The following is a 117,071-nucleotide window of genomic DNA, read 5'->3' on the forward strand; positions in this document are numbered from 1 at the left end:
ATATGCACAGTAATCTAAATTGGCCTTAATAGATTTCAAAATATTTTCAGATACATATTAAAATTATTAAAAAAATAATTATAGCTATTGAAGGATGTACAAATAAGCTATTTATGTTGCCTGTAAATACAGATATTTTATTATTCCTATTTTATTAAATGGGGAAAACACTATGAAGAGGGCATATTAACTTTGCTAGGATCAATGACATTTATCTTTTACATTCTTGTGTTTTGTATAGTATTAATATTATTACTGCAATATCATATAGATTCAAAAAAGTGTATTTTTCTCATATAACTGCTTACATATGTATTTCATATATAGGGCTTTAGATATTATTGTGTACTAAATAGAGAAAGAAATAAAATTTCATGTGTTTTTTGGCTTTTAATCAGTGAATTATCTGCCTTTTCTTCCTCAATGCATATTTACAAATTTATTTAATCAAATGAATCTAAAATGAAGCTGGACTTTACACCAATAAATATCTTTTAACTTTAACCTATGCACATTTTCTATGAATTACAATGAGTTAACATCAACCTATGTATGTTTCCTTTCCTCTGCATAATTGTATTTAATCTTCATGTATGACAGTATTTCAATAATGCCTCAAAATCTGTAAGATGTAAACATGTGTACATATGTAAAAACTAGAAAATATTTATTTTATATCATAAACTTTACATTAAATAGGTTCTCACATGAGGCCCTGGTTCAGTTATTAGGCATTAATTAGGAGCAACTCAATATTTACTTGCCAGCAATTTTATATTTTAGTTTTTTGAAGTTCAGTAATGGACACTTTGAATTTGCTTTAATGAGTACAAAGGGTTGCCAATCAGAACCATCTCTTAAACAGCCTCCTGGGACCATTGAGTTAATGTTTAGTGCATAGCACTTATTTTCTATAAAATTTCTGGATAAACATGCACCAACAATCTTTCTGCAGTAAGTAGAAAGCATATACATGTAAAGAAAATATTGCTCATAAGTAAGAGAGTTTGGCTTATTTGTATTATATTGTAATACAGGTTATCGGATTGTCCAGTGCATACCTTTGCCATGGCCCTGTAGGAGGAGAGTGGACTGTGGTAGCCAAAAATCAAAAAAGATTTGTTGCCAAAAATTTTCAAAGCACTTCAGTCTTCAAGAAAATTATATTGCAGATTCCAAAGGGACCATTTTGGGGAAATAGAAAAGCAGCATGGTTGAAAGATTGACGAATCATCAAAGGGATTTTGGGCTATCTCAAAAGAGCTAAAAACAAACACAATGGATTTTTAACCCATTTCAGGTACTTGCAGCCCATCTCATTTGTAATCAACATAACCAATAAGTCTTCCCCTCCTTTTCTCCTCCCACTAATTGAAATCCTAGATCATTCTATGCATCCTAGATTGCTCTGTGAGTCTGTTGATGCACAAACCCTTATGCCTTTTAAGAAAATTTGCTAGGCTGAAAAGGAAAATCAGTCTCTGAAAAGAGGAAAGGGGTGATTTTAGTGACGAGTGGATGGGGTGGCAATTCAGTGGGAAAACAAATGCATTGCACATACTAATGCTAGTTAACTGCATTTCTTACTCCAAGTACACCAGCAGAAAATTCTCTGAAATCCTAAAGGGCCACTGGTCAATCAGCATAAACTAAGATTGCTGGATTAGATGCACCCATGGCCAGGTTCAATAAAATCCAGTTTCCTTAATTTCTACAGAATTGAAAATTGGCATGTGTGTCCTGTGTGACTTGGGAATTTAAAAGATCAGGATTTATATGCTTAGACAATACTAATAAAAATATAGCAAATCTAAAAAACGTGCCTGAGGTTTTTTTGATGGCTTCTTGAAGAGCCAAATGCTTCTGGTTTCCAGTATCTTCCAGGACAGGTTCCAATTCAATGCCTCTATGGGAATCATTTAAAAAGCCTTCCCACACAGAGCTAATCTGTGATCAAAAAAGAACTTCTTGTGCTTGAATGGAACCTCCCACAAGGAGCTTCTTGGCTCCATATAGGAGTGCAAATATTAAATGAGGGTTGGAAATGTATTTTAATTGACTCCCGCCAAAAGCAAACAGTCTTTCATCTTGGAGATGGTGTAGCAGTTTTTTGGATAAGTTTGCAATCAACTATCTTGGGAAGAATATATTGAGGCTATTCATTTCATTAGTGCACAAAAATCGAACTGCAAATAAAACTAGGAAAGTCCGGGCAACATACACAGACTCAAAAGTTCGGACTTGAGGAATTTTATTTATTTGTCAATTTTTTACAAGATAAAAGGTATAAGAATAAATATGAGTATGAATGAAATGGGTACGAATAAAAGGGGGCAGCAGGAAATCACACTCCACGCAGCCCCCTCCCAAAACCGTTGGGAGTGCAGTTTCCCCACGATTAAACGTCTGAAGGTACGGAAAGCCGAACGGCGCGTTAAAAGAGCGCTGCGACACTCCCGCTGGCGCACAAGCCCAGGAGGTAAAGGCGTCGCTCTTTTTGGGAAAGCCGCCGCCTTTAACGTCACGGCGTTCTCCTTCCGAAACTAGTTAGAGATAGACAGCTCTTTCCTTCCCGATTGGTCAAAACGCCCGCACAGGCGCAGAAGGCAAAGTGATGTTCCCGACAGGCTGCGGACGAGTAGGGTACGGGACGTTCGAATGGGAGGAGGAAGGGAGGGGAAAGGAAGAGTCGGTGAGGTAGGGGGAGGGACTTGAAGCCGCGCGTGCGCGGAGCGTGCATTGCTGTTTCCCCGCGTCTCCTTTCCCGCCCCGCCCCCTCGCGGGTTCGGGGAGCTCTTAGTCGAGCGCGCACGCAGCCACCTGCGCGCGCGGGTGTCAAGTGGCACGCACGAGCGAAGGGTGTGTGCGTGTAGGGACTCCGCCTCGGGAGCACGAGCTGCGCCGTTGAGGCGCAAAAAAAACCCCACCAAACCAACCTGAGGGAAGGTCGCCGCTCCGTTCTTCTTTTCGCCTTCCCTGCTTATAAGGCAGCCTTCATCAGCGGCGGTGGCTCCCGGAGGACTCTCTCGACCCCGGGCTATGACCTGCCTCCCAAGCTACCTGAGTGGCGGCAATCCCGGTGCCACCCTCCGCGCCTTGCTCAAATCTTTACGGCGGCAACCGCCGCCAAGGAGGCACCTGGCCGTCCCGCGCGTCCGCTTGGCTGAGCCCGCGGCTTCTTCCTTCGCCGCCGCCACCACAGCTGGACTCCCCCTGCGTTGCCCCTCGCTGGCGGGAGAAGGGTCGCCGCCGTCGTTTTCTTCTTCGTCGCCACCCTCCTTTCCCCTTCCTTCTCCTTCCCCTTCGCGGCGGTGCCTCGGCTCCGGCGGCCGCTCGAGCTTGTCCTCCAAGGCCGGCAGCGCCTTTCGCCCATCCCGGGTAGTGGTGGTGGCCAAGACGACCCGTTACGAGTTCGAGCAGCAGCGGTACCGCTATGCGGGGCTCTCCGAGGAGGATCTCAAGCAACTGGTGAGAGGCCGCGGCGCCTCGGGTGGGCTAGTCCCCCGCGGGGAAAGGAGGCGCAGGAGCCTAGAGGCGGTGTGGGTGGAGGGCAGGGGGGGGTGTTGGGCAGGTGGGGGGCATTTTTGGTGGTGCTCACCCCCCTCCAGGTGTCCCAGGTTGCGGGACCGAGGGAGAAGTCCTCCAGCATACCTGGCCTACCTCAGGTGAGGAAGGCTGCCTTAGGGACATTTAAAGGCTTCACAGACCTGGTCCTCACACCATTTGAAAACTTAAGAGAAACTTAGTGGACAATCTGTGGTTGGTCTGTGCCTCTCTTTTTTATGGCGGGGGTCTTGGAGCAGGGGGAAAAGGGGCTTTATAATGTGTGGATATGTAGGCGGTGCAGCTATTTTAATAAAGATTTGATTTGAATTTGGAAGTTTTTATTCAGGTTGGCTTGAGTTCCAGGGGGAAGAAAACTGGGCTATTGGAGAGGAAGAGTTCAAACCAAGTATCATTGTTTAACATCCTAGACTCCAGAGCAGTGGTTCCCAACCTTTTTTCGGCCATGCCCCATCTAAGCTTCTTTAAAATCCTGATACCCTACCCCCAACATATAATTCTTACTTTATTTAAAAAGTGAACTCTACTCACGCAGAGGAAGCCTAAAAGACCATTAACTTATTTAAACAAGGTTCAAATTCCCCCATTAAAAATCAAATTGCCCCCCTGTGGGGTGTGGGCCCCACATTGGGAACCACTGCTCTAGAGCCATATTCTGTTATTGTGGAATAAACAGTCCCTGGTCATGGGTGGTGGTTGAAGAAATTTACAAAAGTTACACCAAAACAAATCTCAACATTGGTATAAGATTTGTTCTCTTTGAGGTAGTACATCCAGATCTTGCTTTTCCATAGGCCTTGATATACACATAAGTATGATTAGAAAGCATAGAGATAAAACCAATAAATCTGTTTCATATCATACTGCCTGGTGATTGAATATGGAGGCTGATCCAGTAGATCTTGGGCTACAAGAAAGAAAATTGGGCTACATATGTTCTTCTCGCATACTCACTTTCTTTACTTTCTGTTTTAATATATTTAATCAATATATTGTAGCCAGTATTTAAATCAGATGACTTTACAATGTAATTACTTAATTCAGGGAAGAGACAACTATAATTTATCTGCTCTCAGTTACACAGAGCAGCAACAGTTGACAAAGAAGAACCAGTCCTCTTTTTACTGTAAGGTTTGGTTGCTAAACTTTTTTATTGTCCAAGAAATATCAATTAGAAATAGCACCTACCCACTTTCAAGCAGCTTGTTGGTCTTGGTATAAATGATACAGTACTGATGTTCTGGAATGCCAGGTTTCAGAATTCAGTTATAATGATTGATTGATTGATTGATTGATACAGTAATTCTGAGATTACTGTATGATGGGTCATTTAGGGAAGACTGTTGAAGTACATGGGTTTGGCTCATCCTTCTATTCAGAGTTGTACAGTATGCTGTAACTATTTCAGCAATATTTAGAACAATTTCAAAGGAACAAATTAAAGTTCTATCTAGTTGGTCATTATGTTCCTGTTAACAGAACAAGTAAATAGCATTTACTTATTCCAGAGCGACTGGCCTTTAGAAGCATACACGCCTTGATATTAGAAATAGCTTTTATGACTGATACTAATTAGCATACTTGTTCTCCATTAAGTTGATGAATTCCACTCAACCATCAATGTATCTTCTAAGGAATTATATTCTTTCATAGTATTAGAATTATGTAAACAAACAGCTAAAGATAAGCAGTTGAGCGATAACATGGAACATTATATTCTTCAGATATTCAATTTTTAATCATGTTTTTGGCTGTTCAGTCTTCAATAATCTAGAAGCTAAGTGTGTTTGATTTCAACTTCTATCACTTCCAGGCAGTACTCCAGACTGGAGAATCTTGGCTTGATACTTCAGTTATCTATTTTAGTTGTTAATTCTTCATTCTTAAGCATACTGAAATTACGGTACCTTTTTTAAAATGCTTATGTGAAATGCAATGTTAACCATTCTGATTATGCTTTACAGTATGCATATATTTAAAATTAAAGTAAATAAATAAATATCAATGAAATAAAATGAGAGCCAGTTTGATCTAGAGGTTAAGGCACCAGACTAGAAACCAGGAGACGGAGTTCTTGTTCTATCTTAAGCTTGAACGCTGGCTGGGTGACCTTGAGCCAGTCACTCTCTCAGCCCACAATGACTGGCTCAGGTGACAATTCCTGGCTTGTTGGCCAATCCTTGATCAACCAATAGATCATCATTTGTTTGATCCAGAAAAAGCAGATCCTGTACTTGGGGGTGGAGATTTTTTATTTAGATTTAGATTTTATTAAGAATTTATATGCCGCCCTTTTCCCTGGAGGGACTCAGGGCGGCTTACAATAATGAGGGGAAGGGGGTGCAAGACAAGACTTAAAGGAAAAAAAATCGTGAATAAAAGAAAATTATCCATAAAAACACAACATTCATTCAACATTCGGGCGGGGTGAGAGTAATCCTATCCCCAGGCCTGACGGGATAGCCAGGTCTTCAGGGCTGTGCGGAAGGCCTGGACTGTGGTGAGGGTACGGATCTCCACGGGGAGGGTGTTCCATAATGTCGGAGCTGCAACTGAGAAGGCTCTCCTCCGCGTAGTCGCCAGTCGGCACTGACTGGCGGATGGAATTCGGAGGAGGCCTACTCTGTGCGATCTGATGGGACGCAGGGAGCTAATTGGCAGGAGGCGGTCTCTCAAATAGTCAGATCCACTACCATGGAGCGCTTTATAGGTGGTAAGTAGGACCTTGAAGTGCACCCGACGATCAACAGGTAGCCAGCGCAGCTCACGGAGGATTGGTGTTATATGGGCGTACCGTGGTGCGCCCATAATCACTCGCGCGGCCGCGTTCTGAACTAGCTGAAGTCGTCGGATGCTCTTCAAGGGCAGCCCCATGTAGAGCACATTGCAGTATTCCAGCCTAGAGGTCACAAGGGCTCGAGTGACTGTTGTGAGAGCCTCCCGGTTCAGGTAGGGCCGCAACTGGCGTACCAGGCGAACCTGGGCAAATGCCCCCCTGGTCACAGCCGACAAGTGATGCTCAAAACTCAGCTGTGAATCCAGGAGGACTCCCAAGTTGCGGACCCTGTCTGAGGGGTGTAAATTTTGCCCCCCCAGCCTGATTGTTGGAACATTAGCCAAATTTTTGGGAGGAAAACACAACAGCCACTCGGTCTTTTCCGGGTTGAGTACCAGTTTGTTAGCTCTCATCCAGTCTTTAACAGCCTCAAGGCCCCGGTTCATCACGTCCACCGCTTCATTGAGTTGGCACGGGGCGGACAGATACAACTGCGTATCGTCCGCATATTGATGGTACTTAATCCCGTGCCTCCGAATAATCTCGCCCAGCGGAGATCTAAGAAGAAAAATATGAATGGGATAAAATAAGAACTTAACAGCAATTCAATATCAATTCTTTTGGGTCTCCCAGATCTGTCCTGGGCATCCTGTAATATTTTGAAGTGGACTAGATGAATGCAGACAGAAATAATATATTCCACCAAAAACATTCGTTTTGCTCCTGGGTAAACTTTTTTTTTTAGTTCCGTTCCCATTCAATCCAGCTTACTTTTTCTTGGCAGCAATTTTTTTTGGAGCCATGTGGATGTATTGTTTACAGTTGCTAGACTACTGCCCCCCCCCAAACTTCAAAACAGTTTCTCCAGAATAAGTAGCTTACTGTAGAGCAGTACTTTCACACAATCATCAGTGATTTGTTGTTGGGGAATAGAGTAGAGCCAGATTTTGTCCATGGAACATAGTACTGTTAAGCTCTTACTTATCATTCAAGTCTTGCTCTGTTTTTCAGATGGCAGCAGTGGTGGTTCCTTAAAGTGGTATCACTGTGCTGATTCTGATATTATATGCCGAGGGTGCTTTGATTGTGGAAGCAACACTTCCTGATCACTTGTATTTATTCTATTAATTAGCAAAACATTTCAGTCTTTTCCCAAGGATTTAGAAATGTTGGTACTCATTTGAAACACTTTTGTCTATTCAGTAGTGATAAAATAGTTATTAAATAACTTCTTTAAACACTGTTATAGTTTTTGCTTCTTTCTATTGTATTTATCCTAAACGAAAATGACCCTGAATTTGAAAGAAAAGGGAGATTAGATAGAAAAATATTAGAAACACAGGCAGAAATTATTTGCAAAACTCACATTTCCCCACTTTGTCAGTCAGTTTAATCAACTCGTCTGTCTGTGTGTGTTTGTGTGCGGGCGCGCATTTGCATACACACACGTTATTGACAAGTAAATAAACTTAACAGCTAGTAAAATAAAACAAGATAACTTGTGTTTTTTAGTTGCTCCAGTTTTGTTGAAATGTTCATTTTGAGTGTTTAAATTAAGAAATTGGAACTAGATAAAGTTGGTAATTTACCATAGATGAAGAATTGTTTCTGACATAGAAATAATTTCCCTCTCTTTCTTGCAGTTCTTTAGGCACCCTTAATATTTCTTCAGGACAGTAGGCTAATAGTAAATTTTAATTTTTACCTAGAATAATTAATATTTAAGGGATTTTTGTAACCCTTCCAGTCATTACACTTCAGTATCACTAAGAAAATAAATTGTAAACTAGAATATAAAGACTGAAACATATATATTATCTTTTTCAGTCTTTTTTTCCTGGAATGTAATTTTGGTAGGACATTCTTAACCTGATGAGATTGGCTTTGTTGACTTTTTCAGAGTCTCTGGAAAAGACTCTGATAGTGAGTATTTACGACATATTCTGATAGCATTATCCAAAGGTCAGACATTTGGACACATTTGCTTTAGTTAAAGAAACATTTTCAGTGAACTAAGTTGGTTTCATTGTATGACTGGATTGAAACATTGTCTTTTGATATATGTAGTTAATAGGTGTTAATGGGATGGAAAGAAAAGTAAAGAGTAAAAGTGTAAAAAGAAAAAAAATGAAATAAAAAGAAAAGAAACATAAAGAAATTAGTTCCACTCTTCATCACAAGTATAAACAAATTTGATAGCTCTTCACTGTAAAATTGAACATATCTCTTCTTTCTGTAACCATTCCTTACTTATAAGCAAATCCATAAAAACATCAACTTTTCAGTAGATTATTTTTTTGGAAGGATGTCACACATCAGCCTCTAGAATCAGAACAGGTAAAATGCCTCATATTAAACTATGTTGTCATTAAATAGAGCAGAGTGGAACATTTCAGTTAGCTTGGATAAGGAGTTCATGTGCAATGTGACTTATGTACATATGAGTTTATTGTATAAATTGTATATATGAAACTAAGATATAACAGCAGTTGTGCCATTCTAATTATGACCTGGTGTGAAGGTCTTTTACTTTAGACTTCTGATATACATATTTTGAAAGGTTTTGAAAGTCTTGATTTTTTTAAAAAAATACCATGGTATTTCAAAATTTCTGGAGGTAAATAACACACACAGCATTCACAATGTAATATGTGGGTTACATTCATTGAGAAGTGCTCTGAGCAGGGATTACTATAGAAATATTATGTATCTTTTTTTGTTATTTCTGACCAACTGTAGTCAGGTATATTGAGTAATTTTGTAAAGAGTTGATGTTTTAATTCCTTTTTTGGTGCATTATTGTATTAACTTGACTGCTTAATTAAAATGAAATGAAATATAGCATTGTTCCTCTAGCTTTTTGCTGGCCATATACTCACTTCGTTGTGAATTTATAATGTACACAAGTTGTATATTAAGAATCTACCATAGTTTTTCTCTATACATGCAGCATTGACTATATTCAGACAATACTCTTTCAGTTTAGTCAGTCAAATACTTGTAGTTCTGTGTATCTTTCAAAATATGTCCAATCAGCTAAATAGTCTGACAATGAATACAGAATAAGCCAAAATTTTGAGCGCTGTAGAGAATTGTAATGAAGTGGTTGTTGAAAGTAGTGCCTATTAAAATATGGCTGATTCTGTTTTCCCACTTGTTCTATATTTTCATTGATTTACTAGGTTTATTTTAAATTCTATTTTCTGTTTGGTTACCGTGATTGAAATAACTCAAATGTGTGATTACACAACAGCTTTGGAGCTCTTCCAATTTGTTGACAGCCATATTCATGTAATTGGGTCACATGTGATTTTGTGTATTACTTACTAGATAGTAGGAAATGCAAAAGTTATTGCAACTATTCCTTTGTAATGATAAAACTATGAAGTGGTTTTATGCAAGGTAGACATAATCCACTACTCCTCTCTACAGGATGGGAAGTCTATAAGAATGATCTGTCCAGGCGATTAATAGACTGTTCTCAGAGACTTATTTCATACTAGTATTAAAATCCTGGTCATTAGGAATATAGAGATGATCCAAGTAACTGACATCATTGTTCTAGGTTGTATTTTTCAATGTAATGCTTATTTAAGCAGTGTCATATTAATTGAAACTGAGGAAAAATGGAAGTCAGAAAATAAAATTCAGACAGATGAAAAACATCATCTTTAATTGGGAAACTGTAGATGATAGCTTCCTAATAAGCAGAATATAAAGCTCACTTGAAATCATGGCTTCATGTCCTATTTTGCTTTAAAGTTATTAACCATTGTTTCTTAGTTTGAGATAGGTTAAGATGAGAAACTTATGTGGGAGTCAGATGTGAGGCAGTTATTTGTAGATGGCATAGTGATCAGTTCATTAAGATAATATTTGATTAACACAGTTAATGCTTATATATAAAGTCTGTAGGCTTATAGCTTAAAATGGTAATGTGTTGCAAATTCTTACGCTATTTTTTTAATTTTAAAATATTTTTAACTGATGTACTTGTTTCAATTAGTGGAAAAATAATTTTTAAATTTCTAATTCTTTGCATTCTATCTTTTTAAATGCCTGCGTTATTTCAATTTGTTTTTCCAATTTTCTCTTTCACAGCTTGCATTAAAAGGATCTAATTATAGTGGTCTATTAGAGCGGCATCGGATTCATACCAAAAATGTGGAACATATTGTAAATAGTCTAAGGTAAGGATACATATCAAGAATTTTGATTTTAATTGAAATAATGTCAGTGAGCAGAGGCTCTGAACATTTAAACGTTATTCTTATATTCCCTGTTTTTAAAATATTACATAATGACTCTGATCCAATAGTACAGTCCTCTAGAGTAGAGGAGTCCTCTACTTACAACTATAATTGAGCTGGGATTACAGTCATAAGTCATGCCAATTGTTAAGCAGGTCACCCCATGGCCACTCTCGATTTTACAACTTTTTTGCAGTAATTGTTAAGCAAATCCATTGTTCACAAGGAGTGTTTTTTGCCAGAAACCAGAAGTAAACACTGATTTTCAGCAAAAAAAGCTCATATATTGTGGTCACAAGAACATGGGATATTGCAAACAGCCATAAATATGGGCTGGTTCCTGAGCACCTAAAATGTGATCACCTGTGATCACATTAAAGCTATAATGTGGGAGTTGGGAAGGTTGCCTTCAAGTCAGTCTTGATTCCTAATGGCTGCTTGCACAAGTTCCTGCAGCTTTCTTGGCAAGCGGTTTGCCATAGCCTTTTTTCTAGGCTTTAGAAACTGGCCCAAAGTCATGTAGCTGGCTTTGCATATAAATTAGGACTCATGGTGTCTTGGTTTCTAGGCTGGAACCTTAGCCACTACACCAAACTGACTCTCTTAATCAGCAACACCTAATTTGAACTGCCAACATGACTGTGGGATACTGCAAACAGCCATAAATGCAGGCTGATTGTTGAGCACCCAAAATACAATCACATAGCTGCAGGGATGTGTGTGTGGCCATTAGAACTCCAAATTCGGATTATAAGAAATGCTGGGGAGGTCAGTCATAACTTCAAACAGTCGCTAAACAACTTGTCGTAAATCAAGGACTACTTGTATATGAACACTGAAGCAAATTGGATTTAGCTTCAAAAGATACTTCTGAATGGATGGGAATACAAATGTAACAGATGCAATATCTTAAAGCAGAAATGTCTTTGCATGCTTTGCATGCTTTGAAACACTTCTGCAGATAAAATCTGAAGTCCTAATAGATAATTTTGCTCTTTGTTTCTTGTTATGTATAGCAATATATATGTTTTTATTGTTGTTATTTGATCCCTTTGAGTCAGTGTTGACTCCTGGTGCTTTCTTGGCAAGTTTTTTCTGAAGTGGGTTGCTATTGCCTCTTCCTAGGGATGAGAGCTAAAGCAAGGCTAGAATTCATGGCATCCTTATTTCCAGCCTGGTGCCTTAACCACTATACCAAACTGGTTCCTAATTTTTTCTGATTCCAATTGGATTCACCTTAATAAAGCATCAACAAAATTCTGATACAGTTGTTTAATCCTTGCAGACGCATAGATTACATGGATTTAACATGTGAGAGAGTTGAATGCAATATGTGGATATTTTCACGCAACCGATAATTCGGCCTGATGTAAATTATTGATCTGTTTCATAAGTAGTTCATTCCGTGTTTCCCCAAAAATAAGACAGGGTCTTATTTTCTTTTTAGTCACAAAATATGGCTTGGGCCTTATTATGAGGGGAGGGTTTATTGTTTTGGGGTTGCCAGGCAGCTGCTCTCTTGCGAGCAGGCTCCCAAAGAGCCGGGCACAGCCTTATGAGCAAATCGCTGTGTTGCACTGTCGCAGCAGCACAACACAGCAGCCTTGAAGCAACCACACTCATGAGCAGCCACCTGACAAACCCCCTTTCCAACCGGGCAGAGCACCATTCACTAACCTAGGGGTATCACCAAGTCGCGTGAGCGCCTGTTCGCCACCGCCCGGTATTGTGGGCCAGCTGCCAGGAGAGCGTACAACCATAGAGCGTACGCCCAGAGTGGCCACTGCCAGAAGACTCAGTTTGGAAGCTGCAGAAAAAGCCATGCGGTGGAAGCGGAAGTCCCCTGGCTCTGTGGAGAGAGCTGGGCCAGGGCATTGTGAGGCTGGGAGGCGCGTAAGCAACAGCGGAACAGCTGCTCTTGCTACCCCCCTCTCCAGACATGCAGAGAGCCATTCAGTGCCATTTTTGAAGGCGCCAAGCCGTGGGAGCCAGGCAGCAGCGAACAGGCGCTCACATGGCTTGGCGATACTCCTAGGTCAGTGAATGGTGCTCTGCCTGGCTGGAAAGGGGGTTTGTTGGGTAACTGCTCATGAGTGTGGTCGCTTCATGGCTGCTGTGTCAGCGACAGCGCAACACAGCCATTCGCCCATGAGGCTGTGCCCGGCTGTTTGGGAGCCCACTCACAAGAGAGCAGCCGCTCAGCAACCCCCTGTTCAGCTGGGCACAGTGCCACTCACCAACCTAGCAGTATCCCAAAGGCGCTAAGCAATGTGATCACCTTTGCCTCCCCCCCCCCCCCCGTTCCTGCAGCTTGGCACTTTTGGGATACCGCTAGGTTGGTGAGCAGCGCTCTGCCTGGCCAGAGATGGGGGGGGTTGTCCGGGGGAGGGCTTATCTTTTTGCCCATCAAAAAATGAGGCATGGCCTTATTATCAGGACATGTCATAATTTTGGGGAAATACGGTATGAATTTTGTCAGTCTATAGGCTTTACTTTTCACTTTGTTTTTTTCCTAGGAGGCATTGACTGACCTCACTTTTTACGTTTCTTAACTATGAAAACCAGAACAATCACTTGCTTTTCAATATCTCTCTGTAGAAATGAGAAGATTGAGGTTCGGCTTGTGAAACGGAGAGACTATGGTGAAGAGACTGTCCGGTGGGCAGATGCTGTTATAGCAGCAGGAGGTATTAACTTGTGAGTGGGGAAATGTATTTTGAGTCATTGAAAACTTGAATAAATACTTTTGCAGCAATATTAAAGCCAAAATTGCCAATCTACAAGTAAGTCTAAGCTAAAATGTTGGTGAATTTCCAGGCCCTGATGAGACTGCAAGATCCAGTCAAGTCCAATCCTTTATTTTCTTACAACTAATTGACAGAATATTGCCAAACTAAAGCTATTACTTTCTTACCTACTGATATATCCTGAGAAATTATAGTGTGTGATTAAACTGAACCTCTTGCTCTTCCCTCTGGGATAAGTTTTCCCATCTTCCCATCTTCTCTTAGCCCTCCCAGCTTGCACCAGTCACTTGCACACACTCTTTGACATGTGCCTCCCATATACCCTCGTACACACTTCTCAATCCATGCCACACCTTCATGTACCCTCCCGGACATTGTCATGCTTCTCACATATATTCTCTGACTCATACCATACTTTCCCTGACCCTTGTTGCACCTCTTGCACACCTGGCTTGCATTGTTCCAGTTTTGTGTATTCTTATGCACCCTCTCCAATCTAGCAGCAACCTGCCTGCCATCCTGGGACTTGCAACTTCCCATTGACTCTTCCACTTACTTTGGTTGTGGGAAGTCCGCAGGAAGTTACTTTGCTTAATGACTGGAGGATTCAGTTAATTATGGCAACTGGACTGCAGGGATTGCTGCTGCTAAGTGATGCAGCTGTGCTTTACAGCCATAATGCTTAGCGATGGAAAATGGTACAGTTGCCAGGGTGCTGGTTGTCACTTTTAAGATTATGTGTAATTCAGAACCAGGTTATCTGAGTGTCCACTTTTATCTGCCCTTGTGAACAAGTCAAATAAGGTAAACTTCCTTTTAAGCCCCATCTATACAAATATGCCATCTGATGAGGTTTTGAAAGTAGACATTTTCAGTTACCTCTCCAATATTCCAAAACTCCTTCTCAACAGATATTTGATTTAATCTTTGTCTTTTGGGTTACAGAAAATATCTAGTTATTCCATTAAGTATAGGAAGAGAGGTTATGTTCTCCAATATTCCAAAAATCTTTCTCAACAGACATTTGGTTTAATCCTTGTCTTCTGGGTTTCAGAAAATATCTAGTTATTCCATTAAGTATAGGAAGAGAGGTTGTAATTCCTATACAATAATGTATTTGTACTTTATTGTATAATGGTGTATTTCAGTGACGTGCGGTGAAGCTTATGGCTGATGAGGCAAAAAGAAAGAAAGCAGCTTTTGCCCCCCCCCCTGCAGCAGCTATGTCTGAAATAGAGGCGCCCTGCGCCCCGTAGCTATGTCCAACCCAGCTGCGGGGCGCCTCTATGTCAAACAGAAGCGGTGGGGTGATTTCTTTCGGCTTTTGCCCGCCCCGCAGGGCAAACACTTCCACCTTGCAGGCGCTGGAGCCGCAGGCCACCAGGAGTACGTCCTGCCCGCAGCAGAGGAGCACCGATTCCTGCCCAGGCTGGAGCGAGAGCCGCGGAGGCAAAAGGCGAAGAGGGGTGGGGGTGTTCCAAGAGCCCCCCTCCCCTTTTTGAACTCCGCAAGCCAGGCCCGCAGCGGCAAGAGGCTCAGCTCCACTTCTATCGCCCCCCCCTGCTCCAGAGAAGCCAGCCGTGGGCGAGTCTCCGCAGCCCCAGTTCCATCTCCAAGCAGCCCCGGGAGGAAATGGGCCAGCCCCGCTTCCCCAGACTTTCCGGGAGCAGAGGACCCGCATTCCGCTCCCCCTTCCAAGCACCAAGTGGCCAACCTAGGCTCCCGCTGCTTTCTCCCAGAGCTCCGGAGGGCCCGCCGAGGAGGAGCCCAGATGAGGCTGGAGCGAGAGCCGCGGAGGCGAACGGCTGGCCACTTGGGGCTTGGAAGGGGGAGCAGAATGCGGTCCTCCGCTCCTGGAAAGTCCGGGGGAGAAGCGGGGCTGGCCCGTTTCTTCCTGGGGCTGCTTGGAGACGGAATAGATGCTGTGGAGACTCGCCCAAGGCCGGCTTCTCTGGAGCGGAGGGGAGGGCGATAGAAGTGGAGCTGAGCCTCTTGCCGCTGCGGGCCTGGCTTGCGGAGTGCCAAAAGGGGAGGGGGCCTCTTGGAACACCCCCACCCCTCTTTGCCTTTCGCCTCCGCGGCTCTCGCTCCAGCCTCGTCCGGGCTCCTCATTTGAAGAAGTCAGCTTCTTTTTACCACTTTAAATATTCTTCAGGGAACTATTTCTGTTTCAACTGGTGAACCAAATAATACATACATGTTGCAGTGAATTTTGGGAAGTGTTCAAGAATAACTATAATTTTCTATAGGAAACTGACCATTTCAAAATGATGTCCCATATTTCTACACTTATATACTCAGTCAAACATCAAATGTCACTTTATAGCTGCATATTATAGTGGATGGATGATTGGAATTTTGAATTCCTGCCCCCTCCCTTGGACCCACCTTTTCCAGCTGTGTCAGAGGATCATTTCAACTCTCCTCTTGTCCGCCCGCCATGATGAAAATGTAAAAAATTAAATAAAAAAGCAACTTAGGCACGATTTGCTGCTCCCAGATCAGGAGGCAGAGAACTACGGGCCTCCTTTGCATAAGGAATTTTTTGTCTTTTAACCCTTGCTTAACTCTGAGCAAGGGTTAAAAGGCGAAAAATTCCTTATGCAAAGGAGGCCCATAGTTCTCTGGCCTCCCCCTGCAGTTAGCACTAAGCAGAGTCATTCTGGCAGCAACTACCTTAGCCTTTTTCCTTTTAATGTAATTTTCTTTTTTTCCTCTCATGACACTGGTGAGGCCCCGCCTCCCCTGACTGCACATCCTTGGTGTATTTGGATTGTTTTATGGGTGAATTTATTATTTGGCGAGAATACCTTAACCCAATAGCCACTGATACAAAAAATTACTATATTAAAGAAAATCATAATGGATGATTGTTCTTACTATAATTTCTTACTGTCTTTGATTGTTATACTATGATTTTAACAACTGTATACAACTTAATACATCAAATAAAAATATGGCAAAAGGACTATTGAATTCTCCATTTTGGAGTAGCCACAGGTTTGATGACGTTCCCTCATAATTATTGACTCAAGTTGCCTGTTCAAATGTACCTTTGCAAAATAATACCTCTGACTTTCAAACCTTGTAGGTAGTCAGAAAGATACTATGCTGTGAAATATTGCTGAGACATTGCTGAGACTTGATGTATGTATCTCTGATACGACCATGGGATGCATAATTCCCCATCATGGGGAATCTCAATCATCCAACAGAATATTTTACTACATGAAAAATAATCAGTTTAACTGAGTCTGAATCCTGACTCAAGAATTATCCTCTTCAGGAGAGCATGTACCTGTACTCTTTCAGCTGACTGCCTTCAAAGATGCATTAACAGCCCCCAGATGCGTTGAGGCACATAACAATACATATAGTCCCTTTTCCCCCTTAAGATGTTTGTCCAATACTTCATTTTGGAATGTTAAAAAATTCTTATATAAACATGCTCTGATACCCTATCTTTTTCCTAGGTGATGGAACAATGCTTCTGGCGGCCAGTAAGGTGCTGGATCGATTAAAACCAGTTATTGGAATAAATACAGATCCAGATAGGTGAGCCTAAGATTTGCTGGCATCTTATGATGAGTTTGGGTAGCCAAATAAATAATTGCCACATTATAGAAATTTGAACCCCATAGATACTTCTGATGTATTATCTTATATTCAACCTTTTCCCCACATTTTGTTTTACCTTTTATTTGTGTGAAAATGTCCTCAGAAGCATAAATGGTCAAAGCTTAATTCAGTAGCAGTATTATGCTAATCAGAAAAAAACAGAATGGTTCTGCAAGTGTACAAAGTATTACTATAAGTTCATAAATGTAACTTTTAAAATTTTGATGTTAAATATTTATTTATTTGTATCGCACCTTTATTATTGTTACAAATAATTCAAGGTGGTGAACAAAATCAATACTCCTTGTTCCTATTTTCCCCACCACAACAATCCTGTAAAGGCAAGTTGGACTAAGAGATAGTGATTGACCCAAGGTCACTTAACTGGCTTTCATGGCTAAGGCAGGACTAGAACTCATAGTCTCCCACTTTCTAGTTTGGTGCCTTAGATACTAGACCACTAACCCTAACCTAACCTAATCCTGATGCCTTAACAGTTAGACCAAACTGGGTCTATCTATATGCCTAAATAAATCAAATGTTCTAAATTGAGTTCTACAAATTTCAGTATCAGTGTATTTATTTACTTACTAACCTTGCATCCTGCTTTTCTCATTTTTCCCCACAATTAGTCTGTAAGATAGGTTGAGGTGAGAGATAATAACAAGCCCCAAAATTGTTAATGAACTCCATGGTTAGGTATGAGCTAGAATATTGGTTTTCCTGATCCAAATCCAACACTAACTCTAATACTACACTAGTATTCATCAGCATCAAAATAATTTTCATCTGATAACTAATACAATTTCCACTAGAAGTGCATTCATTAGCATTTTAGCTCATGAATTATATACCCTGAGTCCATTATAATGTAAACACTGCATTGCTATTCTAAGAGTAAATTAGTGTTACTTGATAATAGCATTTGATTATCTTGAAGTAGTGGTACTTTCCACTTGGTTGTACACCTAATGTTATCCAATGTACATTGATTATATATGAAAATGACATTTCATTTTAAGCATGTTGCTACATTAGAATAAAAAGTCTTCGCTTTTAAATATTTATCATGTACTATGATCTCCTCCCTTTCTTTGTCTCTAAAGCTATAGTTTGTGGGATTGGGAGGGTGGCCTTCAAATCAGTTTTGATTCCTTTCTCGACAAATGGTTTTCCATGATCTTCTTCCTAGGGCTGAGAGAAAGAGACTGACCCAACATTGCATAGCTTACTTTATGTGTAAAGCAGGACTCATGGTCTCCCAGTTTTTAGCCTGGAGCCTTAGCCACTGCACCAAACTGGCTCTCTTAATCAGCAACACCTAATATGAAAATAGTAACATTAACCTATTTTAAACACCTATGTATTTTTAATACCATGAGTTGATGGAAAGTAGGTAACCTGCAAAATAGCCTCTTATGTTAATGTGCATAAAACAATATGAGAATGTTGCAAGCAAAACTGAGTATTAGTCGCTTACAATATTCTGCCCAAAATGTGTCAACATTTACTAGTATTGTTACTATGAGCAGGGAATGCAGCATATGCCATAGATATAATTAAGATGATAGTTCAGTCTCAGTTTCTCTATATTATTAAAAATATTACATGACAGCTGTGATAGATCAAAGCCATGATGGATAGTGGAGATCAATATCTTTGGACCGGTATGGTGATAACCATGACATATGCAGGAGAAGCAAATGACAGGAATCATATTTTTTTTCTTTTTGGTCTGCTTGTAAAAAGTTCATTTAGTTGACTTTGGCTGCAATAAAAATGAACCTAAACGTGTTTTGCATGTCTGTGAAACTAAAAGAAAAGGGGGTGATGTAATAGATCTAAGTGAAGATGATCTGGTTTTGTGGAATTGACAGATAACATGCAGAGGAACATGATGTAAGTGGTCTGTGCATAAGTTATTTCATTTGTAAACATGATAAAGACATCAGTTCACATGTAAAATTGTTAGCTGTTTTTATGATAAAAATTAAAAGGATTGGTGAAGGATGCTTGGGTGATGAGGTGCTTTGATTCACTTTGGTAGTGTCAAGTGAATCTTGGGGGGAAATGGACATGGAGGAAGAGGAAAAGAAGTAAAAGAAATGAGAGGGGAAAAACCACTACTGCAGGAGGAGAAAATCCTATATGAATAAGTATTACAAGATAAATTAATCTTCTAATTAAGATTAATTTAAAGATTACTTAAGGTTAATTAATTTAAAGATATACATGTATTTCCCTATATTGCGGATATTATAAAAATGTGGCTTTTTGTAAGGAATGAATATTTGTCAAGTACGCAAAACTGCTTCTGTATAAGAGCATGTTGCTACTGTCTTTGTTATATGGAACGGGGTTGAGTAGAGCAGGGATGTCAAACTCACGTCACGGCAGCATCACATGACGTATCGGGACATTTTCCCCCTTTGCTAAACCAGGCAAGAACATGGCCAGCATGTGACACATCCGGCCCATGGGCCAGGAGTTTGACAGCCCTGGTCTAGAGAAATATCAAAATAAGTTGAATGCAATCATAATGGAATACTTAGGAAGTGGGGTAGAACAGCATAGGGAAGTGGCCTCGCAATTGCAGGAAAATAAGATGCTGACTCTAAAACAACATGTCACATTCTGTTGGTGCCTGAATTCAAACATGAATTGCTTTGCACCCTTGCATTCTATGTATTTCTTTTTTGTCACTCACTTTTGTATTCAGTGTACATCTGTTCATTCTGGACTCTGCAGAACCTTTAGAACGTTATGAAAAGAAATAGTGAATTAAATGGTATTGCTGTATTTTGCTGTTTCTTTTCCCTAGAAATGACTCATGCCTTTAATTTCTATCGCTTGCTATTTTTTATTACTATTCTGTGCTTGCTAACACTGCATACCTCAGTAGTGTGATGGGTATGTTGGTTTATTTTTGAGAGTTGTTGCTTTTGTCCACTGTTTACATTTAAATATTTAAATTTAAGTCAACAAGAATTATGAAATACAAGATGTTAGTGTATTGACGTTTCTGTGAAAAATAGTTGATAAATTGCTCAGTCCCTCATATTTGCCAATTAAAATGCATGAAAATTCAGTTAGAGTAATATAATCCATTATTATATGACACAATCCTCTTTTAGAATGGGTGAGAGAAAATAAATCTTTGCTTGAAAAATGTACTAAGTTTTCTAATACAATGTATTATTTTTCTATTGTTATTTTATATACAGATCTGAGGGCCATTTGTGTTTACCTGTACGATATACGCACTCATTTCCAGATGCTTTGCAGAAATTTTATAGTGGTGAATTCAGGTAATATAAACTTAAATCTCTAGATAACTTTGTCTTTAAAAATATTGTTAGGTTTTAGACAAATATTATCTAAGTGTCACTGACATGTATTAGGGATAAAACCTAATGATTATTTTTTTCCCATCCTATGTTAATATAGAAGTATAGGAATCACTGAATACGAAACAATGATTAATTTGCCCTTATTTACACATTTTGAAGTCAGTTTTAAATGTACTAAAAATATTGTCAAGAAATGGGCAGGAACTATGATGATGACTAATATAACTTGGGAGAAATCAGTATAATCCAACAGTGTAATTAATTAATGATGAAACTCACTATTTTTAAAATAGAAAGTGGTAACAGTACTGGCATTAAAAAAGAAGGCTACTGAGAGATAACAGGGTGCTAATCTGTCTGAGGAAGCTATGACAGAGTTGCAGAAATGCTGAATAAAATGGACAAAGAACTAATGGGCACACATACCTCTTCTTACAACAGCCAGAAGAAGCTGAATGTATTCAGTGGATACAACATGCCAAAAGTCTGTCAGAGCAATAAAAATGGTGGGAGGAATGGCCTTGGCTGGAATCTCCAGTAGGAATAATTCATGTAATTATGTTAAGACAGGTTTTAATTATGAATAAACTTGAAAATAATGGTGAATCATTTCTTCCCTTCCCTATTTCACATGGTAGCACCCATCATATTTTCCCACATGTAGTGCAAATCATGTAGGTTCTGAAATAGGGAATTGGTTAGAAAACACTTTTTTTTCATTGAGTTCCTTATTTTGAAAAGTATGATGAGAGAAGGCTCTATAAATATTAGAAGAAAATAAAAAAATCAGAATAACATTTTTTAAAAAGATATGTATGTTTGTTTAGGCTGATCATATATTGTAGCTCAACCAGAAATTTAATTCTGTTAACATAATAATAATTTCCCAATCGTGTGCAATAATTATCAAATCTATCAGTTATTCTTCAGTAGCTGGTATACTGTCATTCTCCTTAATATTTGTTAGAGAGGCTAACTGGTATTTTTTTAAAATAATTGAAGTAAGTAAGGGAATGCATGGAATTGGTTATTTTATATTTTGATAACATACCTACAGATTATCTTCTAAATATTGTATATGTATGTGACAATAGATCTGGCAAAAATAATGAATTCAGTATAATTTGAGTGTAATAGGAATATGATCATTAACTATATTTTGAGGCATGTTAAAGCACTAATTGCATTTTTCTTTTCCTTAAATATATGGTATAATATTTAGATTGTTTGGTTTCACACTAAATCAACTTGTACTGTTTTGAAAATTCATCTCCTCCAACATCAGAAAATGAGAAAAAGAACAATTTGTCTTTGGGATGCTTAAAGTTAAATTGCCCTAGAACTTTCAGAAATTATTTAATAATTTAGACTGTGATAAGAATATGAATTTCATTCCCATCAACTAAATATCTTTGTAAGTTAAGTAATGTTTATATGAAATAGTTGTTAATTTTCTGAATGCTGTATGTGTCAGTTGTAGTGGTGATTTATGGAAAAAATTGTCATCCGTTTCAGTTGCTTTACTTTTTGTGTTATCCTTCATCTTTAAAGATGGCAATGGAGGCAACGAATCCGGTTGTACCTTGAAGGAACTGGTATTAACCCAGTCCCTGTAGATTTACATGAACAGCAACTGAGTCAAGAACAGCATAGTAGGGCTCATGTTAATGGAAGATTTCAGGATCAAAGTGAGTACTGTTTTTCTCCAAAAATGTATTCAACTCTGATTGATGATTAATAGTGCCCAATCTTAAACCCCTCAGTTCTTAATTTGCCATCTCAACAGAGTAGGAAAACATGCTCAGAATAGAAATCAAATGCTTCTATTAAGTGCAGAGTTCCTATGAATAGATGCAGCCAGGTTTGTATAAAATGAACGTTTTCATACCAAGTCTGAAAATAAGGATCGTCTTAATTTTAGTTCAGAGACATTTTCATGTTTGAGTGTGTTTTTAGAGACATCTGCTTGGCCTATATTTCACCCATGTAATTTGCCCGTGATTGCAGGATCTCAGATTTCTGAACCACACCTCTTGCCTGTAAGATCATTAAATGAAGTCTTTATTGGAGAGTCTCTCTCATCCAGGTATGCTAAACATCTACTTGCAAGCATTACTGTTTGGCATAGCCTGTAAACATAATACTTTTATTTATATTAAAAATTTCCAAACTACTTTGATTCATAATACCTTCAATCAATCTTTATATTCTTTTGCTTTCTTACTGATTAATCTATGGAATTGCATTCATACTTGATTACTGAATCCAAATGATAATATTTTGCTTCTGAAGCCTGTGAGAAAGCAGTTAAGTGCTATATTTTTTAAGAAGTCTTACGTGTTCATTTTATTGTGAGTTCTTGAAAGAAAAATCATTAGCTGATCTTTAATGCATCTTAATTTGCACCTTGCATGTTATGTGTTGGTATTGAATTTTTGATTCCACTGACTGGGCTATATTAGCTGTGTAAAAACTGCCTTTTCTGGCATTGTCTAATGAACTTCATATTGAAATAAAAATAAGTTAGAATAATCTTGTTTTAAGGATTTTCAGAAACACTTATTTTCTTACTGTAGTGGATTTTAGTACTATGCAAAACATTCAAAAGCTACACTTTTCAAACTTCACTAGAATTAGTGAAGCATATCTCAATTAAGTTCCAATTAACTACATGTTTTGGAAAGCTTGCATGGCTGTTTTGAAAGTACATAGGATTTTGTGTAAGATTCCTAGAAGCGTATTGTATACACATGGAGCAGCTGCACAAGCATTAGTGTAGGATGTAAGAAAAAGATGTTGTGAAAATGATTTAATTATAATAATGGAACAGAATCATGAATGAAGTGCTTGGTAGAATAGTAGATCAGAAGGTATGTCAGATCATGAATCAGGGAATTGGAACATATATAATAGTAGGAAACATGAAACCATAAACTAAAGAGCCAAGGTGGCGCAGTGGTTAAATGCAGCACTGCAGGCTACTGCTAGATCAGCAGGTCAGCGGTTCAAATCTCACCGGCTCAGGGTTGACTCAGCCTTCCATCCTTCCGAGGTGGGTAAAATGAGGACCCAGATTGTTGGGGGCAATATGCTGACTCTCTGTAAACCGCTTAGAGAGGCCTGAAAGGCCTATGAAGCGGTATATAAGTCTACTGCTATTGCTATAAATAGTTATAGTTGATAAAGCTGAGTATATTTAAGAAAATGGTTTTGACAAGTTCAGTTTGTTCTGTAGATGCATTGTTCTGCTAGCAATATGATCTGAAAGAGGACATGTTTTGTACAGATTGGAGGGACAAGGGGATTTCTCTCACTTGCGGCTTCAATTCAAAATTTAATTTTGAATTTTAATGACAGGGACAATTATGTAGAAGGGAAACTAGTATGTATTTCTATTGTGTTCAATACTAGTAGATTTCCTGCTAATTGCAAACAAAATTACTAGAAAATTCTAAAAGGCTTTCAAAATGGCTTGCTCTTGTACTAACAACATGCTGGAGTTTTGAAAACTGATCTAAAAAATCCTATCCATCAAAAATATATCTTGATTCTTTAAAATCTGCTTTTTAAAACTGCTGCATACAAATTCAGTAGTAAAATTTTCAGCCATGTTTGAAATTAGCCTTTTTAGACTGGTACATGCCTGATGTCAGGCTGTGTTCTGTCTTATTCAGGGTGAACTATAAGTCCTGCAAACCCAGTTTTAAATTCTCCCTTCATAGGGCTTCTTATTATGAAATATCAGTTGATGATGGTCCATGGGAGAAACAAAAAAGCTCAGGTCTCAATATATGCACTGGAACTGGATCAAAAGCTTGGTAAGTTTGGTGTGCTTCTGTCATATCACTTATCTGTGGAAATCTTCCAAAAGTAATAATATATAGTACATTTATTTTGATACAATATGCAATACTGCTGTTACAAGAAGTAAGTTGTAGAGGGTTTATATTTACTGAGTTATTTTAAGCCTTGCCTATTTTATATGTCACTCTGTGTATGTATTTGAAAAAAAAACACATTTGGGGGAAAAGCTCTGTTGAACTTATTTTAATGTTTGGGACTTTTATTCTTTGGATTATTTTAGTCTTTAAGTACATAATGATTTTTATTATAATTTTTCATGTACTAAGAACATATTTAATACTTGTAAAATACATACATTACTATTCTTATGGAATATTATGATTTTAGAACTCAAGTGAATGTTTTCTAGAACACATTCTGTAAGCAGTCAAAAATGGACATAATTTCTCTTTAACCTGGTGGATTATTTGACAGAAATTTTACTACTCCCCCAATTTTTCTAGATAAAGAGTTAAGCATGTTTAATATTATCCCAAGAAATGCTTACAATTTGCTGAAAACAAACTGAAAGTAAATTCCTTTTGGTTTGATAATTTCCAGGATTTCCCAGTGTTTAGGTAGCCTTAAAATAAAAAAAAAACTTTGTTGTATGGTTGAACAATGTTGTGGGTTCTGGGAATTTCTGTTTTATTCAAACTGCTGTTAAACCTTTGTTAGCCAACATTATTCTTTTTTCTTCAGCTTCCAAGTCAAACATTTGTTTTTAGAAATAATAGTAATGAATATTAATTAATTAAAATAATGAAAATTCTAGAGACAGGGAGAAAGGCTTCCCAGCTACAGTTGATCTAGTTATTATTTTTTAAAATTCTCTTTTAGGTCTTTTAATATCAACAAAATAGCAAATCAGGCTGTGGAAGAAATTCTTAAGATTGGTGAGTTCCTAATGACATGCTCATCATTGAAAACAATGTAAAGAAACATTTAGAGTATTGTTTAATTTAATCTAAACTTGATATAGTCTAGAAGTACATTGTCTTTCTTCAGAGACTAAATATTTATCATATGCATTGGTAACACAATTTTGAAATGCTACTAAAATGATATAAAAGTTACATCTCTGTTAAAACTGTGCTTATATTGTAGGAGTCTAATATCTGTAACAGAGAAAATAAGTTGAAGAAGAACACTTGTAAAACTTGAAAAGCTTTTAAAGAACTGTACATGGCTTTAGAAAATAAAGTCTGTATTTTACTATATTTTTTGTTAAACCAAACCAGAGTTTTTTGTTCAACTAATCAGAACAAAGGATGCATTTTGGGAAACTGCTCTTAAATTTATCAGGGATGGGAAACCTATTGCTTCCCCATTTTCCTATATATAACCAACATGCATATTTACCTTTGATTTAGATGAGAGACTATCCTGTAGTATGTATTCTATGTATTTCCCTTATTGTTTGGTCAGATGCTGGTCAGAAATAGAAGTGTCTTTTAGAATTTTGTTTCTTATTTTTGTAAGAATAATTGAGTATTGTTTTTTGTCACATTGTCTAGCAAATGCAATATATAATTTTCTATAACAAACAATTTTCTTTTGGTTTAATAGCTAAAAGTTATGAGAATTTAAAGCTTCCGTTGAACAAGGAATTAATACAGAAAGGTGAGGCCTATCTTTAAAGTGTTTAATCATTGTGGTTTACCAATTTGTTTTGTTCTTCAATTTTGCTCAGAATTTCAGAGTTACAGAAATAATCAACATTATTTTATGCATTTAACTTACAAGCATTCATATTAATTTAAAGGTTGTTACATCTGTAAGTAAAAATGGCGGTTGGTGCTGGGCTTTAAGATGGTATCCAGCAGCCTAGATTCTAAACCTGAGTACCACATGATGGGATGAGCTTCAGCTCCTGTTAATCTAGCAGTTTGAAAACATAGTACAGTGGAAAGGTAACAGTGCTCCATGATCTGATGCTGGCCATAGGATCACGGAAATGTTTTCGGATAGCGCTGGCTCAGTGGCCCTGAAATGAAGATGAGCACCACCTTCTATAGTTAGCAAGGACTAGTAGAATAAAATCTGCAGGAACTCCTTTTTACATCTGTAAATAGAAATCAAATAAATTGAATGTAGTTCAAGCGCTGCTTCCAATATGTCATATTTCCACAATCTCTGATGGGACAGTCTAACATAACATTTAGTAACTTAAAAAATAACAGATTTAAGCAAGTTAATTTCCACAACATTTGAAGAATAATCTTCATAAGCTTTTCACAGCTTTTCTGTGTTACATAAAATCAGAAAATTTAACTATATTAAAAAAATGATTTGGGCACTAACTCGTAATGTGCTACTTAAAGGACCTGATTGATTGTCTTCTGCTTTTTCAGTAACAAATGGATATAATGAATCACTGCTCTATAGTCCAGAAGAACCCAGATTGTTTTTTAGTATACGAGAACCCATTTCAAACCGTGTTTTTTCAAGTAGTCGGCAACGAGGTTTTGCTTCAAAGTAAGTATTAAAAGTAATTGTTTATCTAACCATAATTTGAACAGCAGCTATTTTAGATTCAGATCTGGAAGATAATTGCTTTCAGTTGATCTCTTGGTCACTGAATACAATGTTGGAATCTGAATTTTAATTTGGAAATCCAAAGCTAATTGTCTTTATTAACTATCAGTTAAAATCAGTAAGGTAAGGTAGTAGCTCTGACCAATACAAAACAATTGAATTTTCATGAGTGTAAGTATAGCACTTGTTTACAACTTTTAAAAATAAAGCACATGGATCTTTTATTGGATCATGTGGAGCTGCAGGAGGTAGCTACACAAACAATGGAAAAATAATTAGCTGCTTTAAAAAGCTTACAGACAGGTGCTATCTTTGTTCTCTTGTGTCCATTGAAGTCCCTTTTGGGACTTAATGCAAACTGCATTCAGTAAATTCTTATCACTTTATAGTATAAGGTATGTAGGAAATTTGCAGGCATTGTAGCCCTTCACAAAGGACCCTTTTTAATCAAAAAGCAAAATATAGTTGACTTAAATGAGAGCAAACAAATAAGAAATGCATCGAAGATTATTTCTTCCAGTGGAAGCAAAAATAATAGCAGTTATGGTTTTTGAAAAGTACCGTATTTTTCGGAGTATAAGACACTCCTTTTTTCCTCAAAAAAGAGGCTGAAAATCTGGGTGTGTCTTATACATCGAATACAGCATTTTTTTGCCTCCCAAAGCCATGCCCCTTCACCAAAATGCCGTGCATACCCTTATGGAGGCTTTCAGAGAGCTGGTAGGGGCTGGGGACGGCAGAAATGAGAAAAAAATTGGCTATTTTTTGCCCCTCCAGCCCCCAGCAGCATTCTATAAGCCTCCATAAGGCTATGCATGCAATTTGTTTCACATAAAACGGGCCAGTTTTTGTGGAAAATGGGCCGTTTTTTGCTCATTTTGGGGCAAAATTTCACCCCCCAGGAGCACTCTGCAATCCCCCACAAGTCTATTCATGTCTTTTATTTGAGGCCGTTTTGGGGAGGTTTGCAGAGTGCAAAAAAATTTTTTTCCCCTTTTTGGAAAGTTCTTTAGTTAGAGTGATTGATGAGAATTACATTGAGTCTTAGGTGCTGCAGGTTGTCAGTGATTTCCTTTTCCAGGACATGGATAAATACACCTGGAAACATCTACCTACCTACCCTTTCTCTCTCCATACCTTCCTACTGTATTTCTCTCTCTGTCTCTCTCTCTCTCCCTCCCTCCCTCCCTCCCTCTACCTACCTAGCAACCTACCTACCTACTCTTTCTCCCTACCTACCTACTGTATTTCTCTCTCTCTATCCCTCTACCTACCTACCTACCTACCTACCTACTCTCTCTCTACCTACCTACCTACTGTATTTTTTTCTCTCTCTCTATCCCTCTATCTATCTTTCCAGCACATGGATAAATACACCTGGAAACATCTACCTACCTACCCTCTCTCCCTCCCTCCCTCCCTCCCTACTCTATTTCTCTCTCTTTCCCTCTCTCTCCCTCTGTCTGCCTATCTACTTTTTTTTTAAAAAAAATGCCTCTTCAAAACCTTGGAGCGTCTTATACTACGATGCATCTTATACTCCAAAAAAATATGATATGTCCTTTAAAATGATGATGCATTTTGTAAAAAGAGTATTATAATTTTGGTCAATTAAGTATTTCTTTACAATTTACAGGAAAAAGTATGTTTCATGCTTCTTTCCCAAAAGCTACCTTTGCAATGATATACGGTTCCATTTGTAATTAATGTTTCATGAAGATATTCACTGAAAATGTTGTATACATTATTTTCTCCTACCATAGTTTGGAAAAAAATAATGAAATGTGTTATTTCAACAGAATAGGTGAAAGGGCTCTCTAAACAAATTTTGTTTTATAATTGAGTAAGGTCCTTGTTCTGCTTGAGGCTTGTTTCTTTTTGTGATACTATAGAATTCTAAAATCGTTCCTCCTCAAGAATGTCTCTCAACCTGAATATTTTCTTAGGCATTCCTATCTGTAACAAGACCAGAACTTTGCTAGAAGACTTTCCATTACATCAACTTAAGACCACAAATTTCTGTTGCTAAGCAAGACATTTTAAAGTGACCTTTGACCCATTTCTTGCCGCAGTTGTTAAGTGAATCACTGCAGTTGTTAAATTAGTAACAGGTCAATCTGGCTTCCCTGACTTTGCTTGTCAAAACCTTGCCAAAGGGGATCACATAATCCTGAGACACTGCAACCATCATAAATATAAGTCAGTTGTCAAGTCTCTGAATTTTGATCATGTGACCATGGGGATGTTGCAATCATTATAAATATGAAAAATGGTCATGTCACTTTTTGAGTGATGTTGTAACTTCAAATGGTTATTAAATTAACTGTTATAAGTCGAGGACTATCTGTAGTTTAGCAACATCATTCCATTTCCCATATTAAATGACCACATTATTCCATCTTAATGCCTTATCAAATATGTGTTGCTTCTAATTTTTGTTATATGTATTTAAAATTATTCACTTGATCATTTGTCATAAGTATTTTTCTGTAATGTATTTTCAGAGTTTGCATTCGCTCTCGTTGTTGGGATGCCTGTATGGTGGTAGATGGAGGAACTTCATTTGAATTTAATGATGGAGCAATAGCATCAATATTAATCAATACAGAAGATGCCCTGCGTACTGTTTTGTTAGAAGATTGAAGATGTCATTGAGAGTATTCAAAATTCTTCATAAAGAAATAAGCTGCATCAATTCTAGTGTGAAAATAGCTCTTTACATATATTTGGGAAACCAAGATTGAAATGACTTCTTTTTTTTGTTTCTGAATGAGAAACTCTTGGAAAAATCATTGTTTTGCCATTTATTACATCTTGTAATATGAAATATAATTGGTTTGTATCTCAGACCAACAAATTATTAGCCCTTAAAAGCTTGATTCCACAGAATGCTTTTTAAATGAAGGTGGAGTCAAATGCAATTGGTATTAATATTAAAGTATAAACTTCAATGGAAGTAGTATACAACTGATTCAACAAAATACCTTGGAACCCTTTCAGTTTTTAAAGCAAATAATATAAAGGTTAATCTAAAGATGTTTGGTCATACTCCAGTGTGATATCCAAAAAAATTTAATAACACTTTTGTATTCAGAAAGAACTTTAATTTTTTTTAATTCTGCATGTTTGAAGTAGGATTCATTACTGTTCTTCTATTACACTCTAATATTCATACTTCTACCATGTTTCTATTTACCATTGCATTTCTTGTATCATACCAAACTGGCTATTGAGTTCCCAGTATTCCCCCATCCCATTCGAGCACCAAGCATGTAGACTTAAATATAATTAACTGCCTGCTTGTGCTTTGGATAGGCCTACCACAAGCAGAAATAATGATGCAGTTGAGGGTTGGCTAGCTTAATTGTTTTTTTACTCCCAAGGACAGGTGCTCCATTGAGTAGGTCCTAAGATAGCAAAATATCACAAGATCATTCCTTTAAAAATTTAACTGTGTATTTGTGTTAGGAGTATAATAATCTTTACATCTCAAGTGCAGCAATATTCATGCATTATGAAAATTTACTCGTTTTTGCAGTCTCTAAAGCATATGCATGAATAGTTTCAAGATAATGGGAACATTTTGTTCACAATAGTGTATAAACCCAATATTATACAAACAAGTCCAAGTGTTTTTCCACTCAGGGATAGAATCTTCTCCTTTGCTTTCCTCCCAAATCATTTCTAGAAGTTTCCCCTAGTCCTCAAGAACTTTGTGCCTGGGAGGTGTGGAATGGAGAGATTTATTTGACCCTTTCCTAGTTCTATCCATAGAAGCTGTTTTTCTTACAGAATTGAATTCCCCTCCTCACATTTTACTTGACAGAAGTGTGTGACGACTGCCAGCCTTTTTTCCTTTGTTTATTTCAGGTAGCTGTTGTATGCAAAAGTCTTTGCAAAGATAGTATTCAGCAGTATATTAGTTTACATTACTTACACCAGGATATTTTGCAGATTGGCTGCCACTAAAAAGAAATCATCTTTGATGATTTCAAAAGAAATTATTCTTGTTGGTTTTAATGACATTTTGAAAATGTTACAGAATGCGTTAGCTGCTTATATTTGAAATAATGATAACCTGCAATGTGAGAGAACTAAATGATGAATTCTTTTTCTAATTGCAAAGCAAAGTATTGCAAATTATATCTTTAGGGCTTAACATGAAGAGTTAAGAAAATTGAAAATCAGTTTTACAAAGATTGTGTTCAATTTGCAATACCAGAATGATCATAAACCTTTTAGAAGACACAGTGGGGGTGGGGATTGAAATATACATGTCCGGCTTCTATCATGGAAAGCTTCTAGATCTTTCAGTGAAAGTGTGAGATTATCTGTTTACATGTTATTTTAGCTATTGGAAAGCTGAAATGGATTTTGTTTCAAGTAAATATTTTTAAAACACAAGTGAAATAAAGCCAGGATGGATATGCTCTGTAATTGTTAGTTTGAAATTAAGGAAGTTGTAAAATGGGTTCAATGTACTCAGTGTTTGTTTTGTGATCTTCAAGTTCTAAAGTTGACACTGTTAATTTGGGAGTATGGGCAACTTTGACTTGAATATGTTTTTCTTAGCCAGCATGCTGAACTATCCGTGTCTAAGTCTTGGTTCTCTCTGGTGGGTTTCCAACTTTTCTAGATCAGCAGAAGCATGAGGAATGTTGAGGCCATGCCAACATCTGCCTTCGGATTGTGACTGTTCACAAAATGCCTGCCTTTACAACCTTAGCCAGTCATTTACAAGAAGGCAAACTGACCAAGATGCTTTCTTGTGGAGATGTGTACATTTCTAAGGAAACACTTGGCTGCAATTGTACTTTCCAGATTGCTTCTGTGACTGTGTGACGCTAAGAGTAAAGGTGATACTCGAGGTTGACACTTCGCTTTGCAACTTTCCTTGGTGTCTCTTTTATTAAAAACAAAAAATTAAACCAGATTGAGTTCTAAGGGAGATGTCCACAGCAGTCTCTTGCTAGGACTTACTAAATATCTGAAGGGCACTGTGTTCTCATGGCAAATGGATCATCATGTTGAAAATTTATGTCCCATTTTCTTAAATTGTGCCAGTAATGAAGGGTTAAGAATACCATAGTATTGTTGTCTATTAGATAAAAAGATAATAAAAAGATGCAAGGAGAAGCTGTCCTTTGAAATGATGTGATCTAAAATTTGGGTTTTACTTGCTATTTTGTATAGCAGTGTTCTTAGATGCCTGTCTAAAGAAAAAGCAGAGGAAGATATCATAGTGGGCTTTTTGAGTCCTGCCAAAGATTTTTAGAAACTTAGTGTTCTTTGGGAATAAGCAAACATCCTTCCTTATCATCTGGCTCATGCCATCTAGGCTGAGAGCTGACATTTTGGGGAATACAAATTTCACACTAAATGCCAAATCTGTCTGATATCACATCAGTGTCTATACCACTGTGTGCTGTCAGGGCTTTATTTTATCTGTTCCTTCTACTGGCCAGTCAGGCAGCAGTGGGAAGGGCTTGTGAACTATAAGCAATTAACATTTAGACACTATTTAGTAGATTTTGAAAGGGTCACTTTTTGTTTTCAGTCACATTTTGAGAGGATAAAAATGTTTGTGTTTTCGCTGTATGCCTTACCAAGCAAAACTCTCTCTTAATCCTCAACTTGCTGATGTTCTCGACCTTCCTAATGATGCAATTAAACATGCCAGATGTGCTTTTTTTTAAAAATGGGCATCAAAGAAACAATTGAGAAACAATTGAGTGACAAACTATATATTTTCTGGCCATGATAGTTAATGGTAATAAAAATAGGGTGGAAACAAGACAGTCTTGAAAAAGATTTATCTTAAGAACATGCCTTTAAGCCAAAATTTCTTAAAGCAAATATTGCTGTGTCAAAAATAGTTGAATGTGCACAAATTAAACTCAATACAACTATGCCTTTTTTCAAAATTGTTTTATTTAAAATAATGTATGCTGTGGTTAATAAATTAATAAATGTATTTTTCTTGCTTTTTTAACTGCTTTGTATGTCAACTAACATTTACCATAACAGGAAATATATTTTAGAATGTTAAATTGTGCACTTAGAATGTTAAATAATCCATGCACATCTTTATAAAATCTTGTAGATAACAGGACTTAATTTTCTTCCTAAATATTGTACTATTAGGGCCACAAGAGAATTAGGAAAAATTATATTTCATAGTAATTTCTCATATATTATAGTGCATTTAGAACTAATGCAACTATATTTCCTGCGGCGTTGTCGCCACACTGGTGGGCTGCTCATGTGTCCTTGCCTAATCAAAAGGAAAACACCAGACAAAATTCCTCGGGATGAGCAAAAGCTTCGAATGATCATCAAAGGGCTCTTTTATTAGAAAAAGTTAGTTACAGCGTCATCAAAAAGGAGCGTATCAAAAGGCATATATAATCACACATGGTACAAGTAAACTAATGAAAAGTTCACAGCATTCTACAAATAAATCAATAGAAAATCACATCATGGCAAAGGGTGGGCAAAGGGGGAACATAAGGTTACAAGCTGCATGGCATTGGGAGGGGGAGAGGGGGAATAGAAAGTTACAGCACAGCATAGGGGGGAGAAAGGGCATGTGTAGGAGTAGCTGGCTCACATAGTTCTTGTTACATGAGGCTGCATAGTGAGTCCTGACCGTTAGGCCAGAAAGATGTTTCTGGTGCGATGTTTTTGCATCCCTGTGTATGTGTGTTTCAGACAGTAGAAACTGCCCTGCATGCAAACACCCGGAATGAATTCCAACAATTTCCCTTTTGAGTCTTTCATGTAGCAAAATTAATATCCTATTTCATGAAAAAAAACCAGGTTGCAATTACACTTTGCTCCTTGTATTTCCCTTACTGATTTTCCCTTTTAAGGACAATTTAATTATATTTTAAACTAGACACTTTCATCTTGCTACTAAGCAGAACAGAATCAGGTGGGCAGGAAATATGGAAACTTTGAAAAACATATTTTTATGGTTTTGTTCTGAGTTATTTTAAATGTTTTGAGAAGGTAGTGTCAGGGTTCCAAGTAATAGCCCAGATGAAATCAAAACTCCCAAGGCCAGAGGCTTCCTCAAAGTATAGATGTATGTCATATTGGCACAGCTAACTCTGACTCTCCCCAGGTTTTCCCTACCCAATTCAAAATCCAAAGTTCTTCCCTGCATTGCACACAACCATCACATGCCCCGATCAGGCCACCCTCCCAAAACTGAATGGCTCTCATCCATGCCTCTTCAGGTGCTGGTGAGAGTATCCTTGGTTCCCAGAAGAATGTTATTTTGGCTACATATCAGTGGTGGGTTCCAGATCCCGTTGCAACTGGTATAGTTGCAACGGGGCCGGGTGTCCTCTACTTGAACGTGTGCAGTGCGCACACGCACATTCATCTTATCATCCAGCGATGCCTCCGCAACGTTCCAGCTGCTCAGTGGAGTGTCGTGCAGGTGCTGTGCGCACCATGCATGTATGTGGAAGCACCAAAGTGTTTAAAAACAGGTAAGGAAGGCGGGTGGACTCTCCGGAGCACCCTCCCAGAACAGTACCCAGTGCTCCGGGCAGGCTCTGGTTCCGCCCGTACTGGGGCGTACTGCCTGCAACCCACCACTGCTACATATCCTCCCCCCCCCCATTATCTCTACACTCCCCTCCCTTTCCCACAGTTCTATCCAGTATCGCTGTGGCAGCCCTGAAGACGTTCCAAGATGGCTCCAGGCGACAGATGGTCAATAACAGCAGGATTTCAAATTATTTTTAAACAAATTTCTTCAGATTATACAAATGTTGCAGTGCAACCAGGAAAAAGGGAAAGCTTTATTAGGATGTATTTATTTGTATTCTCTTTATTTTTTAATTTGCATTCCTATATGCATGGATGAAATTCTACCGGTTCGGGTGAACCGGTAGCTCTGACTAGCAGCTGGGAGTGAACTGGTTTGCTCCGAATTTGAAGTTGGCCTGCCTGCCCGCGTTATACTCGCCTATATTTCCTTTTTCCAAAGCCCAGCTGATTGGCGCAACACACTGGATTGCTGTGCCTCAGCGGTTTTCCTTGCCATGTGGAAGGAGAGCTTTCTCTAAACTGCACATGTGAAGCGCGTGCTCAGCGGACCGGTTGTTAAACCAGTAGGATCTCACCCCTGCCTATATGTAGTATGGGTCTTTTATTAATGACCTGTTCATTGTCTGAACTTAAGATGGTGTTGAAGAAATGGTGGTTATGGTCAGCCATCCTACTAGCCCGGCTGTCAGGTGATCGTGATGTAGGTACTTGGCAACCGACTTGCGGTGCAATAACATGACTGCAATTTTCACTTTCCCTGCTGGCTTCCCACAAGTAAATTTAGTGGGAAAGATACCCATCTGTCCACTTTTCCCCAGCCCCTCTGCACTCGAACCAAGCTTTTCTGACTAACTGTGCTCGTGCTGTGCCGCCCCAGCCACCTACATATTACACCACTCCCTGTCTCACTCAGCCGCCAATTATCCCACTGACTTTGCTTGTGGGAAGCCGGCAGGAAGTTGCAAGAGGTGCTCACTTAATGAATCACAAACCTCGCTTAACATTGACCATAGAGTCTGCAGGGGTCGCCATTGCTAAGCAATGACATTATGCTGTACAATAACATCACTTAGTGATGGAAATTCCAATCCAAGTGCCATTGTAAGGAATATCTGTGTAACAATTAGCAACAAGTTGTTTTTTTGTACTCGGTGAGTATTGAGATACAAGACAAGAAATTCCAGGGCTGGGATCTAAATAGAATAAAATTCCAATGTTGATTCCAGGAGTTGTGAGATAAAGGCCAGAATCTTAAGTATATCAGCATAAATGCACCCTACTCCCTGAAACAATAACAACTGGCATGGATAAAACAGAGAATATGAACATTTGGACAAGTTTTATTAACTAGAGCTACTTTTTTAAAAAAAAAATCCACAAGGAGAGCATGCATATTGCATGGCAACTATTTGTGCATGATTAGCGTTTCTTGGATAGGCCTCAGCGTACATTGTGGAACCTAAAACATTTTTTTAAAATACAACTTGTAAAATACTTGATAGCATTTGGTCATAAACTGATAAAACCAGGTCAGTAACTGCAAGTTGTGAGGTTAAAACGTAATGCCGAGAACTCCTCAGTGAAGACTTGAGGAACTCATGTTGCTGTTGGTAGAAGTCAAAGAGTCTTTTGAGATGTATTAAACCCCAGCCAGATTTCTCAAGTTCAGTCTGCACTGGATTCCCCAAATCTCTTGGTTCTTTTTGCAGCCAATGGTGGGCCTTGCGATAGGTGAAAAATAGGAGGTATTGATCTTTATATGAGGAAGCGTCCCCTTTAAGAGCTGTAGGGAATTGGCAGTCACTATTCCAAAAACTTGCAGTGTTTTGAGTGTAGCAATTTCACCAAGTTCACTAAAAGAAAAAATACAACAAAATAATTCCTTTAATTTAGCTAGTGCGATTTTTCATGTGTTCAGTACTGAATGATTGTCAGCACATCTCATAGAATAACAGCTGTGACTTAATTATTCTCTAAATTCAAGGGCATGTTGAAAACCATGTAATAAACTAATACTTCTGTACATTCTATAAGGACTACGTTGTTCGCAGGGGGGTCCATTCCAACATCCATTTTGATGTTGGACTAAGCGCAGTTTACAGCACTTAAAAATTTAAAGGACCCATCGTACAATTAAAACTGTAAAAATTATATTAGCAGCTCAATTTCCATTTGTGATCCCCAACATACAAACAGCATTGCAGATTATCTTTTTATTACCTATATACAGGTGTCCTTGACTTACAATCACAATTAGCACCAGAATTTCTGCTGATAAAGCAGTTGTTAAGTGAGTTGCATCCAATTTTACAACCTTTCTCTTGTCATGGTTATTAAGCAAATCACTGCAGTTCTTAAGGGAATCACATGGTCGTTAAGCCAATCCAGATCCCCCCATTGACTGCCTCTTGCATTGATGGTGAACCTTTTTGGCACTGAGTGCTCATCGGGTCCACAAACCGGAAGAAGTTGCCCAGGGGGCATGCACACCCCTGGAAATGAACTTCCGGTTTCTGGCACACACGTCCAATTTCCAGCTCCCGCATGTCCGGTTTTTGGCAGGTGCACTTCTGGTTTCCGGCATGCATGCCTGTGCAATGATCATCTAGCCAGCACATGTGCACTTGCCAGAAAATGGAAGACCAGCTCTTCAGTTTCCAGCACTGCCGCACACACAAAAGCCAGCTGATCATTGCGCACGCATGCGTGCCAGGAACCCAGAAGAACGGGCAAGGCTGCGCGTGCCAGGCGACATGGCTCTGTGTGCCACTTTGGGCACGCGTGCCATAGGTTCGCCATCATGGGCCTATTGGAAGCTGGCTGGGAAGGTTACAAATGGTTATCATGTGACCTCAGAAATTTGCAAGTATTACACATACATGCCAAGCAGTCAAAATTGTGATCACATGACTTGGGGTGTGTGTGCTGTGACAGACATAGATGTGAGGACTGTTAGATGTAAGTCACTTTTCAAAGCTGTTGTAACTATGAATGGTTGCTAAATGAATGGTTGTAGCTGAGAACGACTTTTATATATATGCGGTATTATAAAAATACCCCAGTAACCACTGTTCACCATTCTCCAGTTTGGTTATGCAGTTTAAAGATATGCTGCACCTCACCTCACCTTTGAGGAATTTACCCTAATAAGTGATAATTTTAAAAGCTATCTACAATGATATTTAAAAGGTGATCCTCCAGTGGTGGGTTCTGGATCCCATCGCAACTGGTATGCTGTGACAAGGTCGGGGGGCCACCATAGCACGCGTGCTGCGTGTGCACCCATGCTGCATGTGCACCCACCGCGCTGCTCTCGCTGCTCGGGGGAGCGTTGCACAGGTGCCGTACGCTGCGCATGCATGCACAAATAGCCCAGTCAGCTTAAATACGGGTAAGGAACGAGGGAGGGTGGGCAGGTGAGCCCTCCAGTACAGCATCCACAGGTATATCTGTACAAGGGCGTACCGGCCGGAACCCACCACTGCAGCCCTCTAACAATGTATCTGCTTTATAAATAGTCTCTTGGCTTCTGTCAGCAATCTGATGAGTGGAAGAACAATAAATGCCTATGGAGAATCTCAGTCATCCAGGTCATGGTTGTCCCAAAGGTGCTTTTTCCAGAGACAACTGGACTTTCTGGTTTTTAGTTTTCTTTGAAGACATTTCGTTTCTCATCCAAGAAGCTTCTTCAGCTCTGAAGTAGCTTCTTGGATGAGAAACGAAATGTCTTCAAAGAAAAAAAAAACGGAAAGTCCAGCTGCCTCTTGAAAAAACACCTTTGGGACAAGAACAACAAATATACTCTTGAGTAGGGCTGTGCACACCCTCTAGATGATTCCAACTATAAGTGTTGGATCTTATGTGTGCTCAGTCCTAATTACATATTTCAAATCTTTTTCAAAGTGTGCACAGCCCCACCCTTGAGTTTCTCACTCAAAAAAGTGAAAATGCAAAATATCCTGCCCCTTTTTTATACTGTAACCCATCCAGCTTTTCCAGTTCAGAAATTGTCAGTTGTATATTTCTAGAATGCACAAAGGGAGGAACTGAGGCATTCCAGTTGATTTACACACACACACACCTTTTTGCCAAAAATCTCAAGCCAATGTATCCTTCCAATTAAGGCATAAAGAATTACAGCTATCATAAAAATATGCTGGGACATAACTGATCTGTGCAGCATCAATCTACACATTCTGTGTTAACAGGGAAACATCCTTCAATTATACTTTCTGGCATCCAGGAAACCCCTGGTGGAAACTGAGTCAATGACAATGGCAGAAGAAATTAAAGTCCTCTTTTTGAAAGGAGGATCAATATATAGCAATTAAATGTTTTAAAATGCAATAAGCGAGCAAAGGATGAAAGCAGACAAAGGCATACATTGAAAAATCAGTGTGTAGCATTTATAAAGAGCAGTCTGAATCTGATCTCAAAGTCTTAAACTTTGAAAAAAAATCTTTGTTGATACTAAGAACAGGATTTGGTCTCTTTAAAGATCACAAAGCATAAAAAAAGGCCACGGATAAAGCTAAAAGAGCTTGTAACAATCAGAATTTTTTAAAAACTACAATAAATTATTGTTTATGTTCACAAGGAAACACTCTGCAGAACAACATTTCACCTGTAATAACTTGCAAAAACTTAGCATTTGCAGGATTAGCTCTCACTTTTAGCACAAACAAACTGATCAAAAATGACTTACAGTAAAGCAGCGGGAGGTATTTGATAGCATCGACTAAGACTTAAGTGCTCAAGGTGTCTGAGTTGGTGGAAGTAGGCAAAGCATTCAGGCTTCAACATAACACTGTCACTGTCAATGCAAGTATTTAAGAAAATTTTATTTTGCATTTATTTAAGATTGCATGTCTTTATAAAAATAAAACTTATATTTTATTTAATTCTGGATGTGCACATTCAAGTCTTTCACATGACCAAGTACTTGTGATGGAATGTAGTAGGATGGATTCCCAGAAGGGAGGGAGTGCAATTCCAGAGGCAGGTCAGTCCAGATATTTTGTGTGAGAGAAAGAGGGTGAAGACAGCCCCTCCCTAACAGTCCTTCAGAGTATATGCTTGATGTAGATAATAGGATGCTTCAGTTTGGCAAGATTTATTTACAGCTGGGCTAAAGATGCCAAACAAAAAGTGAGTAATTTAGTTAGAAGGATAAACTCAGAACAGTATAATTTTAATACAGATTTAGGCACTTAAATGTACTTGTCAATACTGAAGCTGGCCTGATTGAGGCCATTTTGAGGCTTCAGTGTTGCCCGATGGAGATGAGGGCTAGGGAGGGGGGAATAGAGATAGCTGGAGTTTGTAGCCAAAACAAAATACTTTCCCCTGGGAACCAAGGACATTCCAACAGGTGGCTGAAGAAAGGAGGACTGAGTTATCAAGCAACTGAGCAGCACCCTGATTGGACCATATGACTGTTTGTTTGGGAAAAGGGGAAAGCCGTGGGAATGGTTTACTTAGGTGAAAACCGTGGGAACATTTAGAGTTGGTTTTCATCAGTCTGTGTCAATATGATATCTCCAAATAAACTGTTCTTTGAGGAATCTACCTGCCTCAGAGTTCTGTTTGCTATGGGGGTATTACTTGGAACCCTGACATTATTCCAATATTAATCTATCACTTATATATGGCATAAGATGCATTCAATCTATCATATTGTTTTTTATTAAAAGCACAAGGCTTTCAAAGATGCAAACTAGTATTCAATTGCAGTACTTACCTTAAATCTAAATGTACTAGACCAGAGCATCTCTCTAGTAACGTTTTAACATCTGAAAATGAATAGTGAAATATAATTTGTCATTCATGCCCACTCAGTGGCATTGTCCAGTATATGATCTTAAAACAATGCCATAAATTACTTGGTCAGAAGTACATTTTCTACTAGGATTTGAAAAAACTACTTTAGTTTTAACACATTTTTCATACTAGAAAACACAACATCTACAGATAAAACCTCGCCTTAACAATAGTTCATTTAGTGACCCAAGTTACAATGGCTCTAAAAAAATGACTTGATTGTTTTTCACTTATGACTGTTGCAGCATCCCCCTAGTCACATGATCAAAATTTAGACACTTGGCAACTGACTCATATTTATGACGACTGCAGTGCTGTGGGGTCGTGTGCTCCCTTTCTGCGACCTTCTGACAAGCAAAGTCAACAGACAGTCAGATTCATTAACAAGCATGTTACTAAAGAACTGCAATGATTCAGTTAACAGCAGCAAGAAAGGTCATAAAATGAGCCAAAGCTCAGTTAACAAATGTTTCACTTAGCAACAGAAATATTGAGCTCAATTATGTTAGTAGGCGGAGGATTACCTGTATACAGTCTCAGCAATTTTTACTGCAATGGAAGCACCAATACCATATTATCCTGCAAAACTTTAGGGTGATGCCTGAACTATCCAGAAATGCACAAGTGATTCAAAATTTCACAAGCTTGCCAGCTGTTATGAAAGTTCACTATTTTTTGCCAGAATTCTTACGTCAGCATGCAACGCCATGCAATGATGTCTAGCCCCTGAAAACACTAATTCCTACTATATGAATTTATAGATGCTACAGATTTGCCATTCGTACAATCATTCAGAAAAAGCTAGGTCAGTTGGGAAGTAAATTGTGTAAGGTCAGAGGGCTTAGTGGTCCCCTAACTTAAATCCAGACTGCTTTCAAGAAATGGCCCAGCCTGAGCCAGGCACCTGTGTATACATTGATGAGGTGATAAGGCTAATCAAGTATCTACCACTTCTTCCATACTGAACAATCCCATGGAGACAATCAAATGGGCCATTCAATTTGGTGTAGCTACAGTTCAAATAATCATTTATGGGAAGCCATTCTAACTGTAGATCAGTGACAAAGCTTATTCTTTGCATATACAAGTCTGCATACTTGGACTCTCTAGAACAGTGTTAGCTAACCTTTTCCGGACCGAGTGCCCAAAGCACGCCCGAACCCCCCAAAATGCAATGCATGTGCGCCCCCTGTGCATGTGCATGCCCCCTGCATGTATGAGCACCCCCCTGCATGCACCCCACTCCCGTGCATGCACGGCAGAGACCCAAGGACCAGCTGGCTGGCGGGAGGCGCATGCGTGGCAGAGCTGAGCTGGGGTGACAGCTCGTGTGCCCACAGGGATACTTAAGACTGAGTTTTGCATTTTTGTCTCCTTATCCAGTCCTTTCCAAGGGGGAAGCCAAATTTTGTTTAATGCTGTTAAAAGGTACTGCTGTAAAATATTCCAAGTAAAACTGCCTTTTGCAATTGACTGATGGTGATTTTGTCAATATGATTGAGTTCAAGTGAACTTATTATATACACAAAAAATGGAACAGTTCCTATTAGCTGTTGCTGGCCTTTATATGCATCGCATTTTTCCCAAGAACATGGGAGGTTGTATTATATGTGTGGGAATCCAAAAGTAAACCACAGTATTTATTCTGAATGTGGTAGAAGCTGCATTAAAGCAGTATCCAGTCTCGGCACAGGTTCAGGTTCTGAAAATTTTGTTGACTCAAGCGCTATACCAGGCTTTGAGAGGCATGTCAAGAAACCACAGTACAAAAAGCATATTAAGATTTCTTTACCAGGTGGCTTTAACATTTTAAGGAGAAAATTGGGTATGTAATCGAACTACTGTTCAATTACAATGGAAAACAACCTCCCCCTCCAATTATCACTTGAGGAATGGTAGGTTACCTGGAAAAACTGTTTCAAAACAAAACTCACCTGGGATCAGGAGATTCTGCCTGTATCCACTAAGGTTCAATTGCAATAGTTTGGGAGGAACATGACTGACTACTATCTTCAATTGGTCAGCTGTGAAGTCACACCAGCCTAAATTCAATTCTTCTAACCTATGTATAAATTGAGAAGGAATATATTATCTACCAATTATTGTATGCCATCCAAAATCACTTCTCATGAGATGGACAGTTATATAAATTTGATTAATGCATACATATCAACTGAGAGTTTTGAAAGCATCAAAATATCTCAAAATTGTATAAAAATAAAACAAAATAGTATAAAAAATAAAACACCCTACTTTCAGTTTTCTAATTTGAAATTCAAACATGTTTCACCTTCACTTAATTTTTTATACAACAAAACATAGCATGGCACTGAAGGCCAGTAGATTCAAAACCGAAAAAGAAAAATCAATCACACAACACATTAGTTAGGCTCACTCACTGTGCTAAGCCATAGTTTAATGTTTAATGCTAAGACATAATTTAATGTAGGTTTGTTAAACCAGAATGCTGGCTTCACTAACTGAATTGTGGCTGTATCCTACAACTAGGTTCAAATTACCATATTTTTCAGAGTATAAGACACAGCAAGGTTTTGAAGAGGAAATTTTTTAAAAAAGTTTTTGCACTCTGAAAACTTCTCCAAAAGGGCCCATTTTTCACGAAAACAGTTCTGTTTTTTTTTTGTTTTTTTTTCAAAAAAAGGCCAGGCATTGCCTTTGGGAGGCTTGTACTGCAATGCGCTCTACATGGGGCAGCCCTTGAAGAGCATTCGGAGACTTCAACTGGTCCAGAACGCGGCCACGCAAGCAATTGTGGGTGTACCTCGATACACCCACGTTACACCTATCCTCCGCGAGCTGCACTGGCTTCCAATGGGTCTCCGGATACACTTCAAGGTGCTAGTTATTACTTATAAAGCCCTTCATGGTATTGGACCTGGGTACTTGAGAGACCGCCTGCTGCCAATTACCTCCCAAAGACCCATTAGATCGCACAGGGCTGGCCTCCTCCGGGTTCCATCCACCAGCCAATGCCATCTGGCTACGACCCGGGGGAGGGCCTTCTCTGTTGCAGCTCTGGCCCTTTGGAACGAACTCCCCGCGGAGATTCGGACCCTCACCTCTCTCCCTGCTTTCCAAAAAGCCGTTAAAACCTGGCTCTGTCGGCAGGCCTGGGGTTGATGAGCTCCCCTCCCCTCTCGACAGGTGTGGTTGTTGGCCATTTTAAATGTCTATTTTGTACTTCTTTGTTTCCCCTTCCCGTTTAAGTTGTTCGCCGCCCTGAGTCCCTTTTAGGGAATAGGGCGGCATATAAATAAAATAAAACTTAAACTTAGAGGGGGGGGGGCAAAAACGAGCAAAAAAGGCCCATTTTTTGCAAAAACAGGCCAGTTTTTTGACAAAAGGGGGCAGGGATAACCTTTAGGAAGCTTATAGAGTGCTGCTGGGGGATGGGGGAGGGGAAATGGGCCGTTTCTGCCCTCCCCAGCCCCCAGGAACTCTCTGAAAGCCTTCTAAAAGCCATGCACAGCCATTTTGGTGAAGGGGGCAGGGTTTCGGGAGGCAAAAAATGCTGTATTTAGTGTATAAGACGCACCCAGATTTTCAGCCTCTTTTTTGAGGGAAAAAGGTGTGTCTTATACTCTGAAAAATACGGTACATGCTGAACTAAATTCAAACAAATACTACAGATTAGCAAGATATGTGAACCCAGTTCTTACGTACAACATTTGATGTTCTCCATAACAGCATTTCTACTAGCAGAACTGGTCTATGGTGGATTTTTAAATATTTTAGTTCTTCTACTGTCCCTGAAATCTATTATGAGGTTTTGGGAATCTTTTGACCAAGAGGGAAAACAGCACCAGGTCTGCAGAAAACATACAAATCGACAAATATCATACAGGAAATTCCACGGCTGTTTTGGGGAGGTTTTCAGAGTGCAAAAACTTTTTTTTTAATTTTTCCTCTTCAAAACCTTGCTGCGTCTTATACTCCGGTGTGTCTTATACTCTGAAAAATACGGTAAAATACCTAGTTGTTGTAGGATGCAGCCAGAATTCAGTTAGTGAAGCCAGCATTCTGGTTTAACAAACCTACATTAAATTATGTCTTAGCATTATGGGACCATGGTGGAAAAATGACACAACTCGATCTATGACCTCCCTTACACATCATCCACACCTAACTACTTGTGCCTTTCTTTTTATTCCAAGATAGTTTTTGTTATGCATCATATTTATGAGTTTCTTGCATCTGTGCACAACTCAACGTGTGAATCCTAGATGACCACTCAAACCCACAGCAACTTGTCCCTCTAATCTGAACTCTGGATTGTTATTAGAGCTTCTATCAACAAATCCCATTTAGAATGCTTAACACTAGTGCTAAATTCAATGTAATATCTCATGTAAGTAATGTTACCTCAGACAGCTTTTCAACAACACTTCCACGGTATCTGCAGAGAATCCAGAACATCCAGATAAGTTGAGCCGGACCAAGTTGGGGTTTTGTGCTATACTTCTAAAAGAGGAAGAATAGAGTGTTTAAATACTGCTAAATTGATCTGTTCTATCAACAGGAGCCAAAGCTGCAAGAGAGCCTGAAGATACCAAACTATTTCTAACGTGTCAAACTGGTTGTGAATTTGCTGAATAAGGTTCTACATTTAGGCAAGAAACACAAAATTCACAGGTACAGTGCACATGCGCGTACTATCCAGCTGAGTTCAGCCTTTTTTAAATACATTTTTCGCTCTCCCCCTGCTCCAGAGGCTTTATAGGAGCCTGGGGAGGGCGAAAAGAGCCTCCCCCCCCCCGGAGGCCCTCCAGAGGCTTCAGGAGCTTCCATTAAGCCTCCGGAGTGCAAAACACAGTAATTACGGGTAAACCGGAAGTTCGGGAACGGACTTCCGGTTTGCTCACAGGGTCGGTTTAAGCCCTCCAGAGGCTTCAGGGATCTTCAGGCTTCCTTGAAGCCTCCAGAGGGCATAAACCGGCCATACGAGCAAACCGGAAGTCCTCTGGGGGGCGGGGGAGGCTTTTTTCGCCCTCCCCAGGATCCTATAAAGCGCACAGGAGGGCGTGGGCGTGCATTGCATTATGATTGTAGCACACCCATGCACGACCCCCCTGCGCTCCCCCCCCCCCTTTATGGCCAAAAAAGGTTCACCATCGCTGGTATAGGTGGTACCTTGCTCAATAGTAGTAACTGTGAGAGGGATCTTGGAGTCCTAATGGACAACCATTTAAATAGGAGCCAGCCGTGTGCAGCAGCTGCCAAAAAAGCCAACATGGTTCTAGGCTGCATAAACAGAGGGATAGAATCAAGATCACGTAAAGTGTTAATACCACTTTATAATGCCTTGGTAAGGCCACACTTGGAATACTGCATCCAGTTTTGGTCACCACGAGTTAGAAAAGATGTGGAGACTCTAGAAAGAGTGCAACAAAGATGACTAGGGGACTGGAGACTAAAACATATGAAGAACGGTTGCAGGAACTGGGTATGTCCAGTTTAATAGAAAGAAGGACTAGGGGAGACATGATGGCAGTCTTCCAATATCTCAGGGGTTGCCACAAAGAAGAGGGAGTCAAACTATTCTCCAAGGCACCTGAGCGCAGAACAAGAAGCAATGGGTGGAAACTAATCTAAGAAAGAATTGAAGAACTTAGAACTGAGGTGAAATTTCCTGACAGTAGAAAAATTAATCAGTGGAACAACTTGCCTCCAGAAGTTGTGAATGCCCCAACACTGGAAGTCTTTAAGAAGATGTTGGATAGCCATTTGTCTGAAACAGTATAGGGTTTCCTGCCTAGGCAGGAGGTTGGACTAGAAGACCTCCAAGGTCCCTTCCAACTCTGTTATTGTACTGTATAGTATTTATTTAATGTACATACTGCTCTTTGCAAAATAAAGCAGTTAGTAGAATTAATAAAATAGAATAGCTGTTGGGAAGAAGAATGAGATTTTATCCATGTCCTTTACATCAATGGTCCCCACCTTCACGGACCAGTAGCCGTAGCAGCACTGTCGCTGGTAGTGGGAAAAGGAGGGGATGTTTTTACACACGCAACCTAGCTCTCACACATATGCAAATGAAGCTTTGCCCGCCACTTGCCAATGGGCCATGGACCAATTCAGGGGTTGGGGGCCGCTGCTTTACATGGAAGCGACAGAGAAGGAAAGTTCTAGAGAGCTAAAATAAAACACAAATCACAAAAATAATTCTAAAAATCCTACAGCTTCAAAATCAACACCAACGTTATGAAGCAAAAAAACTGAGCAAAGGCTTAAACCTTAAGCAAGAAACAAGGGAGAAAGACGTTATATATTACAAAGGAACACCAAACCAGATTTAGTCTGAATTTTTAAACATGATGCAATTATGAAGGATTCCTAAGATCAGTTTCACTAGAAGTTCAGTTACTCAACTGACTGACCCTACATACCTCTTCACGTCAATAAAAGTAATATAATTCATGCAGGCAGACATTATCTTAAAAGAGGCATTCCCTTGCTGAATGAAAAAGCAGAAAGTCCGGTATAAGATTGTCTTTCATTCCCCACCTCTTATGTTCTTACCTTTAAAATAAACAGAAAATTTTAAAATGTTGCTTCTTGATAGTTATTATTGATCTACTACTAAAAAGTTTGTTAAGTTGATGAATGGACAGATCAATTCTACAGAGAAGGAAAAGGAAGTAATGGAGGTAGAAGAAAGGACTCCATAAAGCTCTTTTGGCACAGGCTACAGGACAGAAAAGGAGTACAGACAGTCCTTGCTTAAGGACCTCCCTGTTTAGTGACTGTTTGAAGTAACTGAAAAAAGTAATTTTATGACCTGATCTTGCATATATGAGTGTCACAACATTCTTGCAGTCATGTGATTAAGATTTGGGAGTAACTGGTAGGCATTTACAGCTGTGCAATTGCCATTTGCACACTGCATAGCCAATTTCCAATAAGAGTCAATGGAGAAACCAGCAGTAAACTCACAAGCCCTGGTCACATGATGTCTGAATTAACAACCATGTCACTTGGTCATAAGAGTTGCCAGTCCCAACTGAGGTCATTAAGCAAGGACTACCTGTATGCAAAATGGTTTAGCATTTGATTCTACAACTGAGTTGCAGACTATTTTATTTCTTACATTTTTTTATCACTGATAAAAGGGGAAGGAAATCAACCAATGGGAAGGTAAACGCAATACTTCCTGTGATCTACAGCTGAGGGGCACAGAATCTTCAATAGTTCAGTGAATCTGCAATACTTTTGAGCCTGCTCTTGCATTCCTACACCTTATGTTGTTATTATTATTACCATACTTTTTGGAGTATAAGATGCACTTCACCCCCAAAAGAGGGTGAAAATTTGGGTGCATCTTATACACCAAATGTGCCCCCACCAACTCGCCGGCCCCCACCCTTTGGCCTCTGCCTTCCAGCAATTTGCCTCCTTGCAGCAAACAGCAAACAGCCTGTTTCAGCTTCAGCACAGCCTGATTAGCACAAGCAGCTGATTGCCGTTTGGATCGGCCTCCTGACTATCAGCTGTTTCAGGCTGCAGGATTTCTATTGCCTCCTCCGTGTGCCCCATTTTCTGCCTCCGCATCCCATTTTTGGCCTCTGCAGGCCCCATTTTCGGCTCCACGTGCCCCATTTTCCACCCATTCTGATCCCCGCCACCCACAATGGGCGGAAAATGGGGCACGCGGAGGCGGCAATAGCCTATGGCAATCCCTGCAGCCTGAAACAGCTGATTGTCAGGAGGCCGATCCAACAATCAGCTGCTTGTGCTAATCAGGCTGTACTGAAACTGAAAAGGGCTGTTTGCTGCAAGGAGGCAAATTGCTGGGTGGCAGAGGCAGATTTTTTTCTTCTTGTTTTCCCCCCCAACAGCCAGGTGTGTCTTATACTTTGGAGTGTCTTATACTCCAAAAAATATGGTACTTTAATTGTGGGATAAATATGGTATTTATAATAACCAGCCCACTTTCAAAAACTCTGGAAAACTTACAACATCCTGAATACAATTTAAAAGAAAAACACAGCAAAGCACAATAAAGCAGGGGGTCCCTAACCTGTTGGCCACAGCCCATTAGTGGACCATGAGGGGTTTTCAGCCAGGCCATGGAAACGCCCAGTGAGTACGCATCCTCAGCATGCCCTCCCCACCCCACCCCACCCCCGCCAGTCTGCAAAGTTAGAAACATTGGGAACCTAGTTATAAAGGATAATAGCCCACAGAAATACAATGGTAGCAATCAAAACAATGAGGATCCACCAACACATGAACTCCAGGTGTGTTTGTCAAAGATTTGTTACGACTTTCTCTTCCTGAAGGCAGCATGAAAAATTAACACATTCTTAATTGCTCACCTAACTATACCAGAAGAAAGTAGGAGACCTTCTAAGCTGAGGTTCTGCAGACTCTGGCATCTGTCAAGGATAGCCACGAGATCTATAACATTTATTGTACAATTCGATAAATCCAGATGTTGCACACAAAGAGCCCTTAAAAGAAGAAACAAGCAAGAGTGTGAGGAAAGCAGTGGAAGACAATTCTTAAAAAAAAAAACAGTACTAGCAAAATCATAGAATTGTTGAATTATATAGTTTAAGGAAACCACAACAATCATGGACAGGCGGTCCTCAAGGTACCAGTGCAATTCAGCCCAAAATTTCCATTGCTAAGCAAAGCAACAGTTAAGTGAGTTGTGACCTTGCAACCTTTTTGCCATGGTTGTTAAGAGAATCACTGCAGTTGTTAAGTGAATCATTTGCACATCAAGTGACTCTGGCTTCCCAGATTAAGTTTGCTTGTCAGAAACTCCTTAGAGCAGGGGTCTCCAACTTTGGCAACTTTAAGACTTGTGGGCTAGAGTTGCAGACAACTCTACCAGAGGGAACATTTTTTGCTCTCAGCCAAAAAAGATTGTCTGTTCACACGTGGCACTGCACCGATGTCTGGTGCCAAAGTCTAGGTCAGCTGACCAAATTTCCCAGTTCCCTTGAAAAGTGTTTCTTTTTGCAAAACATACAGCATATTAGTAGACAGGCAGCAACAAAATTGCAAAATTAAAGGGTATCATCTCATTTTACTGCGGCATTTACCTGCTTGTTTTAAACAAAGGTGTCGCGATGCAGGACCTTGGACAGCGGAAAGCGATCACTCCCAACGGCAACAATTGGCCAATCACTCCTGGCAAAAGATTTTTACCTGCAAGATCAAGACTTTGCCAAAGCGACTCATCAAGCCTTAAAAAAAGAAGAAAAAAAAGGGGGGGAGGAGGGGAGGAAATTAATTTAACAGCCACTGAAACAAAAATGTCAGCATAACTGAGGTTGTCATGAGCAGATTATTATGCAATAATCATTAAAAAAAAATCAGCCACGATTCACTTAATCACCTTGCTTACCAATGCAAGTTCTCGTCGCAGTTGTGTTGTAAATTGACATACTGTACATATATATGTTTATACATACTGTATATGGGAAACAATGGTGTCAAGAAATATTGACACTATGAAAAATGAATAAATATTACGTTGCGTTGGGCAAAATCTGCCCAGAACTTCATTTAATTTTCATCTATTCCAAAGTCGTGGCGCATTTAGACGCTGCAGCTTTGAACTCCCGGTGTCACAGTGGAGTTCGTTTCCACTACAATTTTGCACCAGTGAGGTTAAAACCAATGTTGTTGTATTTATTTTGTACAATGACAATAAAGATGATACTATTAAAAACAAAGAGCCAAAGTGATAAGTCTGTTCAGATCTTAGATGGAAAATATTACAATTCTGCAGCATGCAGTTAAAATTCCATCCCAATATCGGGCTATTATTTTGGAATGTTTGTTGCCTCACATATGACAAGTGAAACTCCTAAATCACTTAATTCCTACTGAAATTAATAAATCATATAAATGCTATAGGGACGCGATAGCTCAGTGACGAAGACGCTGAGCCTGTTGATCAGAAAAGTCGGCAGTTTGGTGGTTCGAATCCCTAGCATCACGTAATGGAGTGAGCTTCCATTACTTGTCCCAGCTTCTGCCAACCTAGCAGTTTGAAAGCATGTAAAAATGCAAGTAGAAAAATAGGGACCACCTTTAGTGGGAAGGTAAACAGCGTTCCGTGCGCCTTTGGTGTTTAGTCATGCCGGCCACATGATCAAGGAAGCATCTTCGGACAGCGCTGGCTCTCCAGCTTTGAAACAAAGTTGAGCACCGCCCCTTAGAGTCGGGAATGACTAGCACATATGTGTGAGGGAAACCTTTATGTTCATCAATGCTCAGTGAAAACCAATTCAGCAAAGAGTACAAGGAAAATGCTTTTATATATTTATATATACACTTTTATTTAGAAATCGACAGCCACTTACGAAAGGCGATGCCATCTCCGGCAAACCTGGGAAACTTTCAGCAAATCAGTCAAGTTTAGACAGGAAAAGATTCCTAACAGCAATTCATCTGGCAAAGTATCCCAAGAAATACCTTTTGGGGAGGAAAGGAAAGAATTATTATGAAGGTTCAACTGAGTGTTTTTCAAGCTTGATGCTTCAAGATGTGCGGACTTCCACATTCTGGAGTGGAATTCTGAAAAATGACGTCCACATATGTTAAAGCTGCCAAGGCTGAGAATGCTTTAACTGGTTCATTGGCTGATAACCAAATTTTTCCAGCATCTTTTGCACTGGAAATGCAGCTGGACTTTTCCAACTCATGGAGAACACTGTATTTCCTCCTTTCAGCAAAGTATGTACTTGGCACATAATTGTGTGAGTTGTGTGGGTCACTCTACTATTAAAAACGATGGATAAAAAATTTGAACCACCATTAATGATGCTCATTTCCATCTTAACAGATTCCACAAAACAATAATAAGAAGCCCACTAGATTGGTGGTGTCCTGACTGGATGAGATATAGGAGGAGTGGAAAAGGAATAATTTATTCACAACTAGGGAGATACACCTGGTGGGACACAGAAGAAAGGGTCTTCTCTGTGGTGGCTCCCTCTCTCGGGAACATCATTTCCACAGAGATTAGAATGGCCCCCACTCTTAACACTCTTCCGGAAGGCGCTGAAGACCTGGTTCTGCCAGTGGGCCTGGGGATCCCCGAGTGGGATGGAGCCCATTAAATGGCTCATATGATGTGTTGTCATGAGGGGAGGGGGGGCTATTTTATTTTATTATATATGATTTTCTCTTTTATTAGTTTTACTGTTTTTATATGATGTTTTTATATTCTTGTAAGCCACCTTGAGTCACCATGTGTGAATAGGAGGCAATATAAATCTTGTAAATAAATAAACTACAGGTGGGATGAATGTCTGGTGCCTAACATGTTTTACTTTAGCACTGGGAAAAACCGTTTCAATTTTCTTGGGCTGCTTAATCTTGTTTGCTCTTATTTTGCATCTTGTGATACTGCAGTAATTTATCCTTAAGTAGTATATGTTTTTGACATTTTATGAATGTTGTATACTTAATGGTCAGGTTTTCTAAAATCTATTTTAGAGTGTCTATAAACATTGTTCATAAAACAAATTGAAGCACTGACCTCAAATCATTGATTTGGGATCTTACATCAACAACAAAAATCCAAGACGACACAGACACAACAGAATCAAAAATAAATTTTTACAGAGTTCCATGTAACTCGCTTCAAGGTAAATACAATGGAACTGCAATCTACGGCAGTGTAAAAGAATGAAACATGGTTTTCAGAAAATGGGATAGTTGAATGTTAGCCAGGGTATTAAATTACTAAATTAAATTGCCTTTTCAAATATTCCAAACTTAAAAATGTATTTGTATGCAAATGGTGACTAATATAAATCTAATTCTGAAGAAGTGTAGTGAGCCAGTTTAAGAAATACCCACCTCATACCCTGCATTCAGTTAGTGTGCTGAATGAATTCAGCCACTCTGATTTGCAAATTATGGTTTATAGCAAGTCTGTTGTGTTACTTTAGGGCAACTGTTTCTTGACAATAAACCAAGATTAAGGAAAACTAATTATAATAGCCGAATCCAACAAATCAGCCTGCTTTTATAATTTAAAAAACTGCTATCAATTTAAACTTTATCATCACCCTAACACAGAATTTTAAATACCATATTTTTCAGAGTAGAAGATGCACCTTTTTTCCTCAAAAAAGAGGGTGAAAATCTGGGTGAGTCTTATACACTGAATACAGCATTTTTGGCCTCCTGAAACCTCACCCCCTTTGCAAAAATGGTCATGCATAGCCTTTAAGAGGCTTCCAGAGTGCTCCTGGGGGCTGGGGAAGGCAACAATGAGAAGAAAATGGGCCATTCCCCCCCCCCCCGAGCACTCTATAAGCCTCCAAAAGGCTATGCATGCCCTTTTTTTTTTTTTTTTTACAAAAAGGGGCCTATTTTCGTGAAAAACGATCTGTTTTGGGGAGATCTTCAATGTGCAAAACCTTTTAAAAAAATTTTTAATTTGCCTCTTCAAAATTTTGGTGCGTCTTATACTCCGGTGTGTCTTATACTCCGAAAAATAAGGTAGCTTTTTTGGGGGGGAGGGGGAGATCTTACCTGCAACTGTCTCTTGAAGCAGTCTAGGCTGGCGGATAATCACAAATTTGGTTTCCCTCACTTTCTGCCGTTTCGTGGGTGGACTCACACACATCAAGAGATCCTGGGGGGTGTTCTCACTGTCCAGTTTAAGAGCAGACACTCCCATGCCTGAGAGGATATCTGAAGTCTTGTTGGGATGCCAGCTCCATGGGACACTTGTAGTGATGTTGCTCTCCAAATCTGGAATTTCCTGAAGATGTCTCCTGCAAGGATGCAAAGGCTCACAGCTACCATTTTACATGCAATCCATAATAGCTCTTCAGCCAACACAGCAACAGAGACTTAATAGCAATAGCACTTACATACTGCTTCAGTGCTTTACAGCTCTCTTTAAGCAGTTTAGAATCAGCATATTGCCCCCAACAATCTGGGTTCTTGTTTTATCAAGGCTGAGTCAACCTTGAGCCACTCAGAATCAAACTCCTTGAGCCGGTGAGACCCAAACTGCCAAACCGCAGGCAGCCGGTGATCAGCAGAAGTAGCCTGCAGTACTGCACTCTAACCACTGCGCCACTATGGCTCTTAATTGAAGTAGTTCATATCTCAAGACCTAAAATGGACACCTAACATCAAAAACGTCATCAAAAAAGCACAACAAAGTATATTTTTTCTGTGCCAACTCAAGAAACTCAAACTGCCCAAGGAGCTGCTGATACAGTTCTACAGAGGAATTATTCTCATCTGCTCCTGGGGCCTGGGGAAGGCAAAAATGAGCAGAAAATGGGCCACCATCACCCCATCTGCACCTCTATTACTGTCTGGTTTGGTTCTGCGACCCAACAAGAAAGACACAGCCTTCAGAGGATAATTAGAACTGCAGAAAAAACAATTACTACCACCCTGCCTTCCATTGAGGACCTGTACACTGCACGAGTCAAAAAGCGGGCTGTGAAAATATTTACAGACCCCTCACATCCTGGATGTAAATTGTTTCAACTTCTAACCTCAAAATAACGCTATAAGGTACTGCACACCAAGACAGCTAGACACAAGAACAGTTTTTTTCTGAACGCCATCACTGCTAAACAAATAATCCCCTCACCACTGTCAAACTATTCACTAAGGCTGCATTACTATTAGTCTTCTCTTTGTTCCTATCACCCATCTCCTCCCACCTATGACTCCATGACTGTAACTTTGTTGCTTGTATCTTTACAATTTATATTGATATTGTTTCCTGATTGCTTATTTGTACCCTATGACTATCATTAAATGTTGTACCTTATGATTCTTGATGAATGTATCTTGTCTTTTTATGTACACTGAGAGCATATGCACCAAAGACAAATTCCTTGTGTGGCCAATCACGCTTGGCCAATAAATAATTCTATTCTATTCTATTCTATTCAAGACAGAATCGTTATTATGATTATTAGAAGAGAGCTAAAAATTCCAGATATGTTTATTTTAGTCCTTACTTGACTGGGATGCCTTCATACATTACTACATATATTACTACTAGTTCTTGATGTGTTTGAAGCTGGAATTAGAGTTAAACGTTGTTCTGGTTGTTAAGATCAGCTTATGAACATTTTTTTTGTAGCTGTCATTAAGCAAACACCATGGTCCCAACGCAAACAGCATCATCATTAAGCAAACAGCGAGGTCATCAAGTAAAGTCACTGTTTGCAAAAGGTGATTATTGCCAGAAAGAGAAAGTAAATGCCAGTTTTGGACCCCCCCAAAAAGCTATAAATTGTAGTCACAACCGTAGACTGTTAGAAACGTCCGTAAATGTGGGCCAGTTGCTGAGCTCTCAAAATGTGATCACTTGGCCGGGGTGGGGGCAGCTGTTGGGACTTTGAATCTGGTCACATGTACCTCTTTTGACATATGCTGTGATTTCAAATTTATTTTTTTACTCAACATGTTGTGTGGAGCCAAACACTGTAACTTATAAAAACAGATGTATTCTTGAACAATATGAGTAAATCAAAATAATTGTGGCTTTTGAATAAACTGGGGCTTGATGTGTGTGATGAAAGAAAGAGTCATAGTGGCGCAGTGGTTAGAATGCAGTACTGCAGTCTACTTCTACTTCTACTGGCTGCCAGCAGTTTGGCAGTTCGAATTTCATCAGGCTCAAGGTTGACTCAGCCTTCCATCCTTCCGAGGTGGGTAAAATGAAGACCCAGATTGTTGGGACAATATGCTGACTCTGTAAACTGCTTAGAGAGGGCTGTAAAGCACTATGAAGCAGTATATAAGTCTATTGCTAGTGCTACTGCTATTAGGCCAAGGAGATTTTCTGCAACCAAAAAAATGCCATTAAAATACATACTGAGTAAAGTAGATAGATAGAAGATAGATAGATAGATAGATAGATAGATAGATGATAGATAGATAGATAGATAGATAGATAGATAGATAGATAGATAGATAGATACAGAGATAGATAGACAGACAGACAATAAAAGATATACTGGATTGGGAGGCTGACAACTTGCTATAATTATCATCAAAAATTGTTTGGATGGATGAAGTCCTGCATGGAAGAATAAAACACCCTGTCTCAACAGAAGACTAGAGATCATCTTTGACTTATATCTATTCATTTAGTGATCATTCGAAGCTACAAGGGCACTTGTAGAACAAAGACTTATGACCGTTTTTTAACACTTACAACCATCTCAGCATCTCCATGTTCATGTCACCAAAATTCAGCCTCTTGGCAACCCATTCATATTTATGACAGTTGCAGCGTCCTGAGGTCATGTTTTTGCAACCTTCTGCAAAAGCAAAGTCAATGGGAAAGCCAGATTCACTTAACAACCATACCACTAACTTAACAACTGCAGTGATTCACTTAACAGTGGCAGGAAAAGTCACAAAATGGGGTGAAATTCACTTAGCAACTGTCTTGCTTAGCGACAGAAAGTTGTGGTTGTAAGTCGAAGACTACCTATGTAGAGGGCAGATCAGAGGATGGCAACTACAAATCCTCCTATCCTGTTTACAAGAAAATCAATGGACAGGTTGATGTAGTTGCACTCAATGGAACTCTTGAAAATATCTAAATGACATGTTGCATCACTGTACATTGTACACAAACTTTGGAATAAGCTAATTTTGCATTCAAATACAGCATTTCCAAATACAATTTAGCAACATGTTGCAATACTATGAGACGATTTCCCATCAGTATGTATATTTTCCACTGGATTCAAAGACAAAAAAGAGACCCACATTCAGTCCATTTGCACACCTGCACAGGTTTGTTCTGGCATTGTTTAATTCCATGTGCTAGCACACCTATCCACCTGTGCCAACTTTGCATATGGAGAATGCGCCAGTACCAGTACCCTAACTTTCCTAACTTCTTTGCACTTATCGTGCAAATATTTATTATGCCTATTCCTCGGGGATTCCTAAACAGTAATTAGACGTGCAGTTATAATCTGAAAAATGCATGTCCGATTTGTGAATTGCAGCATTTTTAGCTGAAACACCAAACGACCCGCAACAAAGCGCGCAAGCCAATCCCGCCGCTCCTAATCTTGGCTTCCCCTCTGCCTTCCCAGCTGCATCCATTTATCTTTACCTGTGCATGATGCTCAAAAGGGTGATGCATGAAGAACGGGGATCTCCGATCCTTCGGGCTTTTGCTTTCCCGCGCCTTGCTTCGCTCAGCTTTGTTGATCTAGTTAAATTTGCCGCAGCTCCGGAAACCCAGGGGGAAAAAAAAGAACCTCGCGCGCTCGATCCGCCCGGGCTAACGTTCTCCTAGACCTCGCGGTGGTTCTCGGGAGTTGTAGTTCTTTGTAATAGAAACCGTTCTCATCTACAGTCCAGTACTCTATGGCAGTGTTTCTCAACCTTGGCTACTTGAAGATGTCTGGCTGGGGAATTCTGGGAGTTGAAGTCCAGACATCTTCAAGTTGCCAAGGTTGAGAAACACTGCTCTATGGCGACACTTTCTTTAGATTATTGGAAGACATGTCATATTAATAATAAACTATTATTAAGAGCCATTGTTTCCTTCTGTTCGTTTCCAGTTCCAGGAAAGTGCGATTTGGGAGAAATGTATTTGTAATAAATGCGTAACTTCCATAAAATGCAGCGTCTATAAAACATCTATGAATTGCAAATAAAAGTCCTGTGTTTTATGTAAAGCACTTAAGGGCAATTTAAACTTTTAAGATGTTTCCAAGGTTGAAAAATAACTGTTTCAATGAAACCTCAACGGTGCAATGTTACACTTGTCAACGGAATCATACATTCATTTTATATTAATTTCATATTATAATTTTATTATTATTTTATTTTATTATTATTTTATTTATAATCTATTTTCCAAAGCACCTGAAGGCCAGACAAGGAATAATGGATGGAAACTGACTAAGGAGAGATTCAACCTAGAAATAAAGAGGAACTTTCTGACCGTGAGAACAAACAACAACCAATGGAACAGAAGTTCCCTTCGGAAGTTGTGGGGGCTTCATCATTTGAGACTTTCAAGAAGAGACTGGACTGCCATCTGTCAAAAATGGTGTAGGGTCTCCTGCTTGTGGGGGGGGGGGGGTTGGATTAGATAATCTACAAAATCCCTTCCAACTCTGTTAATCTGTAATAAACCAGGCCAATCCCAGGTGGCTCTAGGATTGCAAACTTCATAGCAATAGCAGTTAGACTTATATACCGCTTTACAGTGCATAGATCGGAGATAAGTAATTACTTACTTACTCAAAAAGAGTTGATCAGTGATGGAATCACAATGAACGTTCTCTGATGGGTTAATCAGTGTCGAGACCCTTCGCCACCCCATTGTTAGATTTCTCCCACTGCAACCCATCCCTAACTTATTTAACTATCTTCCATCGGCTAGCCCAGGGTTCTCCAAAGTTGACCACTTTAAGACTTGTGGACTTGTGGCTATGCTGGCTGGGGAATTCTGGGAGTTGAAGTCTACAAGTGACCAACTTTGGAGAACCCTGGGCTAGGTAAACAAAGGCAGCTTGGCTTTCGCAATGCCTCTTGGGTACTGTAGTCCACCGGTAAAGTGACGGGTGGGGGGGAAGCGACAAACCCTGCTCCTGCGCAAGCGCTTGGCAGAACGCGATGTCTCCTGGGTACTGTAGTTCATCACAGCCCCTCTGTGAAGGAAGTGACGTCGGAAGTTGTGGTAGGTTTCGGCAACGTGGATATGTTTTCCCAGGCTTCCTCGCGCGCCTGAGGAGAGAGAACGGAGCCGGAAATGTCAGAGGCGTCTGCGGTTCAGCTGGTGGCCGGCTCGGTTCCTTCCTGCGGAGAGCCGGACTTCCTCCGCCTGAGGAGTAGGCAGCCGGGAGTCTCCGGGAGCAGCCTCGGGAAGGAGTCTCTCTGAACGGGAAGCCCGAAGTCCTTGGCTCGGCGCCCAGCAGTGACCCGGAGAGGAGCGGGGACGCCAGAGGATGCGACCGGGGAGTGGCCAGCCCCGTCGCTGCTGGGTAAGTCCACAGGAAGCCCCATCCTCCTGTCATGGGTTAGCTTTCTTCCCTTCGGCCCTCTCAGGCTGGCCTTCCCCGACTCGGCCCCCTATTGTGTATTGGACTACAGTTCCCATCACCCGCAGCTCACATTGGACCACAGTTCCCATCATACTCATCCTCCTGCCCTGTTAGTTTTCTTCCCTTCGGCCTCTCAGGCCACCCTTCCCCGACTCTGCTCTCTTTTGTGTGTTGGACTACAGTTCCCATCACCTGCATCCCACATTGGACTACAGTTCCAATCATTCTTATCCTCCTGTCCTGTTAGCTTTCTTCCCTTCGGCCCTCTCAGGCCGGACTTCCCCGGCTTGGCCCCCTATTGTGTACTGGACTACAGTTCCCATCACCCGCAGCCCACTTTGGACTACAGTTCCCATCACCCGCAGCCCACTTTGGACTACAGTTCCCATCACCCGCAGCCCACTTTGGACTACAGTTCCCATCACCCGCAGCTCACATTGGACCACAGTTCTCATCATACTCATCCTCCTGCCCTGTTAGTTTTCTTCCCTTTGGCCTCTCAGGCCACCCTTCCCCGACTCTGCTCTCTTTTGTGTGTTGGACTACAGTTCCCATCACCTGCATCCCACATTGGACTACAGTTCCAATCATTCTTATCCTCCTGTCCTGTTAACTTTCTTCCCTTCGGCCCTCTCAGGCCAGACTTCCCCAGCTTGGCCCCCTATTGTGTACTGGACTACAGTTCCCATCACCCGCAGCCCACATTGGACTACAGTTCCCATCCTCCTCATCCTCCTGCCCTGTTAGCTTTCTTCCCTTTGGCACTCTCAGGCAGGCCTTTCCAGACTCGGCCCCTTATGGTGTATTGGACTACAGTTCCCATCTCTCCTCAATGCGGGAGATTTGGGAAGAACCAAGAGGGGGAAGGGCATTTTCTTTAAAGTAAGTAGAGTAACCAGCACGACTATGGTAGAATTGGAGTGAAAGCTTCCCAATTCTAAGGGATTTTTTAAAAATATTTACTCTAACAGGATAAGTGCTTTAAAGTCTTTAAAACCAGGCAGCCAGCTCTGGGTCTATAGGATTCTCTGCTCCAATTTATTTATTTATTTTTTCATGCTTACACTGGATATAGAAGTGTGCTAAATAAAAGTAGGACATGAATGTGAATAATTATCATTGGATATGTATATATTCTGGTATTACCTGTTGCGAGCGCTACCCACACATGTTGATAGAAACTTTTACTTCTGCCCTTCAGTGTTAGATGAATAGAAGTGCTAGCCTTCATTACTACAGCACTTTGTATTTTAGGTGAGGTGGTGGGAATCATGTATGTATGTATGTGTATGTACATGTATTCATACATGAAGAATGTATCGAATGAAGGACAAAATGTAGTGGTACCTTAATACTCATTATTAATTGGTTCCAGGAGGAGTGATGAGTACCAAACATTTTTTTCCCACAAGGAATAATATAGCGAGTCACAAGGCAGCCGACACTGACAAATTTTAACTTGTGTGTTGAGTAACAAACAGACGAGTACTGGGACAAAATTTTCACATCAAAATGTGTTGAATACCAAATCCAATGATTTCCAAGCAGTTGAGTACCAAGGTAACACTGTAAGGATAAGTGTGCCTGAATTAGAACGGTGATTGATTCCTGTACAAAATTAGGAGTGCTGCTTTTAAAAAGTTCATTCCAAAGCAGGGAAACTTCAGATCAATTTCTGAAAGGCAAGCTTGCAAGTGCAAAGGGAATTGAACACGAGATGTATACTCTCTTGAAATTGCCAACTTGAATTCACTGAATTTTACATCCTAATTTTGACGTGTTAACCTTGTTTTTCACAGAAATTGTAGGGCAGGCAAGTATACAGATGTGGTATGAAGTGTTTGCTTAAGGTTTTATCTTTTGAAGGTTTTATCTATCTACTGCTTTTGAAAAGTTACTGTGTTTTTTAGCCCAGTGGTCATTTAAGCTTTTCCCCCTGGTTACTTTAACTGTTTTAACAACCGTTTAAAAACATTAAGATATTCTGGTGGAAGCTTTTGATAGTTAGCTTTTTCTCAATACCTGTATAGTAAAAATTAGTTTTTTACTATAAAGTTTGGAGTAAAGGTTTGCTGTCAGGTTTTAATCTTTCTTCTCATCTCTGTTTACTACAGCAATATGTTATAACGGCAATATGTACTACTTATGCGTGGTTTGAAGTTCATTTCCAATGACTTAATAAGAGTTGACAAATAATGAAGGTAAAATTAACAGTTAGTCATTCCAGATCTTATTTATTCTTTAAAATATATTCTATCTTTCTGCCACAGTATGACTCAAAAGGGCTGACATAATATCCAAAAAGGTCATACCACAACTCAATTAAACAGTAGCTTAAAAAAAACAAGAAAGAAAAGCAATCGATCTAAACTGGCTCGGAGGAGCAGGGAGACAAAATGGACAGAAACTCAATCATTTAAAAGGTCTGTGATGTTAACATTCTTCTCTTAGATTCTCTAAAGCAGCCACAAGTTTCCCCAATTCTTACTACACTGTTACTGTACTCCCATCAACCTCAGGCAGCAGGACCAATACCCATTTGTAGAAGAGGGACAGAGGTTAATCAGGAACTGACGTAGCATTTCAATCAGTGCTTTTGTTCTCTAGATATTAAGATACACTGACGTCCGATGGCATGGAGTAGAGTCCAATGTGGTAGACAAGTTAAATGGATTTTTAAAAAACCTTTTCAGCTAAATATTAATAAATTAAATGTTTATTGCAAGCCATATTCTATTCTATTTAAATCACTGTTTTTTGCTGTTTATTACAGATATAATCCTCTTACGAACCAATACATGCTGGTTGGAATCAGTGAACAATAATGAGTGGTGCAGCTTTGGGCATTGAGATAGTTGTCGTCTTCTTTTTGGCATTAATCATACTACATCGATATGGTGACTTTAAAAAGCAGCACAAACTTGTGATTGTTGCAACACTATTAGCTTGGTACCTTTGTTTTCTCATAGTCTTTATACTGCCCTTAGATGTCACTACGGTAAGAATTTTCATATTTATTTTCTCCATTTTAATAAAATTTGATTATAGGGTTTCCATAGAATTAGCAGATAAGGATTTTCTGTTATTTTATTGTAATAATTTATTTTCAAGAATTACATCAGATATCTAATGTAAAATGCACTTATTCAAAAATTTGTGCCTATTTGCTTTATTATACATTTTCTTGAAATCAACAAACATACAGTAAAGATACATTCTCTCATTGCGTACATTTCTCAATAAGCTGCTGAAAAGGAAAGGATGATTGGCACACATCAACATTGCAAAATTGGGGCTTTCTAGTTTGGGAAGCTGATTTATTTGATGAATATAGTATGCCAATGCCTTTATAACTCTTACTTTACTTTTGTCCAATTGCTGACTTTTTGTTTTCTAGACTATATACAATCGGTGTAAACTTGATATAAATGAGTCATACACAAGTCCCACCAACAGTGGATCAGCAGTGCAAAATCAAGACACTAATCCTACTCAGAGGTACCAAGGCATCTAAAAATTAATTTCTTTTTTGATCTAAAAATCTTGACAACCTTGTAACATTGGCAGGGCAACATTGGCAGGGCTTTTAACCAAAATGAGAAAAATGTCATGCGAATGTGAAATCCTCAGTGAGATATCAAGAAAACTATAATTAAAGATGGTGTAATTTGGCATAAAGATATTGAAATGTGGTTTTTATTATTACATAACAAAGTACAGGTAGTCCTTGACTTGCAACATTTCATTTAGTGACCGTTCAAAGTTACGACACTAAAAAAATAACATGACCAGTTTTCACAATTATGACCTTTGCAGCATCTTCCCATGATCATGTGATCAAAATTCAGATGCTTAGCAACTGGTTCATATTTATGACTGTTGCTGTGTCCCAAGGTCATGTGATCTCCTTCTGTGACTTTCTGAGAAGCAAAGTTAGTGGAGAAGCCAGGTTCACTTAATAACCGGGTTACTAATTTTATCAACTGCAGTCATTCACTAACAACCAAGGAAGAAAGATCGTAAAATGGGGCAAAACTCACTTAACAAATGTCTCACTTAGCCACAGAAACATCAGCAGTCTCATTCACAATTAATGAGACAGGTGGGTGTATAAAGAGAAGCAGGCATAATTCTAAGCCAAAGGGCACAACTTTCAAGCCAGTTTATATTGCACCACTTCATTGGTGATGCTTTTTATGAGTCATGTTGTTACTATTATTTTGGCTGAATAATCCAATTTATACTGTAATTAGTAGCTCGAATGGTAAACATTTCAATTTGGGTCTGAGGATTGAATGACTTTGTATTCTGAGTCTTTTTATTTGAGTAATCAATTTAATTTGCATGTATGATCCTATGATGCTGAATAACTTAATGAGCTCTATTTTATTACTCTATAATTCATGTAGTCCCATAACATATTATGCATATGTTAAAAATGCTAACTCTGTTTGTCTTTATAGTAAACACAAATGTATCAAACCATGGAGTTATATCCCTGATAGAATTATGCCCATTTTTTGGCGTGTTGTATACTGGACATCACAGTTTTTAACATGGTAAGTATTGTGGAAATTTCTGGAATGCTTCAAACAGCCTAAAGTAAAAAGGAACAACAGTTTATCCATTTCATTTGAATGTTTACCATTAACGTGAAAACTTTGGGACATTTTAATTGAAAGACAGGTTTGCCCACCAGAAAGTATCAAACGTCTTTACATTAGATGATGTAGGTTTTAAGATAGTTCTTCTCTCTGTTCTAGCCAAGTAAAATAATCTTATTTAAGCCATCAGAGAAGCTAAATTGAGGAAGTTCTTGGCTTTCCTATAAAGTAGCTGCTATGCTCACTGAGTTAGTTGCATATACATTTTTGTCGCAGATGGTGATACCTGCTGCCAATGATAGATTTACTTGCACTGTTTCCCCCAAAATAAGACCTCCCTGGATAATATGCCAAATCGGGCTTTTGAGCGCATGTGCTAAAATAAGCCCTCCCCCGAAAATAAGCCCTCCCCTAGAATATACACATGCGCAGCCGGTCCCCGCCATTTCCTGGGGTGAAGGAGGGAACACCTGCCATCCATGCAGAATGGCCTCAGAGAGGCCACTCCCGTAAATCCTAGCTACTGCATCCTTTCTCTTAGTGGCGGCTGCAAAAAGAGTGGCAGGCCCAGAGACGCTAGGGCTGGCAAGAGTGTGCCAGAAACAGAGACAGAACTTCCGGCCCTCTCTGGATCAGCTGATCCACGGGCCGTGGGCCAAGATTAAGGGGCCTGCTTCACCTCAAAAATAATAAGATCTCTCCAAAAATAAGGCCAAGCGCTTATTTCTGGGATGAAAAGAAAATAAGACCCTGTCTTATTTTCAGGGAAACATAGTAACATGCCTGTGCTATGGTTCTGAAATCAGTACTGTGAAAAAACGGTTTCCTTCCTTTTAATTTATTCTTTGACTCTTAGAATAAGATGTTTCAGAAATATAGCTGCCAGTTTTTCTAAAATGTAGGGCTATGTGTATAAGTGCCAAGTACTTACTTCTGACTAAGGAAAAAAGATGAAACTCTTGCTACATTCATTTTGCTCTTCATTCCTAGGATTCTGTTACCCTTTATGCAGTCCTATGCTAGATCAGGAGGTTTTTCCATTACCGGGAAGATTAAAACAGCGTTAATTGAAAATGCTATATATTATGGAACGTACCTTTTGATTTTTGGAGCGTTCTTGATATATGTAGCTATAAATCCAAATATCAGCTTGCAATGGTAAGTAATATTTCTAAGCCTTTAGTATTTTGGTATCTTGCATATTTAGATTGTTATTTAGTGATTGGAGGAGATAAAGCTTAGAATTATGTTGAACTTGATCGTAAGATTTGATTTTTAATTTCATAGATAGTTGCAGGTAATTTTTACTTCCCTTAGGGTTTTTTGTTTTGTTTTGTTTTGTGTGTGTGTGGATGAAAGTATATCGAGATTTACTGATCCAATATGGCTTTTGCCTGATACTAGTTAAGGGATACAGTGGCTTAGTGGTTAGGACTTTGAGTCTTAGATCGTTAAAGGTCTAGAACTTTCAAGATCTGAGTGCCACAAGATAGAGTGAGCGCCTGTCACTTGTTCCAGCTCCTGCCAACCTAGCAGTTATAAAACATGCAAATGTAAGTGCAGTAGATGAATAGCAATAGCATTTAGATACGGTTTCACAGTGCTTTACAGTCCCCTTTAAGCAGTTTACAGAGTCAGCCTATTGCCCCCAACAACCAGCAATCTAAAACTCAGAGGGTTTTAGTGGGTTATCAGTGCATGTAACATAGATGTTTGTGCGGGTAAGATTATCACTCCTGCTGTCAAGCAAAGCCAAGCATTTCATAGTGAGTGCCATACCATGTGCATGAATCATACAAGTGGCAAGAAAATAGGAGCAGTCAGGCATAACACAGGTTATGTAGACAGTAAACACAGGGTCAATCAAAATGGACTCAAATGTCTATACACCAATGCACAGAGTATGAGGAATAAACAGAATGAATTAGAAATACAAATAAATGAGGGCAGATACGATATTGTTGCCATTACAGAAACTTGGTGGGATGAAACCCACAAATGGAACATAGAGCTAGAAGGATTTAAATTATTTAAAAGAAATAGACAAAATAAAAGAGGAGGTGGAGTTGCACTATATATAAGAAATAACTACATCTCTACAGAAATAGAGCACAACAATGATGAGAACTATCTTGAATGCATTTGGGTTAATATTAAAGGTTGGGGGGGAAATGAAATTGTCTATACTACAGGTCACCCAACCAAGCAGAGGAAGTAGATGAACTTTTTGCTAGTCAGCTAACTAAGGTATGTAGGAAGCACACCACAATAGTAATGGGGGATTTTAACTACCCTGACATCAACTGAGAAACAAACTCTGTACCAAGTGGAAGATCCAACAGGTTCCTAACGAACCTAGCAGACAACTTTGTTTCCCAAAAAGTAGAGAAGGAAATAAGGGGATCAACCATATTGGACTTAATTCTCACTGACAGAGAGGAAATGATAGAAGGTGTTGAAGCCATAGGAACCCTGGGGGCAAGTGACCATGGAATATTGGAATTCAACATTATGCAAACACAAGTAGTAGAACAAAGTCAAACTAGAGTCTAGGACTTTAAGAGAGCTAATTTCAATAAACTTAGAGAGAACTTGGGAAGAATTCCATGGATAAGAATCCTCAAGAGGAAAACAACTCAAGAAGCTTGGGAAATTTTGAAAAATGAGATTACAAAAGCCCAGTCTAGCACAATACCAATGAAGAAGAAAAATAACAGTTCCCCCCAAAACCAGTATGGCTACATAAAGAATTATCTGACAAATTGAAAGACAAAAAAGTTAAGTATAAAAACTGGAAAGGGGGGGACATAACTAAGGCAGAATATCAGGAAATAGCCCGAGCCTGTAAAGATGACATAAGGAAAGCTAAGGCTTACAATGAAGAAAGGCTTGCCACAAAAGTAAAAAATAACAAAAAAGCTTCTTCCAACATGTTAAAAACAAGAAAAAGGTTAAGGAAACAATTGGTCCATTGCTGGGAGAAAGTGGCAAGAAGGTGATAAGCAACAGGGAGAAAGCAGAACTATTTAACTCATTTTTTGCATCTGTCTTTACACAAAGGGATAAAACCTATCAAAAACAGCACCACAAAAATCAGATTGAAATAGGGAAGAAAATGGTAAGAGCACTTGTCTACCTTAGACGAGTTCAAATCACCAGGACCGGATGGATTATACCCCAGGGTGCTGAAGGAACTGGCAGATGAGATCTCAGAACTTCTGAACTATATCTTTCAGAGATCCTGGAGCACCGGGGAACTACCAGAGGACTGGAAAAGAGCTGATGTGGTTCCCATCTTCAAAAAAGGGGGAAAAAATAGATCCAGGAAACTGTAGACCTATCAGCCTGACCTCAATACCAGGAAAGATTCTGTAAAAGATAATGAAGCAACGAATTAGCGAACACCTAGAAGTAAACAAAGTAATAGCCAAAAGCCAACATGGGTTTGTCAAAAACAGATCATGCCAGACTAATCTTATTGCATTATTTGACAAAATGACAAAATTAGTGGACCGGAGGAATGACTTTGATATAGTTTACTTGGACTTCAATAAGGCATTTGATAAGATAGACCATAATCTACTATAGATAAAGTAGAAGAATGTGGGCTAGACAGTATCACTACCAGATGGATTCGTAACTGGCTGACCAACCACACTCAACATGTAGTCCTCAATGGAACTGCATCTACATGGAGGGAAGTATGCAGTGGAGTACCCCAAGGCTCTGTTTTAGGCCCAGTACTCTTCAACATCTTCATCAATGATTTGGATGAGGGAATACATGGGGAACTCATCAAATTTGCAGATGACACCAAGCTGGCAGGAATAGCCAACACTCCGGAAGACAGGCTTAAGATACAGAAGGATCTTGACAAACTTGAACATTGGGCACTATCTAATAAAATGAAATTCAATGGTGAAAAGAGTTAAGGTTCTACATTTAGGCAAGAAAACCGAAATGCACAGGTACAGTATAGATGGTACCTTGCTCAATAGTAGTAACTGTGAGAGGGATCTTGGAGTCCTAGTGGACAACCATTTAAATAGGAGCCAGCAGTGTGCAGCAGCTGCCAAAAAAGCCAACACAGTTTGAGGCTGCATAAATAGAGGGATAGAATCAAGATCATGTGAAGTGTTAATACCACTTTATAATGCCTTGGTAAGGCCACACTTGGAATACTGCATTCAGTTTTGGGCGCCACGATGTAGAAAAGATGTGGAGACTCTAGAAAGAGTGCAGAGAAGAGCAACAAAGATGATTAGGGGCCTGGAGACTAAAACATATGAAGAACGGTTGCAGGAATTGGGTATGTCTTGTTTAATGAAAAGAAGGACTAGGAGACATGATAGCAGTATTCCAATATCTCAGGGGTTGCCACAAAGAAGAGGGAGTCAAACTATTCTCCAGGGTACCTGAGGCTAGAACAAGAAGCAATGAAGAAGGCTTAAGAAACAGAGATGAGCACCAACCGCTAAAGTTGGTCACAATTAGGATAAAACCCACAGTGACACCTTTACCTCACACTAGTTAAGCATATAGGATTGAGTTCAAAGCTTGCTCTGCTAAACATTCAAAGGGAAAGCTTTTTTAGAAGTTGTCCCAATTGATGAGTAAGTTTACTAGGCTGGTCTTACTTAGTTGCTTCCATTCTCAGTGGGGCTATTTCTAACAGAGACTAAAATAATGTATCAGTGTATTCTTTATTTATAGAAACAACCTGCTTCCTTCACATTAATTATTAATTTAATGGTTTTTTAATTTATTGGAAATTGACTATTATTGGTCATGACTAGATGCTGCAAAAGTTCAACATTTAGTTTCAACCTTAGCTGAGTAGCTTAATAAATTTGAGAATGTAAGCCAACAAGACTAGTTGCTTCACTGACTCAGTAAGGAATGCTTTCTTCTGGCAAAAACAGGTGTGCCTGTCGTGTTTGAAATGTTTCAAAGCACACTCCATTTTAAATTTGAAATGGCAATTTGCTCTTACCAAGAATTTTCAAAGGTTGTTCCTACTATAAAAGTTCGCTCCAATTCAGAACACTTCTGGTTTTGGTGTAACAGCATTAGAAGACTTCAGTAAAATCAAAACACCCATTTCATACTCAGAATGTTTTATGTATCATCAACATTCATATGAACCTCGTGAATCTAGCAAATTAAGCTACACTCTGGAAAAGGAAGCATTAGTCAATAATAAGTACAACAGAAAAAAGAATTTAATGTTTTTCTGATAAAAAAATATTTAATTGATTGATTGATTGTAGGCCATTAACATGGTATTGACCCTTAGCAACCATATAAGTAGATTTTCTCCAGGATTTTATATAACAGTAGTTTAAAATCTTTAGTACTTACTACAGGGGGGTCAAACTCAAGGCCTGGGGGCCAGATCTGGCATGTGAGTTGCTTAGATGCCGGATCTGGCTGGAGCTGCCCTTGAAACAGTGATGGACCAGTCTGCAATGCCTCTGCCAGTGAAAATGGAACTCAGGAGGACCGCAGGTGGCCTTCCTGAGCTCTGTTTTTGCTGGCAGAGGGTTGAAGAAGGCTGTTGCAGGTGAAAATGGAGCTGGTAGAATGCTTAAGTCATCACAGGTGCCCTCGACGTAAGTGACATTGAGCTGGCCATGCCCACCCTGGCCACAACCATCCCAACCCCATGAGGTCAAACAACCTTGATGCGGCCCTCGATAAAATCGAGTTTGACACCCCTTGACACTGCATATGAAACCCCAGGGCACTGTTTCTGTTTCAGGAATCAACTTCAGACGATTGGAATAGCTGCTGCCAATACCTGGGGCCTCTTTCTGCTTGTGTTGCTGTTAGGATATGGCTTAGTAGAAATCCCACGCTCTCACTGGAATGGAGCTAAAAAGGGCTACCTTCTCATGAAGACCTACTTCAAGGCTGCTAAACTGATGACCGAAAAGGCAGATGCAGAAGAAAACCTGGAGGATATTATGGAGGTAAGTACATTCTGCAGTGGAGGGATATAAAAGGAAGTAGATAAGAATTTTGAGAAACAAAATGCCAATACAATTTCTTGATATCCAGGGTAGCAAGAAAATTAACAAGCACTTTATATTATGTCAGCTGCAGTGCTATTTTCAATACTGTAAAGGGAATTTCCTGCTCCCTTATTTCATAATTTCAACTCTTAATTTTTAAAGATAAAACCTCCAGGCCCCAGAGCCAAAGAGCATAAAAAGTGCAAAGTAAAAAGAGGACTCCATTACCAATTATGTCGCCTGCTTTTCCAACTTTTTCCTAAAACTAGTTTCAAAATAAATTCCTCAATGAGTCTGTCACGGCTTGTAAAAATCCAACTCCTTTGTAAAATATTGTACATTTAACTGAATGTCATAGTAAAAATTTCTCTGCATAGAAATTATATTTCTGATGGTTTTTTTTTTTCCTCTTCACATAAACAGGAGGTCCGTAAAGTAAATGAAAGCATCAAATACAACCATCCTTTGAGGAAATGTGTGGATACAATACTAAAAAAGGTAGCTTAATCAAGCAGTATTAAACATTGCCACGGGGGTTTGAAATTATCAGTGGAGCATAAGAAGGCTAATTCAAGTCTGGGTAAAGGATATTTTCCTTACTTTTTTCAGTAGAGACAGTAGGATGTCTTGTCTTAGTCTCAGTGCTCCATTGTGCCAGTCATGCCCACAATTACTGTACTCAACCACTTAGCAATCAGGAGAAAAATTACTGCAAATAGCTCTGGGAAGTAGCATAGGAAAAAGACCTTCATTAATTTCGATATTTTCACTTGTACACTGCCACTGGCAGAAGAAAAGGAAAGCCCCACAAAAAGATCAGGACTTTCAGACAAAAATCCTAAAGGTGCTTTTTCACGAGGCAACTGTACTTCCTGGTTTTTTCTTTGAGGATGTTTCGCTTCTCATCCAAGAAACTTCTTCAGCTCTTCCGAAAGTCCAGTTGCTTTGTGAAAAAGCACCTTTGTGACAACCATGACCTGGATGACTGAGAATCTCCATAGACATTCAGATAAAAATATTTGTGCAGGACTACAGGTCGTTCTCAACTTACAACATTCATTTATCAACTGTTTGAAGTTAAAACAGCACTGAAAAAAGAGACCTATGGCCGTTTATCATACTTACAACGATTACAGGAGACCCATGGTCACATGATCAAAATTTGGACACTTGGCAACGGACATGTATGTATGACGATTGCAGTGTCCTGGGGTCATGGTTACATTTTGCGACCTTCAGACACTTGGTGACTGATTCATATTAATGACAGTTGCAAGTCTATTACCTTTTGTGACCTTCTGATAAGCAAAGGCAATGGGGAAGCCAGATTCACTTAGTAACCATGTTACCAACTTAACAACTGCAATGATTCACTTAACAATTACGGCAAGAAAGGATGCAAAACTCTCTTTACAACTGTCTCGCTTTGCAATGGAAATGTTGGACTCATAACTTGAGGATTACCTATAATCAGAAATTTGTCTGAAGTGATATGATTGTTTTTCTGTAGTAGGAACTATTTCCTAGTTTTAATGGATCAAGGAAACAGGATAGCCCACTGTTTTCTTCTTTGCTAGGGAAACTTTGAATAAAAAGAATGAAAATAAGATCTCATGTATAATAAGAGAAGAGCAGATCATTATTTTTTCTGGTAGGCTTTGATATAGAGACTTTGATGTAGACTGCAGTATATTCTCTCTTAATTTCAGTGTCCCACGGAATATCAGGATAGGATGGGTCGAAACATGGATGATTATGAAGACTTTGAAGAAAGATCCAATACTTATCCAACAGAGAAAAGCCTAGTGAAGCTTCATAAGCAGGTAGTTAGATAATGTCAATGGCTTATGTTCAGTGCGTGTGAAATTGTAGCAGATGCATAACCAGAACATGCAAGTAGGATAACGTGTACGTATATGTGAGAGAGTACTATAACTGCATTCCTGAATCTAAATAATCCAAAAGTTCCCTTTGTCAACTCGTAAAGCATTCCTGGCCTACTCTCAAGTTGCCATAGGGAGGAGGGGGGAACAACTGACAGAGCAACTCAGCTCATTGGAGAATGTGATTTATGACACACCCTGGGAAGAGGGGAGAAACAGGGTCATAGTTGAGCCGTAAATTACGTGGGGCAGAGGTGTCTTCATTCACTTATGTGTTGACATGTTGCTCCTAATAAATAACTGGATTTCTTTTGAAACTTGGCTCGAGGTTCATGAGTTCATTAGGGCATCGTGGGAATCCTGACAGCCTTCCTTGAGAGACCTCCTCAAAGACACCTCTGGGTATTTGCATCCACCACTGTGTTTGTTTTCTCTTGAATATATCTGAATTTAAAGTTATCGTTCAAGAGAGCAAGACACCAGTAAACAAACTACTTTTGTCTTGGGCTTCCTATAATCACACCATAGAGCAGATGACTGTTCAAATGCAGTCTAATACTCCTGGGGTGGCACTCTATTCTTTTCCAGCTCCAGACCACAGATTCATGGGAATTCTACCTCCAGTTTTCAAAGATGCACAGTCTTTCCAGTAGGGAAAAAGGGCTGACCATCTGACAGAGAACATATCTTCCTCACGGATGTGAATTCAGTGTCTGAGCTGCAGTATGCAAATCGGGCATGTAATCTACATACTGTTTTCCTAGTTATTCATTATATCAGTATAAGAATTACCAGATAATGAAGTTAATTTCTGCTGTCTTTCCAACTCTGTTTATTTTGCTAGTACCTGAACTCAGTTGTCTAGTCGCAATGTTACAACATGCATAATTATTTCCAGTCTTTCTTTAAAAAATATGCACTGTATTGTAAGCAGGTGTGATTGTGCTTAATGCATGAAAATATATCCACATATATCCATAATTACCTATGCTAATCAAGGTGTTGGTGTTCCTATATATTTAATATATTGTGTATGCAGGAAGATACTTGGTAACCCAAGCCATATTCCTCATAAAAAAATTATTCCTATCTTTGTTTTGGCATCTGCGTGCATATATATACACATACATTCATTCTGTGGAATGGATGTGTATTCTGTTTATTAAGGAAGTACTTGTTGGAGTTTTGAGAAAATCATCTCTATCTTATTCTGCCTTTATTGCCATAAATAACTAGAATGCTGTTTTTATTTTGTTAGGTAAATTATTCAGTTCAAAGACATCATCGTACACAAGTCCAGTGGCAAATTCTTTTAGAGCAAGCCTTTTACCTGGAAGATGTGGCAAAAAATGAATCCAGTGCCACTCGTCAATTTGTTCATACTTTTCAGTCTCAAGAAGCTGAAAACAAAATTATCCAATATCTCTATACACCAACTCTTGGTATGTTTTGTTATACCATAATAGAATACATGTTTTAAACAAAACCTCTAAAATAATGAAAAGGATTCCATTGTGATCCATCCTAAGTCTATGGCATCTTTTTTTAAAAAATCATTCAAACCTTGCTCCTTATCACCATTTTCTACTTAGGTTTAATTTTGTATGTGGGGTTCATCCTTTGTCCTCTTACTGTCTGTCCTAGGTACTTCAGCTCAAGTGCTGCTACTAGAAAAGTTATAAGTAGCTGACTTATGACCACAATTGGGACCAGAAAATGTATTATTTAATTTAATTTAATAAATTAAATTTATTATTAAATGGTGTTGTCATTAAGTGTGACATCATGTGACTACCTCTGATTTTTACAACCTGATTTTGCTTAACCTGCATCGTTAAGTAAAAGGTCACTTGATTGCAATTTGTGGCCTTCCTTGCCAGCTTCTCCATTGACTCTGATTGTCGGATAACAGCTGGGAAGGTTACAAATGGTAGTGATATGACTCTGGGACACTGCAACTATCATAAATGTGAACCTGCAATAGTCATAAGCATAAGTTACTTTTTTCGGTGAGGTTGTAACTTCAAAGACTTGCTGAACAAACGGTCATAAATCAAGGACTATCGGAAAGCAACTTTGAAACGATTTTCTTATTATTTTTTTTCGTTTGTTTTGTTTCGTTTTGCTTTAGAATGGTATTGGGAATGCCTTCTACGACCATGGTTCCACAGGATTCTCGCCATTATCCTGGCCATCTTTTCCATCGTCGTCGTGTGGTCAGAATGTACGTTTTTCAGCCCAAAGCCAGTTCTGTCCCTCTTTGCAGTCTTCATACGACTAGCGGAAAAGAATTACAACTATTTTTACATAGAGGTCAGTTCATGTGATGGTTTGGCAATTTCTGTCATAACTATTGTTAAGTTCCGCATTCATTGACTTTGAGGAAACTGCTTAGATTTGATCTTATTTGTTAGAGCTATTCAAATTTGGGATTAGAAGGAAATTCACTACTTTAGTTAGGTCATTCACATGGCACCTGTCTGCAACTGTTAATTGAGCCTAATAAAAACTCTAGTTTCTTGTTTTGCAGATGGCTTGTTTTTTTACAATCTTTTTCCTGAGTATCTGCGTTTATTCTACGGTCTTCAGGATCCGTGTATTCAACTATTATTACTTAGCTTCACACCATCAAACAGATGCATATAGTTTGCTTTTCAGTGGCATGTAAGTATTTATTTTGCTATTTGTGTTGTTTGGCCAGTTACAACCAATATAAAGAAGGAATGCACTGAAATATAAATAGATCTTGGTCAAAATCTAGACTCCACAATAGCTCTCAGTTTAATTTTTAATCAGATTATATCAATTATTATATATGATAATTATGTATGTCAGCATTCCAAGTAACGCACCCATTGAAAGCAGAACTCCAAGGCAGGCTGATTCCCCAAAGAATAATTTATTGGATACATCATAACAATTTAGTGGCACAACTGGTGAAAACTGACTCTGAAAGTTCCCGCGGTTTTCAATTAATTAAAAAGTAAAAGTTCCCCCTCCCCTGACATCAGTCACGTTGTCCAATAAAAGTACCGTCCAGTTAAGTGGTTACTCTATTCCTCCTCTTCCCCGCCACCTGTTGAGATGTCCTTGGCTCCCACAGGAAAACGTTTTGTTTTGACTCCCAAGACCCTAGCTAACAATTTTCTCCCCCCTCCCTCTCTTGTAGCAACCCTGAAGTCATAAAGATGGCCTCGGTCAGGTTCGCTTCAGGGTTGACAATGTAATTAGAAGTAGAATCCCAGAAACTGTTCCCTGCTGTGCAGAAGAGTCTCATTCATAGGAGACTAAGGGAGAGAAGCACTGAGAAACTGGGCAAAAGGATCTTCTGTACAATATCTCCCTTCTTCCACGCCATTCCACTCCATTCAGAAATCATCTCCCTTCTTCCTGCTCATTCTACTCTATTCAGTAGAGACTCAACTTCCATCTTTCGGAAGAGTGTTTACCAATAAAAGAGAATATTTGTAACTCAGGTTTGAAATGAGGGGACCTTGGTGCTCTCTGACATTGGTTGTTTTCTTGCAAATAATGAAGTCTGCAGGAAAACATCCAGTGCCAGTACTAGCACTGATGATGTTATCTAGTTTGAGTAATGAAACATCTACAAGAAAGCAACCAAGCTCAGAGAGCGCAGTGTGTTTGCAGAAGGTTGTTGGGAACAGAAAGAGGAAATCTGTTTTGATTCATCTCCTTTCGGTAGCACATACCTAGATCCAGTCCAAATACTGTTTACAGTTCTATGTGGAGCAGTGGACAGGCAATCATCAATTTATGATCCATTGCTTAGCAACCATTCAAAGTTATGAAGAACTCTAATAAAGCTACTTATAAACAAGATTTGAAGTTTCAATGGCCACACACCCCATAACATAGTCACATGTTCTGGTCCCCCTCCGTCCGGTAATGAACGCAGACACAGGCTTAGCTGTTTGCCACTCTTCATTCACAGCAATTATAATCCTGTTGGCTGAAAGCCCAAACACGACTCACTGGCAAGAAGGTGGCAGCAACCCAGACTCCAACAAACATGGGAACACAAGGCAGACCAGACAAGGAGTTCTCCAGATTACTACGAACAGTTGTGTCCTGCAAAAGGACTCCTCCCAAAGTCTCTTGGAAGGGGCCAAGCCACAATCACCTGGGCTTGATTATCTCTTATGAGTCTGTCTCCATAACTGCAGCCTCCGTTTCTCCGCCCTATGTTGCCTGGCGACAGGGACAAACTCCCTTTGATCTTCCCCACTGCTCCATGCCTCAGGCGCCTCCTGGTGGCCAACCAGCCTCTCTGGTCCCTGCTCCGAGTCTGAACCCTGCCCAGGGTCCTCGACATCTTCCATAGCTGACTCATAGGGGTCCTCGCTATCGGAGTCCATCGGCAGCTCCAACGGCTCCTGCTGGGCCACAACAGTCACAGGACCACATTTTGGGGGGCATTCGATAGTGAGCCTACATTTATGGTCATCCTACTGTCACAAGAGCACAATTTACAACATTTTTTTGAATGGAACCTGACATTTACTTCCATTTTCTCTCCCAAAAAATACTGCCTAGCGAACCGCGGGTTCATTTAATTACCATTTAATAGCCACCATAAAAATATTGTAAAATTGGGTGCAATCACATGATGACCTACTTAACAGCCATGATTTACAATTATAATTGCGATCTCAATTATAGTCATAAGCCGAGGACTACCTGAATTATGTAAATGTTACCTAACTTCCTCTGCATGAAAAGAATCAAAAAAAGTACAATACAGTAACATGAACACATTCACCCTTATTAATATCGAAGGAAGAGTTTGCAATTACTTTACAACTGCTGCTACTTTTCACCCAGGTTATTCTGTCGTTTGACTCCTCCACTGTGTCTGAATTTTTTGGGCTTGACTCATATGGATGCAGCAATTTCCCAGAGAACCACGGATCAGCCAACTGCATATACCTCTGTAAGTCAACACTGTTTGTTTTTTCTGCGCTGTATTTATACATTTGATACTAAGAGATTTCCCCAAAGCGGTTGAAAGTAGAATTTCAAATCTGTTTGGCCTGGCTTGATTCTTTCTTTGGCTATTTCGGCTCAGTAGAAATTGTTTCATTTGCATACAAGTCCCGGTTTCCTATATACAATTTGGTTCTACTGACAGAAGCTTAAAAGCAATCCCTACAAAGGGAAAATTCCTGAATGTTATTAATCTTAGCCTGTACTTCTTATGTCTATCACTGGGTAGATGAGATTTAGTGTTTTATCCGTATTTATTACATCTAATTAGTTAGTAAACTTATGTTTCTTGCACTCAATGAAGCTAATAGAATACATTTAGTGTATAATAAGAATGACAGATTTCTAAAACAAACCATTGTCAGCTTAAGTCCAAATTTAAGGCTATCTAATTTTGGTTCAATATCCATGTAGTGTGGAAATAGGAATTTACACCTGATTCCTAGAAAATGTATTCCATGACCTATAATGATAAAGCATCAAATGCTTCCTAGACCAAGGATGGGCTAGGATAAGATGACACGGCTTTGATAAGCACATCTGTTTTCCTTACTGTTTCTGGGGCCTGAATTATTAAGGAACAAGGTAAATGTATGGAGGAATGCATATTAACAAGTAAAGTTTGTGACCTAGATCATTTATGATGATGGGCACATGAATCCAGCTTTTTTGTAGTGCTTGAATCAGCCTTAAATCAGACATTAATGCTTTAACAATCTTCTTTTCAAAAAAACAGAACATTTCAAGAGCTCAATTTAAGGCAATCTGGTGTTCTTGCTGTATTTAAATCTATTTTCTTGTAAGTGAATTATCATTTAAAAAGAAAAGGCCTAGATTAGTCAGAACTCCTTCCTGAAGCTTATGATGGGGCATACTGATTTTAATCCTGATATGATCTCATTAAACAAAATTTAGTTTACATTTTAGAAAGAAAAACTCGGAATTAAGATTCCTCCCAAATGCTCTGGTTTGTAAATTGGAAGGCTCTTGTTATAAATTTCATTCATCATGTATCAAAAGATGACAAAAAATAAAGATGATTGAATTCAGTCAGTTTTCCAGCATTGCATATGAATCATTTTGTCCCAGGATGTCTGAGCTCTGGGTTTGCCTGCAGAAGTTGGAGGGCAGTCTGTCCGTACTTACCATATTTTTCGGAGTATAAGACGCACCTTTTCCCCTCAAAAAAAGAGGGTGAAAATCTGGGTGCGACTTACAGCATTTTGAATACAGCATTTTTGGCTTCCCGAAACCCCACCCCTTTGCAAAAATGGTCGTGCATAGCCTTTAGGAGGCTTTCAGAGTGCTCCTAGGGGCAGGTGAAGGAAGAAATGAGCGAAAAACGGGCCATTTTTTGCTCATATTGCCCCCCGCCCAGCCCCCTGGAGCACTCTATAAGCCTCCTAATGGCTATGCATGTCGGGGGTTTTGACAAAAAACTGTCAGTTTTCACGAAAAACAGGCTGTTTTGGGGAGGTCTGCAGAGTGCAAAAACTTTTAATTTACTTCTTCAAAATCTTGGTGCGTCTTATACTCCGAAAAATATGGTAGTTGCAGTTTCCACAGTTATAGATTCTCTTCTTTCTTATACATTATCTTCTTATTTATACAAATTATTCTACTTGGGTAATAGAGTGGTGAAGTGGCCTGGAGGTGGAGCTCTCGCCTCACGATCCGGAGGCTGTAAATTCGATCCTAGATAGCGGCAGATATTTCTTTCTCTGGACACAATGAGTAATTATCTGCTGCGAATTCTACATTGGCGACAGGAAGGGCATCTGACCAGTAAACGCTCAGCTGCATTCAGTTGCCCTGACTCTACCCCAATGTAAGGGATTACAGGGTGATTAAAAGACAAAAAAATTACATTTGGATAATAAAATAACAGTGGGGCTTACCTTATACTATGCCATTTTCTATTGGCAGAGAGCAGCAACCAGAGAGTTAACTTATAGCTGAAATTTTGAGTGTGTGCAGTTGTTTTTACTTTTTTAATATACAGTATTTGAAGATGAATATCAAACATAAAATGTTCTTCCTTTCTTAATTATATTGATAGATGTATTATTAAAAAAAAATTAAATACGCTATTCATTCTCTGCAGGATCAAATTATAATCCTATTTTGTAGGGTATATTGAGGTGTTCATGGAACACAAATCATGGATTTTAAAGCCAGACTTTACTTAATATCAATATATAAAATATTTTGAGCAAAACAACAAAACAAAACTTAGCTTTGCTAACATCCATTGCTCTTTGCTTCCCAGATTATGGGATCGATGAAAGTATTGTCCTTCATAGCAGATGGCTTTTATATTTATTATCCCATGCTGGTTGTCATTCTCTGCATTGCTACTTACTTCAGGTAGGAAATGGGCTTTTTCAAAGTTGCATTGTTTGGATATTGAGTGTTCTGAAATTGCTCTTCCTTTCTCAAGCGAATTGGCCTTTCTCAGCCGGTTCAGAAAACGTTGAAAAAAATAGAGCGAGCTTTAACATCAACTTGAGTTTTCCCCCTTCCTTTTCCTGACATGGAAATTTTAGAGTTGCAAGCACAATAACCAGTGAGCCTCCTCAGATTGTTTGGCTGGTGATAAGTGAAAATAAATTTGTACCATACAAAATACATAGCTCTCCTGCTTGACACATCATTAGAATGTTACTTCATTCCAGGGCTGTCTTAACGCATGGGCTTGATGGGCACTTGCCCATGAGCCCCACAAGCAAAGGGGCCCTTTACTAATCTGTTTATGTTAACCCTTCAATGCACCTTGTGTCATATAAATACAGAAACATATTTATTACATTTTACTGTATTTTTAATTAATACTAATATGCAAATATATGTTTAATTTTATCGACCATTTGCATTTTTATTCCTGTGAGTAGTTGTAGGGGCTTCATGAAATGCCACATAAAGCTCTCTCTAGTACAGATTATTCTAGATTTAGCAAACTTTCATTGTTGAGAAGCTTTATTCAGGGCAATCAACAGGCAGCCTTAGTTACACAAAATCAACATTTTCCCCTCCACTGTGATTATTTTGCATATGTCAAGGTCCAAGTAATGCATCCCTTCCATATAACTTTTATCGGATTATGATCCACCCAGTTATTTATTTCTATATTTATTTCCTGTATGTTAGATTCTAACTCTGCTGAGATCCTTACCATGTCTATCGTGGGCTTAGGTCTATTTGAGTAAAATGAATATTGATTTTTATTAGGATGAATCTCTCACCATACATCTTGGATACCTACCTCTTCCACCATTTTGAAAAAAGCTTTTGGAAGCATTTTTCTAGCTTTTTTGTTTACTCTTCTGGTTTTGTGTAATCTTGTTCCGCATCTACAATTGCAATGAACTCTTAGGCATGCCTTTTCTCAAAGTACAAATTTATTGTACTTTGACACTATATTGGCATTAAAGTTCCCGGGCTTTTCACTCCAATATAAGTTTCAGTTTTCTCAAGTTTCCAAAACAAGTGTCACATTGTCCAACCAAGATGGGAGTTGGTTGCTAGGCGACATCTATCCTCTTCCTCCTCCTCCGGTCAGCCAGACATTGGAATGTGGCTGACTCATCAATTAGGAATGGGGTTTTGACTGAAGGCTCCATCTCCCCTCAGCCCAACCTGTGTCAGATTGAATTCATGTCAGAATGCCCAAGGATACAAACAGTCCTACACCCCAATTGAATTCAGGTTTGACAGCATATTTATTGGATCACAAGTCCCTTCCAGTTGTTGCAGGAAGTACCCTTATTCTGTTCTGTTTGTTTTTATGGTTTGGCAATGATTTTTTTTCCTCCAGTTTAGGAACTCGGTGTTTGAATCTTCTGGGATTCCAGCAGTTCATGGGAGACAATGAGATGACATCAGACCTCATAGATGAAGGGAAAGAGTTAATCAGAAGAGGTACAGGAGAGGCTTTGGGGGATCATTCTAATAAAAAAATTTGGAATTTTAAACATTACTCCTTTATTCCCATTTTTTTAAAGAATTCTCTTCCTGGGGTATATCAAATATACTGATAAAGGAGCTTATTTGTAGTTTAGGATTGAAATTACGGATCTTTGGTGCCTTCTGAGTTGGCTGGGTTTTTTTTTTTTTTGCAGATTTTCTTTACTCAAACTAGGTGGCATCATCACTGCAATATGTTACCTAGTTTGGGTAATAAAACGTCTGCAAGAAAACAACAAATCTCACCAAGCACCATGGACCCCAGTATCAAATATGTATCTGGACTGTACTCTTGTCTTCAAAAAAGGTCAACTGAATGCTCTCACAGAGCAGGACGTGATGAATAGATTCTTTTAGCTCTGTCAGTGTCACTTAATGATTTTTAATGACACTCAGCTTCCTTGATAGTTAATATCTTCAATAATTAACTCCACAACTAAGAAGCAGGCCTATTGTGTTTTGCACATAAATAGGGAGGGCCCACCTCTTCTGAAAATTCTGTTTATAGATTCACCTTCCACGCGGCTCCATATTGACATTTGTGGCCAATGATACATAAAGATACATTATATACATGTTGTTTGGTAAATTTTTCAGTTTCTATGTAGTTTTCAGGCAAAAATAGTTATCTCCATCCTTACATTGTTAAGAAATGCAGGCTCCTAATTCTGCTTTGTGCATCTTCAACTTAAATAAATAATTCTTCTAATGTACATGTGCAAACGTTGCAGTAGAAAAATAGAGGCGAATAGTGGCTTAGCCTTAGCCTTAATTCTACTTGCATTGTGACTTTTTATCCAGTTTTAGATGGGATTTTGCCTTTGCAATCATTTGTTTCCCATGTTGAGAATTTTTCACTGAGCAAAGATCAAGGAATTTGGGCCCAATTCCCCTTGCTCCATGTTCTACATCAGGGGTGTCAAACTGGATTTCTTTGAGGGCCAGATCAGCATTGTAGTTCTCTGCGGGCCGGCGGGGAGTGGGGAAGAGACTGGATGGACACCTCCTGCAGCACCTTGCCAGCCAAAATGGAGCGGGGTGGGAGTGGGGTGGCCAGATCTAACCATTGCAAGCCTTGACTTTGACACCCCTGTTCTACATTATTGTTTACGTAAAGGGATAGAAAGACAGAAAATAGACAATTCTTTGGATTAGATTAGACAGTGTTTTGAATGTTCACAGTGGAAAAGATTAGCGGTGTTTTGAATCTGTTCACTTCCAAAGCATGTCCAATTTATACTGTCTTGGCCCCGCTACACAGTTCCTCGCACTTTTTGCTGATCAGGAAACTTGAACATAGTCTTCCAAAGTGAAGCTACCACCTGGCTCCTCCAACCTTCATGCAGTTACAACAGAAAGGGGAAGTACTAAACCATCATACATTTCTTCTGACCCCAAAGTTTATAATTCTTAATGGAAGAAAACTGATTTCACTGAAAGTGTATATTAAGTTGTTGGTTTTTTTTTTTTACAAAAAATTGCTGTACATCCAAATGAAAACATTTTTCTCCCTAGAAAAGAGAAAACGGCAAAGGCAGGAAGATGGTGATAACAGGAGACGGGTACGTTCAACAGCTTAATATATTCCCTCTAAAATATATTAAAAGTTTAGTAATATTAACTTTGGAGAATATGGTCATTTCTGCAGCAGGCAATCCAATCCTAAATCGGCAAAAATAGGTGGCATATTACATTTTGCATAAAATATTGGTTTCTTTTTCTGAGCAGCATTATATTATAATCATTTGGTTATAATGGTTAGATTTCCTTGGTATTTTGTAACTAATCCTTTTTGGTACTAGATGCTGGTATTTTGAACATGGTTGCCTTTTTTTTTTTATAAATTCCCCAAATACTGAAGCATCTTCAGTTTTCACAAGATTTCAGCTGTTTCCTGTGAGAAGACCAAACTCTTATACAATTCAGGCATTCTTAGCATGTGAGATCGTACAAGATTTCAGTCATTTAAAATTATTGTTTTTTATTAATTAGTAGGTGGAGCATGGTCCCCATCTTGGCAGTAGACTTAATGGGCGGTGTGGTGTTGAACCCTTCTTTGAGTGCTACATTCTTCCACTTTCTCATTCTTCATTTGCAAATGATGCGAAGTGAGACATTAAAATCACTGTGCTATACAATGTGCCTTTGTGTGTGTCTGTATTCACTCTGTATTTTTGGACAGGAGTGGAAAGAACGGTATGGAAACAATCGTGAACCTTCAACAAGAAACAGAAATATTCAAGCAGACCAAAAAGAGTCTAGTTTCACAGAGATCAATACAAACAGATGTAAGTATACCATTAACAATTTAATTTTGCTTTTTGTTTGGACTTAAGAAGTTTTTTTTTTTAAAAAATCAGAAATGTAATACTTGCTCTGAGGCAACTTGTATATTTCTGTAGATCATGGGTAATATTTGACTACACTATTTCATTCATTTCCAAGGGGGTTGGTACAATTTCTAGTGAAATTGGTGATGTGAAACTAGAACTAAATTGGAGTCATTGGGAAATAATTGATCAAATTTTGATTTAGTAAAATTTGCTTCCTTATTCCCCCCCCCCCTCTCTCTCTCTCACACACACACACACCAGCAATAATTCTGTAAGGTGTGATGGTTTGAGAGACAATGACTGCCACAAAGTCATCCAGCCAGCTTTCATGACTAAGGCAGGACTAGAACTCACAGTCTTCTGGTTTCTAGCATTCTGCCTTAACCTTAGACCAAACTGGCTTGGTCATGTATGGCTGAATGGCCAGTATGCTGTCCATTCCCACAGGCATTGTGAAGATTACGACACAAATAAATAAAACAATCAAGAAACCCCAGGTAAAGGTAAGCAAAACAAACAAACATCAGATATAAAAAAAACCATCTTTCAGTCAAAACATACTTTCCTGCTTTGGAACAGGGAAGTCTCCAAAGTTCTCCTGAAGCCTAGAAAGATTAGATTCATTGTGTTTTTCTGGGAGTCGCAAAGAGCAGAGACGGACACAGAACACCTGCCTCCAAAGCCCCATCGATAGGATCTCCATTCTTTGTACTGCTGTCCATCTATCCAGAAACTCTGAGGAGTGGACTAACACAGAATTATTTAGGCAAAAACCTACTAAAACTGCATTGAGGCTTAATAAAAATACAAGCCATTGGACACCTGCACCCAATGCTAGAGCTCCCAAACTAACACCCTGCCCTCCCAGTGCCTAGGGGAAGAGCCAGTTTATTGTGAAAGGACTGATGAGTGCCTTCGTCGGAGGCAGAGATGGGGCCTGGGCAATCCAACAGTTATCAGCTTCAGAGTTGGAGATCAGTGGGGCAGAAGAACAGCTGGCGCCTGTTCCTGATGTATGCATGCGCAGAGCTGCCAGAAGGGAACAGTTAAGGAACAAGGGCCGACTTGGGAGTAAAGGCACAGGTGGATGGTGAATGGCCCCTCCCATAGGGAATAAAAAGGAGCGAAAGGGGAGTGGAGTTTGCAGGAGACAATTAGTTCGCTTAATTAGTCTGAAGATTTGTTTGTGACTCTCAGAGACTTCTTGCCAAGTATTTTCTGATACAGCATAGCCTTTGGAAGATATCGGCTTGGCAGCTCTCCAAGCCTGATAAGGTTGTGGTTGCAAATTCACCCTTGAAAGACTATTTGATAATTTAATAGTCTATAGACTATTTAATAGTCAAAGACTATTTGACTATTTGGATATATTGGATTATATCCAATATATCCAATCCGTCTCTATTCCTTTTGATTGTGATTTTAAATATATATATATTTTATTCATACTTTATTATTTGTATAATCTATTATATTTATAATAAATACATATAGTAACAATTGCATTATTTTAGAAATGGTGTTTGCATTTTTGTATTATGTATCTATTAATCTTAATAATTAATAATTCAGAAAGAGGCCTGTGAAAATATTTACACACCCCTCACATCCTGGACATAAATTGTTTCAACTCCTACCCTCAAAAAGACACTATAGAGCACTGCACACCAAGACAACTAGACACAAGGACAGTTTTTCCCCGAACACCATCACTCTGCTGAACAAATAATTTCCTCAACATTGTCAAACTATTTACTAAGTCTGCACTACTATTGCTACTAGTCTTCTCATCGTTCCTATCACCCATCTCCTCCCACTTATGATTGTAACTTTGTTGCTTGTATCCTTACGATTTATATTTATTGTTTCCTAGTATGATTTGATTGCTTATTTGTATCCCATGACTATCATTAAGTGTTGTACCTTATGATTCCTGACGAATGTATCTTTTCTTTTATGTACATTGAGAGCATATGCACCAAAGACAAATTCCTTGTGTTTCCAATCACACATGGCCAATAAAGTATTCTATTCTATTCTCCTTGAAAATATTAGGCCATCTATCTATTCAGATCAATTTTTCCCCCTGGCAAAGGCCTTTTCAAATATTTGCTAGAGTTCAACATGCCCTTTGACTATTTTGTAAAATGTCTTCCTACAGTGACTTCCAAGTACACCAGGTCAAATGGAAGGAGCGAACGGGATACAGTGGAACTTCTACAGGACGCAGAACCTCTGGACTTCAATGCAGATTCAGTCAATGAAGATCCTCTTGATTCTGAATCAGGAAGGTAAGGAGCAGTGGTGGGTTTCAAAAATTGTTCGAACATACACTGTGGGTGTGGCCTCCTTTGTGGAGTGGCTTGCCGCCCATGTGACTGGATGGGAGTGACTTGCCGCCCATGTGACCGGATATGAAGATGCCGACGACACTTGTCAGAACCACCTTATATTACCTCACACACAGCACTGTGTGTGACACTGTGTGATAGTGTTATGGTAACAGAGATCCAACCTAGAAGGACAAATTTCCTGAGAGTGAGAACAATTAATGAAGTTGTGGATGCTCCATCAATGGAGGTTATCAAGAAGAGTCTGGACCAGTGGTGGGTTTCAAAAATTGTTCGAACCTACTCTGTGGGTGTGGCCTCCTTTGTGGGAGTGGCTTACCACCCATGTGACCGGATATGAAGATGCCGACGACACTTGTCAGAACCACCTTAAATTACATCACACACAGCACTGGCATGCATAAGAATATGATGTAAACTTGTTTTTTAAAAGGCATCTTTGGTTTGCATTAAAACAACTTCAACACACGCAATGTTCTGATTGCACCACAAACGCAGTAGTCATCCTTACCTTTCACAGGGGCACTGAGTTTTATAAATATGAGCATGATAGTGTAAAATAATCATATCCAAGGAGCATCTGGATTAGACTGACATTGTCTGTAAATACTCGTCACCATCATTTCCTTGATGCCAGGAAATTCCTGTTCAGATTTCTCATTAAGTTCTGCTAAAAAAACACACACACACACAAATGAAAGCAGGAAACAGGTTTCCAACATCTGCTCTGGGGAAGAGATAATTATAGAAGGTTGATCCCAAAAAGATGTTAATGTTTTCCGACTTTCCTGTACTGGAATGCTATCAAGAAAACATAATGTAATATACATACCTCTGCACTAAATTTTAGGTGCTTGAATATTCATGGCATTGAAAGACAGTTGTTTCCATTATGAATATCTGATTTCTTGTCATTGAGTTCTTACACTGAATGTAACCCTAGATATTCCATATTTTATATAGAAAAAATTAGAATACAGGTAGTCCTTGACTTACAAAAGTTAATTTAGTGACTGTTTGAAGTTACAATGGCACTAAAAAAGTGATATGCCCATTTTTTATGCTTATGACTATTGCAGCATCTCCGTGGTCACATGATCAAAATTCAGATGCTTGGCAACCAAGTCATATTTTTGACGGTTACAGTGTCCCGGGGTCATGTGATCACCTTTTGTGTCTTTCTGACAAACAAAGTCCATGAGGAAGGCAGTTTCACTTAACAACCATGTTACTAACTTAACAACTGCAATGATTCACTTAACCACTGTGGCAAAAAAGGTCTCAAGATGGGGCAAAATTCATTTTAACAAATTTGTCGCTTAGCAACAAAAGGTTTGGGCTCAATTGTGGTCATAAGTCAAGGACTACCAGTATAAAGTTGAATATTGCAGAGGTGTTGTTATAACCTGATCTTTTGTAAGATTTACACAATTCACAGTGCTATTCCATGCATTTCCACGTAGGGGATAAATGAGGTGTAGTTCACAAGTTTCCTGCTTTTGATTTATTTATTTGTTTATTAGTTCTATTACTTTATAAGTAAGGAATGAACAAACATGTAGAATAACAGAGTTGGAAGGGACCTTGGAGGTCTTCTAGTCCAATCCCCTGCTTAGGCAGGAAACCTACACCACTTCAGACAAACGGTTATCCAACATTTTCTTAAAAACTTCCAGTGTTGGGGCATTCACAACTTCTGGAGGCAAACTGTTCCACTGATTAATTGTCCTAACTGTCAGGACATTTCTCTTCAGTTCTATGTTGCTTCTCTCCTTAATTAGTTTCCACCCATTGCTTCTTGTCTTACCCTCAGGTGGTTTGGAGAATAGCTCTTGTTTGTGGCAGCCCCTAAGATATTGGAAGACTGCTATCATTTCTCCCCTAGTCCTTCTTTTCGTTAAACTAGGCATACCCAGTTCCTGCAACCGTTATTTATATGTTTTAGCCTCCATATTTTGCCCTCTTTCTCCTATTTTCTCCCTGACAACAACCCTGTGTAATAACATGATTAATTTGAAAAGGTGCTACCAGACTCCTGATTTTGGACTTGCATAGCTACTGTGCCTCTCCTCACTCAATGTCATTAGCTCAAAAACAGGGCCATGTAAGTTCCATATTTAAAGCCTCTCTGTATTCTACAGGTACCAACCTGGCGGAAGATATTTGTCAATGTCTCGAAGTAGAATATTTGATGATGTCTAAAGCCTCCAAATACTTGGATCTCACTCTGGAAAAACACCCTTTCTGTTTCTCATTCTGCAGCCGAATCAGCTTCAGTTCACAAGAAAAGAATGTGAGGAATAAGGAACTTTTTTTCCTCCAAAAAAATGCACTTTGTAGAATTAGTTGCCCACTTCAAGATGGGCTTAGAGCATTGGTTTCTAACCCCCGCAGCAGTGCCTTTTCTACCTTCCCCCTCACTCCTTCAAACTTTGAATAAGATGCGAATAAGAAGAGAAGGGGCACAAAGGAGAAAGGGGTGCCAGATGGCCCAGAGACAGAAAGGCCTTGATATTTGGGGTTATTCTTATCTCTTAATGAAGAAGCCTGTTCAGTCTCAAAAGCCTCTCCTAGATTTTAGAAGCTGACCATACATACAGGGAGTATGGTTTTGACTTATTGAGTTGAATTAAGGTAAAGGTAATGCAGATGCAATCTTAAAATAACAAATGTTGGGCCCAAAATAAAATTGTAAATGTGCACCTGTGGGAAGTTTTCTTTTTGGGTGGTGGTGTTGGGAAGACTTTAGGTTTGAAAGAGATTTGTAAGGATAACACAGTTAGGTTTTCCTAATGGCAGTTCATTAGATTGTCCCTATTTGGTGCAAATATTTTTGGTTAACTTTTATTCCAGCTTTGGGATGATTCGTGAAAGGCCATCCAGATAGGTTTGGGTTCTCCATTCAAGTTCTCGAAGACCTAGAGTGATTTTACAAATCTACAGAAAATAGCTTTTCCTCAATGCCTGCCTAATAGTCACTGAACAGGAAACAATTTATGTTTTCTTTATCTATTTAGCAAATGACATTTGCACGCATAAGAATATTGATAAAATCTTAATCATATCTTAACAGTTTGAAAACACGATATTTATAACTACATATACTGACATAAAGCTATAAGGGAAAAACATCATAAAATATCTTTTTAAGATTCATTGATAAAAGCTGCTGGTAAAAATAATTCAGCTAAATTATATTTTTGTCATTCTGAATTGCAAAGCTACAGTTTAAAGTCCATTGCTTTAAATATAATTTAATAGTTCTTGCAGTTTGGATCTTGCCTTTTGAAAAAAATGAATTCTTCTAGTATTAAAATGAAAAAAAAGATGACATCCAGCTATTGCCTTACAAAGGAAATCTGTTTTAATCAAGACTGTATTTTTACTGCTAGAGCAATTTTTTCACTAGAGAGGAAAAAAAAAACCATACCTTTTCAAATAAAGAGATGAGATTTTTCAAAATAATTTTCATAGGTATTCATTAATGCTATAGAGAAATGTGTACAGTATTATTGAGACCAGACAATATTGGAAGATGTTGAGAAAAAAATAAGCATTTGTCATTGTTTGTTTTCTTGAAGCCAAATCCGGTGATTAGATATTGATTATCATGAGGATTTAAACATCTATCACTATCCTGTGTTTCATACTGGAAGGGGATTTGTGTTTTTATTTTATTTATTTTACTTGTTTGCTGCCCATCTCTCCACGATATTTTTTGTCATTTTATAAAAGCAAGGGATGTAAATATTTTGATTAGTGAATAGTAATGCTGTACAACCGATTTTTTTTGTTGTTGTTGGATAGATTTTAAACATCCCAAAACAATGCAACCTAAAGGCACAGTGTTTGGCAGATTTTTATGAGTACAAAGATGTTTTTGTAACAACTGTATAAATAATGTGGGATAATTTATTGGGCATTTCCTTATAGTATCCAAATTCAGATGTAGCATGAGAAAGTAACAAGGAAGAGATTGAAGAAAATAGACAGAGTAATGGTTGATCCGTGTATTTTATAATACGTAAACCAAAACATTCATTTTAGAGGGAGAAAGGCAGAGGTGGGTTCCTACTGGTTCGGACCAGTTCGGCCGAGTAGGTAGTAACTCAGCTGGACAGGCCCCCGAACTGGTTCTATCAATGGTGCCATAGGCGCCGCCATCTTGGTTTTTTTACTATTGCGCATGCACGCATAGGGCCCATTCGGCAGTAACAAAAGCCAGAACCCATCCCTGGAGAAAGGTATTGTGATTCACAGTAGCTTCAGTGAAGCATCATTTTAGGCAATGTGCATTTACAAAGCGAATAGCTTACATCTGTCATGTATGACTTGGGATGCTATTTTCATGAATGCTGAAATTACATTCAGTGCTCAACCTACCAAATATATGACTGATAGAAATTGGAATGTACTGGCAAATGAATTTGCAAATTGTTATATTAATCCCAGTTTAACAATAAATGTAGAAATTAGAAATTATCTCAATGACATAAATTGTTCCAAACATCTCATGTCTATTAAGAAAAGTTGCTTTAGAGTTATCAAATTTCTTCCAAACATTTTTTGATCCCCAGAAAAAGGTCCGATATTTTTAATACCTTGTTTTGATAAACAGGAATTTGGTTAACTGGTAAATTGAGAACTTAACAATGAGGCTTCTGAAAAGTTGTTAAAATTTGCTTCAGAAGTTATTGGCTCAAATGCACAGTTGTAGACTAGATGGTCTCTTTTGGGAAGTGAGCTGGAATTTCCCATGTAATTTCCTTTAAAGTTTGGAAATGGACTAGACTATGGGATATTCTCAGGTGACTGACAGATCAAGTGAGGAAGATTTGGTTTGAAATAGTACTTTTTTCTTCTTGAAATTCTTTTGGGGAGATAAACATGTTTTTTTTTTTTAATCTGGGATCACCTTCAAATTGAAGTCAGGCAGCTTGCATAAAAGCATATAAAACATTCCAGCCACCAATTCAAACTGCTTGATACATTAAGTATTAAAACTTCAGTGTCTTGCTTTATGAATGCTGCTTTGGAACTTTATGCCACAACGAAAAAATTTAAAAGATTTCTATATATTTGTGAAGCTGACTCATTTTTTCACTTGTAAGAGTGGCCTGATCATTGTGCTTGTTGTGTGAAAAACTTTGATTTCTTCTTTTAAAACAAATTGGAAAGTGTGGCTTTTTAGCAGATACATTCATGCAAAAATTTATATTTGCCATTGAATTCTTTCTTTATACCTAATGGTAAAGTTGGAACTGAAATAATTGCTTTGTAAATAATATTGGGGTTTGGAGTCATGATCAGTGAGATATATATTTAATGCCAGTAAGTAATTGTTATTTATATCTAATTAGGGATGTGTGCATTACTGTAGAATAAATTAAAGTAAAAATGCAATGCTGTATATGAATGGAATTAAAATGAACTTTACAATATGTTTCTCTAATTGTCAGTGTTTCATGTGTATCTGAAATGCCGAAGGAGATGCCTGAACTGAGTGCAGAGAATTAAAATAATAATAATAAGGGACATCTGTATATTAAATAAATTGTTTTTTAGTTGTGGTAAACATTACAAAATGTGCATTACTGCTGAAGAAATCTTTTGGAAGTGGAATTTTCACAATTTTTCTTTGCACAAATTTATGCTGCTAATGGTATTGTCAAAGAATGGTTGGAACATTTTTTTTTCATTTTCCACAGGGCTCAAAAATAGTGAAGATCAGCTAATTGAATGTTATTTTGCAATCTTGGTATATAATACTGTATGCGGTATATTACAAGATGCCAATGATTTTCATGTTTGTCATCATTAATACTTGGAGATATAATAAAGTTCATTTAACATTAAAATAAGCATCATTTGCGGAATAAAATGGAGAATCGTGCTGAAAAATCTGTGTTCTGAATTTAGCAATTCCAGTGCTAGTTTTTCTTCTGTGATTATTTCTAAAAATGTATAAAATAGAAAAAGGAAAAAATCTTGAGAGATCTGAATATGTCCACCCAAACTTTCTTTAAAGAGCTTTCCCCACCTTTGTTACTTTTCCATTACTTCTTTCTGCACTTTCTGTCTACGCTTCCTAAATCAGAAAACATTTCAACTACATCATGATTCCTTCTCTCTAAGTAACATGAAGTTTGAGTGTGAGTTTCTTATTTTACCAATTAGTGCTCCTTTTGCTGTAGTGTATCTACTGATATTGGCCAAACTACAAGTGTTCAGCGTGAAGGAAATTTGCCAGAATTTTACCCCTTGTAAATATAGAAGCTATGCTAGATTTTTATTTGTGTTAGTGGATGGATGACATGATTATAGATCAAAAGAAATCAAGAGGATGATTTATACTACCAATGGGACAAATACCACTCTATCACTAATAATGAAGCAAGATTGTGTTCCTTGAACAACACAATAGGTAAACAAAAATACTGAAGCCTGAGCATTGTGTTTCTGTCTCAATAATCTTAAATTGTATATTTACAAACTGATGTGCCCACTATGGTTTTTACTTCATTTGTTTTTGTTTATATAATTTATTTCTCTGGAAAATAAGGGATGCTTGAATGAATTCATAAAATGCCTTGCAAGTGCATGTTACACATGGGCTTTGAGAGCATGACTAAGTGAATTCCCTTTCTCTTCATCCCTTCAGTGCAGACATGTATATCTTCTTTGGATATCCAGAATTTCAGACCTGTAAATTATTTATGTACTGATCTTTTTTAATGTACATTTAAATCTAATTAAATAAAGTTTGCCTGAATGGATTTTTCTGCAATATTTTATTTATATATGTATAACACAATGTTTTAGATTAATAACACAATGTTTTAGATTAATATTAGAGGGGGTGTACATTATGTGAATATTCACATTACTGTACAATTCTTTTTTTTAAATGTTTTTTTAATTTTAATTAAAACAAGTACAGCATCTTTCTTTACATCTGTAAAAAATGTATCAATCGATTACAGACAAGCTTTGGTACATCTCCTCCACGGTCAACAAACATAACTCATATTAACTCAAGCATTATCATATATCCATTTTCATTTGACTGTAATTATTATTTAAAGATATTAATAAAAGTAATAATCTTGAACAATACCTGCCCACACCAGTGGGAAAAGAAAAAATCAAAAAGAAAAGGCATAAAAGAAAAAAAATAAAGCAAAAAAGGACAAAAACGACAAAGGACAAGGCAGGAAAAAAAACGAAACACAGGTATCTATCATAAAAAAGAAGAAGTATATCAACTGGTTACAACATGCTTTGGTGCTTCTCTTCCATTAACTCATATTAATTCAAATATCTTAACTCAAATGTTTACCATATTAACATCATTATACCTCCAGTTTTAATTACCTATAGGTTATTTAAACATCCTTCATCCTTAGCTATGCCAAAGAATTAATCCATAACACATGCTGACATTTCATTTACTTACTTGTAAAATCCTCTATTAACATCAAATCCTCATATCCTATTTTAGCTGAACATCCATAATATTTAATCATATCATATATCACAACATTTTCCCAGTATTGATTAACATTTGATTATATGTATTTTATTTAGTTTTTATAATAGTGATAATTATTGTAATTAATACTCTTTATGTATAATCCAAAAATGTTTTCTCATATCCAATTATTATTTATCATATCGACTCCACATTATATACATTGCTATCAATATCAATTATTATTCAGCTATATCTGTTACAAAAAGGGCAATTAGGTTTAGCTAGTTTTCAATTGTATTCTTCAATCTATCAGCCAATTCCACATTATATACATTACCATCAATATCAATTATTATTCAGCTATATCTATTACAAGATAAAGTAATCAGATTTAGCTAATTTTAAATTGTATTCTTCCATCTGTCAGCCTGTGTCCCTCCAATAGCAAAATTTTCTCAAACCAATTGCCATTCGTTGGATAAATTTACCAAATGTTTTTATAAGCAAGTCCAAACAAAGATATCTTCGCACCTTTTGGCTCTGAATGTCAGTGGTGAAATAATAATGTTGTCCCGGGCTTGTAAAACTTTTCAAGTTGACTTTAATTCTCAAGGGTGGAGTTTTCATTTCTTCTGCACTCTGTCTCTTTAAATGAATCTTCTTTATAGCTCCCCCACTCCTTTCTTCCTCTGAGATAGCCCAGACGCCATTTCTCACATTTTCCATTTGTATTTCAGGAACATTCAACGATCTCAGTTTTTCCTTCATATTTTAAAATCAGATGATCCAATTTTCTTTCCAATCTCTGAAAAGAGTCAAAAAGCTCTCGACATGCGGAAAAAAGAATCTGGAGTGGGACCTTAGAAGTATTTTCCGACACCATGATGTGTCGCAGTTAAAAATTGTAAGTAAAAACACGCTGGAAACTGTGCAATCTTATCTGATCGTAAACACAGCCAAGTAATAAAAATGTCAGATCGTATAGGGCTAATTAGTAGAAAATTGACTTTACGATCCACTTAGAAAGAGTTAGTGGGGAGGGCTGCCGAAGAGTTCCTTGAAGCGTTTAAGAAATAAAGTAGCCACCAGCCATAAATCCATTAAAAAAAGACCAATTCGCCGCTAGATTCTTCTATTCTTTGGTTTCAATTAGCTTAAGCTTTTAGTGCGGACAGTCTCTCTTGAATAATAAAATCAGCTTACCAGATGACATCACTTCTGCCATTCTTAGGGGCAACCTGCAGTTTCAGTTAGCACGGAGCTAATCCAGAAAGGAATTGGCACGAGGGGTTAATACCCCCCCCCAGAGACTTTGCGAACATCTCTGAGGTCACTGGGTCTCCCCTCACCTTTCACTGTCGTCTCCGGGACAGCTAGGGTTCAAAGAACCCGTCCAAAAATCCTTCGGTATAGAGGAATTTCAGGAATAGCCTGAAACTCCGTCTTCTCACTGCTAAGCCCCGCCTTCTTACTGTACAATTCTTTTGTATGTAGCAAACACCTCTACATAGAATATGCTGGCTCTGTGCATAGTTAGGTTTTTTTAAAAAATACCACTAAAACACTACAACCTATACTGGATGAATCAATTATGAAGCCTTTGGTATAATGATGGTATTGTCTCCTGTCCCATGTCCAGTTGTTTTATCTAGATCAGGGATGTCAAACTGGCCTCCCGTGACCCATTTTGGCTGCCAGAGGCACCACAGGCCAGTCCTTCAATATTTAGGAGCCAGCACTGGGCCAGATTTAAGGACCCCACAGGCCAGATCTGGCCCTTGGGCCTTGAGTTTGATACCCCTGACCTAGATTAACTTTCTCCAACCTGTTGTCTTTGGGTATAATTCAGTATAATTCTCATACTGAAACAATTATGTGCATAGTTACTTTAAAATATGTGTGGGATATTCCAGAAAAGCATCCTACTTTTACTACTGCTATTACTACCTTCTATTTTAAATTCTGGCCTAAGCTTGATGTAAGCATATTGAAGAACATGTTAATTAGAATTATGATCTTATTCATGCACCCAATGTAATTGGGCTAATTCATGAATATATTAATCTTAATTGAAGTGTTAATTGAATAATCTGGATGTTCTTTGCAGAGGATCTTTATAATTTCTATAATTAAATGAAATTATAATTTAAATGTAATTATAATTAAATATTTTTATTGTAACACTGTCCACTGCCTAGAGAAACTTATGGAGATGGGTGAGAATATAAATTGGGTAAATAAAAGTGACAAGAGGAACAAAGAACCTAAATAAAATTACATCACTTATGTAACTATTTAATTTGGAAAATTGATACCCTTCCTTTTCATCAGTTCAATCTCAGATTGTTTTGAATAGCCATTAAATAGCCACTGAACTCCAACACTGTTGGAAAGAGTCCTCTGACATTTCTGGTGTGTATTTCCATTCCTACCAGGAAATATTCTGCAACCAACCTGGCATTGTCTATATGGGAAGCATACAGCAAGAAAGCTAATATCTTTAATTCCATTTAAATTGTTTTAAAGTAGTTTTTATGCCACAAAGACCTAAACAGTATATAGAAAGAGAAGATGAAAATTAAAAAGATCCCTACACACATACACGCACAAACAAAATGTTGGTCTTAACCTTCCCCTCAGGTTTCAGTGTTTGTATCTTGGGAGCTTCCAGTGTTTCTTCCTTTATCATTTAGCTCTTTTGCCCCCCACTCCCCAAATAATTATTAAAAGAACATGTGGACCAGAGGTGGGTTGCTGCCGGTTTGGCCCAGTTCAACCGAACCAGTAGTGGCGGTGGTGGTGGGAGGCTCCGCCCACCCGCCCAGATATTTCTGCGCATGCACGAGCAAACCGGTAGTAAACCAGTTAGCAACCCACCACTGATGTGGACATGGTCAAGACTCCACGATAAAATCGTCTGGTTGCAAAATTGCCAGGCAGCTACCATTTCATGTACACAACTCACAAACATTTTCAAATACAACACAGGAAATGGCAAGAAGGCAGCAGAGAAACTTTGAAAGATTTCTGCAATTTGATTTACGAATTATAATCAAGCTTGCCATAACTTCCACAGACCAGTCCAATATTTTGGAAACCACTGGAGGAGTGCACACAAATACATGTACAGAAAAACATCCGTGGGGTGAGTAGCTGCTAATAATATATTTTCATTTGGAGCAAAAATCGGAGAGGAGAGTCTCTGAATCCATCCAGAGGGTGGATACTGATTTGATGGTATTCTTTGCATCTTCCGATTAGTCTTGTCTGCATTTTTTAAACAAATAAATTTCGGGATGAATTCTGACTGCTTCGTGAAGGACTGTACCAGGGGTATCCGTAGCGCATGTTCAAAATAAATCAAGGTGACAGCTGTGATGGTGTGATCAAAATTCTGCTTTCTTTTTATGTGCATCGCATGTATGTCATGCATATAAAACAAGTGTGGCTTCTATCACATTTCAAGTTGACCTAACTACAACATGGAAACACCTCTGGATCGCAGGTTGGAAACACAGATGATGTGGCAGTTTCCTTTTATTGTGGAAATTTTTGACTTTTGCATTCTTTTTGCAGCAGGGCGCTAAACCTGCAAACCTACTGGGGAAACCGCGAGCGGAAAAAAGAACTTTATTTTATTGGGCCTCTCCATTCGTTATTTCAGAAAGAAAAAAGAGAAAATATTATATTACAGCAAAACATCAATCATATTCCCAGAAACATAATTTTAAAATAAAAAAGCATTTGTGCTCTTGTCACTGGTAAATTAAATCTTGATCTAGCTTCCCCTTCAAGGTATATATGGTCTCTGACCGAAAACCATCTAAAACCTTATTTTGTACAAATATACTCTTCATCTAAATAGTTTTGAAGCAGGTTGTGTTAAATATTTCAAAGAAATAATTCTTTGCCTAGAACTTACCTTTCCTTCCATAACGGTGACTGGAGAACTCTTCAGCAGACCATATACACAGAAAACCTAGCATTTCAGGGGCAAATGTACTATAAGGTCAAACCTTTTTCCTTGAATTGTAACCTTCCACATCATTTTCTCTTTTCCCATTTCTTTATTTAACGAAAAAGCAGATCCAGGTGAATTCCCTTTTCCTCCTCTACACTGAAAGACAGAGAGCTTTCCCTTGCAGCAAAATAATAATGATAATAAAGTATTTCCTGAGACATTTCCTGGGATCTGCACTCATCCCGAAAGCCAGATGCAAAAGAGAGGAACGTAGCACGAAAGAGCATCTCTAGCCAAAGAGATTCAACTATTCAGACCCAGCCAGGTTGCATGAGTCCAATCTGGGCAACCCACGTCACCTTAGAAACAAGGTAGTAAACTTCAAGCAGGGGAGTGATATGTAAACAAGTAACCTGAGAGGGATGGACAGCTGATGCCTTCCAGTCAGACTTCGTTGCCTATTGGTTTCTGCGTTCATCCTCCCCCCACAGCCCAATCAGGAGAGGAGCGTGTAGGCAAGAGGAAGGGAGGAAGCACAAGGAAGAGATAGGCCTTTTTTCCCCAACCCTACAAGGAAGCGTCCATAGTTGCAGGTGGAAGCAACAGGTGACAGATTCAAGGTAACCGAACATCTTATTCCCCTTCATCAGTGGTTTCCAGAGGCTACTCTGTCATTTACATCCCTGCCTTTCCCCCTCTTTGCTATTAATGGAATTTCCTATTTAGAAAGTTAAAAAGTTAACTTTCAATTTTAAAAAGGACATCTGGGATAATAAATACTGTACTGTGGGTTATGGAGAGTCAAAAAAAAAATACGTAGCAAAGTCAGAATGAATTGCAACTTTGATGTGTCATTTTGAGATTCAGGGGAAGGTGGAGTTGGGGGATCTGAGAGCCTTCATTGTACGTAGCAGATACGCGATCATTGTCATATTATGATTAAGGAGGTTGACCGAAATGGCAAAACTGACTACTTTGAGTAAAAAAAAGAACATAAGTACTTTTGTCTTCTCATGGAAACAGCTTCTGAATTTCGTGCTTGATGTGGGAAAGAATGTAACTTTGATTTTGAGTTTTAACGATTAGATTGGTAGATCTTTATAGAAATGACTTTTTCATATTATTATGGAAAAGCGAAAAACTGTGATTTGATGCTAATGCCTTATTCTCCTACAACAGAGAGAGTTGGGAGTCAATGCTCCTTTTCCTTTTCTTTTCCCCACCTTTCCTCACTTCTCCTTCCCTTCTCTCCTCCCTCCTTACTGCTCTTTTATTTACTTTTGTATTTTGTATTTTATAATAATTTTTTTAAATGAGGGTTAAAGTGCTTTTCAGCCAAGAAGTTGAACAACCAATTAAAATACAGGACAGATAAATTTCATAAGGTACAGAAACCAAAAAGAGTAGTGAGTCTTTGTGGTATAAAATTTAAAGAAAGATCATGCTATTTTGTTTAAAGGGCAGAAGAGAATTAAATACTGTGTTAAAAATCTTTACTTCCCTGACTTTGCCAGATCATCTGAGCAATCTTGTACCTTAAGGAGGAAACCAAGTGCTTTTCATAGCGATCTTTCAGATTGATGCTATCAGATGCTTGTAAAGCCTTTGTGAAGACATTATGAAATTACTGCTCCATATTTTATTGTTGCTGTGGTTTTACATGCACGCATACACAGTCCATGAATTATAATAAGCAAACCTGCTGGAACATCCTTTTTCTGGTTTTACTTCAGCAAAGTTAAGTTCGCATTTGTATAAATAGATAGACGGGGATCTTCTAGAGAGAGAAGGAACGAAAGGCTGCTCTCCAAACGCTCCCCAGACAGTAGCAAAGCCAGGGATCACCTGGATCTGAGAATTTGACATCTTTGGTGCGGCATGAAACTGCACTTTGCCAGACAAACCAGGTGTGCAATCTGGGGACACACAACTCCTACTGAAAGACAAGGTGACAGTCATAGCTACAAGGGCTTTTATGTCATGTGCCATTTGCACCAATTCCTGAACAAGGAGAGGTTCTAATCACCTCCCATATGGATTACTGTGGTGTACTCTGCATGGGAAAAGAAAGAACTGACATCAAAACATGCATATGTAAAGGTAACGTTTCCCCTCGCACATAGTGCTAGTCGTTCCCGACTCTACGGGGCGGTGCTCATCTCTGTTTCAAAGCCAAAGAGCCAGTGTTGTCCAAAGACGTCTCTATGGTCGTGTGGCCGGCATGACGCAACACCGAAGGCACACGGGATGCTATTACCTTCCCAACAAAAGTGGTTCCTATTTTTCTACTTGCATTTTTACATGCTTTTGAACTGCTAGATTGGCAGAAGCTGGGACAAGGAACAGGAGCTCACTCTGTTACATGGCGCTAGGGGTTCGAACCGCTGAACTTTCTGATCGACAAGGTCAGCGTCTTAGCCACTGAGCCACCATGTTCCCAGAAACATGTATACATACATATATTAGAAGGATCCCCCATGACATCTACCCATCCCATCAGACCCAGCAGAAAAGGGTGGTTGTGGGACCCAAGAGGGTCTTTTCTGCTGTTGTCCCCACCCTATGGTCATCATTCCTCCTGAGATCATGCTGGGCTTAACCTTGACAACCTTCCAGAAGGGCCTGAAGATGGCTTTGCCATCTGGCCTGGGAATCAGAGACGGGTGTGGGACAGAGTTGGGCTCCCACCGGTTTCGACTGGTTCGGCTGAGCAACCCAGCTGGCCATGCACCTGAACCAGTTCTATCGGCAGCGCCATAGGCACCACCATTTTGTTTTTTGCTTCTGTGCATGTGCAGAAACAATTTTTTGTTTGGAATTATTTTAACATTTTCTATTCCTCATATTATCATTTTATTTTTGAGTGGGTTTTTTTTTTAGCATTGTTTATGGTTTAATTGTAAGCCACCCAGAATCACAAATGTGTGATGGGCAACTATACAAATTGGATGAATGACTAAATGAGAAAGGACAACAAACAAACAAATGAATGAATAAATCAATAGCACTAGCACTGAGGCTTACCGTATTTTTTCGGAGTATAAGACGCACCCTTTTCCCTCAAAAAAAGAGGCTAAAAATCTGGGTGTGTCTTATACACTGAATACAGCATTTTTTGCCTCTTGAAACCCCGCCCCTTCACCAAAACGGTCGTGCATAGCTTGTAGGAAGTTTTCAGAGAGCTCCTGGGGGCTGGGGAGGGCAGAAATTTTGCCCCCCCCAATCCCCAGGAGCACTCTATAAGCTTCCTAATGCCCTTTTTGACAAAAAACAGGCCCATTTTTATGAAAAACTGGCCATTTTTTGCTCGTTTTTGCCCCTCCCCCCGGAACACTCTACAAGCCTCCTAAGGGCTATTCATGCCCTTTTTTTGTAAAAAAAAACAACAGGCCCATTTTCATTAAAAACGGGCCGGTTTTGGGAGGTTTACAGAGTGCAAAACCTTTTTTTAAAATTTGCCTCTTCAAAACCTTGGTGGGTCTTATACTCCAGTGTGTCTTATACTCCGAAAAATACGGGTATATACCGCTTCATGGTGCTTTACACTCCCCCTCTAAGGGTTTACAGTGTCAGCATATTGGCCCCAACAATCTGGGTCCTCTGAAGGATGGAAGGCTGAGTCAACCTTGACCTGATGAGACGTGAAGTGCCAAACTGCTGGCAGCCCACAGTAGCAGAAGTAGCCTGCAGTACTGCATTCTAACCACTGCGCCACCACGGCTCATAATGAATACATAGCTCATAAATAAATAAGGCGTGCATAATAACTCAAGTGAATAACTCAAACCGTTGGGAGTTCAAATCTTTACAAATTGAGCTATAGTAATTAAACTGCAGTGAAATAGAAAAGATTGCTTCCAAGGAAACATTCTTAGGACCTGGTTGCTAACATCGTGTGTGTGTGTGTGTGTGTGTGTGTGTGTGTGTGTGTGTTTGTGTTTGTGTGTGTTTCCACTCGTATTTGTTTGGCAAAGAAGGATATCCTAGCTGCTTTCCTTGCTTTTCCTTAACTTTAGCATTCTGCATAATATTTTTTCAAACTTTGGTTTGAAATCTCTGTTTGACCATTGTCCAACTCATGAGGGATGAAGCTGCCTAAACTAGTTTAACATCGATATGTATTAATTACCTTATTAAAATGTTTTTTAAACATTGAAAAATGTAACCTTAAATTCTTTTGGAGTGTTCTTCCTCTTCAGAGCCACATATTTATATTCTAGAAAAAGTTCCTCATTTATCTGGCAAAGTAGCCATTTTCTACAGTGCTAGAATTACCAGCACTTTCGCCCCAGTTTGCTCAGGTGCCTTTAACAATGTCTGAATTCATGCAAGCCCTGAACGCTAGCATTCGTAGGTACAATTCCTAAAGATGCTTGGAAGGCAGGAGATGCAGTTAAGGCCAAGATACCAGAATCTGTCTCTCTCCCCCCCCCTCCCTCTGATATAGAATCTTTGCCTTTAAATTTTTTTAAAGATGTTGAGGCCCTAGGAAGAGTGCAGAGAAAAACAACAAAGATGATAGATCTGAAGGCTAAACCAGTGTGGGCTTCAAAAAATTCAGCAACAGGTTCTCTGCATGGTTGCTGGGTGGGCGTGGCCATGGTGGGTGTGGCCTAGTTGGCCTCCTGCACCACGACTGTGTGTGTGTGTGTGTGTGTTTTCACCTTCCCCAAGCTCCGGAGGCTTTCCTCGAGCCTCTGGGAGGCCGTAAACTTCCTGCCCTGGGCTCCGGAGACCTCTGGAGGATGGAAACAAAACTTCTGGGTGGACCATTTTCCCCCACCTTCCCAAGCCTCCACGGGGGCCGTGCACTTATCTTGCATCCAAAACGGGCTGCATGGAGACTCCTGGGAGGGGTGTGGTGTGGTGGGCGGTGGATTTAGAGGTTCTCCGAACCAGCCGTAACATTAGCTATGGGTTCTCCCGAACCCGGGCAAACCCATAGCAGCCCCCCCCCCGGCTAAACCTTATGATGAGCGATTGAGGTATGTCTAGTATTATAAAGAGATGGACTAGGCTTGATATAGCTGCATTTGAGGGGTTATCACAGAGGAGAGAGGGTGCAAGCCCTGAACGCGAGGAGAGAGCCAAGGTGGCGCAGTGGTTAAATGCAGCACTGCAGGCTACTGCTAGATCAGCAGGTCAGCGGTTCAAATCTCACCGGCTCAGGGTTGACTCAGCCTTCCATCCTTCCGAGGTGGGTAAAATGAGGACCCAGATTGTTGGGGGCAATATGCTGACTCTCTGTAAACCGCTTAGAGAGGCCTGAAAGGCCTATGAAGCGGTATATAAGTCTACTGCTATTTGACCCAAGCACTTGAGGGCAGGACAAGAACAGAGGAAGACCATAACAGAGGTTATGGTCTTCCTCTGTGGAAGACCACAACAGAGATCCAACCTAGAAGGACAAATTTCCTGAGAGTGAGAACAATTAATGCGTGGAATGGCTTACCTCCAGAAGTTGTGGATGCTCCATCAATGGAGGTTATCAAGAAGAGTCTGGACCAGTGGTGGGTTTCAAAAATTGTTCGAACCTACTCTGTGGGTGTGGCCTCCTTTGTGGGAGTGGCTTACCACCCATGTGACCGGATATGAAGATGCCGACGACACTTGTCAGAACCACCTTAAATTACCTCATACTCAGCACTGGCATGCATAAGAATATGATGTAAAGTTGTTTTTTAGAAGGCATCTTTGGTTTGCGTTAAAACAACTTCAACACACGCAATGTTCTGATTGCACCACAAACGCAGTAGTCATCCTTACCTTTCACAGAGGCACTGAGTTTTATGAATATGAGCTTGATAGTGTAGAATAATCATATCCAAGGACCAGTGGTGGGTTTCAAAAAATCTTGGAACCTCTTCTGTAGGTGTGGCCTGCTTTCCAGGTCCACTGGTGGAACCTCTTCTAACCGGTTCGGTAGATTTGACGAACCGGTTCTACCGAATAGGTGCGAACTGGTAGAAACCCACCTCTGGTCTGGACAGACATTTGCCATGGGCAAGAGGTTGGGTAGAAAACCTCCAAGGTCCCTTCCAACCCTTTTATTCTTCTTCTAAGGTGAGTGACTTCCCTTTTTTCTAGATGCCGGGCACTGCACGACATGACAGGGAAATGGCCATCCAAGCCAAGAAAAACCTTGCCCACACTACCGATCCAATCGAGAAGCTACGCCTTCAGTGCCTGGCGAGGGGCTCAGCAGGCATCAAAGGCCTGGGCAGGTAAATGGATCCATGAAACAGATGACGAAGCCACGTCTGGTGGCAACCAGACACATATACGGTGGTGGAGCCCACATCCTTTAACTACAGTAGCTAATTCAGCCTCTTTTCAGCTGTATTTCAAATGTCCCAGAGAACTTAAGACCATGAACCAGCCACTCTGTCTGGGGATGAGTGAGAATCTGCACTTTAGCTGGACTTTCCCCCCACGCTCTTACGTTCTGTTTGCATTCATATTTTCTTTCACATTTTTAACACATTAAAGAAACATGATTAAGAAAAAGGTAAGAAGACCTGAATGGGGAGGGAGGGGGGAAGGAAGGAAGGAGGGAGGGAAGGAAGGAAGGAAAAAAAGGGAAGAAGGAAGGAAGGATTCTAGTGCTACTACTCATTATATCTGGATGGAAAATTCCAGATGATGACAAGATAATAGTTGTTCTGAACTAGGCTTCCCCAGCAGCACAAAGCCGAGTCCTCATCCCGATAACCCCTTTTATTTAATTTGCAATAAATTCCTCTCCAACAATGTCCCAGCCCATAGTCTCTCAAGATAATTCACAATTACCGACCTTTATCAGGCTTGGAGAGTGGCCAGGCCGATATCTTTCAGACGCCACAATGCTTGGCAAGAATGCAGGAATGAACTAAATTGTCTCCTGCAAAGACCCCTCCCTTTTCGCTCCTCTTTCATTCCCTACGGGAGGGGCCATTCACCATCCACCTGTGGCCTTACTCCCAAATTGACCCTTGTTCCTTAGCTGTTCCCTTCTCCTGGTAGCTCTGCACATGCGAACACTGGGAACAGGCTCCAGCGGTTCGTCTGCCTCACTGATGTCTGACTCCCAAGGCAGCTGATAACTGTCAGAAGCCCTGGCCCCCTCTCTGCCTCTGACACAGAGCCCTTATCAGAGCCTTCCCCAGACTCCAGGACTGGCCCATGTTCCTCCCCAACCTCCTTACTGTCCGAATCTGCTGCTAAGTTTGCTGGCTGCTAGCGGGCCACAACAATAGCAAAGAGATCTAGAAACAAGTTTTTTCTTGCGGCATGCCATCTAACGGGGGGAAAAATTCTGTGGTCAAAGGAGATTAATTGCATGATACGTTTTTTATCTGAAAACCCTAAAAAAGTTTCAGAATGACGGGACTCTGTGTTCTGTGAATAATTTGTGCTTGTTGTGTATTGAACTGTATTTAACCCGAAGGTGTTTTTTTCAAGAGGCAACTGGACTTTCTTGGTTTCACTTCTTGGATGAAAAAAGCATCATTGGGAGAGCCCTGATCTGGATGATTAAGAATCTCCATAGACATTGAACTGTATTTAACTTTTCTAGATAAATGTATTAGTCATTCTATCATCTTGGTTTCTAGAATAGAAAGAGATAGATAAATACAGCAGGTTCATAACACAATAGTCACTAGAAATCCAGTGAAAGGGAAAATAGGCTAACAAAGAAAAAGTTGTTCTTTGTGTGGCAAAAAAATAAATAAAAATTAATTAATTAATTAAGAAAACATTTTAATAGGGTAAATTCCATAAAAAGGGTATTAAAATTGAAAATGTCCACATTTACTCATCTTCTAATTTATAGCATATCACTTCTCAAGCAGGATATAAGGCCAATCCCAATGGATGAGTAGGTTTATGTAGGAGAACAGAAAATGATGATCCTTGAGATATTCCAGCCAAAGGCATTTTTACCATTGCACATTCAATTCTGAAATGTCAATTATGCCTAGAAACAAACCTTTGGTTATTATAACTACTCCAAAATTGGCACAGCCTGTTCCATATGACCCACCTCGGTTAGCAATTGTTGTATTTTTTCAGCAACCGCCGTGCTTGAGCTATTTTCTAAAGAGAGACTCATACTCCGAGATGTGGTGCTGGCAACCAGCTTAGCTGGCTTCAAATAAATATTGGAGCAATTCATGGAAGTCATCATGGGACTCCTTGCTGGCAAGATGACTGCTTCTGAGGACCATCTGGTGGAACACTTGTGGACCTCCTTGGGCCATTGGTTGGCCATTGTGATGGAATGTATACCTGGAGAAGCACTGGAGGAGACTCTTGGTAGCACAGAGATTTCCTAGCGGGGAGATGGTACATTCCAGAGAGAAGTCCGAATTAAGAGACTACGTAGTCCCAAGCTACCTATGGGGTGTAGGGAGAGGAGAGGTTCAGGGTAGCAGCAGCTTAGAATCTCTCAGGATACATCTATCAGGTGGAGGATTATAGTTTTAGTTTGGCAATATTCTGTCCATTAGGAGTAAACAAATGTACTCATGGACTTGGAATTCAATGCATCTTCCCTGGGCTTGGACCAGAGATGATATTCAGCCAGTTTTGCTTTGCTGGCTAAGGAATTCTAGGAGTTGAAGTCCACAAGTCTTAAAGTTGCCAAGGTTGGAGACTCCTGTTCTATTCTGTGCCATTAGCCTAGCTTCTGCCTATCTCACGTTTGATATATGGTTACCCCAGATTCAAGATGTTTACACATCAGTTATGACTCCAGGTTTTATTGTAACAATGCAAAATCTTATATTTGTCCCCCATCTGACATTGCTCACCCATAATCCAACAAATCCAAGCAAGAAAGATTGGAAGTATATCAGTGATGGTATTCAGCAGGTTCTGACCAGTTCTGGAGAACTGGTAGTGAAAACTTTGAGTAGTTCAGAGAACCGGTAAATACCACCTCTGACTGGCCCCACCCCCATCTATTCTCTGCCTCCTGAGTCCCAGCTGATCAGGAGGAAATGGGGATTTTGCAGTGTTCTTCCCCTGCCATGCCCACCAAGCCACACCCACCAAGCCACAACCACAGAACTGATAGTAAAAAAAATTGAATCTCACCACTGGCTTGGACCTCACAGTCACCATGATAACAGATTGCTACACTAGAGTAAAGAAGGAGTAAGGCAGACATGCTAGCCAGGGGTGGGTTCCTGCCGCCATTACTACCAGCTCGGAGCCCAAAAAAGTTTGCATGCGCGTGCACATTTGCACTTAAAATGGTCTGCGCATGTGCACAACATTAAAAAGGGCAGAACAGAAAACCAAGATGGCACCGCTGAGGATAGAACCGATACGGTCACTTGTCTGCTGGAGTTACTACTTATCCGGCCGAACCAGACCGTACTGGTAGGAACCCACATCTGATAATAGCAGTATTCCAGTATTTGAGATGCTGCCGCAAAGAGGAGGGGGTCAATTTATTTTCCAAAGCACCAAAAGGCAGGACAAGAAACAATGGATGGAAACTAATCATGGAGGGAAGCAACCTGGAATTAAGGAGAAACTTCCTAAGAGTGAGGACAATTAGCCAGTGAAACAGCTTGCCTTTGGAAGCTGTAACAGGTGCTTCATCATTGGAGGTTTTTAAGAAGAGACTGGACAGTCACTTGTCTGAAATGGTATAGGACCGGGATGGTGAATCTATGGCATGCATGCCACAGGTGGCACGCGGAGCCATTTTTCAGGACATTACCCTGTCAGCTGGCCAGCGCACATGCGACTTCCAAGTGACTTCTGGTTTGCTTGTAAAGTCGTTTTTTGTCTTCCGGAGCCTTCAGGGAAGCCTCCTAAGGGCTCCTGAATGCTCCAGAGGGCTAAAATCAGCCCCATAAGCAACCCGGAAATGACTTCCGGTTTACTCATAGGGTCATTTTTTGCCCTCCGGAGGCTTCAGGGAAGCTCCTGAAGCCTCTGGAGGGCTTCCGGGGGGGGAGGCTGTTTTTGCCCTCCTCAGGCTCCTATAAAGTCTCTGGAGCCTGGGGAGGGTGAAAAAAGCATGCAAAAATTGGGGGGTCACGCCTGTCATGTGCGCATGCGGGCTGGGGGGAGTCGTGCATTGCATTATGGGTGTGGCACACCCATGCATGCCCCCCCTGCACTCCCCTCACTTATGGCATGCGAGCCAAAAAAGGTTCGCCATCGCTGGTATAGGATCTCCTTCTTGAGCAGGGAGCAGGACTAAAAGACCTCCAAGGTCCCTTCCAGCTCTATTCTGATTCTGATGGGCTGGAATTCTAATCTAGCAGGGCACTGCTTATGTTCTAGTAGACCTATCTAGTAGTCAGCTAAAACAGATGTCACCAGTTCAAAGATAATTTGCCCAAGCAGTCTTTGTCCAGGAAGATTGCAATTAGGTCCTCAGTAAGAGTAGCGAAAAGTAGTTCAAGCCAAGAGGGTGTAAAAATTAGAAATAACAGTCGCTTTAATATATACACTCACATTCAGAATTGCTGATCTGAGCAGCTCTCACCTCGCAATCAAGAAGGATGAGTTCGATCCTCGGTAGTGGCAGATATTTCTCTCTCTCTGGGCACCAAGAAAAAATATCTGCTGTGAGCTTCATGTAGGTGTCTGGAAGGGCATCCCACCAGTAAATGCTCAGCTCCATTCAGTTGCCCTGACTCCACCCCAATGCAAGGGATTACAGAGTCATTAAAAGAAAAGAAAAAAAAAATCCAGGATTGCTGATCTAACTTTTCAAGGGAAAAGCCATCATATCCACATGTAGCTGAATACTCCAAATGGATCATTTGTTCGTGCCACATCGATCTTACTTAAACTGATTTTTCAATTTGTTCATTGCTAGTTAGGCTTTTCATACATGTGCATATAACTGTCCAAATGCCATTCAAGCCCAATTCAAGGATGTGTAGGTTGACCCAAGTTTACTATATCTGCACATACCTTCTCTTTGATTAAGATTAGAAATACCATTCTATACCAGGTAAAGATGGGGCTTGGTTATGTACGAGTTGCTCAAATTAGTTGCTATAGAAGTAACATAAACATTCAAACTGTATAATATTTAGCACCCGAAGCTGGGAACACCCGTTCTGTACGCAGCCGAACATCTTGATAGACTGTATCTCAGAAGCAACACTCTTGTTGTTTTCCTTAAAGGCTTCTTTCCTAGATTTGTACATCATTGTCCTATTTCTCTTCCTCTTTGATCTTTGTAACTCTTTTCTTTACAGTCAACCTTCTTTTCTTCAGGGCTTTCCGCATCATGGATGACGACAAAAGCAGGACCCTTGATTTCAAAGAGTTCACGAAAGGGCTCCATGATTACGCTGTGCTGATCGACAAAGCCGAAGCCGAAAAGATTTTCCAAACCTTCGATAAAGATGGGAACGGAACAATTGACTTTGATGAATTTCTCCTAACATTAAGAGTGAGTGTGAAGCAGCAACAACAAAATTAGTGTCCCACATTGTTGCATTGACACAGGCTATGTCATATCCAGCTCCACCCTGGTGTGTGTGGGAAAGGCCTTGGGAGACCAGGTGAAGAGATGTTGCCCAGGGGACGGTCAGATAAGAGACAGCATAGCCCACACTGGATAGTGGGCAGAGCAAAAAGCTCAGAAGGGACCTTCCCTAGTTCTCCCTGCAAAGGAGACAGCACAGGGATCCCCAACCCCCAGGCCACAGCCCACTACCAGGCCTTGTCCTATTCAGAATTGGGCCACATGAGTGGCTGGCTAGCGCGTACACATGCATGCAGCTCAACTTGCAGGAATAGTGGGCTGATGGGCACTCGCGCACATGCCTGTTAGCCTGCCGCTCACGCTAGCCCAGTGATGGGTAACCTTTTTGTCATCATGTGCTGAAAGCACGCATGCGTGTGCCCATACCCATAATGCAATGTGCATGCGCGTGTAAAAACCCCTGTGCTTCCTGTGCCCCTACACTGCGTGTGTGACCCCCCCCATGCCCCGTTTTGGACCTGAAGCCTCCTGGGACCAAAAACGGGGCATGGGGGTATGTCGCACCCGCCACGCTCCCCATGCCCCCTGCATGCATGCACGATCCCCCTGCTGCCACTGCACATGCATGCACATTTTTAACATGCACCCCTCTCCCTGCGCATGCACAGCAGAGACCCGAAAATCAGCTGGCTGGTGGGAGGCACGCGTGCATGTGCGGTGAAGCTGAGGTGGGGCAATAGCTTGTATGCCCACAGAGAGGGCTCCATGTGCCACCTGTGGCATGTGTGCCATAGGTTCACCATCACGGCGCTAGCCCATAGGGGCTGCATGCACACTCATGTGGCCCAGTTCTCCTCCTCCCCAGTCAGAAAGGTTGGGACTGCTGAGATAGTAGAAAAAATGTACTTTCAGACTTGCAAGATGCTTTAAATTACAGTAGCTTTACAATGAAGTAGAATTAACTCATCTGGTTGAGTTTCCTGTCTCATCTACCTGATAAAGCTAACAAAATCAGTGCATTTACTGGCCAAACGTGTTTGTTGGTATGGGGAAATAACTTGGGGAAATCCCTGATAGGTGCTGCTAGGAATGCCCTAACCGGAGCATTTCAACGTCAGTGTTAATTGCTGACACTCTTTCTGGGTACAGAAGTCTTAGTACTTCACACACGCTGAAGTCTACCAGGAAGTGAGCTCTCCACATTTGAGTCAAGGTCATGCAGAACGATGTTGGGGCAGATCTGATCCAGGCATTTTGGTCTGTGCAATGCTAATTGACTGGAGATCAGTGCTGTTGTGAATCTGTTTCCACCCACATTTCCTAACAGTTAATAAAAGATGTTTGTTCTAAGAAAAGGAAGGGCAAATATACACTCAGCGGAATTAACGTACATACAGTGGCTTAGAAGAAATCTTTTTTTTTTTCAAAATAAAAAGTATGGATAGGAAGTAGTGATTAAATAAGGTTTTAATTCACTGGTTGATATGCCTCTCAAATGGGTGGCAATTGTGTAGGGAAACTTAGAAAGCAGGCTTCTATCAGGTACAGTACGTGGTTACATGAAAATTACAGAGAAGAATTTTAGAGTCTTTAACATCAAACAGTACACTAGCTTTCAACTCCATGAGACACCGTAGATTGAGGCACTGGGTAAGATGTTATCTATTATTGCTGCAGTATATGCTGTACTTATATTTTCTGAAATCCCAGTTTGCTGCCTGGAGTTGCATCTGTGAGATGAAAAGCCAACTGATACAAATCGGTTTCAATTATAAAAAGAAATAAATCCTGTTGTAGCCCCTTTGAACTCCTGCACATGCTGTTTCTATATCTCCCTACATCTCTAGCCATTCTGTTTTTCATCAACTTTGAGCCTTCAGTCTTAAAGCGAGTGGCACAAAAATATAACTCAGATGCCAGCAGTGCTTCCTCCTCACCACCAACTCAAAACCATTGTTCTCCGTTACAAAGGAATTGAGCCTGAGTAGCCAAATCACAAAGAACAACCAGTGGATTTTTGTTGTTGTTAGTTGCGAAGTCGTATCCAACCCATCACGACCCCATGGACAAGGTTCCTCCAGGCCTTCCTGTCCTCTACCATCCTCTGGAGTCCATTTAAGCTCACACCAACTGCTTTGGTGATTCCATCCAGCCATGTCATTCTCTGTCGTCCCTTCTTCTTTTGCCCTCTATCATTCCCAGCATTAGGCTCTTCTCCAGTGAGTCTTTCCTTCTCATTAGGTGGCCAAAATATTTGAGTTTCATCTTCAGGATCTGGCCTTCTAAAGAGCAGTCAGGGTTGATCTCCTCTAGGACTGACCGGTTTGATCACCTTGTGGTTCATAGGACTTGCAGGAGTCTTCTCCAGCACCAGAGTTCAAAAGCCTCAGTTCTTTGGCGCTCAGCCTTCCTTATGGTCCAGCTTTCAGAGCCATACATTGCAACTGGGAAAACCATAACCTTGACTATAACTACTTTTGTTGTCAGGGTGATGTCTCTGCTTTTTAATATGCTGTCTAGATTTGCCATAGCTTTCTTCTCCAGGAGCAAGGGTCTTTCAATTTCTTGGCTGCAGTTCCCATCTGTGGTGATCTTGGAGCCCAGGAAAATAAAATCTGTCACTACCTCCATTTCTTCCCCATCTATTTGCCAGGAATTGAGAGTGCCGGATGCCAGGATCTTACTTTTCTTAATGTTGAATTTCAAACCAGTGGATCGCAGTGGAATATAAGGCAGGAGACCATTGCTCTTTTCAAATACAAATAAAATTATAGCAAACCTCTGGAGAAGATTTGGTAGCCAAAATGCATCAGATTATGCAATATAGCACTAGTTCCCAGAAGATCAGTAACCTGTGCATAGCTCCATAGATCAGCATTTCCACCATTTTGGCTTACAAATAATATGGTGCACACACTAGTAAACAACTGGAGTTATCCAGCTGTCCCAAAGCACCATTTTGGAAGGTATAACATGAACTCAGAAGCAAATACTGTAATGGTTTGCACATAGCTAAATGTTTTTGGAGATTCTCAGTCATCCAGGTCATGGTTGTCTCAAAGGTGCTTTTTTCAAGAGGCAACTGGACTTACTGGTTTTTCTTTGAAGAGGTTTCACTTCTCATCCAAGAAGCTTCTTCAACTCTGACAGGATAGCAGAGTGCCAATTACCTCCACCAGACCAATACGATCGCATAGATTAGGCCTCCTCCAAATTCCATCATCCAGCCAGTGTAGACTGGCAACTACCCGGAGGAGAGCCTTCTCGGTGGCTGCTCCGACCCTCTGGAACGAACTCCCCGTGGAGATTCGGACCCACACCACCCTCCAGTCCTTCCACGCCGCTTTAAAGATCTGGCTGTCCCGGCTGGCCTGGGGTTAAGATTCTAACCCCACTCAAATTGTGTGACTGTTGTGTTTTTTTAATATGTTGTATTGTTTTTATGTTGGAAATTGTTTGTCCTTCCCCCCCCCTTTTTTTTTTGAACTGTGAGCCGCCCTGAGTCCCCCCAGGGAAAAGGGCGGCATACAAATAAAGGGAAATGAAATGAAAATGAAATAGCAGGGAATGAAAGGATTTATATTCCTTGCTGAAGATGCTTCTTGGATGAGAAGCGAAACGTCTTCAAAAAAAAACAAAAACCAGAAAGTCCAGTTGTCTCTTGAAAAAAACAACTTTGAGATTTGCACGTACTGTATTTTTCGGAGTATAAAATGCACCTTTTTCCCTGAAAAAAGGAGGCTGAAAATCTGGGCGTGTCTTATAGGCATTTTTGGCCTCCTGAAACCCCGCCCCCTTTGCAAAAATGGCCATGCATAGCTTTTAGGAGGCTTCCAGAGTGCTCCTTGTGGCTGGGAAGGGCAAAAATGAGCGAAAACAGGCTGTTTTTGCTCCCGCCCCCAGCCCTCAGGAGCACTCTATAAGCCTCCTAAAGGCTATGCATGCCCCCTTTTTTGACAAAAAACGGGCCCCTTTTCATGAAAAACAGGCTGTATTTTGCTCATTTTTGGGTCCCCCCAGCCCCCAGGAGTACTCTATAAGCCTCCTAAAGGCTATGTATGCCATTTTTTAAACAAAAAACGGGCCCATTTTCATGAGAAACCGGCCATTTTTGGGAGATCTGCAGAGTGCAAAAACTTTTTTTAAAAAATTTGCCTCTTCAAAATCTTAGTGCGCCTTATACTCTGGTGCATCTTATACTTCAAAAAATACGGTAGGTTTCCCTGCTTTGATTTAGTTATGTCATATTTTTCTACACTGCATCCACTATTCTTCGGCACTGTTCTTTTTTTTTCCTTTTCACCATCTATGTTCACATTTTTCATTTAATGTTCTGAAAATGTTAGAGGAAACATAACTCTCCAAACCCACTTTAGATATTATGAAATGGAAAGTAACAACATAAGGCTAGGAAGAAAGTGGCCTTAAAATAATGCTGCTTTATGCTTTTTTCTTAGCCTGCTATGTCCAATGCAAGGAAAGAAGTCATCATGCAAGCTTTTCGAAAGCTAGATAAGACCGGGGACGGAGTCATCACCATTGAAGATTTGCAAGGGGTCTACAATGTAAAACATCATCCCAAGTACCAAAATGGAGAATGGAGTGAAGAGCAGGTTTTTAGGACTTTCCTGGACAACTTTGATTCACCCTATGATAAAGATGGACAAGTAAGTGAGAAGGAGATTAAAAGCAAAGCCAAAGTTAAGTCAATCATGTCACACATTCCATAGGCTCTGTTGTTGTTTTTTTAAGAGGAATTTGTTGAAATTGTCAATAGAAATCTTTCCTCTTTGTCCTCCTCCTGGGCAGCCACTCAACATAGAAAGGAGGCATCATGCACTGTATATTGATACTCAATAGTTCTGCCTCTTTCCATTCCCCCAGAGCCCTAGAATGCAACTTACTCCTTAGCAGGGGTCGGCAACCTTGAACACAAGAGCCACAAAGGTCCTAATAGAAAGCCCCACTTTCAATTCTGGAGCTGACCGGAATTCTGGTTCCCCCATGATTGAGTCTCCTCCTAGTGTGGCATCCTTTTTCCTCTGCCAATCGGAAGTCTGGTTCCCCCACCAGAGTCTCCTCCTAGTGCAGCGTCCTCTTTCCTCTACCTGTCCTAACCAAAAGCACTAACCCTAACCTTAACCCTATCAATTGTGGAGCCAACCGGCGACAGGGAGTCGCAGCAGAGATATGAAAGAGCCATATGCGGCTCCAAAGCCACAGTTTGTTGACCCCTGTCCCATAGGAAAATAGAATATATCTTACCTTTTAAAGGAAATTCACTGAGATTATGCAAACTATGTTTCTATATCTCTTACGATGCTTAATTTTGTTCTAGAATTGTGAAATTAAAGCCAGACTCTTGGTGGTTTTCATAAGAAAAAAGTGAGGGGAAGGGTAGGGTTGGCTCGTATATTATGTGGTCAATGTGGCAGGTTCTATAGATCTTGTATTCCAGTAAAACACGTTTCACTTCTTTCTTTCAATGGGATTGTTCTTCATGCTTCTTGTAAGAGCAGTGCAATTGAATTGTACCTTGACAAACCTAGGCAGATTTTAAGATCAAGGTCCTATGAGACTTCCAGATCCAGACAGACAGGCAGGTACTAGCCAACCAGCCAGACATTGTGATAGTATATATGTCAGTGATGCTAGTAACAGACCCAACGCAACCAAAACTCTAAGGCCTGAGTGTTCCTCAAAGTACAGATTTATTAGGCATGTCATATTGGCACATCTGGTGAAAACCCGAATCTGAAAGTCCTGTGGTTTTCCCCACCCAAATTAAAAGTAAAAGTTCTCTCTCCCCCATCCACATGTCCATCACATGGTCCAATCAGGTCACCATCCAAACTCCAGTTGGTTTTAGTCCACGCCTCCCCAGCACCTGGTGGAAACATCCTTGGTTCCAAGGAGAAAGAATTTTATTTTGGCTACAAAAGTCCCCAGCTATCTCTATTCCCCTCTCCCGTTCCCACAGCTCCAGCCAGTCTTGTTGTGGCAGCCCTGAAGATGCTCCAAAATGACTTTGGGGTTGACCATACAAGGACCAGGGGAATATGGTGGTGACAGATGTAGCATGCCAAGCAACAGCGACATCAGGAAGGTTTGGGGAATGGAGAAGTACCAGGGCCTGAAGGAGACAATGTGGAAAAGAAGGCCAAAGTACTCCCAATTTTAGCACTGCGCTCTCCTGGACAGAGAGACCTGATGTTGTTCCTGGGTTCTGTTGGAGCCACTTTCCCAACTTAGGAGTCACAACACCAAATGATGATTTAACAGCTGACTAACTGTAAGGCTACTGTAAACCTGTAAACTGAGATGATGCAATGAGAATGAGTCAGCAGGGTTACTGCCACTTTAAGAAACTGTCTATATAAGGGAGGCCATGTGAAGGTGTCTCTCTGTGTGTGGGTGCTTCCATGTTATAGTTGAAGATTGATCGATTGCCTGGTTTTGTCTAGGATGTGTGTTTGTGTGTGTGTTGTATGTATGTATGCATGTATGTATGTATGTATGTATGTTTGCATGTCTCAAAAAAGTAGTCACACTATGCACACTCTGACACATTTCTTTAAGCTGGAAAACTGACTCCGACAGATCCCAGGAACAACATTGGGGCTCTCTGTCCAGAAGAGTGTAGTAGTGCTAAGAGCAGCTAAGATACTGTGCAGAACTCTCAAACTCCCAGGTCTCTGATAGAGGCCTGAGATGGAGGGACATACTACTCATACAGGCGAAAAGGGAATCTCCCCATAGAACATAATGTATCTTTTAATTCTTGCACATCATAGTTTACACATTTATTTAAATAAAAAAAACTTTCTTTTTTTCTTTTTTAAACTTTTCTATCGTAGGTCACAACAGAGGAATTCATGAACTATTACGCTGGTGTCAGTGCTTCGATAGATACCGATGTCTATTTCATTGTGATGATGAAAAATGCTTGGAAAATCTGATCTCCTAAAATGACTCTGTTATTCTTGTGCTTTTGCTCTAAACATCTCCTTCATCCAATGTGCAGGACAGTGGTTATACTAGCTATACAGAATGGCGTTGGCAGCCTTTACCAAAATAAATTAAAATGCCTTATTCTTACTGTGATCGTTGTGTCCATTGTTTTAGCTCCACCAATGTCAGGGGAAAATGGATTTTTCAGCAAGCAAGATGTCTCAGTGCAAATAACATGGCAAATCGGTTAGTAACATCCCCAAGAACAAATGGTGGTAGGATCAGAGGTTGTTTAAAAAAAAAAAAAAACTTTTCTCCAGCTACAAGCCTAGCATTGAAAAGGCTACTTAAGCTATCAAGTCCGTCTTGCTCTTCTGGGCTGGAACTCAAAACATCTCCATCAGAGGACCTTCCAACCTCAACTTGAATATATCTCGTGAAATACTTAGATAATTGCTACCTGTTAGGAAGTTTTTTGATAACATTCCATTATAATCTTTGTTTCTGTATTAGCAGACTTCTAGCCTACCTGTTCCGGCTATATTTGTCTTATTTTCCTTCCCCCAAAAATACTTGGTACAAGTTGAGGGAACATCGTGTAGAATAGAGGTGTCAAACTCAATTTCTTTGAGAGCCGCATCAGGTTGTGTTTGACCTCGGGGGGGAGGGAGCGTGGCCAGGGGGGCCATGGCCAGTTCAACATCACTCCCAAAGCATCCCTGGCCTGCTCTCGAGTTGCCATAGACAAAGGGGGTGTGGAACTGACGACACAGTATGGCAACCACAAACAGAAGCACATTCCATGTTTATCTTTCTCACGGCTGTTGCCCAGGTTACCCGCAGAAGCCAGAGGGGCGTGATCTCTACAGCTCGTGAAAGTGCTCCGTTGGAGAATGTGATTTATGACATACCCTGGTGCAAAGGGGGAAAAAGGGTCATAATTGGGTCATAAATTAGGTGGGTTCAGAGTTGGCTTCACTTGGATAGGTGCTCACATGTTGCTCCTAATAAATAACTCGATTTCTTTTGAAGCTTGGATCAATACTCATGGTTTAATTAGGGCATCCGTTGGACCCCTGGCAACTCGTGTTGGGGGGTGCTTGTGGCGGCCCAAATGCTCTGCCTGCAACGGCCTCCTGCAACCCACTGCCAGCAAAAAACAGAGCTCGGGAGGACTGCTTGCAGCCCCCGCGAGCTCCGTTTTCATTGGCAAAAGCACCACGGGCTAGTCCTTTGCTATTCCCAGGGTGACCCTGTGGGCCAGATCAAAACGCCCCGTGGGCCGGATCCAGGACTTTGAGTTTGACAGCCCTGATGTAGAAGATGTTGCAAGTAGAAAAGAGGATTTATTTGTTTGTTTGTTTATTGAAAAAAGTTCAGAAAACACAGAACCAGGAACTGTGAATTGTATCTAGTGGCCTTGTTGCTGTGCCATATTTCTGAAAGTCGTTCAACAAATTTTTGCTAGTCCTTTGAATCCATTTAAACCTCAAAAATTATTTGTGTGGCAGAGTGCATAGCATAGCCCAGAGGGGAATAGTTAAATCAATTCAACGCCTGACCCTTCTGCAAAGACAAATGTATCATTGGATACAATCCACTATTCATTTGCAAGTTGTTCTAAGTAAGTGAACAACATAATGCAATGGAGATATCCCTCTTTGAGAGCTTAAGTGAAAGTGGACTTCATGCGCAATATTAATTGATTCCAGATACCTTTTCTGTAAAACCCCCAGCCTTGAAGAGCTTCTAAAGTTAATGTATTGTTTATGATCCTCTATAGTGTGAGGTTCATGAGTTCAATTCCCAGTAGAGGGTTTGGATTCGATGGAGTGGCTATATAGCTGGTCCTTGACAAAGGGCCATAATTGGGACCAGAATTTCTATTGCTAAGCAAGGCAGTTAATTAAGTGAGTCGTGCCCAATTTTACAACCTTCTTGCCATGGCTGTAAAGTGAATTGCTGCAGTTGTTAAGTGAGCCATGCAGTTGTTAGTGAATTTGGCTTCCCCTCGTTGACTTTGTGTGTCAGAAGCTGGCTGGTAAGATCATAAATGGTGGTCACATGACCCCAGATGCTGCACCCATCTTAAGTACACGCTAGTTGTCCAGAACCCAAATTTTGATCAGGTGACCATGCGGATGCTGCAGTGTTCATAAGTATGAGAACCAGTCATAAGTCATTTGTTTTCGAGTCATTCAGGGATGAAATGCTACCGGTTCGGACCAGTCTACCCGAACCAGTAGTAAAAAAAAGCTACCAGTTCAGGCAAACCATTTTTTCCAATGATCAGCTGTGACACATGATTTATATTAGCTAGAAAGCAGGATTTCCTGCTTTCTAGCTAATCTAAATTGCGTGGCACAGCGGATTCCTCCCCCATCGCTATTTGATTATCTTTTCAGGCGCGCTTGGTAGCAGGCTCCCCCCGGACATCATCACATCCATTTTTGACCCTCTGTGCCTGTGTGGAAGGTCCTGTGCATGCAACAGAGGTGGTGCGTGTGAGTGAAGCTAGCGCGCGCATGCTTACATTGCTACTGAACTGGTAGCAGAGGTAAGTGGATTTCACCCCTGGAGTCAGTGCAATTTCATATGGCCACTGAACAAATGATTGCAAGTTGAAGATTACGAGTGTGCAAAATATGAGTAAGGGGATCCTTATTCTACATTTTTTCTTTATTCAAAGTTTTGTAACTAGTTAGGACAAGAAGGGAAGGGTAGATTTTAATTATTGGTTACACCTTAGTCCACAATTTTGTTATCAATAAATATTTGGCTGCAATGATTTACTGCCTTCTGCTTAGGCAAGACCGATGGAAGAAAGCTGTAGGTATTATTCATAAATAATGCTCATGGGCTAAAATTAAATCCATTGGCTAATGTTGACCGTTTCTTAATGACTTTATTTATTTAAATAAAGCATCCAAATTCAAAGACATTTGTTATATTTATACAAACA

At 39.7% G+C, this 117,071-nt stretch overlaps 4 protein-coding genes across 9 annotated transcripts; 3 read left to right on the plus strand and 1 right to left on the minus strand.

The window, feature by feature from the left end:
• The first annotated feature begins 2,777 nt into the window (after positions 1-2,777).
• On the plus strand, positions 2,778-32,660 carry NADK2 (NAD kinase 2, mitochondrial). 3 transcript variants are annotated; one of them, XM_032214742.1, is made up of 12 exons: positions 2,778-3,468; positions 10,442-10,530; positions 13,189-13,277; positions 16,811-16,892; positions 20,180-20,263; positions 21,857-21,993; positions 22,313-22,391; positions 23,980-24,123; positions 24,989-25,044; positions 25,718-25,771; positions 26,503-26,626; positions 29,191-32,660. In XM_032214742.1, exons 1-12 carry the CDS (start codon positions 3,040-3,042, stop codon positions 29,327-29,329), a joined length of 1,506 nt encoding a protein of 501 aa, XP_032070633.1. In that variant the 5' UTR covers positions 2,778-3,039; the 3' UTR covers positions 29,330-32,660. The 3 variants fall into 3 exon arrangements, with proteins under 3 accessions (XP_032070633.1, XP_032070634.1, XP_032070636.1); XM_032214743.1 differs by having other exon boundaries at positions 2,780-3,468; positions 24,028-24,123; XM_032214745.1 differs by lacking the exons at positions 2,778-3,468; positions 10,442-10,530 and having other exon boundaries at positions 13,206-13,287.
• A 2,913-nt stretch (positions 32,661-35,573) lies between these two features.
• SKP2 (S-phase kinase associated protein 2) lies at positions 35,574-56,460 on the minus strand. 2 transcript variants are annotated; one of them, XM_032213095.1, is made up of 10 exons: positions 56,181-56,460; positions 52,598-52,842; positions 50,413-50,524; positions 49,144-49,287; positions 48,409-48,543; positions 44,453-44,551; positions 42,004-42,131; positions 39,990-40,041; positions 38,955-39,062; positions 35,574-36,102 (listed from the first exon to the last, which is right to left on the minus strand). In XM_032213095.1, exons 1-10 carry the CDS (start codon positions 56,186-56,188, stop codon positions 35,889-35,891), a joined length of 1,245 nt encoding a protein of 414 aa, XP_032068986.1. In that variant the 5' UTR covers positions 56,189-56,460; the 3' UTR covers positions 35,574-35,888. The 2 variants fall into 2 exon arrangements, with proteins under 2 accessions (XP_032068986.1, XP_032068985.1); XM_032213094.1 differs by lacking the exon at positions 56,181-56,460 and adding an exon at positions 55,263-55,365.
• A 1,356-nt stretch (positions 56,461-57,816) lies between these two features.
• LMBRD2 (LMBR1 domain containing 2) lies at positions 57,817-91,053 on the plus strand. 3 transcript variants are annotated; one of them, XM_032213091.1, is made up of 19 exons: positions 57,817-58,065; positions 60,240-60,326; positions 60,899-61,123; positions 61,523-61,623; positions 62,589-62,684; positions 63,720-63,887; positions 68,491-68,701; positions 69,167-69,241; positions 70,453-70,566; positions 71,885-72,068; positions 72,758-72,939; positions 73,157-73,290; positions 75,469-75,577; positions 77,900-77,997; positions 79,445-79,548; positions 81,109-81,155; positions 81,776-81,881; positions 84,088-84,217; positions 86,419-91,053. In XM_032213091.1, exons 3-19 carry the CDS (start codon positions 60,950-60,952, stop codon positions 86,477-86,479), a joined length of 2,094 nt encoding a protein of 697 aa, XP_032068982.1. In that variant the 5' UTR covers positions 57,817-58,065; positions 60,240-60,326; positions 60,899-60,949; the 3' UTR covers positions 86,480-91,053. The 3 variants fall into 3 exon arrangements, with proteins under 3 accessions (XP_032068982.1, XP_032068981.1, XP_032068983.1); XM_032213090.1 differs by lacking the exon at positions 60,240-60,326; XM_032213092.1 differs by lacking the exons at positions 57,817-58,065; positions 60,240-60,326 and adding an exon at positions 60,365-60,548.
• Positions 91,054-96,218: 5,165 nt separating this feature from the next.
• Positions 96,219-114,262, plus strand: CAPSL (calcyphosine like). The gene is made up of 5 exons (XM_032212625.1): positions 96,219-96,332; positions 101,800-101,936; positions 106,945-107,122; positions 111,616-111,825; positions 114,016-114,262. Exons 2-5 carry the CDS (start codon positions 101,800-101,802, stop codon positions 114,115-114,117), a joined length of 627 nt encoding a protein of 208 aa, XP_032068516.1. The 5' UTR covers positions 96,219-96,332; the 3' UTR covers positions 114,118-114,262.
• Positions 114,263-117,071: the final 2,809 nt, after the last annotated feature.

This window comes from Thamnophis elegans, chromosome 3 (assembly GCF_009769535.1).
Source record: "Thamnophis elegans isolate rThaEle1 chromosome 3, rThaEle1.pri, whole genome shotgun sequence".
In the NCBI taxonomy this organism is placed as follows: Eukaryota; Metazoa; Chordata; class Lepidosauria; order Squamata; family Colubridae; genus Thamnophis; species Thamnophis elegans.

What these genes read in the sequence shown, in the direction of transcription:
- NADK2 (XM_032214742.1), top strand. Translation starts at nt 3,040, where the DNA reads ATGACCTGCCTCCCAAGCTACCTGAGTGGCGGCAATCCCGGTGCCACC. An exon ending in AGGAGGATCTCAAGCAACTG is followed by an intron (nt 3,469 to 10,441) that starts GTGAGAGGCCGC and finishes TCTCTTTCACAG; the next exon opens with CTTGCATTAAAAGGATCTAA. An exon ending in ATAAATACAGATCCAGATAG is followed by an intron (nt 16,893 to 20,179) that starts GTGAGCCTAAGA and finishes TTTTATATACAG; the next exon opens with ATCTGAGGGCCATTTGTGTT.
- SKP2 (XM_032213094.1), bottom strand. Translation starts at nt 55,354, where the DNA reads ATGACCTCAGGACGCTGCAACTGTCATAAATATGAATGGGTTGCCAAG. An exon ending in ATGGAGATGCTGAGATGGTT is followed by an intron (nt 52,843 to 55,262) that starts GTAAGTGTTAAA and finishes GCATCCTTGCAG; the next exon opens with GAGACATCTTCAGGAAATTC. An exon ending in CCTTTGTTTAAAACAAGCAG is followed by an intron (nt 48,544 to 49,143) that starts GTAAATGCCGCA and finishes TCTTCTTTTAAG; the next exon opens with GGCTCTTTGTGTGCAACATC.
- LMBRD2 (XM_032213091.1), top strand. Translation starts at nt 60,950, where the DNA reads ATGAGTGGTGCAGCTTTGGGCATTGAGATAGTTGTCGTCTTCTTTTTG. An exon ending in TGCCCTTAGATGTCACTACG is followed by an intron (nt 61,124 to 61,522) that starts GTAAGAATTTTC and finishes TTTGTTTTCTAG; the next exon opens with ACTATATACAATCGGTGTAA. An exon ending in ACATCACAGTTTTTAACATG is followed by an intron (nt 62,685 to 63,719) that starts GTAAGTATTGTG and finishes CTTCATTCCTAG; the next exon opens with GATTCTGTTACCCTTTATGC.
- CAPSL (XM_032212625.1), top strand. Translation starts at nt 101,800, where the DNA reads ATGCCGGGCACTGCACGACATGACAGGGAAATGGCCATCCAAGCCAAG. An exon ending in GGCATCAAAGGCCTGGGCAG is followed by an intron (nt 101,937 to 106,944) that starts GTAAATGGATCC and finishes TCTTTTCTTCAG; the next exon opens with GGCTTTCCGCATCATGGATG. An exon ending in CCTATGATAAAGATGGACAA is followed by an intron (nt 111,826 to 114,015) that starts GTAAGTGAGAAG and finishes TTTCTATCGTAG; the next exon opens with GTCACAACAGAGGAATTCAT.